Genomic DNA, 114462 nt, shown 5'->3' with positions numbered 1-114462 from the left:
CAAAGAGCACCACTTCATTCACCTTGCTTATTGTTTTTCTTTTCATAGCAAATATTGTGCAGTAGGTTGTTTTTTTTTTTTAGTATTTATGTTTTCCGTGAGTTAGGTTTTGTTAACGTGTGCCCTTAGGGCACATGGTAAAGTGCAATAAACATACCTTGGAAATAAGTATTTGAGGGTATTTTGGTAAAAATAATTCTTTTAATACAAAATCCAATTTCCAAAGTGTATTTATTGTACTTTAACAAGACCCATTTTGATAAAGAGTGGTTTTGTGGAAGTTAGAAGTTGTGATTGGGAGAGTGGCAGTATTGTTGATACTATGTACTAAAGTCATAAAAAAAGTGAGGAGCGCTATGAACTTGAGATGAGAGAAGATCTAACCGAAGTACGAGCAACATTTGAGTCATGATAGTCGTTTTCAAAACACAAACATGAGAGAAGAAATTTTTTATGTTAGTATGAGTAGAGGTGGAGCTAGGATTTTATTGTAGTGGGGGCAAATTATAATTAATGGTATAGTTGAAAAGTTTGAATATGAATAGTTTTGGGGAGAAATTCAAAAATTTTTTGTTGAAAGTTGAAGAATAGACTATTTAGGTCTTTTCCAATTAGTTTATTAGAGAATGCCCAATCAAGAGACACATCTTCAAAAATCGTAAGGGGTCTAGGGGGAAAAATTGGAGGGAGGTGATGGGGTGGGGGCAAATAAGGAGGGAAATGAGTGAGTGGGGACAAATGAGACATGTATTTAATTGAAAATACAGGACTATCTCAAAGTTCAATGGGGGCAATTGCCCCCACAAGCTCCTTATTAGGTGCACCCTTGAATATGAGAGAAGAAGCACTATGTTAAAAAAAGGGTAAATTCAACGTAAAGCTCCCTCAAATTTAGTAAATAAAATATTTTTGAATTAACTAATTTATTTAAATCTAAAGTTGATCTATTCCTATATTCCCTCTCCCACCCCATATCCAATCCACACACCACTTGGCATGGCATGTTAAAAAACAAGAGATTTTAGGGAAGTACTAAGGAATCATACTCCATGAGACCAAATCCCAAGGGGTTGGTGATGAGACTGTCGTTGTTCTTCTCACCGGAGTTAATAATAATCTTAGTTTTACCTTACTTGTGGGGCAAGTAGGGGATCGAACCCAAGAGAAAGGAGGAATAGAGCTAAGCTAAGAAGATAAAATTCAAATTAACTAAAAGGAATTAAAACTGTTTTTCTTTGTATTTTTGAACTTATAAGAAGATGTAAAATTGCTAGAAAATAAACTAAAGTAAATGAAATTAAAAGCAAGTAAACTTATGAATTAAAACACCATTGGAGGTGGATCTACCTAAAACATGTTAATGAGCAATTTCTAGTCTCTAGCCTTTTTATAACTCAATCATAAGGGCTTGGTGTTAGCTCCTTAGATCGAAAAGTTTTGCAATTAAAATGAAATAAAGGAACAAAAACAAAGTAGAATTTCTTGAAAACTTCTTACTACAAATTATCTAATTTAAGCATACTTTATCTTGATCTAATCTAAGCATAAAATATCTATATTAAGAATAAAATGTGCAAGAAACTTAAAGAGAATTCATAAGCATTTTAAATAAAAGAAAGGCATAAAATTAGAAATAACACAAGAACTTGCTCTAGGCTTTTCCACTCTCCAATGGAGGGGAACTTAGCCTAATGTCATTACAAGAGAGGGAAGACAAGAGATGAAAGAATTTTTCTTCATTTCATGGAGAAAATTACAACTTCTTCTTCTTCTACTTCTTACAAGACTAGTTAACCAAAAGAAAATAACTAGAAAATGAAAATACAAAAAATAAGAGAATAGGCAAAGAGCCTTAGATTAAAGGAGTCTTGGATAAGAGAACCAAGATGGGACCCTTTCTCTAGAAATGAAGGCTCTATTTATAGAGAAAAATGTGTGTAGAAGAGTCTAAAAGTAGCCTCCACTTTTCTTTGCACAAAAAGACAAAAGAGGAGAATATGAGTTAAGGATTAGGGCATTCCAAAGGATTAGGGCATTCCAAAGTGTTAGGGCATTCCAAAGTGGGCCCAAATGCTTTTGCCTTGAGATTTTGATTCCAAATTGTTGATTTTCTGCACAAGAAACACACGTAATTAGATTTATCTAGTAAATGAATTTATTTATATATAATTAAGCCTAATTAACATGCAACGTGGTGGTTTGAGGCTTATCATGATTATTATCTTAATATAGAGAAATAGGTACAAAAATCAAGATAAATATCTAGAAAATGTGCGTATAATTGAGTGTTTGGAGACACTTATCAGTTGGCTTAGTGGCAAGCCAAGCCTTGATAAGCTCCTCATGAATGCTAGGTTAAATATTGTCCGATTGACCCTTGACTCAACTAATTGTATGTAGAATTTTTCGAGGGGCGGTGCATGTGACAGTGGGATTAGTCCCATATGAAGGGTAGGGATACCCAGGATAAGCAAAAAAAAAAAAAAAAAAGAACTCCATAAAACCAGTTATGATATAAAGTTTCCTTATTTTTAAAATGAGCAAGTGTCACTTTAAGATAAATATTAGAGAGATTTTATTGGCACACCAACTAATCTGTTTTTTTAAATAATGATAATCGAATATCCTTGTAGATAGTGGATTGGACCTTTATCTAGGTTTTGTCCAATCCATAGACCATGATATTGTCCAAGGACTACTCCTGAGGCATATGTAACACCTGCACAACACTCACATAAGATAAATGAGGATGCATCGTCACTTACCTAAATCTTACTTCTAACAAACCAATATCTTTCAAATTAAACAATTCTTTATATATAGATTGTTGAACTATAATAAGTAAATAAAAGTTTGCGTCTCGGTAGAAGCTCTCTAAATATTACCCCAGCAACTCAACATGTAAACTAAGTGTAAGGCATTCCCAATTCAACTAAAAGTAGATAAAGGTTCTCTTTCAAGTAAGACTCAAGAGAGTAACTAAAAGACGAAAAAAACAAATTGACTAAACTCAAAACCCCAAAAGTCACATCATACCAGATAAGATTAATACGAATATTCACGCAAGTTTTTTTTTTTATATTAAAATGTTTCTTGAGGTTTTATCCTCAAGTAGTAATAGTTAATTTTTTTTCTAAGGTGTGTGAATGTGAGTGCAATTAGCAAGTACGTTCCATATAGCAATGCGAAGGATCGAAGAGATGACAAATATCATACTAAAACAGCAATTCCACTCACATTAGTGTGTGAAAACTAAAATATTCCCTTTCACCAACGATCCTATCTATATATAAGCTATACATTAAAAATACTCTACTATATGATCATAGTTTATACCCTAAAATATAAGGGACCAACTCTTAGAACACAGTCAACCCTTCAACCCCAACTTCATTAAAATATTAGAATAATGAATTTTTTTTTTTGACGTGTTAATTTAAATAATAGATACTTTTCTCGAGATACAAAACTACACATATTTATGAGGATGTATAGCTGTGTATCCAAGAGAAGAGAATCTATGTTCTAGCACATGCCACATCATGGGATACATGGGGGTTTGTGTCAAAGGCAGCATCTGACAGAAGGAGCGTAAAAAAATCACGATTCAAAATATTAATCTCTTTCTCTCTTTTAAGGAAAGACAAAAAAGATGATGTCGCCCCAATTCATATGTAAATATTAAGGGTGCAACGTGGTCCGGTTCAAGCCAAGAACCAAATCAAATCAATAGTTTCGGGTGGTTTAGTTTGATTTGGAACAAGTTGCGGTGCGATTTCGAGTTACGCAAATGGAGAATCGATTAATTTGATTCGGTTCTTGGATCAAGTTTGTATAGAATTGAACCCTTATGCAGTAAATAAATATATATGTATATAATAATTATTTTGAATCATTTTAAGAGTTAGGACATAGATTAGTGATTTTTATGGATAAACTAGTAATTTTTTATGGATAGATTAGTGATTATTGTATTAAATTTTATATTTGTTTTCTTATTAAAAAATATTACTTACAATTTATAAAATATTGGCAATCCATAAAATCCAATTGAACCCACTCAACTTTAGTTCGGTTTAGATTGACTTGATTTCAATGGAATTTGGCTTGATTCTAGTTTTTATTTAATGGAATCGACCTATGTCAGTTCGATTCTAATTTGACCTCAAACCAAACCAAGGTGCACCCATAGTGAATACCAAAGAATTAGCACATATCTTAAGGTGGCATTAGTAAAAGTTGGTGTGGTAATACAATTTTTTCTTTTAGTTTAAGAGCGCAAGAGGGATTTTCAAGTGATGGGGGTGCAATCTGTTCTAGGCTATCTGCAAGTAGTCATCCCTAAGATGAAAAGTGGACCTCTCAAATCAGGGGCCCAGATTAGTTAATTATCCTTTGGAATGTGTAGAGATGGCTCAAATACCAAGAGATCAGTGTTTTAAAATATAGCAAAATTAAAGTTCTTTATAATCGCATTTAGCAAAAATAAATAAATAAAAAAAAAAGTTCTTTATAATCGTAGATTCTTGACTTTGGTGCAGCTCGAAAAAACCAAGGTGGACCGGACCGTCAACCACGTGAATTGCATGTAAGGATCTCACCATCAATTTAGTGGGACCAACTTAATTACATCAATGGGCCAACAAATGAAAAATGATTTATAAAGTTCTTGGTCAACGGATGACTTTTGTGCAATTCATAATTTAATATCTACCTAAATATTTAGAAGAAAAGTTGCCTACCTCATTATTTCATTTTAATAAAAGTCTAAAAAGAAATGATGAGTTTTCGTACTTCAATATATGATTGATTGTAATCTAAAACATCTTATATCAATTTAATGCCAATATAAGAAATTATTAAGAAAATTTTCATGATAGATTCTTAATTAGATGATGATAATTGGAGATAAAGAAATATATATTTCTTTTTGAAGATTTTTCTTTCGTAAAAATATAACTAAATCATTTATTACCGTGATATTATTTATGGATCGATGGTATGATATCTCCTAATTTGTTTCAGTCGACCCAAAATTTAGGATGCGGTTTTGGTGAATATTGATCAAGATACCTCTTATATTTTCAAAGTGAACAACGACATTTCTTTTGAGTGGAATCTTCTTTTAGGGACTAATCAAATGATCAAAATATCTTCATCAAGACATCAAGACATAGTCGTCAGCCTCTGGATTTTTTTTAATTTACGTTATCTCTTTTCGATTCATTTTCTTTGACGGCTTGCCAAAACCTCTTCATCTTTCTTCCCATTGTCCGCAACTTTCACAAAAGTCATATTCGATTTTAATTTCCTAGTTTGAAGGTTGAAAATGATAAGATCATCATGTTGAAAGCTACCTTAAAATTTGAGTAAGTCTAGTCTTATTAAATTAGTAAGATTTGAAATCTTACTAAGAGATGTTGAACTCATGTTGTGGCATTCAAAATTATGATATGATGTCATAGGGTTGTAGGGGAATTTTTTTAAAGAACTTCGAAAAAAAGTTATTTTTCATCATTGAATTTTAATTTTAAATTTGAGAGTTCAGTAGCCATATCTACTTTTAAAATCTTGGATCTAGCACAAATATATATATCTATATATATATATAATTTATCTTTGTTTTTTCACAAAATCTAGAAAACTGTGGTGCTGGATTGCCAATTTGTTAACCTATTTAAACTGAAGATCCTTAATAAGATTCAAATCTTACTAAGTAAGGAGATTGAAGATGGTAGCATTTAAAAAAATAAAGATTTGTTGTCATAGAAGTTTTGTGCTAAGTTGATGATCCAATGGTATGATGTCATGGGTATTAAAAAAGTAAGTAAAATCTAACCATTTAAAAAACCCATAAATTTTCTCTGCACTAACCAATCACTGTTTCCATCTTCAATACATGTGACATCATGCCATTGGTTCATCAATTTGGCACATCTAAGACCACACTCATAGGTGTATGTCATCTATTTGAATACATTGGCACCCCAAATGTTCACGAAAATGGGGTAGGGTAAACAAATTTTAATGGTGATTAAATTCCCAACCCTTTATTTATTGAATTGTTTGTAGGGAAGAGATTATCTAATTTAATAATAAACTGAAGCATTGATGATTAATGTAAATTGCAATTCACGTTACTTAACAATTTTTATTTTTCCATTTAAAAACATATATTTCTAAAAATTATTAGACTAATGATTTTCTGACTCAGGTGTTTTCATTTTGATTTGAAGTAATACGAGCACAAAATCGTTGATTGGTTTCTTATGTATGTCGAAAAATACCAATTAACGGTTATGTGCCCTTACCACGTCAGATCAGATGAAAATATTAAAGTCAGAAAATCACGGCTCAAATTACTATAGTCAAGGTTATAAGATTATTAAATAAAGAATAATGATGAAGTGACCTCAAGATCGAACCTCATATCACACACTTTGAGGTGAAAGTGTATGAAAATCATAAATACTTTTCCTTTAGATACGAGTAAAAAAAGCATCTATGATTCCTACCCAACTTTCACATTATGAGGTCTAATCTCGAGGTCACTCTAACACGACTCTTAAATAAACATTTCAAAATATAACTGAAATTCAAATTTAATAAATTGAAAGAGTCAAAGTATGGAATCGAAAAACATAAGATAAAGAACAAAAATTATTATAAAACAACATCTTAAGAGTCATATAGAGTTGTCGTACGAACATGGTTCAACTCGTCAGATGCGAAAACAGATTTTCATGGGTCCCACATGTTTCATATTGATTCCACTTTCAAAATCTAGTAGAAGTATTTGGACTGTTGGATTTGGATCCAAAGGCTGTAAAGAGGTCACATATTGGATTGGCCAACTTGAAGAAATTACCGTCTATTTCTTCCAGTTGGATTTTCAAACGTTGACGTAACGACCTTAGCTTAATTAAATGATTATTATACCCTTCGATAGCCTCTTTTGTGGAACGTAGGCAGCCGCAGTTTTCTTTGTCCACCGTGTGGTTTTTAACTTTTAATGGATCCTCTGACACCGTCAATAACGGCCGTTTTAACTGTAATCTAATGGGTTGGAAAGTTCCTGCGTCCGACGATATTGGACATTTCCAACAAAAGTTCGATGTCGATATGACATACAACTTGGGACATTGGACATATCTTATGATTTGGTTAACATGTGTAGAAGGGCACACGTTAAGTTGCATTAAATACACCTTGAAAATAAGGATTCGAATCAGTTGTTGGTATTTTTATTATTATTTTATTTTATAATAATAATAAAATTGAGGTTATTTTTAATATCAAATTTAATTTTTGATGTGTATTTAATGCATTTTAAGGTGTGCCCTTAGTGCACATGTTAACGAAATCCACTTTCTTAAGTGCTTCAATGTAATAGTTGTTATAATTATTAGGTTGGGATTCCAATCTATATAATAAGAGTGTTGATATTCTAACTAGAAAGTGTTCACTCGGCTGACGTGGCATAGACACAGAACCAATGATTCGTTTTCTTGTGTGTCTGTGCCACGTTAGCCGAGTATTCACCGAGTGAAGATTTTCTAGTTAGAAAATCATTATTCATATAATAAATGGTATTTTAGTAAGACTCTCTTGCGAAATAGGCAAAATTAGGGTTATCCCCTACAAAATGTAAGGTGAGGTCTATCTTTCTAGACTTTCATTAACTCATTTTGTCCATTAACAACGTTTCTTTTGATGACTAACATATTTTTGAATATTGAAAATATCCTTTTAGTTATGATTTTACAAAAAATGTCATTCATTACACTTTCCCTAAAAAAAAAAAAGAATTATCTTTGTTGTTGGATTGAACTCAAAATCCTAAGTTCATCTTCTTTAAGAGGATGTAGATAAACTAGAATTTTGTCATCATCTGACCATGCTTAATCTAATGGTTGGGTTGAGTTTGATATTGAGAAGAGGATTTTTCATCTTTATTTGAAAGTTCTACCATTTAAGAAGATGGTTTACTATTAATGAACCATATTTCCATTTGATCTTCTATAAGACACAACTTTTAATATAATAAGCTCAAGTGAGTTATTTCGACTTTTTTGAGACCATTAACTTCATTTTGCGTGAAAAAGATTCCATTCAGTTACACTTTTTTTTTGTCACTTCACTCTCCCCTCACTTATGGCTTCTAAACTTTGTGGGTGAAAATCTATAAGTAGGATTTTTTTTTCTATTCTGTTCAAGATCTATCGTAAGTTTCCTTCTTCAATATCCATGGAGAATCTTTGATTTTTAGGATACTTTATGGTACTAATTTTGTAGAGAGAGAGAATCGATCTATTACTCTAGAGGTCGGATGTCTTACTATGCATGTCTATGTTTCAATAATTCTATATTTTTAAATTTGTACAAAATCCAAACTTATTTGACAAGTAATGTATTTTGTTTTCTAATAAGTTAACTGGTAATTCTTTCTTGGATGTCATGGTCCTTCTTGGAATTTAATTCTGAGATTTTGATTTTTCCAATCTGATTGTTGTTGGATATTAACTGGTAATTCTTTCTTGGATGTCATGGTCCTTCTTGGAATTTAATTCTGAGATTTTGATTTTTCCAATCTGATTGTCGTTGGATATGAGTGTGGTGGGATGGACGTGTCTCTAAAGTGACCTGCGACGAAAAATCAATTTTTTTCTCGCCAAGTTATGTATAAAACTCGATGAATCTAGAATAAGAAATCTTAATCAATATAACGTAGAAGAAGAAGATTCAAATTAATAGTAATCCATGACCATGCCTTATGGCTCTCAAAGACTAGGCATTCCTTGGTAGTCCAACCATGGACCACAAGTTTCAAATCAATGTTTTGAAAATCGGACCCATAATCAAATCGAAAGTTTGTTCAATTGGTTTGATTCGTACTTGACCGAGGTTCAGTATGGTTGGATCGATTTATATTTATTAACTAATTTTTAATACATAAAAATTAGAAATAGAAAAAAAATTAATTGTGGACTTTTTCACGAATTGATGGAAAACACAAAAAGATCAAAGATTATCATTTCAGTGTCAGGATCCCTTGACTCCTTAGAATGACTCATGAAAAAAACACATGATCCCAACTCTTTAAATGCAAAATTCAATGGTTGAGATTTATCCTCAAGATAAGTATCTCTAGAGATTTGTGTTATCAGGATACTCATAAATCTCAACCATTGGATTTTCTGTTTAAAGGGTTGGGATCATATGTTTTTTCATGAGTCAATTGGTCCCAACCCTTTCATGAATACTTCCTATTTCAAATCTACAAAGTTTTGGACTTCCTTTCTTGAAAAAATCATAATAAAAATGATTTTTATGATAATAACATTTTAGATTTCAAAAACTGATTCATGAGAACTGATGGTTCGTATGGTTGAATCATTGATTTTGTAAAAGTCGAAGTTTCTTTATAAAATAATGGTTCAAAGAGAACTGAACTGATTATTTTTAAAATTCCAGTTGGACCGTTGGTCCAGTCAGATTTTTAAAACACCATTTCAAATGGCATTTTTGTCCATTAAAACGTTACAGAAAATTGTCTCTAGGCTTGTCTTACGACTTAGGTGCCTATTATATATATATTTTAAATTCTGTCTAACTATTAACATGAATATTTTTGAAGAATCAGGTGGATATTAGGCCAGTCAATGGACCGAATCAGACCCAAAATCTGATCCCATATGATAAGTCAGATATGGATTAAGAATTTGAGTCTCGATAAGGATCCAATTTGATAATATATAGACTGGTATTGGATCGATCATATTGCAAGGGGATGGATCAGTTGCCCTCAATCTCATAAAATGGGAGAAAGTATGTTAATTACCTATTTAAATATATGAAATTTATTTATATTTCGTATATCAAATGGATTTGACCTGATCTAATATTGAAATCTGATAAAAATTCAATCTGATTTTTATTGGATGAGGTTTGGTTCCAATATGACCTTTATCATGCCCTTATGTAAATGCTCAAATCCTTCGAGCTTATCAAACCATGGTTTTAAATCTTGTCTGACATCGAGATGACTTATCCGGTGTATCTAGGTTTTGATCACTAACGAGACTGATAGACAAGTCAAACATATCATACAAGATATAAAATAATGGTTCATTTTTCTTATTGTTGAACAAGACGACTCAAATGTATCGAAAAACTAGTCCCCAATAACTCGGTCTCGTTCATTGACGAGATGAGACATCAAAATGAGTTGTAAAACCATGTATCAAACTGATTTTATTAATTACTAGATTTGTCAAAAAAGAGTACTAAATGTTTATAGTACACTGGGGTCAAAGAGTGTTCCACGTGGCAGTATGTCATGACGAACACAGGAGATACATATTTTATATTAACAACTGGAATTTCCCCATATTTTACACATATTTTATAAAAATGAAGATTGTTGGAAAGGGTGGTGCTAGTTGAAGTCTATTAGAAAGACAAGGAAAAAAAAAAAAGAAAAAAAAAGAAAAAAAAAAAGAAGAAAAAGTAATTATGGATGATAGGGTCAATAGGCGACTTCTGAGTACTTTTGTTCAAATAATCTACAACTTGAAGTCGAGTTTCAAATTTCAATTTTCAACCATTGCCGTCAAACCCATTGGTTAAGATCCACTTGTTGTGGATAGTAAAATTGAACTTTGACCCTTAAGTATTCGTGCAATGATTAAGGGCCTGTTTGGGTCTGCTGTGGACTTTTGCTTCCATGAATCCCAATACAATTAATGCAATTATAAGTGCATTTGTATATTATGTGCTAGTTGTTAGACTTTTTTAAATTTGGTGAGAGGTACTTAATTATTTGTAAACAGCTTCTTTGAACATATATGTAATTATATAATTTACTCGAGAATAAACATAAGTTGTAATTATGTCAACACGAAATCCAACAATCAGGATTTGTTTGTGTCCTCCTAATACACATATTCATATTCCATTGATACTTTTCTTGACTTACTATTGGATTTTGAATTTATATGGTTAGGATTGTGTATTTTTTCTTGAATCATTTTCCGTGAGCCAATGGAATATAAGCCTTATATTACATGTTTTGGTATTTTTGATAATTTATTTTATATTGGAATCAATGTAGAAGTATTTTAGTTGCAACCTAAATAAGTAAGAACATTATTATTTCGAATCCATCGATAGATTTATCCAAAAATATTATTGTAATTTAAAACTGTTAATTAATACGGATATACATCAACAATAGATTTGTGCCCCCGCCCCCCCCCTTGTTAATATATATTATGATACGTGTTTTATCCAAATTGTTGGATTGCGTATTTCTCCAAGAGTCATTTTTCACAAGAAACAAAGCCCTTCGATGTTATTTTAAGATCCGAATTAGGTCAATGATCTGTACTTCATTCTAACTGGTGATATTTTTAACAATTTTCTAGTCTTACATGTCTATACATGAATGCCTTATGTAGCTTATTATAATCCTTAACAAAGTTAAAGAAAAAAAAAATACTTATTCAATGGTTATATAGTTGAGAACTTGACTTGTCATGCTTATATATATAAATGAAATAAATAATAAATAATAATAAATGAACGACAGCTCAATCAAGTGTATGGTAATATTTAAATGCATTCTACTTACAGGAGTTTTCTTATTATTTTTAAAAGTATCACAACCTTGAGACTTTTATTAGATTTTGTTTTAATTAAACCAAGTTGTATTCCACTGAGTTTGGTCAATGCTTCTGATCAAGCATTTAATTAGGTATTTAAAGTTTCAAATTTCTACATCATTTACCTCTTCAAGAAAGATTTGAATTGCTATTAAAAGATTGAGCTATCCAGTTAATTGAAAAATATACTTGAATTAATAAAAGATTCGTGATCCACTATGGTCCCATTCCTATAATAATTGTAGGTGTTTGCATGTCACGTTTTTGTTGGAGTTTGAAATGCCTAGGACTCTTAACCAAGCTGTGCATGCAGCCTGATGTGTTTGAACTCCGACAAAAACGTGCTAAGTAGACACCTAATGTAGTTATAGGAATGGGACACCATTTTGAACATGACTCTAAAAGAAAAATATGACTTTAGATGCAATTCATGAATTGAGAGATCAAGTCAGACTAAATCTTTTTGAGATGAGGTTTTGATGACGATGATGATAATAATTTGAGGTGTTGGTTTGTAGGGGTGTTCATTTGTAACCCGCCCCTATAGAATACAACCAATGCACTCCTCTGAAAGATGGTTAAAGTCATCGAGATAGAGAATTTTTTTGTTATACTATAAGTGTGTAGTAACCAGCTCAACCCTTATTAAAAGATGTTGATGATTAAAAAAAAAAAAAAGTAAAAATTTCTCGATTGTCCTCTCCCTCTCTTTATGTTTGTTGTGTGTTCTTTGAGTGTCTATTCAGTAATTTAAGGATCTAAGGTGCAGATGTTAACATGTTAACTCATAACCCTAGTAGACCCATAGCTTGGTTGGTTTGACACATCGCAAAGCAACTCTGAGGTTGTAGATTCAAGTCTAGCTTACCCATAAAATAAATAAAAATAAAAAAACCCTAATAGCATCAATTAAGATAGATTGTGGATCTTTTCAATATTCATTGACATGCAACCTTATTACATGACTCCAATTCAAAGGTTTCATTGCACATAACAAGTATACACACATCCCTACATGTACGAGGAATTACCATCAACATAAGATAAAATTGGTATATCAACATGTCTATTTGAACATTATTATTATAAGCTATTATAAGCATTAACATAATAACACTCATAATCATGGTGTATTATATATAGTATTAAACAAACAAGAAAATAATGTGAATTAGGTTTGATTTGAAACTTAAATCTAAATCATGTAAATAATGACAATTATTTTAAAAGGTACATTAGAGTTTGAAAACCATTTGTTTAATATACAAGTTATTTTGAGAACGATGGCACAACAAATACAAAAATGACCCATAATGGTAAACCCTCCCCCCCCTCCCAAAAAAAAAAAAAAAAAATCCCGATTGCACAAAAACGCTTCTAATAAAAGTGCGTCCAACTCCAATCAGTTGGCCACGCGGAATTTTTTGCTTTGAGAGATATCGAATGATGAAAAGCATCTATGGTTCCAACACACTTCCATGTCAGGAAAGTGTGATATGAGGTACAATCTTGAGGTCACTTCAGCATTATTCATCGAAGAAAGGAAAGGATTTGCGACTTAGTCGGGCTTAACCAGAGTCAGATGGGTAGTTGATATACGTTCCTTAGGTTGAACATGGACCAAAAAGTTTGACTTGTACTTAAATCTATATTGGGCTTGGACTGAATCATTGGGCTACAAAAGCCCGACAAAAAGTAGTAGGGAAAGAAAAGTGGCATCTCTTTAAGTTGGGTCTCTCTATGTTTCAGAGCTGTTGGGGTTCTGTTTCTATAGCTGTGGACTAGGGTTTAATAGGTTTTCAAATTCAAACTATTTTATATGATGCATATAACATTGAATAGCATGTTAAAAACAGTGGGTTTAATTTGAGTTGAATGGATCTTGGTTTGGGCCACTCTAACCATCCCAGGCCCGAAATAAGATAAAGCTCGGTTTGCATTTGAGATGGAATTGGGAAGAATGGCACATTGATTTTGAGGAATTGTTGATCCAAAGTTTGATTTTTCTGTGATTCTAGTCCTTGAGTTGATTTTTTGGTGTTCACTGTGTAGTGTTTCAGATGTTTTAGTAATTTTGTTTTGAAAGGTAAAAAGAGAAAAAGATGTTTTTGTAATTTGGTATTAACTTTGATTTAAGAAAAAAAAAAAAAACTTATTTTAGTGCTTGGTCTTGGAATATTTTTTGAATTGCTCTATGCCCACTATGGGTGGCATACGCATTTACAGATGTGTTACAAAAATGAGTATTTATATCAGGTTAGAATTAGGGCTGGCAATGGATCAGGTGTGGGTTGAATGAAGCATATATCCGAATCCTTATCCAACTTGATATCCAGTTATCCGTATCCATTTTTTTACCCACTTTTGCTAAGGATATCTATTTCCGACTATTTATCCAATTTTTTTTTTTTTTTTAAATATCCACATTTGCGAATATATGAGTTGGGTATATATACCTAATTGTGAAGATAATGGAATAACATTAATTTTGGGTATCTTATTTGTGAATTTATCGTATTAAATTGGACAACACTCATATCGGATCATAAAAATTTTTGGATAAAATAATTGCGGATAAATTAACGCAAAATTTTAATCAGATAAAAAATTGTACCCATACCCAGAAAACTTGGGTTAAATGAGTAAGGTAAGTAGGTATATTCGACCATTGCCAATCTTAGTTAATAATCTTTATAATTAGTAAAAGAGTTAAAAACTTGAAATTGATAGTTTAATTGTGTTATCGAATTAAAAACCTCATCCACCGAGAGTTTGGTGAGATGGTAAGGAGTTTAAGTCCTAATTTCGAGTCTTTACATGCACCTTCACAGTAATGTGAATACTTAAATGATGTCACGTGACATGGTGTTGAATGAAGTGTGACACTCAAAAATTAATTTTGATAGATAATGTTTGTCTCATTAGTTGGACAAAGTCCAATGAATTATGATCGGCCTTCTAGAAAAAAAATTTAAAAACCTAAAACATACAGCAAATGGGAATTATCATAAAAAAGAAAAAAAAAAGATTCTTCATTATCTTATCTTAAAGGCATGTTACACTAACTAAGATTGCAAAATATTTAAGAGCTACGGTCCAGTAATCGTCACTGTATTAAGTGATTTCTCCCTCACATATAAGGGATTGCGGGATCAATCCAACTCGTCCAGAACTCCATATTGACCAAGTGGTATGTTTGCTTACCTTCCACGTGTACATAAACACAGAAACTCCTGAGAAGAGTTTTGGTGCTGCGATCCAGAAAACTCGTACGATTATTCAATAAGTTGTTATTGGAAATCTGACATGGTGGCCATCCCAACAAGATCACCTTCAGCATTGAAAGGGACTTTTATTCTTTACTATCCATCTCTTTCAAGGTTTTGAGGTTTGTTGATCCAACAGTTCCACTCATACAAAACACTGCAAGATGTACAGAGTTCGTTACTCCAGAGAAATATTAAGAGCCAGAGATCCTTTGAGTTGGCTCAGTTCTTCTATCAAGCACTTCAGGTGCACACCACTGTTCTTAGTTCTTCTACAATTTTACTGGTTTCCCATTAATGGGTTTGTGAGTATAAGTGGATGTGTTTCTGGGTTTGTGTTATTTGTCGAAATAATCAACAGTTGGGATGTGTTTCCCATTTTGCTTTCTTTTTTCTTCGCTTTGTTGTTTCTCCTTCCTTGTTGTTTGGGGGCTACCTCAGCCTCCTTATCTTCTTTTATTTAATACAAGTTATATTTATCCAAAAAAAAAATGATTTGGGCTTCTTCTCTTTGCTTTTTAATTTTTTGGAGTGTGTGCTAAGATTTGATCAGCTTTGTATTGATGAGTTTGTTAATCTAAGTTGTTCTTATATTGGGTTTCTGTTATTTCTAGATATTAAATTAACACTTTAATTTTATTTATTTATTTATTTTTTGATGTGTGTGTTTATATATGATAATTGATTGAGGTTTTAAAATCGCTGAAAGTGACTCTTATTTTTTATTTAAAAAAAAAAAATTGATTGTGTTATCGGTCATATCTTGAACTACATTTGTGTTCTATTGATGGTGTTACTGTGCTCTGGCCACCCTCTTTAGTTCTTATCATGGTTGAGCTTTTGATTCTGTTCTCTGTCTCTGTAGATGGGATCACTAGCATATATTTTATTTGTTTAGCACTCTTCTTTCATTAATTCTGCAACCAGTTTGTGCAGTAACAATAGCTGAATATATATAGCTTATAGTTTGATCAAGGTGGTTTTGATGGATGATCCTTCATTCATTTGGTATTTGTTCGATGTTTGGACCGTCGAATGTCAAACTTGTTATATATTCATACTCAAATAGAGGCAAGTTAATCGATGTTTTGCATTGTCCAATATGTCAAATCAGAATCCAAAATTTTTATAAAATTGCACTTTTGCAGCCATGGAACCAAACTAATCCATACCTTAGGACTGTTACAATATCAATTTGATTTGAACCGAGCTATGGAACGTCTATACAATCCTCCTAATTTTCATCATTATATCGTTTAAGGCTAATTGGGATAGTAGAAGCACTAGTTTTGCTATGTACTGTTTTTCGTTTTGTATGTTCTTATTCTGACATCTTCTTTTTTGGAATATTTCTTCTTTGATACACATTAGATCTTTACAGACATTGCCTTTCGCTACCGTAGAAGTTGAAGAAATATCGGGCTCTAAACCTGCTGAAGTACACAACTTGGGTAGGTCTACAACCTAAGAATATTGGCAAAAAGTTGAGGGAGTTGACTTTATAATATAAAAATTGGTCATCCTTAACCATAAATAGAATATGAAAAATATAATTCTATGTCCAAACTAACCATATTGAATTTCTGAAAATTTTGTTGTCCTATTAATTCATTTATCACATTTTCTATTTCCTTTAATTTAGTTCATTTAATTATAAAATTATGCTAATTCACTTTTGATTTATTTTGTCCAATCGGCAAGACAGAGTTATCAAATTCCCTTCAGCATAGATTATTACTGGAATTCAAGAGTTCCCTAGAAGATTTTTTAGTCCTTGATCATTGTTCCTCTAATGTTACCCCTAAAATTTCAAATGGCATGAAAATGGATTTCAATTTTGTTCAGTGCAGGGTAGTTGGAAGGTATCGTCTAATTGGAATACACTTGTTGATCCACTAAATGGAGAGCCATTCATTAAAGTTGCTGAAGTGGACGAAACAGGGGTACAGGTATTCATGTCAGAATCATATCTTGTTTAATTTCATTCTTTCTTACATCTATGAAATTTAAATTCATATAGATCTGGCATATCTCTTATGGTATATGCCTTAAGAAAATCTTTCCAACTGGTTGACACGCCTGTTTGTGTAGCCATTCGTGGAGAGCTTGTCCAAGTGCCCAAAATATGGTCTTCACAATCCATTTCAAGCTCCAGAGAGGTTTAATTTTCTCATTCTTATTATTATTGAAGTTCTTTTTCTTTTTAGGTACTTCAGAAATTTCTTGAAGATGTGACTTTTTGGTTGAGTCCGACTAGCCTTACTAATTTAGTTAGATTTGAAATCTTACTAAGTATCGTTGAGCTCACCTTGTGGCATCCAAAAACATTATCCGAAGCCACAAGGTTGTAGAGGACAAAATTCTATGAAGTTTGAAAAACAAATTTCAGAAAAATGTTATTGTTGCCGTTGAATTTTAATGTGAAATTTGGGAGTTCCGTGGATTTTAGGTTGCTGTCCATTTTCAGAACATTGAATCAAGTACCCCCCAAAAAAATTGAATTTTTTTTTTTTTTTTGATCAGAGTTTTTCCATGAAATCTAGAGGGCAGTGGTGTTGGATAAGAGTTGAAATTTTACGGTATTGTTTTTTTTTTTTTTTTTCAATTTATAGTTTTACTGATCTTTTAATAGAAAATTTGCTTGATATCTTTTGTTTAACTTGATTCTGACATTCCAAGTATTTGACTTAAGGCTGTAATATTGTAATCACTCATAAATAACGTGTTTCTTAGATATCTTTTGTTTGGGGACTTATCTTCAAGAGCTGCTCACATGCTTTCTCAGCCTGAGGTAACATCTACCAATTACAGTAAAGGTGGAATGTCTCCTTTTCCATAATCGGAATCTTTTATAATAAGATTCTGCAATATCACAGGCATCCACATCCGCAGTTTGCAGTGATTAGATTTTCCATGATTTTCAGGTGTCTAATTTCTTCACAAGGCTAATTCAAAGGGTTTCTCCAAAGAGTTATCAGCAGGCCCTTGGTGAGGTTTATGTTACCCAAAAATTCCTGGAGAATTTCGGTGGTGACCAGGTAAATGAAGAGAATAGTAGAGTGAAATATTAATATATCAATATTTTACAGCTAAATAAGCTGTGATTGCATCCGTAGGTGTTGGAGAACATATAACAGAAATATAAGATGAAGATGTGTTTCACGGAAATTTTTTTTTAGACTTTTCCCCATTCAAGGTTCTTTATGTCAATTCATGTATTTATGTGTGGTGGTGGTGTTTACATATTATCACATTAACTAGATGTGGTCAATCCCTCTTTATCAGCTTTGCTTAACAGCGTTATGTATCATTCACGTGTAGAATAGTTCTATTTTTTCACTTTGTCTTCTCCCACGTTGATTTATATCAAGCCCATGTTACACATGAACAAAGTGATGGCCAATTTTATTTTATCCAGTGAACATCATTCAGTAGTAAACTCTATTATGACTTTAATGAACTTGTTCTTTTTTCTACCGATTTGTCAGGTTCGTTTCTTGGCAAGGTCTTTTGCGATACCTGGGAATCATCTCGGGCAACAAAGTCATGGTTTCCGTTGGCCATATGGTCCAGTAAAGCCCAACTTCTTTAAACCTACTTAATTTTATCTTATTAACAGCTCTATTGTTAGGCCTTTATGAGAAGTTTTTATTTCTCTAACAAATCCTGGAAAAAAATTGATGTTTGAATTCCTAAGGTTAGTGAAGACATGTATTTTTGTATTTCACCGCTTAATAGTACTTTGCATGTTTTCCATTCATTAATGATGCTTAGATAGACACATGGAAATACATACTATGGACAATGGAGTGCATTATACTCTTATTTTATTTTTTTAGTACTTCATGTATTCTATTTTCACTAGGGGAATTTTTTTTTTTTCACATATATCCTTTGGGATATTTCCCTGCATTCTTTTTCTTTAGGCCACTTCCTATATCATTTGGCTGAGTGAGAAAGATGTGTTTTCAAAGGGTAGGTCTGACTGACAAGGAAAGTGCGCCTTTGTGGAATATGTACATGCACTCAAGCAAGGACAGCCAATAAAGAAAGAGACCCAAAAGCACTATTAATTGTAGAAGATCGATCCTCTTGTTCTTTAACAATGACAAGTCTCAATTTTGTAGGAAGAGAAAATCACATATTGTATAATTAGGTTATGCTAAGGGAAGGTGCCACCTTGGTGAGGTGGTAAAATCTGTGAAGGATAATACTACAGACCTGGGATCGAAACCTCGCCTCGACACTTAACCTATAAAGAAAAGGGTTTTCTATAATTTTTCCACAAGTTTTTTTTAAGAACTAGTGAAAGAAATGCAAGAATAACTCCTTTACCCATTTTGATGTTTGAGAACTAAATATTTGTTCAGAAATATGTCTTGAGATGATGAAATGTTAATCAACATTGTGAAACACAAATATGAAAACACTCTATTTTATAAGTATACTTGTATGTTTCTTAAAATTTACTGTTCTTAGTAACTGTAATATCACCTTTTCATGATATTTTTTCCTTGACAATTTGAAACGTGCAGGTGGCAATTGTTACTCCTTTCAATTTTCCTCTCGAGATTCCTCTTCTTCAATTGATGGGTGCACTTTATATGGGCAATAAACCTCTTCTTAAAGTTGATAGCAAGGTATACCATTGGAAGTTTCTATGAGTTTCATTATTTAAAAGTCAATGTTCTATTACATAAAAATACCATGTCCATTTTGATTCCTATCACCAACACTTAAATTTCATCATTTTTTTTTTTTTTTTTTTGATAAATATAAGCTTGTATTAAAAAACGGAACGAGAAGATGAGGCTGAGATAGCCCCCCAATACAAGATTAAAAAACAGTAAGAAAAAACAAAGAAAGGAAAAAAAACTCCCCAAGAAGGGAGGACCTAATCACAAATAGCTTCCCAATTACTAACAAAATCATGGAAGCACACTCCCTCAAAGTCTCTACTCAACTTTGACCAAAGGAACAGAAATCCCAGAATCTCTAAAATCACAGAGTAAGTTGAGCTCTCCTTGCCATGAAATACTCTGTTGAGTGCTGAAATATGATTCATTTTACTGACAACTTATTTGGGATGAGGTGTAGATGATGATGATTTGTTTCGTTATAGTACTGTTGACCAAGTGTTTTATAGGTAAGCATTGTGATGGAGCAAATGCTTCGACTCCTTCACAGCTGTGGGCTGCATATGGAGGACGTTGACTTCATCAACTCTGATGGGAAGACAATGAACAAGCTATTGATGAAGGTTCGTTTTCCACACAAGTCATGTTTGTTCAGTTATCCATCAATGGATGAATGAATGTCATGGAACTATTGTACATCATTTAGACTACTGGTGTTCATTTATGAGATTTCACAACGGTTTGCATTTTCTTTTTTCTTTTTATTCAATAGTGTATCAGTATCTCTCTAGTTAATTTTAGGTCATTTTATTTATGTAATTCTTATATATAACCTTCTCCTTTAGTGAATACAAGCATGATTTGTTTCAACATGTATTCTTTATATCAAAGCCTTGTATCATACTACTGGAAGACCATTATTTGCGTGCCTCAACTATTTTTTTTCTCTCATGCCTTTGATGCACTGTTAGTTACCATGTTTATAGAAATGACCTTGTGAATCAAGCAAAAATCTAGTTCTATTCTTTCTTTCTTTGTCTTATTTAACTCAATAGGTCTTCACTCAACCAAGAAACAAACCACTAGTGGTAGTAGGAGTAGAGGGACGGAGAACTGAAACAGTTGCAAATCTGCGGTTGCAAGAACAGGCTATGATTGGTTCACACGAATTGTTGACCCCCCGAATCTATAATTTCCATCACTTCGCAACATTACTTTTATTTTTTGTTACTTAAGGCTTTCATAATTCAATTTCACAGAGAGTTGGAGCATTCATTTTTAATCAACGGAGAGTTAGTGCTCTCACACTCTTAAGAAAAGGCGTATTTATCCAAATTCTTGCCCATTTTGTACGCTTGTGGAAATTTTATAGGGCTCCCCTCTTCATCACCACCACAGCCGACACCAAATTGGGCAACTGCCACCACCACTGATTGTGGCTGGCGACTTTTCTCCATGTCTCTCTTATACTTCATGGTGGCAAACAAAGTGATCCTTCACTCAGTATTGCTGAAAAGAAAAATCCTCTCAACTTCAAATTCTTCTTTGAAATACCATTTGAAACCTGATCTAGCAAAAGTGAGAAGGGAAGAAGAATTTTTTTTTTTTTGAAAAGTAGAAGGGAAGAAGAGAAGAAGAATTAGAAAAGCTTTGATCCCAGTTTTCTCTCATCCAAAGCTCTGTCTTCTGATTCAGATCAATGGAGATTTTGGAAATTTCAGCAGGAGAGAAACCTCAGGAAGTAATGGGGTCCAAGACTCTACGCAGTTTCAAGCTACCTTGCTTGAAATGAGGGAATCAGAGGTACTTCGATGCATGAAAATGAATTTAAGTGATAGAATCTTCTCCATCAATCGTAGATCCTCTGCTTCTGAAGACGATTAAGATGTCTTAATCGTAGATCCTCTGCTTCTGATGACGAATAGGATTTCGAAATGGAGAGAGAGCAATCTCCAAGTACTGTCCCCAAGAACTTCAGGAAATCTTCTTTTCAACAGATCAGCAGGGGATGAGAATGTTCAGTAGAAATGGAGAGGGGCAACAAATTTTTTTTTCCCTTTTTGTGAATGGAGAAATTGCTTCAGAGGAAAAGACAAAAGAGAGGAGACCGAAAATGGAGAGGAATTGAGTTTCAATGGTTCAAGTAATCCTCAGGCCATTCTCTATTGCTAAAAGAAAAAATAATAATGAGGAAACCAAAATAATCTAGTTGCGTTTAAGACATCCATTGGTGATATAGATTCTGTTGTGTTTTTTAACTTTTGTTTACCGCAATTTTGTTCATATCTGGAAAATGGATTCTATTTAATTATTCCCCAGATTTCTGGGATTAGGTGATGATGATGATGGTTTCCATTTAATCAAAGTTTTTTTTTTCTTCTTTTGGATTGGTTTAACAGGCAAAACCACAAATGACACTTTTTACTGGAAGCTCCCGAGTAGCTGAAAAGTTGGCTGTTGATCTGAAGGGACGAATTAAATTGGAAGACGCAGGATTTGACTGGAAAATTCTGGGTCCTGATGTTCAAGAGGTTTCTCTCACAGAATCTATATATATATATATAGGGTCCCGTTCAATGGCCAACAGTTTGGCAAACATTTTGGCAAACACTTTTTCTAAACATGGGTTAGAGGTCTTGGAATGGGCTGATTTTTGGTGAGGATGATCTCTACGGTGAGGAGATCATCCTCACCAAAAATCAGCTCATTCCAAAACTTCTAGCCCCAGTTTATAAGTTGAAAAATCGTGAACCGTTCATTTTTTGTAAACCATTTTTGACGGGGTTAGAAGTTTTGGAATGGGCTGATTTTTGGTGATGATGATCTCCTCACCGTAGAGATCATCCTCACCAAAAATCAGCCCATTCCAAGACCTCTAACCCATGTTTTGAAAAATGTGTTTGCCAAACTGTTGGCCAAATAACGCTACCCATATATATATATACTGTGTGCAGTTTATCAATTTTTGATTCTCGGGTTGTCGTTTTGCAGTTTTCTGTTCACTTATCATGTGGTTTCTATATGTAAGGTTGATTATGTTGCGTGGGTTTGCGATCAAGATGCATATGCATGCAGTGGCCAAAAGTGTTCTGCGCAATCAATTATGTTCATGCATGAGGTTAGATGTTTGCTATTCTTCTGTATTTAGGTGTCTCGTGTAAGTTTTTGAACAGCTAAGTTCACCTGAACACATCTTATTTTGTTTCTTTCTTTTTGTTACTCTTTATATGCCGGTGAAGAACTGGAATTCAAGTCCACTTGTTTCTAAAATGAGATCTCTTGCTGAGAGACGGAACCTTGAAGATTTAACCGTTGGTCCTGTACTCACTGTAAGTGAATTACTTTGTGTGATCTGGCATTTTTTTTCCTACTATATACTTCAACGATGCCTCTGAACAGAATTTATGGTACCTGATTGCTTGGTTGTAAACATCCAACCTTCGCTAATTTGGTTGAAAATATAGTTTGTTATTATTATTATTATTATTATTATTATTATTGCAGGTTACAACTGAGGCTATGCTAGAACACATGGATAAATTGCTTGAGATACCTGGATCAAAGCTACTCTTCGGGGGCAGAGCTTTAGAAAATCATTCCATTCCAAGCATATATGGTGCTATAAAACCAACTGCTATTTATGTTCCGCTTGACGAAATTCTTAAGGACAACAATTTTGAGCTTGTTACAATAGAAATTTTTGGACCATTCCAGGTAAGTAAATGGACTTACAGCTCTCAATTTTATCCAGACTTATCGTAATCCCAATTATATGAAGAGTGCAAAAATGGATTTGCTCTAAGTTTAAAATCCTACATCAACTCTTGATCAACATAATTTGAAGAAATAGTGAAAGGAACTAATTTTCCTTTCTCTGATTAAAATTTATGATTCAAAATCTTGAGCATCTTCGGAAAATGGATAGATTTAAATCCCATTAATATCACTCGTTTCTTGGTTTTATCAAACAATCCATTTCCGTGCCATAAAAGTATGTTTTTTCAGTTCTAAATATGTTTGAAGTTCAGTAGTTGCTCTTAGAATTTTTATACTTTTTTTGTATATGGAACCAAAGTTCTATGTCACTGAAAATGTTAGCTGTGTCTGATTCCAGGTTGTTACTGATTATAAGCAAGATCAGCTCCCAAAGGTATTGGATGCACTTGAGAGAATGCAGGCACATTTGACAGCTGCAGTGGTTTCAAATGATCCCTTGTTTCTGCAGGCAAGTTTCACTAATTAATGCATATACATAGGGTAGTGTTCGGCAGCCAAAGTTTTGTCCTATATGGCTAAAAGTTTCGGAATGGGCTGATTTTTTGTGAGGATGATCTCTACAGTGAGGAGATCATCCTCACAAACAATCAGCCCATTCTGAAACTTTTGACCCCATCAAAATTGGTTTACTAATTAACGGTAAAAATTGACTGTCCACTATTCTTCAACTTGTAAACTGGGTTAGAAGTTTCAGAATGGGATGATTTTTTGTAAGGATGATCTCTTCACCATGGAGTTCGTCCTCACAAAAAATCAGCCCATTCCGAAACTTTTAACCCATATAGGAGAAAACACTTTGGTTACATTATTGACTCTTGAACCTGACCCATACATATATATATATATATATGGGTCCCGTTCAGCACCCTAAGCTTTACCACACACTTTAACAAACGTGTTTTGTCTTACATGGGTTAGAAGTTTTGGAATGGGCTGATTTTTGGTGAGGATGATCTCTATGGTGAGGAGATCATCCTCACCAAAAATCAGCTCATTCCAAAACTTCTAACCCCATCAAAAATGATTTACAAAAAATGGACGGTCCATGATTTTTCAACTTGTAAACATGGGGCTAAACATTTCGGAATGGGCTGATTTTTGGGGAGGATGATCTTCTAATCATAGAGATCATCCTCACCAAAAATCAGCCCATTCCAAAACTTCTAACCCATGTAGGACAAAAAACGTTTGTTAAAGTGTGTGGTAAAACTTAGGGTGCTGAACATTTCCCTATATATATATATATGAACAGCGTTCCTAAGACTCATATTGGGACTCACATTGCGACACACCGTTTTGTCTTATATGGGCAAAAATATTTGGAATGGGCTGATTTTTTGTGAGGATGATCTCTATGGTGAGGAGATCATCCTTGCCAAAAATCAGCTCATTATGAAACTTCTAGACCGTCCAATTTTTGTTGAAAAATTATAGACCGTCCAATTTTTGTAAATCAATTTTGATGGGGTTACAAGTTTTGGAATGGGATGATTTTTTGCCAAGATGATCCCCTCATCACAGAGATCATCCTCACAAAAAATCAGCTCATTCCAAACATTTTTGCCCATATAAGACAAAACGGTGTGTCGCAATGTGAGTCTCAATATGAGTCTTAGGAACGTGACCCTATATATATATATATATGATTCTTTTGCCATCAGACCTTTACCTACTAAATAATAACCCATTTCAACCAAAGATCCCAGCATCACAATTCTGCTTCTGTGACTTCTGTATGAATTGCAGAGTAAATGCAGTACTTTGTTAATGTGTGTGTGTGTGCGGGCACGTATGCATGCGTGTGTGTTGTGTGTCTAAATAAATCAAAAAGAGAGTATATACTCCTTGATCTGTCTGAATTGGAAAACCTTAGGTGGAAATTAGCCTTCTAATCCATATTAGAAGACATATTGATGAAGTTTGGACTCTTATATTATGATCATGACAATGAAAACTCCTTTGCAGGAAGTTATTGGGAGATCTGTGAATGGGACTACTTACGCTGGAATACGAGCACGAACAACAGGTGCTCCTCAGAATCATTGGTAAGTAAAATAGCAACAGCAATAGCAATAGCAATAGTGATTTTTTTTTAAAATTTCATGGAGGGGTTCAAAAGTGCTTAGGGACACTGAAAAACAATGGTGAATCACAGGTTTGGACCAGCTGGAGACCCCAGGGGTGCGGGAATTGGGACCCCGGAAGCAATAAAGCTCGTCTGGTCATGCCATAGGGAAATAATCTATGACGTAGGTCCAGTACCTCAGCACTGGGAAATCCCACCGTCGACATGAGTGCCCAAACATTATAAAAGAAATGACGCTCACATCAATTTTACTATACGATTGAGTAGATGGATCATGTAATAAGTTTGGGTTGGTTGGTTGGTGGCATTTCAATTGTTAATCCTAGAAATAAAGGTAGGAGAGCTGATACATTAGAAATTCAATTTGCAAACCTAATAGCTGTTTAATTGCCATGAAAGGTATTTGTGTATTTTTATCGCTCATTCCTGTGAACAACAAAAGATGACTAGAGACACTCCTCTCCCAAGTGAAAACCATTCTCTCATATACTATCCCTTATAATGTTTGATCCATAATTCAATTTTCTGTAAAAATGGATCCATAAGAAGCTCTACTGTTCATTATGTTTATCTATCAATATATAATTATATTCCGGAATTGAACACGTTGTGTCCAGTGGAAGTGCTTCAACAATTCAAATCACTTCTATAAGGATTACAGTGCAAAATTTGTCGCTTCGTGACAATGTTTTAGAAATTAGCTTTTTTGAATGTTTTGATGATTATATTAAAAAAAATTAATCTTTTTTGGTCATTAATCTAAAATGTTGAAATATTTTGGAAGCTATTTAAGTTTCGGTGGATTTGTCCAAATGCTATGAGAGACCATAATTTTATAATAGAAAGTATGCTCCGTGGCAAAGCTCCGATGATCATTATAAATCATTGGAATGTATTACAATAGTTGGAAATTTTTAGTAAGGATTAGGCACCCTAGAACATGGTTAGGTGCACGGATGTAGAGTATAAAATTTTATGAAATCTGAGAGACTTGAAGTGTCATTTGGATCAGAATGCAAGTGCACATGGCCAAAAATGAACACCTAGGTCAATGCTCTACAATCTACACGATACTTGGGTTCCGATGACTCGTGAAGAATGACTCATGAGACAACACATGATCCTAATCATATAAACATGGTATCTAACAATAACGAATTTATACATATCCCAACAACATGCATCTTGGGGATTATCATCCTGACCATAAATTCCTATATACATTGAACTTTATTTAGAGAGCTGCTATTGGCACCCCGACTAAAAAAATAAAAAAACTCAATGATTGAGAATAAGTAAAAGTTGAGTTGCCAATAGAATCTATAGCTCGCTTTGTTTTTTTTAGATTTCTATTTGTTAGATGGATTTTTATTAACGATTGCAAAGTGCAATAAATACACTTAATAAGCATTAAAGGGCATTTTGGTAAAATAATTTTTAAAGGGTATTTTTGGTATAAAATACAATTTCCCAAGTGTATTTATTGAACGTTAATAAGACCCTAGTTAGATTTAGGAGCTTAATCCTACTTGTTAACAACTGTTGAAGTTATTTGAGTCATAATGTTTTGTAATATTTGAATGGTGTGTTTTAATCTTTAAATTAGGGTGTGATAAATAATTTAAGAAATTGAAGTGTAACAAGTAAAAGTTGGGATGTTAATAGCAGCTCTCCTTATTAACTGGCCAACAATTAGGGGCATTTAGTAGAGATTGGTGTGTTCTAAGTATCATGCTGTTTCTGCAAGAGTGCTAGGTGATATTGTGATTTTGATTTTGGAAATCCAGTTTGACCTCCCTTCGTCTTCAACTCTGCATTCTCTTCATCTGGAGATTTAGGGATTTTTTCCCCCAAAGAGGGCTTCGGTTCGTCCGATCCCTCGTTTTCAGATACCCTCGAATCTCTTTCTATTGGCCTCTCGTGCTATTTCAAATTCTTCGATTTTCGTTCAGATTTACTGTGCGATCTCCAATTCAGCTTGAAAATGTACGGTTTCGAAGCCCTAACTTTCAACATTCATGGAGGTTATCTTGAAGCGATCGTACGAGGTCACAGATCTGGCCTTCTCACAGCTGCTGATTACAACAATCTGTGCCAATGCGAAACCCTAGATGACATCAAGATGCATCTTTCGGCGACTGAATACGGTCCATATCTTCAAAACGGTTAGTTGAATTTGTTGGATTGCTGTTTGAATTGGTGTTTTTTCTCTTATTTTTATGAGAATGATTGTGCTTCACTACTTCAATTTCTGTTTAACGATCGTGAATAGATCCGGAAACTAATGTAGAATATTTTCTTACGGTCTGGTTGGTATATGCGAAGCGTTGAAGTTCTTGGACTAAATTGTTGTAACTAATTGGCTCAGATCCTTCATTAAAAGATCTTGAACCGGGAAATCGGCCGAAAAATCACATTTTTACACTAATTTGTTGTTTTATTGTTCAAATCGATCTTTTGTGTCTTAAGATCGTGTTGTTATTGGCATCTTTATGAGATTACCAATATCTGAAGGAAAATTTTCTGTAGTGTGTGAGTGTGTGCATGATCAATACTTATCGGTACTGGAAAAGACCCATTTGAAACATTGACCCTGAAACATTGAATGTTTTGGGAATGTATCGAATTTACGGCCGATACTGTATCGGTTTTTTCATTAACCAAAACCTTGAATTGATACGATATTTTAAACCTTGTGTGTGTGTGTGTGTTTGTGTGTAGGTGATGAGGGTAGATGGAATCTTTTGTTGGAACTTAAAATCCTTGGCACTTTCAAAAATTGATAAAATATGTGAATCAATGGCTTAGAGATAAAAAATCGTTTTATTTGATTAAATTATTTTAACACATACATTACATACCCATCATACTGGCTACACGATTGAATGAGAGGGTTCAATGCTTTATCAAAAAAGAAAAAAAAAATGCTTTAAACCATGATTCACGAAGTGAAATGGCAACTTCCGTTTTTTCCTCCAATATTTAGCGTGTGTCGTAATTGTTTTCTGGGTTTCGTTTGCAGAGCCTTCCCCTTTGCATACAACTACAATTGTGGAGAAGTGCACGCTTAAACTGGTTGATGAGTATAAGCACATGCTATGCCAAGCCACAGAGCCCTTATCGACCTTTCTAGAGTATATCACGTATGTATCACTTTATCTTCTTGTCATGCAGATCACATGGACCTCCTATCTTATTTTAAGGATCAAGCTTTAAGGTTATTTATTAGGAGAGATTACATGATTGACATTGATTTGGTAACCTTTGTGGAATTGGAGTAAAATTAAGATTTCTTTTAATTATTCCAGGTATGGTCACATGATTGATAATGTTGTCCTTATTGTTACTGGTACCTTGCATGAGAGAGATGTCAATGAATTATTAGAGAAATGCCACCCGTTGGGCATGTTTGATAGGTAATATCTATGCTCTTTGTATTTTATCTATCTTTTGATATTTTGATATTTCCTAGGTGTGTCTAGGTTCTACTTTTTGTTTCTTTTTTCAGCATTGCTACTCTCGCAGTTGCTCAAAATATGCGCGAGCTTTACAGATTGGTGCTTGTCGACACACCATTGGCTCCATATTTCTCAGAATGCATTACATCTGAGGTACTGACTTGGTCTACTCTAAAATATGTGCTAGCATTACAGATTGTTGTTACTTTTATTTCTGCAATTTCTTCATTATCTCTGACTTTGCACTTTCTATAGGATTTGGATGACATGAATATTGAAATCATGAGGAACACACTTTACAAGGCATACCTTGAGGACTTCTATAGGTTTTGTAAGGTAGAGGTCAATTGATTTTTTCATAATGGTCTCTCTTTTTATCTCTATGAATTCTCTCCTATAGTATACTGCATCTAATGCAATTTTTTTCCAATAGAAACTAGGTGGAGCAACTGCTGAGATTATGTCTGACCTCCTAGCCTTTGAAGCTGACAGAAGGGCTGTCAATATTACGATAAACAGGTAGAATTACATTTGAAATCCTATAGTTAGTATCTAATACCACTTTGCTGGTATTTCTCGGTAAAATTTTATGGTTCTCCAACTTTGAGAGCTCTATTCATGCCACCGATGGTTCAATGACCAAAGCTGACCAGTAAAAAATTGTTTCGTGCTGCAGTATTGGCACTGAACTGACTCGAGATGACCGCAGGAAGTTGTACTCTAATTTTGGCTTACTGTAAGCTTTTCCTCCAGATTATTCTTGTTTGTTTACCTCTGGAAATTGCTTGTTTATGGGATCCTTCTTTGTTTAGTGACATCGGTTTGTGCTTTTCAGGTATCCATATGGTCATGAGGAACTTGCTATCTGTGAAGACATAGATCAAGTAAGTTCTTTATGAAATTCAAAGGCCATTCAGTTCTTTTAGAATTTTTTTTTTTGGAAAGTATAAATTTATTGAAATAGAAAAGGGAACAAAAGATACAAAAGGCGGTTGAGATGACCAACTATCACACATCGTGTCCCATCTAAAACAAAATAACCAAATTCCTCAAAGAAAATACCCTTAAACTCTGGCCGCAATTTGTTCCAAAAGAACAGTAACCCAAAGATATTTAGCATAAGCTCGTGGAGAGATGTTTTAACGCCTTTGAAGACCCTCTTGTTCCTTTCCAGCCATAACCCCCAAGTAGTAGCAAAATGAAGAAGCCTCCAAAGGATTTTCTCTCTCCACAAGTAGAGACGGATCCCAACTGTTGAAAAGGGACAACGTCGTTCGTGGGGCCACCCAACAAATCTTAAAGAGGCCAAAGAGATTGGACCAAATGACAGAAGAGGTCTTATAAAAAAATGAGAGAAGAGATTTTGCAATGAATCAAGACGTGGTCCATTGACTCTCCATTCAAATGGCAAAGGAAGCGGATTAAGTGATTGAGAGTAGGTAATTTATCATGCACGGCTAGCCAAGTTTAAAAAACGAACTTTGGAGAGAGCCTTCGATCCCCAAATGAATGTGGAAGGAAACTGACCAAAAGAAATGGTGGAAGTGAGCAAATCCTGATGACTCTTCTCTCATAAGAAATGGTTTAAGTAGTTGACCTTTAGTATAAAGACCATAAGAAATGCAGGCAATTAATTTTGAGAAAATGTCTTTTATGATTTCACTGAAAAGAAACTCCTGCCTATTATTCCAAGCACTAATTTTTTTTTCGCCAGGACCAACTATGGTTAGTACACAATCAAACAGCTAACACATGAAGTTCAACCCTGATGAGATATATAGGCCTTTCCATTTTTTATTGAATTTTTTTTTGTTGCAATAGTGTAATGCTTGTTTGTGCCTCATGTATATTATTTTGTTTGTCGTGTAGGTTCGTGGTGCAATGGAGAAATACCCCCCATACCAATCTATTTTTGCTAAAATGTCCTATGGAGAGAGCCAGATGTTGGACAAAGCGTTCTATGAGGAGGAGGTGAAAAGGCTTTGCTTATCATTTGAACAACAGGTACATAGTTAGACACTGAACTGTCAATGCCTAGTTGTATTGGAAATGGTGCTGGTAATAATGCTTGAACAATTTTTTAAAAATATAGGAAAAAAGAATGAACCACTCAAAAATCGCACGGATGAACTTTTTTCCAAATAGAAGTTAATTTCTGAATATCCATTGGCGTAAGGCTCAGATGATAAATAGAAAATTCACCGTGTTTAGGGGTAGAAAGAAGATTTGAAGTGGTAAAAATACTAATATGCATAAGCAAGCCAGTCCTTGGATTTTCTGACCCGAGACAAAACGGTTTACTCTTTTCTGAAGTGTTCAAGTTCAAAGGTTGCAACGAATGTTAATTTGCAAAAGAAAACAAGGAGATCTTTTTATTTTGTAATTTATTTAAACAACATGTTATATGAGTCCTTGGGTTGAGTTAGCAGATTTGTCCTAATCTTGATTGGTGTACCTGAATGGGTCTTATGGTGTGCTTAATATTTTCTAATTCTCTATACTCAATTTGACTTGTGACAAAGAGTTGTTTTGCTTCTAATGTGCGGCAGTTCCATTACGGGGTATTCTTTGCATACATGAGGTTGAGGGAGCAAGAGATCAGGAACCTTATGTGGATCTCCGAGTGTGTGGCCCAGAATCAGAAGTCCAGAGTTCATGACAGCGTTGTTTTCATTTTTTAGTTGTGTTTACTATGAAGTTTATACATTCCTGTGTAATTTATTCTCTCTTATTTTTTTTGTTGATTGCTGCAACCATGGGAATAAAAATATGTAATTTACTCCAAAATTTTTCCAACATTGAATTTCAGTTGAATCTTGTTTGTGTGAGAAGTGCAAATGTAATTCATGATTTTCTGGCATCTTGTGCACTATGCCTGATTTCCTGATAGCCGATTTTGAAAAAAATAAATAAAATGGTGTTTGGAGCACAAATATCTCTTGGTAGAGAAAATATGTTTCCCCTAAACATCCACAGATTGATTGTCTCAAAGATCGAAATTCGTAGATTTAGATACCATTTGTTTTTTGCCCGATAGTCGTGCTTAATGGATCACGTTCAACGAATAACCTGTTGAAAGCCTGAAACTAGTTACTACAATTGCTTAGCAAGAGCAGCCTTGGTCATATAAAAACCAAACTCAGAAAGGGTTTATAAATTGAGAGTATCTCAAGGATACCCAAAAACAACATGGATCTATCAAAATTATTTAAAAGAAAAATATAAATTGAGAGTATCTCAAGGATACCCAAAAACAACATGGATCTATCAAAATTATTTAAAAGAAAAATAAAAATTTATTAAGAAGGAAAATGCCGAAGTGATTAAAATTGACATGGTTTAACAAATTGCTGACGTGGATATGTTTACATGGAATGGTAGATGTTTTCATAAAGATACGAGTGAAAATCATCTATGGTTATGCGTGCACCTCCACATTAGCAATGTGTGTGTGGAACAATGTCAATTTTAATGTCACTCCATCACGACTCTATTAAGAAACACGTGCGATGCAATTACATAATTTCTATAAAGAACACTTACAAGACATCTTCAATCCTTACCCAAACCCCTATTCAAATTTAAAATTGGAGTAAAACTGAAAAAATAGGTATTCCACTCATTTACTCAAATTCTTACCAAATCAAAACGGACTCAAAACTAATGGTGACTCAAAATTATACTCACATCTTCAAAGATCATTTTTCAATGAGTCTGACCAACCTTACTAAGTTATCAAGGATTTCAGCCTTAATAGGGTTAGAAGGATTACTACATTGGCAATCCAACATCAGAATTTTTTAGATTTCATGAAAAAACTCATATTCAAAAACTAAAATAATAATAATTTGTTTTGGATTTCATCCAAGGTGTTGAAAATAGATGGTTACCAAACTCTCAATTTTTTTAAAGAGAATTTTATGATGAAAAGTAAATTTTTCTTTGATTTTTTTTTTCTTTCCAAATTCTTAAAATTTTATCATGTAAAACTATGTGGTATCAGATAATGTTTTAAAATGTCACAATATGATCTCAAGACCCTTAGTAAGATTCAAATCTTATTAAATAAGTAAGGCTATGTTTGGTAACACTTTTAAAGTCTGAAAATACTTGAACTTTAAAAATTAGAAATCAAATTACGAAAGTTTCATCCAATGTGAACTCTCATCTTTAATTCAAAACTTTTGAATTTCAAATCTGAAATCTGAAATAAAATAAATGAAAATAAAAGTTTCAAAGTCTTAATCTTAAAGGTGGACCACCTCCATTTAATCTTCAGAAGTGTTAGTAAACAAACAATTAAAAGGGCACTTAAATCGTATATGAAAATTATGTTCAAACCAACGACACTGTCGTACGATAATAACATGTCCCTCGTTACATGGAATCATTGCTCATCTAAAACCCTAGGAACCCCTTCTCCTTCATACTCTGGTCTCCAAAACTTTTGTTCCTAAATCATCTGTCCTCCTTCGAACTTCCATTTTTTGTTCAGAATCTTCAGTTTTTTGTTCCAATTTTTTTTAGGGTTCAAATGTCGTTGCTCGAGCTCATCACCAAGGCTACGGTCGATCCCTTAACCCTAACAGGTGAATCGAAATACCCAATCATTTTGAACTCAGACGATATTTTACGCAACTTGAAGCCCGAAAATGCAGATTCAAACGATGATTCTCTGATCGTGCGCGTAGGAGGATGGAAGATTTGTGAGACCGATACAGAGATTATCGAGTTGGGGAATCAGTTCTGCAAAAAATTGAAACGGAAACTCAAAAACCTTAAATCTTTCGGTCGAGATGAGTTTCTAGGGCTCCTGAATTCGTTTCTGGAGAAAAATAAGGAAAAAATTGGCCTTTCCGTTGATGTTGATTCGTCTGATTCGGGTTACACCCGTGTGATGATCGAAAAGGTGGGATTTTTAATCGGTAAAGATGTTGCTGATTTGGTTTTGGAGTCTTGTCTTGTTCTGGAGCTTTGGGAACTATTAGAAACCCTAATTCTTCAAGGAGTTACTGGTCATTTATCTTCAACAAATTTGATTGAGAGTCTTGCGAAGAAGAAGAGATCTGATTTGCTTTGCCTTTGTATCAAACATGTTGTCGACATTCGATCTTCGGATCTTCTCTGCATTTTGAAATACTTCCTCTCTCCATCTAAGGGTGCTTGCAATACTATGGTCAATGTGCGAAAAGAATGGGAAAACCAAGCTCTTTTAGCCATTGATAAGGCAACCTCCCAAAACATCTCTGATCGAAAATCGGGCTTGGCGAAACAAGCTTCAGTCCTTCTCATGATTGCCTACGATGGGTTCTCTTCGTCTGAACTTTGTTTGCATTATTTGTTTGCATCATCAAACCTTGATGAGCTGACTTTCCCATATTCAATAAGCAAGCTTGATAGCTCAGAGATGTTGAAGTTGATTCAGTACTTGGGGAAGTGGCTGAGGAAGTACGGGAGATTTCCTCAAGCGTGTCCTTGCCCGAAAGCCGCATCTAATTTGGGATTGAAAGCCTGTGAATGGGTCCCCTCCCTTGAATCCATCGTGAAGTGTCTTGGGTTGGTGCTGGACGAGCATTTCTCCTTGTTGGTGCTGTATTCCGAGTTTCATGAAGAGTTGAAGTTGTTAGAGGGAGTCGTGAAGTCTTTAGCATCGGAAGCTAGATTATGTTGTTCGGTAGCTGATATAATTAAGAATTTGAAGTCCGAGATTGGGTTATAAAGGTGCGTAAGTTGAGTAAGTTGAACTGATTCAGTATTGCCTTTTGTAACATCTGCAATGCCTTGTATTCTTAGTGGAATTGGAATACACCTTTGAATGAATGGAAGAAAGAAATGTTAAGTCAGCTCAGAATATTAGAATTCAATTCTTGTTCTTTCTTTCGTAAGTTTTAAATTTGAGCTATAGTGGTTGTGAATTTATAATAGCTTGGTAATTGAATAAGGATTGGAACCTTTCTTGTGTTTAAATTCGAACTCTGAGATTGCAGTTATATCTATCAATTCATGTTTGCTCCTCTTCAATTTGTGTCCATTACGAGCTATTAGGCCTTTTTAAGTATTGAGGTCTTGAAACTCCTTGCTTCTTGGTCATTATTTACGTTTATCATTATCGGCTAACATTCTTCGTCTCCATTTCCTTCCCACATTATATTTGTGACGAATGTTTCGAACTCTTTATATGCTAGAATTGATGGTTACGCTACCCCATATGGAAAAATCAGATCATGCCCTTTTTATTTCTTAAAACTTGGGTCAGTTTTGTCAATGACACTACTCAACCTCCACCACTTCACTTGGATGGCAAGGCCAATCCACCTAATTAGGAATATATCATCAATGCAGACGCATTGATCTATTTATCTTTTGGTGGGTCAATGTTGCTCTTTGTGAGAGCATTCTCCTTCAAATGGTTGGACTCAAAACAGCTAGAATAAACCATTGAACAATAATCTGAATCTTGGAATACATATTTTCACCTCCCAACTTCAAGCACTAGAAAAAGGGGATTCTTCTATTGCCAAGGTCTTACAAAAAAAATAGAAGGAATCGTGGATGCCTGCTTCCATTGATTGGCTGGTTTACTATCAAGAAGTAGTCTATGTAGCCTGTGGAGGCCTTGGACATGAATATAAGTTGTTCTTGATGATTCTTCTTAATCGAGAAAATTTACGTACTTTCACTCAGCTTCATGGTTGTCTCTTCAATCGTGAGTGGCTGCTTGTATTACATCAATCATTCTCATTAACCCCTTCAACGGAGAAGCATGGCCAGCATTCTTGGCTCACTACTCATAACCCTTGCAACAACCGTGTTCTGAAATCAAGGTTGCTTTCGTGCCTCCAATGCCCGTCGTCAATCATTAGATGGCCTTTATTAGGGCTTCACAAAATGAAGAAGTTTCAGGGTACTTATCTTTGGTCTAGTATTATTTGCAAATTATTTAATTTTGAACTGGATCTACCAGTGTGTAACTGCCACCATTATTTGGATCCTACATCTCAATCTGAACCTCTTGCATGATTGTTTATGGTTTGGAACCTTCACCCATACAATTTGAATCGATATCGTATTTTTGGTGCTACTAGTCACGACTTGTGACTAATCGTTCTTGAAATGAATAACAAGGTCGAGTATTTTGGCAGATCATGTCATTGTTGGAAATGTGATCCGCAACATTATTGCTCACATTGGTAATTCTTGCCACACGCTTCTTGTTCACACAATCGCTTGGGTCTTTGAGCAACATTATTGCTTATTTGTCATTCATCCATGGGTCTTTGAACGATGAAAGTTCTTGAAGGACAGACGATCTCTAACCAATCCCAGTTCAATCAACACATAGCTCGAATGTTTAGGGCATTCTACCCATAAGACCTTTCTTTATTTGTATTCCATAAAGTGCCTTGTTGAATTGTAGATCTCTCAAAATTTATTTTATGTTAAGATGGTCAATTAATTAAAATTTCACGTTTATAATTTAATCAGTCTTCTTGTTTCTCTTCCTCTGCAATTTTTTTGCAGCCCTTAACCCAACTCTTATCATCATGTTAAGTAGCCCTTGTTTTTGCTCCTGTTGTACCTCTTTGTTGTATATTCTTGAAGATCTTAGCATTCACATCACTTTAATTGCCGTGCCACTTATATGGTAATCAATCCGATCTTACGTTACCTGTACCAAAGATATCAAAGTCACTTCTTCAAGAAGTTGTCGTGGAGTTCTTCAGGTTCTTTGCATCCACAGTCCCTATCAACTAGAAGACATCTTCACCAAAGGCCTGTTGTTCACTATTTAGTACTTTTGGGGACAATCTGATTTTGGTACACAATGCAAGGACAACAGATAACTCAACCACATTGAATGAGCAATCCTAATACCTATCTGATTTTGGCACACAATGCATACAGGAAATAATCCCATGTGAACTGTTAAATAAGATAAGTAATTGTATCCAAAAAAAAAAAAACATTGCAGACAAACTATAAATGGTTAGCAGGTTTACAATAAAAAAGGCTTAAACAAAGATTTTGCTGAAATTACATTTAAGTTTAACAAACATTAGATGGTAAGACCAGCAGCAGTTCATACATTTTCAATTCATAATCAACAGCTCGTCACCACACCCAGTTCAAAAAAGTCCTAACCAATTCTTCTGCAAAAGTTTTTGGGAGGATTTCTCCAGAAAAATTGAGGACATCAAAGACCAGAGAACTGCATTTGAATTTCAGGCCACAAGTGTTCTTTCCTTTCTCTCTCGTTTGATTGGGGAATTTGAAATACTATCTGCTCCATTCCAAGTCAACCCCAGCCTGGGGATTGTTGTTATTGACACGAGCCGGATCATCTGCCTTAATGGAATTCTCTGGTTTAATGGAATTCGCGAAAGCATGCCATCCTAGGAGGTACGGCAGGATAAACTACAGATATCGAACACAAGTGCAAGACAAATATATTAGGAAAAAGTGGGTTACTTGTAAATACATGCATAAACAAGGTTAATTGTAATACAAGAACACTTGAAAACCCATTAAGTTAAAGAAAATCATTGGTCGAGCATTGTTTAGCTGAGAATGTTGAAATGGATGAGTGTAAGAGTTAAGAAAGATAAAACTAGAAATGATTGCATTCAAGTTTAATGTAATAACCACTCCAATAAGTAATAAACTAAGGGAAAATTGATTGAGGTGGTTGATATGCAAAGGAGGCCAATGAACAGCCCAACTCTGGGATGGGTGGGGCCAGAGTTAGCAATGATCACAGAAAATTAACCATCCGATCAGAAATTTGCCGTTGGAAGGTTAACACTATGGGTAATAATCGAAAATCTATTTACTCCAATTAAATGTTTGGACTATACCAGGCAGTTTATAAAGTCATTGTACATGCAAAAGACAAGCACTGCATGTCATCGTTTTGGTAGATGAAATGTAAATGACTCCTACTTTTATGTAAGTAGACCTATATTTTCTCTAGAATTATAGAAGATAAGAGAAGGGATAAATTGAGAAACATGTCATACATTGAAAGCCGAGATGAGTACAGTGAATTCTGCTTTGGTTATAGGGATATAAATGTTCTCATCCACATTCAAGAGCTTGTTTTGAACACCTTAAAACAAAAGGTGAAAAGAGGGTTAGAGCGGAAAAGAGCAATTTATTGCAAGTTTTAAAGGAGTTGCATAAGTTTATTATATGTTGCAGGTGAGATCCCACAAATCACTGCCTCAAGAGTAAAGGAATGAGAGGATTACTGAGATTAAAGAAATGGCCAGAACCATCAGGAAGGGGCTCTGCCTTCAAAACCTTCCTGATCTTGCCTTCTTCGCTGCAAAAACACGTTCATGGATCAAAATAAGTTTTCACAATTTCTCCAAGGTGGATGAAAAAATCCGGCTAGCATTTCCATTTTTATTCAACTTTTTTTTTTGAGAAGTATAATATATTGAAAAAAGGCAAACAAAATACATGGAGGCCGAGAGAGCCTCTCGAAAAAAACAAAAAAAGAAAACTACAACATTAATAATTACATAAGGAATGCCATCTAAAAACAAAGTCCTCAAAAGTAGTCCCTGCAAACTCTATACTCTGTCTCGACCACAGGTATAAAAAACCCAAGATCTCCAAGAAAGTAGCATGAACGCTGTTAATCCTGTTATTGAATACTCTGTTATTACGCTCGATCCAAACCCCCCAAGCAATAGCTGAGGGGAGAACAGCCCACAGGATCCGTTTTCTGGTGTGAAAAGCAGTACTGGTCCATTCTACTAACAACGAGGAGAAATTACGAGGAAGGACCCAATTAATATTGAAGAGACCAAAGAAAGTAGACCAAATATTATAAGAAAAAGAACAATGGATTAGCAAATGATCCACAGACTCTCCATCTTTCAAACAAATGGGACAACAATTGGGAGTGATCCAACCCCGCACAATCAAATTATCCAACGTAAGAATCCTACCAAGGGATGCTAACCAAACAAAAAAGGATATTTTAGATGGAACCAACCTAGACCATATGATGGAACCCGATATGGATCGCTCTGCACTGGGAAAAAGCCAGTCATAGAAGGACCTGACCGAGAATCTCAAATCCTTAGCCCTTATCCACTCCCATTTATCCTGATCACTATCATTAAGATGAAACGTATGCAGAAGATCAAGGAAAGATGTCACCTCAGTTAGCTCCCAATCATTAAAGTTTCTCCTGAATCCCAAATCCCAAGTCGGGCCGGACTCGTTGCGAATCAAACAATGCCGAATAGAGCAGTTCTTCTTCCTAGAACAGGTGTACAAAGACGGAAATTGAGTTGCCAGGGGCGATGTACCACACCATTTATCCTCCCAAAATCTGATTTTATCTCCCACACCCGCCTTAAACCTAATCCCTTTCTCGAAGTCCTCGCTCACTTTAAGAATCCCTCTCCACACACTACACCCGTACGAATCTTTGCACTCGCCATTTTTATTCAACTTGAAATCCAATTCAGCTAGGAGTCACAAAAAATCCTTAAATATCCGACTTTCAAAGAAAATTATGATGCAGATGACGATGAAAATGATTTTCTAGAACCCATAGCTCAGTTGGTTTGACACATTGCAAAGCAACTTTTGAGTTCGTAGATTTAAGTCCAGCTTACCCATCAGAAAAAAAAAAAAAAAAAAAAAAAAGGAAATGGTTGTATAGAATTTATTGCCAGATAAATGTCAAACCAAAAGCTACAATATGCAATAAAAATTGATAAATTCACGGTGTGATTCTATAACCAAACATGCAAACTGTTAAAGTTCAAAATAAATAAAGCTTATGTCCCTTTGGAACTAAAAATTTTCTATGCTAGAAAGGAAGATTGAAAGTTAGAAATTACCTTCTCCCTTTAAATGGGTCATGAAAAAATTCACACGAATCCTTTGCACCAAGGCTCATCAAAGTTCCAATTTCAGTCACCGATAGTGAGAATATCTGAACAAATTGTAAACCAAATAAAATTGACTTTAAAAAGAAAATCAAATAGCAGCAAGAAAGGTGAAAAAACCGAAGAGAGAACAAATGCATCAGACGATTAAACACAAGGTAACAAAATAAACAATGCAGGATACAGCCTAGTTTAAACACGATATGAGGTAAATCAAGTCCAAAGATGCATCAACCTCAATAAGCTTTCTAATTGTAGAAACTGATGGAAACATATAAAATATCACCGGCTAGGAAGCAATAGAGAAATATTTAGTAACATGAGATATAAAAAAAAGTCAAACTGAGAATTCGGACATTAATATCCCCAATTCTTAAGCAACATCATCTCTGTCTTATCCCAAATATTGGAGTTGGCAACTTGAACTCCTTTTAGTCATCCAACTCTATCTAAGATAGTGTCATATGTCAATGGATGCATCTTCATATTTTTTCACAAGTTCAATCCACTTACTTTTCCGCCGCCGCCTGCTACTTCTACCATTTCCCGGGCCTTCAAATTGCACCAAAGCACTCCCCCTCACCCACACTTACACTTTTTTGCCTAAGAGCTTTCAATTGTAGCACCAAAGCATTCCTTTCTCACTCATGAAGTCATCAAATCTTCATTATAATTATACATGGTCACCAAGTGTGATATAACTATTTTGTAGCATCTAAAGAGCAGTTCAATTTATAAAACCTATAAACTAACACACTACCCATTTTATAATCACAAACGGCAATATTACACGATAATCTAACATTTAAGTTAGAGTTGTGATGAATGCATGCAGTTTTGGTACACGACTGACGCAGCAAAGGCACAAAACCATTGATCTTTTTCATCGGGATACACAGGAAAAAGATGTGTGGTTCTGTGCCCTTGCCATGTCAGCCGCATACCCAACCGCGTGTATTCATCATTATTCTTTAAGTTATGTTCAGGTGAGTTTAAAAAGGAGAGAGTTTTGAAAAAACAAGAACCCCCCATTTCAGGATTACCACTAAATCTCATTTAAACCAACATGTAAATACAAACCTTGTCAAAATTCCTCATTAGTCAAAATTCTATAAACAACATTAATATTCCCTCTTTTTATCAAAATATAAAAAGAGAGAGGAGTCCAACACAAAGACTTCTCAGCATGTCACCCCTCTGAGTACTACTCTCAACCAAGCACGCCTAGCTGGGAAATTCTAATGGGATGGGATCCGATGCAGTAGTGTTGGTATGATGGCACCCCAACAATAGTACCATCAATTCATCTGAAGTGAGGATTTTAAGAATGACGAACAACCGAATAAAACTAGTGAACTATCCACACTATTACATAAAGTAAACAACTTTGGTCCTAATTCAAAAAGCATGTAACACATAATCGAACAAAATTTCAAAATTTTGCAACATATTCTCATTAATCACACATCAATATTTCCACATAAATGGAACTCGCCTGTTTTCTAGTCCAATCATATTGCCGAAGACCAATTGCTGGAGCAAATTGAAGAAGAACCATTCCCTCTTTGGATATCTTAAACGCGCCGGACTACACACATAAGAAACCCTAATAACTAAAAACAGTAGAAGTAGGAACACCTAAACAACAATTATACAGTGAAACCCTTACAATTCAAACAAGATAACAACCTTAATCACGTACATCTAAAGGGACGAACTCTGGCCCTTTGGGCTCTACGGTTAGAGCTGCTTTGCCTTTGTATATCGAATGCCCAACGTAAACCCTAGAAGGCAAATCTGCACAGAAACAGTAATTGAACCTAAAACCCTAAAAAAAAAAAAAATTTGGAGAGATGATGAGGAGAGGATAGGAGAGGTTCTTCACCTCCTAGAGATTGTGGAGTAAATGAGTCGTCCGAACGTTTGGTGAACTTCTTCTGCTGTTGCTCGAAGTAGTCTGAACGACGGCATTTCACAGTGAAATTTCTCTTGTTAAGAGTGGTGGCAGAGAGACCAGAAGGGTTTAAGGTGAAGTTGTTGGTGTTTCTGAGAGAATCTTGAGGGATGATTAAAGGGCATTTTGGGGATTGTAGAGCGATACGAAGAGATAAAAATTGCATTTTCCCCTCTTTTTGCCTCTCTTTCTATCTGTGAGATAAGATTTCTTCGTCGTCGTCTTCTTCTTCTTGAACTCGCTATTGATATACGGGGCAGGGTTTAAGAGCGTACAAGTACGACTGTCAATGGATCGGATTCGATTCGGGTCGGATTTGTGTGCAACTGAATTGTCCGAGAAGAAATTAATTAGACTCCGACCTCTACAGATCCGATCGGATTTATTATTTTAAGTTTGAAAAATGGTCGGGTTGGTTGTTGGGGAGTGGATCCTCCTCCATAGTTGTTTTCGGGCAACTCCCAGTACTGATTTTTCTAGAGTTTTGATTCGATTGCTTTTAAACCAACAAGGCAACAACACCCACATCCTTTAGTTTTCAGAGCATAGATTAGATTTAAAAAAAAAAAAAACCACAATTTTTTTTTTCCCCAAAACTATGATCAAAAGTTTTAAAAACGAGTTGTCGATGAGCTCTTAGATTTAAACGGTGTAGATTTAGTGTTTTGTTAATGTGGCAAAATCTCAACCGCTTAGAACTATTGCAGGTAAAAAACATTACAAAGGATCCGCTCCCTAGTTGTTCTGGATTGGGATCAAGAATGAGTTGTTCTGGGGGACCAGATCTTCTGTGGTCCGTGTTCCCTATAGGAATTTGACGGTTGAGGGATGGCCACGTCACATATCCACAATATCCCCTTTGTTAAAAAATTGGATGTCATGGGCCATCCATTTTCAAAGCCTTCGTTAGACTTAAAAAAAATTTCTTTTTGACATTTTAAAAATGAATCTAATGTACACAATGATTCATACAAGTCTGAGGTGTTAGATTTTATTTTCAAGAAGTTAATCTCTTCAACTTAAATGTCACTAGTGCTTTAGAGGATCCGCTCCCATTGTTTTGAATTGAAAATGAATTGGATAATAAAAAGTACTATTATGTTTTAAGTTACCAAAATATAATATATTACTATAGTGTAAACTTGAATTACTCAAGTAATGCGGTTCGATGAGTTGATTATTCTGATTTAGGATTAAAATTGAATTATTGTAGATTGAGAATGAGTTGTAATATAAAAAGTATTTTTATACTTTAAGGTATCAGAGTTACTAAATTTTAAATTTAAGTTTTTATTACTTTCAGTCATTTTAAGATTTGAGGGACAAGAATGTGTCTCTAAAAAACTAGTTCAAACGATAAGATTATTAATAGCCTGTTAAGTGCATTTGGTGTATTGGTTAGGTTAGTATCACATTATGGCATGAAACCCATATTTGACATAAAAAGCCTAAAAGGCAACATTAATCAGTTCAGTTTTAATAAGTGGGAGAGATCCAATTATGTACAAAACGTTCGATTATAGAGCGAGGTGGGATTGTCACTCTCTTGCAAGTCAACATTGGGCAATGCATTGGCGTTTGAGCAAACGTATGGGATATCTTCAATGTCATCGTAGAAGATCCCGCCATACTCATCATCACTACATAATTGTGGTTGTTGTTGTCTTGAGTCATCCTTGACATTCGCATCGTCGATTGCATTAGAGTTCTTCTCAACAAGTTCTTTAAATATTGAGGATCGGAAGAGAAGACTAAGTGCGGTAGGTGAAGAGGACTTGTTGCAAGAACTAATAGGGAACTTTCTTGGGAAACTTTCTTCCTTTTGAGAACCCAAGTCGTTTGTGGTGGAAGTGTTTCTGACGAAGACCGGTGGCTTAGGTGCTTCTTGGGATTCAACATTTGGCTTTGGTTCCTCAGAAGTAAGTAATGCATTGGTGCCCGGTCTTAGCCACCTAATGTAGGTGGCCAAGTCAAAGTTGGTTACTGCGTTGATCCCTCTGTATTCAATGGCTGCAATGTCATAAGCATGGGCAGCCTCTTCTTGAGTACCTATAACAAAATATGTGAAATTAGTTAAAATTATTGTGTATAAGATGTCTTGTATTCTGTTGGCGGTACACTGCGATGCGGGGGTGCAAGGGGTTTTCTATTTTTGGGAGGCAAATTTACATATTTTAATAACTCCCAATTTTATAAATAGAGATTTTTAGGACCGTAAAACTGATGAGAAAATAGTGATTGTCCTTGTTCTGAACCATGTAAATCCTTGTGTGCAATTTTTGTCTCTTTGCTGTTTTGTATTTTTTTATTCCACAAAAACCACACCACCCTAAGTAAATAGAAGTAAGATTGACTTGAACGGGCGTTGTTCTCTCCTCATCGTTCAATATAGTTTGTTGCACTCACCGTACGTGCCAAGGTATAGGTACTTGCTTCCAAAAACCCTTCCTATCCTTGCTTCCCATCTTCCATTGTGATGGTGTCTGCATTTTATCCAGGAAACAACCTTTCTAGTTAGCCAAAATTAAGATGTTGGTACATCAAAATTAAAAATATAATTGAAAATCGAAAGAAAATTACCTTGCAACACCCCTGTACTTGGATACACCTCTTGAGAAACCACTGCTCTTCCTATGAACAAAGGGAAGCCAAGCAATGTTACTAAACTAAACCATAAATCAAGTTTTGTAATCAAACAGACACTCTTACATGCATGGGAGTGTAAAATTGAAGCCAACCAATGTACCTTCTTAAAGAGGCTAAATACTCTTCTCTGGTTAAATTCTGCATAATTTCAATCTCTTGCTTGTAGTCACACACCTGAAAAGAATTATCAACAAATTACATTTAATTACACAGAAAATATCATCAAAATAAATAAATAAAATTGTACAAAGGGATATAAGGTAACCGTACTGGAAAATTCGTGAATGTTGTTGGTCCCCAGTACTTCATTGCAGCTAAATCGTAAGCTCTCGCAGCAGATTCTTCTTCGTCATAAGCTCCTGATTAATAACCAAATCATAAATTGTTTACTTTTACATTTTTAAATTTATATACTTAATAAGAAAAAGCTAAATTGTCTACTCACCAAGATAAACTGTTCCATTCCGATTTCCGACAACCAATTAGGAAGTGCCATCCAAGTAGCAAAGATTAAAACAAAAAACAAAATGAGTATTTAGTGGAAATGAAACTAGTAAAATAAAAGTGTTGTAATCGATGTTTTGAATCTAGTTGGTGATTGATCACCAAAAAGGATGTATTACAACCAGGAAACTAATGTTAATTAAGTTATACAATAATTGGGATTACAAAGGCAATTTTGGTATTTAAGGTTACACGAGAGTGAAATCGGACACAAAAAAAAAAAAACTAGAAGCGCTTCCCACCACAAATAGCACGACATAGGTAATGTCTCTCATCTCCTATCTGGACGTACTTAGGTAGTATCAAATCACGTAAATCTTGTTGTGTTCTTTGTTATTTAAATTTATTGCCGTTGTGTTTTGATATGGAGTTTTAATTAACCTCGCAAAAAAAATATATATATATAACTATCGAGTATTTTTTTATGTGATACCTTGTTTCCCTTTCTTCTTCTGTGTCACATTCCATGACCCTTTATCCCATAAGTGCGCTTCAAATCGACCTGTCCATCTATGTCTATGCATGCACAATCAGATTCAAATTAGTTAATTTAATAAGTTATAGTTCTCATATCATGATTAATTACAATGAAAAAGACTACAAAGACAATATATAAATTTTAGAGAAACTAATTAATACTTAATTTCCTTTCATGCTCATGTTAGAAGATCAGAGTAATTCACCATATGAGCTTCCATATGATTAAATTTCTCTAATTCTATATATTGTCCCTTGTCTTTGTGGACAATTTTTAAAGTGATACATCATACATACTCTCCAAACAAGGTCATTCACATAATTTCTTATAAGAAAGTATAAAAGAAAATAAACAAAAAAAAAAAATGTAGAAAGTTTACTATTTTGGAAAAATTAGTTGGTTATGGTACATATTTTGAAAGAACAATGATTTTTTGATGCCCCCTTCTAACATACGCTCTCTGACGTGGTATGTTCTAGATCCATATATTTTTTCCTGAGGATACACGACTACACATATTTATAAGGATGTACAATTGTGTATCCGGAGCCAAAAATCTATGGTTCTAATCCATGTCATGTCAGGGAGCTTATGTCAGAGAGGGTGTCAGAAAATTACAACTCATTTTCAAAAGAAGAGTCATGATAATCTGACACTCCCACATGGCATACTCCCTCATACACTCCTAACGTGGCATGTGAAAGAATCATAGATTTCCTCAGGATACACAAATACACATCCCCATAAATATGAGAAATTGTGTATCCCGATGAAAAATCTATGACTCTAACATGTCACGTTAGGCATGTATGTGAGAGTTTGCCACATAGGGTGTCACATTATCATTACTCTTCTTTTGAAAACCCAACTGACATGGTTATGTAAAGTCGTGATAATCTGACTATCCCACGTGGCAGACTCAATCTCCTACCCTCAGGTGACAAATTTGGGAAATGTAGATCTGCACTCCTCGGATACACAGTTGCACTTCCCCATAAAAAAATATATATATATCTCAAGGGAACCATGTATCCCGAGGAGTGAAGATCTACGATTCCCAGACTTGTTATGTCAGGTAGTGGATTGAGTTTGCCACGTAGGATAGTCAGATTATCACGACTTGATTATTTATCAAGAATAATGATAACCTGACTTATAAAAAGATACTCAAATATACTCAAAGCTTTATCACAAACCTGCTAACCCCACGAAACCTCGAACTTCTCTTGACAGTAATATAAGTAGAAGACTGATCAATTTGTTGTTGATCATCACGACCGACTTCACCAGCAAAGGGTTCTCTTCGTCTTCTCGTAACACGCTTAAGTACCTGACCGTCTTCCATGCACAATTGATGCCTTCTCGGGCTTACTTCACACTTAACTGTTGCCATCTCCATCATTTGTTTCCTTCTTTACTTGGTTAATTTCTTCTCAGTTACAAACAAGTGATTTGCTTTGTTTGATTGAGTATAGAGAGACCATATGTGTTTATCTATATATAATGTGTAAAATGATCTTTTGTTTGTTTTTGGTGTTACAGCTTACAAAGTGTGTTGTTCTCACAAAGACAAAATAAAAGGCGATCATTTCAAGATCATTTGAGACAAATTTATAATGTCTTGGCTCTGTTTGCCAAAGCAACAATGTATGGGTTTTTGTATTAATTTATATTTTAGAGATGTTTATTAACACCACGTGTTTTTAAATGTTTGACACGGATATGGAAAGGTGATGAGATGTGTGTGTGGGCCAACCATTTGTTTTTAAGTGAGTCCACCTAGCCATACCAAGTTAGTAAGGATATCTTGAGCTCAACTTATGGCATAAAAAACCATGATCCGATGCTTAGGGCTGTAGAGGACAAAATTCTATGATCTTTGAACAAAAATTTCCCAAATAAGTTATTTTAAAGTTTGACTTTTAATTTTAAATTTTGGAGTTATATGAAAATTCAGTCATCGTCCATTTTCAAAATCCTGGATCAAGTCCAAAAGAATTTTTTTTTTTTTTGATTAATATGAGTTTTTCCATGAAATCTAGAGGGATGTGATGATAGATTGCCAATGTAATAATCCATTTGAGCAAAATGACAACGCTTAGTAAGACTTAAAATCTTTATAAGTCAGTAACGGAAATATTTGTTATTTTAAATAAGTTCCACCTATTTTGAGTCAAATTAAAAGTCTTAAAGTCTATGTAAAACATTGTGAGAGAGATTTTATTTCATTGAGATTATCAATAAATTGCCAAATTATTTTAAACATTATCAAGAGGATTGCTGTGTTGTGCCAATAGAATCTCTATTGATTTTTTTAGTTTAAAGTTGTTTGAAGAGGATTCTAAGAAAAACACGTTGATGTTTGGCTTTTAAGCAAAAAATAAAAACCGTATTTGTTTTGAGAGTAAGACAACAGAGAGAGTGCTCTACGACTCGCCTTGGATTCCTCGCCCAGTTCAGCTGTGAAGACAAAATGGGGTTTGTTTGGCTGATTGGATTCCAATATTCCTATTTGAGAGAATTTTTCTGTGTGAATGAGACTGGAGTTTGTTACCCCCAGGGAGCTATTTCGTAACTGTGATCGATGTATTCTATGGAATGTAGTTTGATCTCAATTCCAATTTAAATTAGTAATATAATGAGATCTGTCGTGTTGTTTATCAAATACTAGTGGATTTCACGTGATAAGCAATTCCAGGATAGCATAGAACGTGTTATTTGGTATGCAATAGAACTGGTTTTAGGGGAAGTACCAAAACGGTTATATGTGAGGCCAAAATAACTGGCACAGCCATCTTTTTAAAGTATTCATCAAAATTTGGTAAAAATAGTCATTTTTTGGGAAATAACCAGTTTATTTGTATATTAAAAAAACAAAAATGGTATGAAGTTAAATTCAGTTTAAAATTTGTAAATTAGATACCCATGTTGATAAAAATAAATAAATACCAAAATGGGTATATGATCCTTTCGATAAATATTCCCAAAATGTAGCTTGGTCGGTGGTTTCATGTGTTAAATGCATTGCAAAGAAGGAACATTATTACTAAATAATTGAAATCATGACCATTACTACCTTTTTTTTTTTTTTTCTTTATAATAATTGGGTATCCCTGACCTGGCCTGTATTTGGGCTTTGCCCAGTCCGTCGACTATGGCCTTGTCCAAGGACTAGTCCCGGGGCATGCGCAACGTCCACACAACTCACACACCAGGTAAGTGAGGGTGCACCCTCGCGGGTGTGGCCCTTGAGGAATTAATGCTCATATGAGGTATCAGACTCACGACCTACAGGTCTTAACCGCTTATCAGTCCAAAATGCCATTGAGGCAACCCCTCAGAGTTTTATCGAACTCACGTCAATTTTTTCTTCTCCCTCTCATTCTTTTAGAAACAAGAAATAAATTTCATCATTCAACATTAATTGAGAATTCGATGAAGTGTATGTTTCGGATGGATAGAATTATCCGATCAAACTTAATTTGAGCGTAGGCCTCTGTAATGGAATGTTTCAAATATAACCTTTCTTGGACAACCCATGAATGGTTCATGGTGTGTGCGTGTGTGTGTGTGTGTGTGTGAGAGAGACAGACAGAAAATACTATTAATATAACCCAAATATATGTTTTAAACAGGTTTTTTTCCCTCCTTATTTCATCCAACTCTCATACATCATTCCCTTTGTTCTTCATCTAAACCTGACTCAGTCTCACTCCCTCTCCCTTGGTCTCACTCCTCTCCTCTCCAATCCAAAAACAAACAAATACAACAAGAATTGAAAACCACCGCATTCTCATTTCACACTCCCTACCCTTCTCTTCTTTGCTCAAACAGATTAGCTAGGCTCCAATATTCATAGAGAAAAAAAATTTAACAAGCTCTGCCCACCTTGCAATTAAGGGCACCTGAGAAGCGTGTGAGCCGAGTCACAAACGTCCCAGGCTTGGCACTAATCATGTCTTTCTTCGAGTACGGCCTTCTCTTGCTTGGGTTCCCAGATTGAACGAAGAATGCACCGTTGTTCATCAAATCTCCCTCGGATCTCCATGTCCACGTCTTCCACTCACTCTCCATTGCGTAATCCCTCTTTGTCACCTACAACCACACCCCCAAACACAATTACAAGAATTAGTGAAATTTCACATATGTATGTTATATCACTCTTGAACAAGATTCAAGTTTTTTCTTACCTCCTTGGCAGCCAAATTGTGGGGAGCAATGAAGCGATTGCCCTGACTAATAATAGTAGGATGTTGGCTACCACCGATGGCGTACATGAGCCAATGAGTATAGTCATTGTTGACAACATGGAAGAACCCCCATCGGCACCTTGGCATCCTTTGTACTAATCCTCTCCCAAAGTGGTTGAATGCAACGGTTATTTGCATGATGGAATCCTCCGAGTAACTGTCACTTGCACCAAACAACATCACCTGCACTATCCATTATCGTCACAGTCACCATGTTGTTGTCATAATGAATTAGGCCTCATTTATTTCAGTTCCTGCTTCTATGAAATCAATTCTCTTTAAGAGTCCGTTTGGATACATATTAAAAGATTAACTTTTTTTACTTTTATATTTGAAAGTTAAAAAGTTCGTTTGGAATCATTTTAAAAAACTACTTCTAAAAAGTAAAAGGGAAGCATTCGAAGGCCCTAAAGAGTGCCAAACATTTTTCAAAATAGCGGTTAGAAGTTTCAGAATGAGCTGATTTTTTGTAAGGATGATCTCTATGATGAAGCGATTATCCTCACCAAAAATCAACCCATTCTGAAACTTCTAACCCTAGTTTACAAGTTAAAGAACCGTGGACTGTCCACTTTTTGTAAACCACTTTGATGGGGTTAGAAGTTTCGGAATGGGCTGATTTTTGGTGAGGATGATCTTCTCATCATAGAGATCATCCTCACAAAAAATCAGCATGTTCTGAAACTTTGAACCCATACATTGAAAAAATGTTTGGCTCTCTTTAGGGCCTCCGAACGCCGCCCAGAGTAATAATACCAAACTTTTTAAAAAGCAAAAGGAAACTACTTTTTATTTTTTTTAAGTTACTTTCCTTCTAACTACTTTCTAGCTTTCTCCAAAAAGGGTTTAAGAGTCCCTTTAGATGCACATAAGAAAGTAACCTTTTTTTTTTTACTTTTGAAGATTAAAAAAAAATTGCTTGGATTCATTTTAGAAAATTACTTTTAAAACGTAAAAATCCTAATCTTGTAAAAAACAAAAGGAAACTACTTTCTAAAAATTAGTCTCCCAAAACTACTTTCTTCCTAGCTACTTCCTACTTTCTATCCTAACGGGTTCTAAATCACATTCATAAGAATTGTGAGTGCATCATCACCCATTATTTGGTGGCGGTGTTTAGGAAATAAGCACTTGCAGAAGCTATATTTGGTGAAAAACAGCTTAAGTGAACATTTTGATCATTAACATAAATATTTTAAACAGTTTGGTCCTCCCAACAGCACTTTCTTGGAGCCAAAAAGCTAAAAATTTGCCCCCAAGAAGTTGCACTAATCAGGCAATCACACTACCTTAATGAATTCATGTGCATTAAACTAAATTACCTCATTGTGGTGGGTCATGTGGTTATTAGAGATAGTAATGGCTGTTGATCCCTGAACGACATCGACGATCCCATCCTTGCAGTTGGACATTGAGTTATGATCAATCCATATGTTTGATGCCCCAAAAATAGAGATACCATCACCATCACTAGGTGTTCTAAACCCATAGTGGGTTAGGGAGTCCCTAATCAAGCCACCGCTACCCGCACTGATGTCATGAATGTGGAGGCCATGGATGATCACATTCTTGACAAATTGGATCATTATGCCCGCACCATAAGCAATGTGGACATTAACTCCACGGCCATCGATGGTCTTGTCACCAGTCATCATGAGCTCCTCATTCAGTCTAATTACCATGTCATGCTTAAATATGATCCACAATGGCCCTGTCTGGATGACCGCGTGTCTAAGGGTCCCAGGCTTTGGGTTCACCAAGTCGTTGTCAGAGGGGTCGGTCACCACGTAGTACTTTCCGTACTTCCCACCAACTGTTTTTCGGCCAAAGCCAAGGACACAGCTTGCTAGCCTTTTGCGATTTGTGGCCCAATCTTTTCGGCACCTCCAGCATCGATCGATTGGATTTGTTGCTTTGCACGGACCTGTGTATCGACTCCGCAAGTTCCTCCTTGTGCTGTTGCTGCTCCCCTCCTGCAAAGCCCTGTACCACACAATATTTACCCACATGACTATGAATCTTAGATTGGGGTGGGGGGTGAAGATTAGCACAAGAGTATCTAAAAGAATAATGATTTTCTGACATATGTCCTCTGACATGGCATGTGCTAGAACCATAGATTTTCCTCGGGATCCACAATGGCACATATTTATGGGGATGTACATTTGTGTATCCCTAGGAAAATTCCATGCCACGTCAGGAAGCATATGTCAGAGAGGCATCAGAAAATCCCTACTCTATCTAAAATGGTGCATTTTCTAAAAACGAACCTTGCTAAAGAGACTCGAACTAACACTCAAAGTAGCAATCGAGCGTGCAAAGAGCCATCAATTGTCCTTGACTGTATAACACCCACATCTTGAGAAAAAGCATCTATGGTTTTCTACACACTCGAATGCTACTTCGAGTGTTATTTCAAATCACTTTAGCAATTTTCAAAATATAATTTATGTTCGCAATAGAGGTACAAAAGTAAATTTAAATTAACAAATTGTACATATATCCTTTGTAAATAATTTTTAATGAAAATGAATAAATTATTCATTTACATAAATATTTTCAAAAAAATATTACAATATGTAAATTCATAAAATTTTATATTCATTTTCCTAATTTTACCTTAGAAAAAAAAAAAAACAATAAGGGTAATTATCAATATAACTCAAAAAGATGATCACAATGAATCAAGATAAAGGCTTTCTTATATCTGGTGGGGTAGGATTTTACACAAGTGTAATTACAGGAAAGCTATTGGAGATTGGAACTCCAAGGTTGCTTGGATTTGCTTAAGATTTACAGGGAGAAGCTTGGTTGCTAATATCAAGAAGGCTTGTTTCAAGGCTTTCTTATATCATGTCTGGCGAGAGAGGTGCAGAAGGTTGTTTAGGAATGAAACCAAGCAGAGGCGAAGCCAGGATTTTGCCCATGTGGGGGTAACCAAGAGTAGAAAAAAATTTGTGGGGACAATTAAAAGTGAAAAAGAATAGTTGTGAGGGCAACTAAGAGTGTAAATTTTTTTGTGGGAGGCAATGGTGGCAGATTTTTTTATCCACTGCTAAAATTTGTCGCAATAGCTCACTAATCCATAGACTTTGAAAATTCTTGTGGGGGCAAGTGCCCCCACTATATATCTGCCCCTGAAACCAAGCCAATGTTAGAAATCGTTAAAGATATTGAAAAAGATATGCAAGACAGATTTTCAGCTTCTAAGAGTGCAATCGAAGATTCCCCGGGGCATAAAAGATTTCTTGAGAGTTGGGGTATTTCTCCTATCTTCAAGGAGGCCAGGCCTATCTTTTGTAGATGGCTTCACCCCTCCAACCAAGTTATTGGATGGTAAATATTGATGGCTCTTTCTGAGGAATAATGGAGGGCCAAGGAGCCATTGTTAGGGATGAAGTAGTTTCGATTCTATCAGCTTGGGTTGAATGCTCCTTTGGAAGAATGGTGTTGTGGCATGAGCTTAAAAGTATATTGGTTGGGATAAGTGTTAAATTTGGGGATCCAACTCAAAACCAATTAGCAATGAGTGGAGAGGCCCTGAAGCGTACAAGGAGAGAGACAAGGCAATTTGTGTCGGATGTGGGATTAAACTCAACAATAAGGTTGGTAGCTAGGATGAAAAGTCGGAGAATCATTGTTGCTTCTGACTCTTTAATAGCCATTAATATTCTCAATGATGAAGTGAATGTCTTCGAAGGGTGAAGCTTCTGATTAAGACACTAAGAACTTCGTGTGCTCAACTCCTTAATGTTTGTGTTTAAATTTATCTTTAGAGAGCAATAGGACTGCCAATAAGCTAGCCTCGTTGCTTCACACCCTTCACGAGGTGTCCTTGTCTGTCGATGCTCTTCCCCAAGAGATTAGTAACATCGTAAGCGAGGATGCCTCTAGATCCTTGTACTTAAGGTGTGCCTTAACCCCCCCGATTTACCTTCAAAAAAAAAAAAAAAAAAAAGATAAAGAGAGTGGACCCACAAGTGTACATGAAGGTTAAGATGATCGATGACTTCCTCGGGCTTTGGGTGATAGGCTTCCAGGGCAGCTTTCTTGGCTACCTCTTCGCGCTGCTTCCACACCTCATCGAAATCGCCAATGTGGGCCCGTAATGTTGGGATTATTAAAATAAAAGACATGAAAAAGAAGAAAAATAAACTATTAAACTTAATACCCTCCATAGCTATTTATTTTGGGTTAATTATGTGTTGGGTGATGATGGCTTGGATCTAACAACTGAGTCCAGGCCTGGCCAAATCACCAAAACCGGTCGAACCACACCAACTATTAGGCAGACATATTGGTTCGATCGGTCTGCTATGCATAGGAGTACTTAAACCTACGAGGGAGGTCTTTGTTTAAATATGAGATGTAAAAAAAAAAAAAAAAACTAAAACAAGAGAAAGAGAGAGAAATGGCGCAGAGAGGGTGGAGCCAATTGTACATAACGGTCAGCAGTTATGACTTAGGAACCTAACCCTATTTTTGTCTTATTTTGGTTGATTCGTTGAAAGTTTTAATGGGCCCACCAAAAGAGTCCAACTCTTGTTGACCCGGGTGGTCTCCATTGCATGGACCCCATGAATTATAGTCCATGTTCTAGTGTCTAAAACACACACACAAAAACTGGGTATGATTGATGATTTATAGCCGTTCGATTTGAGCGTTTTAATCATGAATTTATGGCCTATTTACATGGGTCGGTCCCAAGTTTATGATGAAAAAAATATCTGATCCTGTTTTATATTTTTTTGGACCAAGTAATCAAGGGTCTTTGGGCCTAAAAGACGGCCACATGGTGCAAAATTGGATCTGGAATTCGGTGCTCCAATGGGCTTTCTGATCATGCCCTTTGATGAATCTCATTGCCTTCTTTTTTTAATTTTGGGTTTTCTTAACTTGTGTCCTAAGGGCACACGTTTAAGTGCATTAAATACACCTTGAAATTGAATTTCCTACAAAAAAAATACCAATAAAATATATTTTTTTTATACCAGAAATACCCTCAAATGCTTTTTTCCAATTTCCAATGTGTTTTTAACAAGGCCCTTTTTTTTTTTTTTTTTGAAGGAGCTGTTTGTTGGAAAGTCTGTAAGCCCCTTTAATAATGTACATGCATGACTAGGGTTGTCAATGGATCAGGTCGGGTCAAACTGGAACCAGTCCAATAAGGATCGGATTGGATTCAGAACCAATTCCATATACGAATCCAATGAAACATGGTCAGACCTCTCAATATTAGGATCCAAATCAGATCCAATTATAATAATCGGATCCGATCAAATCCTATTTGATATATAAAATGTTGATAAAGTTCATGTATTTGAGCAAAATATACAATTTAATTTGCATACCTTGTCAAATTTTATTCTATCAAGGAATGATTGTTAAGTTATCAAATCAGAACCAAAGTTAGCGGATTGCAATGGATCAAGCTTCCGGTATACATGATTACATTTATTAAGATATATCTATTGACACACCAACTTGTACTAAGAGCACACCAATCCATATAATATTAACAAAGGAAAAGTGCACATGATGGGGAGTGCTCTTGGTAAAAGTTGGTGTGTCAATAGAATGACTTGGGGAGGTGGAAACACCTTGTTGAACCCAAATAGGCTATTAAATTAAATGGACAGAGAAAGCAAAGAATACTACCTTTCTTTGTAGGAGAGATTTAGAGATCCCCACCAACAATGGTTTGGAATAAGAATACAAGAAAAGCTATTGATCATTCATCACCTTTACAATCTTTATTTCTCATCTATATAAGTCACTCACATTACAATGTTATATTATCAACTTAAATCAAATCACTACGTGTCTCCGAGCAATTCTTATTTTCTACAACTTTTCCTTTCGAATCCCCAATTTATCGAATATTAATGGAGCAAATGAGAAGACCAAGACCACTTGGAGAGACAACCAACAGCAATCAACCCACTTACGAGGACATCCAACCATCTGCTGATTGGACCCAGGATTCCAATTGTCATGTCCTCCTCGTCGATCTTCCTGGTATTAAATTTACTTACTTTTTTTTTCTTTTTTTTCGAAAGATTTGTAGTTAAGTACCTAGCATATATTTGTGTTATGTAAAATATAAACAAGAATCATGGCTAAGTTAATGTTTCTTGGCTCTTCTCTAAGGTTTCAAGAAGGAGGAGCTGAGGGTGAAAGTTGACAACAGGAGGAAAGTGACGGTTAGCGGAGAGAGACAGGTGAATGAGAATAAATATAGCCGTTTCCAGCAGGTCTTCGATGCACCTCAAGATTCAGACATCGATAAGATTAGTGGTAGTTTCGATGGTGGACTTCTCTTTGTAATCATACCAAAGAAAGTAATTGGGAGAGTGGAAGAAGACAGAGAGAGTGAAATTGCAAACGAAATCGAGGAAGAGAAGATGGATGAAATGTCCAACAATGAAAAGAACCCGAAGAAGGATGACGAAGATAAACATAACCGTGGTCATAATCTTCACCATGAGATGAAAGAAGAAAGAGAAAGAGAAAGAGAGCAAGAGGACGAAGAGAAGAAAGAAGAGAAATGGAGGAAGGATATAAAAAAGAAAGAAGAGGAATGGAGAAAGGAAATAGAGAAGAAGAAAGAAGAATTTGAGTATTTAAGGAGAAGAGTAATGGAGAAAATCAGCAAGAATAGGGCGATTATCGTAACAGCGGTGTTAGCATTTTCAGTTGGGTTGTACTTATCTCAAAAACTTCGGTCAGGTGGAGAGTGAGGCTGCGCTTCAACCTGTTCCGTCTGTTTATATTGTTCTTGTTACCCAATAAGGCTTGTTCATCTCTATTTGCATTACATGTAACTATATAACATGGACATCAATATGATCACAGAATAATGGAAGAATTTCTAAAATTACGGGGTTGGGCACATTTGATTATTGGGTTTTTAATGAGTTAATGAAGTTCTCATTTAATGTCCTTGCTTCCTAATCAAGTTAATAAAGAGTGATCAACATATCTAAATCAATTTCTTGATCAATCTCCAACATTTAAAATAACCCTAACCAATATACTAAAAGCACATAGTTAGCAATGGTGCCTAAAGTTAGGCCCTTATCTCATCGTAACAGATCAGTCAGAGTCGTAAAGCACAAAAAAGCCATGAGTAATTACTCTAATCAAGCAACAAATACAATTTTCCCATGCCTTACCAGTTGATTTAGCTTATGAAGTTGTTGCATGAAGGACTCGTCCATATTTAAGCTTCTCAAGAAATCAATGTCCTCACAGGTATAAGACAGGAGAACTAGCACATATATATATATCCCTGAAATTGATTTATTTTTTACAATAGTAATATAGATAATCATCCTTTATTTCAATAATGGTTCTACAAATTGCACAAATGTGAACATAATGCGTGAAGCCTCTACCAGCACCACCACCTCCACTCAAAGGTCCTTAATTGGCACAATATTTTATACTTGTTCATAAAAACCATTTGCCCACCATAGTTTCTTTAGTTCCATCTCCTCTTCTCTTATTCAAATTGCTATTACCTTAATCCCTTCACTTCTATGAAAACTAAGTCCAAGTGTGGGATATTAAAGTTGATGGCCGAATTATTATTCTTGGGAAATAAACGTTTGTATGCCGTACTGGTGTAACTTTGCTCGTCATGTTGATAAATATAGTAGACCTCCTACGCAGAAGTTGAAATTGCTATACTTTTATGATGCCTCCCAAGCCTTGTAGTCTCTCCCTTCAACAGTCAAAGCCCAATTCTTGGACCCACTCGGAGGCTCATAATGTCCTGGTCCAATCTTCATCGCCACCTTGTCATCAACGATGGCAGCGTAGACATCCCTTTCAGCCTTGGTTATTTTAACCTGGATCACACATCGAATAATACAACTTTAACCAAAATAATGGCTATAAATCAAGAAGGCATGGTCTTTCCTACAGAAATCATAAGCAGATCATTGTTTCAATTTCAAAAGGAAGAGTTTCCTTCGGATGACTGTTAACAGTCTGAGTAGTATTTCCTGCACTGCGCTTCCAGTCAAAAGAGGATAATTAAGCCTGGAACGGGATATGTCACATACGTCAATGATGTAATCTCATGATTGCCAAGTTGTTATCAGCGGGTACCGTGGCACGGGTATGTTATGTTAGAGGCAGGGAGGACACTGTGTCCTGTCCCCGCATCCTGATGTGAGTATTCCTTAAAGTTTCAAAATATTTTCCAAGCCAAACAGATCCAAATATGACGAAAACAAAAAAAAATATAACAAAGACAACTGATAATTCTAAATCTTTCCTCTAGATGCATGATGATTGGGGTACCAAAATCTGTTTCAGCAGCATGCATAACCATTCAAAAGGCCGATTTCTGTTTGATCCAGAAAAGTCCACTTATCTTGGATGATTAAGGGATCTGATTGGCTGACTTTTGGGCTAGTTGATCTCCTGGGTGTGACACCCTTGCATGTGAAGGGGCCATTTGCAAGCCCACTACATGAACAACGTGCAGTGAAAAGGTATGTAACTTCATACTGACCACAGACATTAGAGTTCTATACTGTCTTATATCACATGCACGGCTTACTCATCAACCATAAATTTGAAATTTACTCACACAATGCATAAAAGTAGGTAGGGTTCACAAAAGGTTTTCACAAATGAAATTGTTCAGTTGTAGATACGTACGGTACTCCGACAATGAATCTTCATCCGATGTCTAAGTGATAAGAGTGCTGAAATTTCAGAATGGTAGTGAGAGAAGATGTGATCGTAGAATACTGCCGGGGTTCCAGGGTGCGTCAGGATGTAAGCATACCCTTGCATTTCCTTCCCACCAGGGAATCTCCAATGACCCTATAGAATAAACAGAAAGCCAAGTTAGCAGGTTTTCTAATCAACCAGTAACAATAATCTTGTAGGTGTAAACAGTCTCATCCTTGCTCTAATTTGCAGGAAACAACGTAAATTCAAGGTATCAATGACCATGATATGCTGTGTCTGCATGAAAAAACATAATTGGAAGATTAAGTCATCTGGAACATAATTGTTATAGTCAGTTATGTTTGGCAATGGGCTAGACGTTTTGCATCTGTGATGGGCAGAAAATCTTTTGTGCTTGATGTTTTACTGTGGATTGCCCATGCATCAATTCCATACTTTTTTATCAGTGGAGCACCTTTATGATGGCCCATAGGAAAAAAAAAAAAAAACAGACATGCTGGCCATCTAATCAAAGAGCAAATGCAAGGAAACAAATTTGGATGAACAAGGACAAATTGGCTTAATGCTTATAGGTTGCAAGAAAACCAATATTGAATGTCTAGGAATTCTTGGATCATCCAATTTGTATGACATCTGGACCGGCATTCATCTAAAATATGAGACAGTGATGTATCACCTGTCTAATTATCATGTTTACCAATAGCAAGGATGCAAAACTTGTGACCTTCATGGTAACACTTGCCCCTTTTGCTGAAGAAATATTTGGAACTGTGGAAACTTCTTTTTATATTTTTAGATAGATAAGCTGCACTAGAACGTACGACCTTGAAGTTGAATTGCAATATTTGAACCAACTGAGTTATGCCACCCAGCATAGTCACCAAGTCAGGGCTCGGGAAAATTCGGTAAAATCGGAAAAAATTGAGATAAGAAAAGGTCTGGAAAAATCGAACTAGAATTAGGACTATGTAATTGTCCATGCTATATGGTGGTCTAATAATATATCATTAAATTTCATATTAAACTACAATTATAAATCAACCAACCCCATATTGATATTATCCGTACATCCGTATTAAGTACGACAAGTCCTCAGGACATCCAAGGTTTATATTGGTTAAATATAAAAAGATTACAATCATGAGTCTAATTTAAGATTCATCAACCGGTCAACATCATCAAAATCAATGTCATCCTTATTAATTGATGTTTCATTGCTAAAGTGGTTACCATCGTCTTTATCAAGTTCAACTTTTCTTATTAGTGTGCATAAACGTCATTTTTCATTATTATCAATTCAAAAGTGAACTTCGTAAAAGTCGTGATGCATTAAAAAAGTCGCGATTAAATCACTAAAGGAATATGTCACGACTTTAATCACGAGTTTTTCAATAAATTGCAGAATTTGGTGACTATGCAACCAAGCCCCCATGGAGCCTTTCTTAGAAGTCCAATAAATTGCGCACACACAATACATTGAACACTCATTATTGTCTTGTCAGAACAATCACATGTCACAGATAGCCACTTGATCTGCTTAAATTTGTAACAATGTCTTCTACCACTAAGAGTAACCTAACATTACAAACTGAAGGTATGTATGTTAGAAATTCTTACAGAGACCTAGAGAAGGATAAATGCATGGCCATGCTATTTCAGAAGAATGGTACCACCTAAAACTTTGGAAACACCCCTAAGTATCTTAGACAATGAATAAGACTTTCTCAGTTTGTCCTGGTCATTTCCTTGGCAGTTTGATAGGGGATGCAATCAAGTTTTGACTAGAAAAATAATTCTAATTATTCAAACATGTCGAAAGACAAGATGAAGTATTAACTTTAGGGAATAAAGTGAAATTAGTTCAAACCTGGGTGGAACCTGTATCATGATTCTCTATGAAAGTAACAGCACGTGACGGCCACCAGCCAACCACCCCAGGTGGTTTTCCCTTTTGATCTGATAAACGCCAATATTCGCATCTGTCCAGAGCCTACTTAAAAGAACATACATGAGCTGCAAGCATATCTTTGATACTTGTTTGCATTATATATGGTATGAAAATGTTGATTAACATCACGCAAGTCTGTTGAACGAACATAAGATCAACCATCATTCCTAAATGGGTAGATGTAGATGTTATCCTGATAAGAACACTGTCCAAGCTAAATATCTGGAGTTAACAAATTTTCTTGTGTCTGGAGAAAGGGGGGGTCAGAATGTTTTGACACACTTATGACGCCCACATGGAGATGAGTCAAGGGCCAATGTTGTTGCGAGGACGATCTCCTTACCATGGATATCATTCTCACAGAAAAAACAAAACAAATCAGATGTTTCCAGTATTTTCTAGCCTTGTCAAAAGAGGGTTGCAAAATGAAAAAATTATGGACCATCCATTTTATTGCTAGCTTGAATTCCACATTTGATGCGGTTAGATATTTCAAAAAAGAGCTGATTTTTGTGAAGATGAACTCCATCACCAGAAGTGGGCCCCCAAGTCATCTCCATGTGGGTCATATGAAAAGTGTTTTCAATGTGTCCATATCTCATCCTCCTCTTTATTAATGAAAACTGATTCTTATAAATAAAGAAAAAAGTGTTCATATCTCAAAAAAGCAGTGACCAGGATCAGTGCCACAAAAATGAACAATCTCTGCCACCACATTGGCACTTATGCTGATTCCTGAGTCTTGACAATTGCTTTTTGAAGATGTGCAGTCATGTATATATGATGTGGACAAGAAAGATCACAGGAAAGGGTAACAAAAGAGAAATTGGAGGGAAAAAAAATAAGAAAAAGAAATTCAATAGAATAGTCTAACTTGCTTGTTCCAGACAGGGGTCCTGCGGGGACTACCTGCTCAGAAATTTTAAATAATAATAATAATAATGAATAATCTAACTTAATCTTACAGCATGAAGGATCCCTTTTGTAGTGACATCAAATGCCCCAGCCGTTCCATTAGTAGCATTTATCCAGTCAACAATTCTCTGTCTATGTGCATCTTGATTGCCATCCATTTCACCATATGTGTAACTTAGGGAGTCCCAATACTCGCCTACAGCAAAGTAAGGTTCAGTTGCATCCAAGTAGTCCTTAACATAACCACCCCAGAATCCCCGAACGAAATCAAGTCTCCATCCATCATACCCAATTTCATTTCTGCACATGACATTGCAACAATTATGTGACTACAAAACTCCACCAACCCCACCTACCCCCCTCCCCAAAAAATAAAAATAAATAAATCACTCTGTAGAACAAAAAGGAATCATGGATCACAAACTAAAAGCATGTAGATGCAATCAGGATTCAGTCAAAGCATGCAGATGAAATGAGGATCAGTTCTTTGACTGAATCACAGAATTCTTAATGCAACCTTTTATCAGAACAAAAACTCTTGTAAGCCAAAATGTATAATCAATACAATATAAAACCTTCCTCTCAAAAATAATTGTGGTATATTTGAGACCATCCTCTTCTCGTTCAAACAATTGGATGTTTATAAGCATTCATGCCAATAAAACTATTAAGTGTAATGATTTTCTAATGCCACCCTCTGATACACCCCCCCATCACCAAACCGTAGATCATTTGCCTCGGGAAATGCATATCATAAATCTTTTTCTTGTGTATCCTGAGGCAAATGATCTACGGTTCTGTGATGGGGGCGTGTGTCAGAGGGGCATCATATTATCATGACTCAACTATTAAAGTACCTTAATGAATATTTTATAGAATGGTTTAAAATAACAATGGAACAGAGATAAAGGCCATTTTAAAACCTTTGACCCAGCTAGCGTCTCAGAGGTAATGGAAAACTGTTGGTGTATCTGGTCAAACTCATGGAATGGTCTAGTTTGTACATTTAAAAAATTCATAAATCAAAAGTAGTGTTACCTAGACAGATACAGGCAATGGCACATGACCTACTCAAGATTCAGACACTGCATTGTTTACTAAACATTCACTTTTTTAATATGCTAAGAATTTCAGTCAGTGCTACAACTAATTTAGAGACATTTGTGAACGTTAGAGACACATTGGGGACATGAAAAAACAGAAGATTGGAAAAAAAAACCAGTGGCTCATAATTCTTGTTTTCATGCTGATTTAATTTCACATTCAAAAACCTTTCCTTTCTTTCTTTCTTTCAAAATAACTTTCTTTTTCATCTGTTGTGATACTCATATGGACTATAGAACCTAGAGTTGCGCTAACATGTTATCTACACTGGTAAGACTTAACAACCCCGTCATCCTCCAGCCTCACAAAATAAAAAATAAGTGAAGGAATATAAACAACCATCATATCATCTTTCCAAACCCTCCCACAGAATCTACGCTATAAGATGTTACAATTGCAAAACTCACTTATATGTCTGTTATTTGTAAGGATTAGCACATCATCACCAAACATCATTGTCCTCATCACAAATTTCATTATTGGGGTCTTCCTTCCTGTTGCAATTTCTCCCAATATTCCCCTAAGCTTTCCCATCAAATTAATGGCTAGATATGTTAGACTTTTAATACTCTGATTTTTTGTTATTCATCTTTTGCAACAATTTTTACTAAATACCAAAATGAGTCTTGCCCTGCCCAGGAATCAATAATTTAGAATGCCATTTCAATGCATGCTAAAAGAAGTGAAAATGAAAAAGCAGATCCATTGGGCTTGTAGGCAAGTCTTGTAGACAAGGATTATTTTCCCTAGCTCTCTCTCCTCTCTTTTTTCCTTAGGAATCGTTTCCTAGTTCTCTTTACTTCGTCGAATAAATTTCTTCTTGTGCAGATCAAAAAAGAAGAAAGGTGAATAGACTTAAATCCAGTATCAATGCAATTTCCAGAGAAAATGAAAATAGACTTCATCGAACCTCAGCCAGCGCATCCATTCTTTCAGATCTTTCCTAACAAAATCTTGTGAATGGTCAATGTTTGGAGCAGCATGAAAATTATCTCCACTACTTTTGTTGCCTCTACCCTGTAGGACAAGAAGACGGAATTTTACATGTCACAGAATATACATACAACTTACTGTGTATTGAAAAATGGAGTGCAAGCATTTATGAAATTCCAAAGTTTAGACTCTAAAAAAAAATCAAATAGTTATTCATGATAGTTGCAAAGTTGGATAACAATTGGAATGTGTTGGAGTTATTTGGTGGAATGGTCTTTTATGAAATTTGAGGAGTTATAAGGGTGTGGTTGTTATTTTTAAAGTATATAAGTGAGGAGAATCCGATCAGAATACTCTGATTCTTTCTCTCCTCTAGTTTTCTCCTCTATCTCTTTTCCTCGCGTATTCCTTCTAGGGTTTTATTCAAGTTGGTATCAGGTCTAAAAAAGAATCGTCCATAAGAGGTTTTGATAAAAAAAGTATTGGGAAAAAAAAAAAAGCAACTTCAAGCTTTATTGAAGAAGCCTGCAGGGCAGAAGCACAAAATATTTTTGAAATGGATGAACGTCAAAACAAATTACAGCTTTCATTAATGGAGCTTTCTTAAAAAAAGTTTCATTTAATCTCCCTACTTGAACTGCTGAACTTCACCGGCTAACATCTAAACTTCTTTTTCATAGAAGAGCAGCTATATATCACAGATAAAGACATCATACCTGGAAATGAGGATCATCTGCGACAACTGCTCGGTCATCCCAATTCAGCCGACCTCCAAAAATATTCCAAACACCATTTTGATTCTGAAAGTGTGCACAACGATGGTTTAAGACAACGTCACCGAGCACTTTAACACCAACTTTGTGGAATTTCTTCACAAGAATCTTTAGGTCCTCCATATTTCCATATCTGATAAATATATAACATAATAAGAAGTCAACATCCGCAACCCCAGATTTTTGGCATAAGGCCTTGATGAGTTGAGATTAAAACGAAGCCAATGTGAAAGATACCGACTTTACATAGAAATGAAATTCACATCTTAAAACAGCATTAGCTATTTTCAGTTTCATACAGACAGCTATTACAACAAAATAAGAAGTCAACATCCGCAACCCCAGATTTTTGGGATAAGGCCTTGATGAGTTGAGATTAAAACGAAGCCAATGTGAAAGATACCGACTTTACATAGAAATGAAATTCACATCTTAAAACAGCATTACCTATTTTCAGTTTCATACAGATAGCTATTACAACAAAATTTCTGAACTAACAGCTTTCTGATCTTCTTAAAACACTACATAGTTAAATAAACAGCAATATATACAAAGTCCTGATATATTTCCCATAAAAGGGGTATCGATATTTAGTGCCTTGGCAGTTCAGAGCTTAGAGATTAGTGCAGATTGTATATGGGTTTCTACATGGACATATATGTTCCTAAATAAGCCAGTAAACTATTGGTAGTTGACTTCTGCCACCAAAATATAATACACCAACACAGCATGCAGGTAGGGCTGCTATACTGGCATTGAGATTCAAAGGGAAATATTGCAAGTCTAACGTAGATAAATTCAGAAGATTTCATAAATAAAAGATAAAAATAAAAAATGTATGACCCAAGAATATTTGCAGGAATCATCATATCCAGAAACTAGCTCGAGTACCTGGAATTCAAGTTATACAAATCCTTTGGCATATAACCTTCAGGTGATACTGATTCTGTAGGTGGTGGCAACCATATTATAGTAAAACCAAGTGAGGATAATTCTTTCGCCTTTTCATTGAGCTCAAGGTACCATCTTCCAGATTTATGAGATTCCCAGTTAAATCCCTGGCATAGTATTTCATATCCAGAACCTGTCCCTGTGATTAGCTTTACAGGGGGCTTCAATATCTCGGCCTCTAAAACATCCTCCTCTAAAAATGATGGACTAGAGCTTCTGAAGACACTATAGGCTTCTGCAGCCAACTTCTCAATTTCTTGAAGGATGTTTTCATGTGCTTCTTTTGACTTTGTCTTCAGATTTTTTTCAGAGGAAATGCCACTTACCAAATTCCTTATCTCTTTGATGATTCCATCAGTATATGCAACAACCTCATTTGCATCCTCAATCTTTTCAGATGTGTCAGCCAAATTTGATTCAGATCCTTCAACATTGGAGGAACTAGAGACATACTGCTTCGACTGACCTTCAGTTTGACCCCGACTAGTTTGATTAGCCAAGCTACTCTCACTTGAAAGTGGGATGTAGAAGTCACTACCCATAGAGTTAAGCCACGTATTATCACTTAGCTTGAGCACGAAAAGAAATGCCATAAGTTCCTTATCTAAAGAAAATAATCCCCAATTTCCAGGTCCATCCTCTTTTGCCTGCAAAAGAGAATGTCTCAGTGAACTGGAATATTGAAATAAGCAGAACAATGAATCATTTGTTAAATATATGTAACTATATACATAACAGGAATCTGATCAAACAGGTAAAACAAGGTAAACAGGTGACATCCAAGCCAAAGTTGTAAAAGAAGTAAAGAAATAATAACAGCGTGAATGTCAGTTGCAAATCCAAAAGGTAGCCTAGAGAAATCTCCACTTATATGTAAGGGTGTGATTGTGTATGAATTTATACATTTAACATGTAGCAAACGCATTTTTTCTTATGTAGTTGATACAAATTGTTCAAGAAAATTTCTAATGTATACATTTAACATGTAGCAAACGCATTTTTTCTTATGTAGTTGATACAATTTTTACAGCTGTCGTGCACACAAAAATCACAAAAATAGGCCGATAAACAGCTAAAGAAGCATAGCAATCACACCAGTTTCAACTGCCTTTAGAGTCACAAGATTTTGGTTTGTTAGAACTCATACATGTGTAAACATACATATATTGTAATAGCATCCATAGTATCACAAGGGATCCGATGATAATCTATACCTGTAACAAAGTCCGCAAGGCCTTATTCTTAAAGATTTCGGTTTTTGGAGGATGTGGGGAAGCTGGAATCTCCCACCTTCTATCATTATCTCTGCAGATTCCCCAGTGAACAATAACATCTCCGGGTAGATCGGTTTCCAAATGCACAAAATTCTTATTCTTGTCAGGGCATTTTCTAACTGAAACAGTCAGAACATTCTGCATTGGAACTTCTTTTATGATGGAGTATTCCTCGTAGAACCCTTCCAAAAGTCTATTACGCTTCTTAAGGTCTTTGGATTCACCACTGTTATCTTTGCTTTTTGGTTGAGATCCTTCTGCTTTGGGAAGCATTGTGGATAAACCAAAAGCTCCTGAGATTCAAGAGGAACTTGTAGATATTAGTGACATTTAACTCATTTTAGAAATTTAAAACATAGATCACCATAGGAAAGATGCAAGCCACATGAAGAAAAGATTTTATTTGGTCGCCTTTAGATGAAATGGAATATATACATATATATATATATGGAATGAAAACGAGGGGAAAGTCTAATGCATATGGACCTGGATGGATTGAACGGAATAACGGGATTCAAGTAGCTGACCCCAAATGGCAAGGACAAGGCTCAGATGTTGATAAAATATTTTGTTCACAAAAAATTAAAATTTTCTGACCGTCCCCAATCCCACCCAGGGCTTAACGATTATCAACTCAGAAGGTTCAAGCCACCCCGAGATAGTCTAGAACTTGAAAGTCATAGGGTTTGACAACGCCATATAAACCTAAAGGCCAATGAACAGACCCTTTTTTTTTCAACCATCAATTATAAGTTATGAGCATTGTACAGAAAGGTGTACATGTTAAACACTTGAAATTTTGGAATCCATCATGACCATAAATTCTACCTCAAAAATAGCTGAAGGTAAATTGTGTGCCTAAAAAAATTTAAGTTTCTTTTTTTTTAATTTTATTTCAGCAGATGGATCTAAATGAGGAATGGAGATCTCTCTTAATTCAACTGTGATGGTCAAATTGAAATAATGGACTCAAGTGGGTTAAAATACTGGATTAAAAAGGTCTTACATGTAATATCAAAACAACGAAAAAAAAAAAAAAAAACTTATGTAGTAATACAATTACGAATCAGACAAAGATTCTAACTAGGGAATGGACCCTGCAATAACAAATATGGATGTAATTATGGAAAACTAGATTTTAAATGTATCGTCATAAATAATGATCCTTACGACCTGGCCATATACTGAAGCCTTTTTTCGCACCTACAATATCAGCATCTTCGTGAACATAGTCGATAAGAGGAATTTTGAAGTCTCTCCCTCTATGCTGACACCAAGATCCAGTTTCCACGTCCTACACCACGTCAAATCCCCAAAACAAGAAATAAGAAAAGTAAAAGCACAATAATAAAAAACTACCCATTATCCCCAATAAGATTTTAAACTGCCAGGTATGGAAATCAAAACCTTTAAAACAAAATGTATAGCTGCAATTGAACTGTTACGGTTTAAATCAATCTTCACTTCATATAATGTCTGCCCTTCAATGGCAGACGATGATCTCTTCAAGGGTGTCTCTATAGCATAGTCCTGAAGACAACAAAGCATAAATTTACAAAGGCCAATGTTGGAAACCCAAACTTCTAATATCTCAATTAAGAGATACATATATACCTTAATGGCGATGGAATCTGGAGGTCGCATTTCAGGAGGAGGTTGATCCCACTCACTGAATTTAACAACAAAAATAATCAAAAAATTCAAAATCATTAAAGACCCAACTTTCAAGTCCTCTATGTTCAACCGAATTGATATTTTTTCTATGACCTCAGAACAAGAAATAGAAACTTAGAATCAAACCTGCCGACATCATTAACGTAAGTTACACCCCAGTGCAAAATCCAGTTCCCAGGAAGATTACATCCCAAGGTGAGCTGACAAGTTTCATCATCCTTCCCACGATCCAACCTTGCTGAAATCTTACCCTCCACCTACAATTTCAAATCAATCGAATACAAAATTCAACTCTAAAAGAGGAATTTTTATGGGAGAAATCATGTCGATTACAGAATATATATACCCTTTGAATTCTCTTCAACGGAAATGTCTCCTTAAACGAGACCTCCTCTGAAGCTTCAGAAACATCCATGAGAGCTGTATCAGTAGAACTAGCTCTAACAGTATGAACCTTAGGAGGTTTGAACTTGCAGAAACCCCCTCCATTAAAGAGAAGCTTGGAAGAGTAATTTAATCGAACTGTGTTAATTTTCTTCGATTGAGCTTGAAATCTAGGGTTTTCTCTTCGACACTGATGGAAGAGAGATTCCAGTCTAACAGTCGTCATTTTCGACCAAACCTGAGCAGAGAGAGAGAGAGAGAGAGGAGATCGCGTTATTTATTTTGCAGAAGACTCAGGATCCAATACGGTGTCCCGTTCCTAGAAAATACATAAGGTATCTACGTGGTACACTTTAATTGGTGTTTAAAACACCTTGGGCTCCTAATCAAGACTTTCACGCAGCCCAACGTGTTTATTTCATAATCAAGCTGTGCCACGTAGTACCAATTGTACCTATAGAAATGGGACAGATGTCGACTCGAGAAGAAAAGAGAAGATATTTATTTTTTCTCTACTGTGGAACTATTATTGTACGAAGATACTAGAGATGGGAAAGAGTGTCAGTTTTTTTTATCGTTTTTTTTCGATATTTTGAACATTTGCGTGGCGGATATTCAACTTAGGCAACCCTTTCGCCTTTACTTGGATTCAAAGCGTCGGCTGTAATAAAGTTTTCTATTTTATCGGACAGATTATAGTATGCGCCCATGGTAAGTAGTACCGTCATCCCATGCTTTTCAACAAATGGTTGACGTTTGACTTGACTTTCATCAACTTTCAACTGAGTTTCTTCCTATAGTAACTTTTTTACTTTTTAGATGTCCACTTGACGTGTGCGATTGTACACTAATATCCAATGAGAAACCCTTTCCTTACTACGATAGTATTGAAAAAAAGCTTACTAAGCCTCATCCACCAATAAAAATACTTTGAGATGTGTAAAATAAGATCTAAATATTTATTATGAATCTCAAGTACTTATTTTATGAATTGTCGAGGTTGTTTTCAGGAGTGGATTTACAATGGGGGCACTTTCCCCCATAAGAATTTTCAAATTATATCAATTAGTAAAATATTGCAACAGGTTTTATTGGCGGATAAAAAAAATCTGTCACTATTGCCCCTACAAATATTTTTTTTCCACTCTTAATTATCCCTCACAAATTTTTTTTTACTCTTGATTGTCCCCATATGAGCAAAATCCTAGTTCCATCCTTGATCATTTTTACGATGAATGAGGCTTAGTAAAGTCTTTCTTCCTAACTATTTTAGTAAGGCTAGCTGGCTTCCTAAATAATACACCTATTTAATTAATAAAAGAAAAAGCAAATTCTATTATGCCACTTGATGGCGCGGGAGGTCAAAATTGCATATTTGGAAAGAGTCGAAATCCCATATGATGTCACGTTCTTATAGAAAGGATGAATGTCTACTTGGCATAATTTGATTAGAAAATAAACCCATTGGATTGTTTGGACGTCTTGATTAGGAGTCTGAGACAATTAAAGCATGCCATGTAAACACTTATCCTATTTTAGAGAAACAGAAGATCATGTCATTAGGAAAATGCTGAAGTGATTCACACATCACATTACTAACATGGATCTGTGCATGGAGCCATAGATAGGGTTGACAACAAATACCTATCAGTTCAGATACAACTATATTCAAATTCGAATCCAAAAAAACTATCTGATATTCGAATCCGAACGGATATGCTAAACTCTATTTAAATTTGAATCCACTTATCCTATCAGATATCAGATAATATCCCATTCGTCCTATACACTTAAGAAAATGTGATTACCCTCATCTTCAAATTCATCTTAAAGACAGATTGATTTTTTGGGAGGCAATAACAAGGTAAATTTTGAGTAAAGAAATCAGGGTATTTTTTTGCCAATGTCAAAAGCAAGCAAGGTTTAAACTAATAAATTGAAGGTTTAGTAAGTAAAAAATAATTTTATTTTTGGTCGAAAAATCAGGGTTTATTTTTTGCAAAGAAGGTTGATATTGATTGATTAAGAAGAAAATCCTTTTAGAGTTTGAAGGTTGAAGTAGATATGATGAAATTTTTTTAAAAAATCAAGGATTTTTTCGCATGAGATTGAATGGTGGAAGAACTTGACGACAATGGACTGAGAGGGACATCTAGGATTTCAAGAGAGAGGGAGAGGGGATGTACTTACCTGGATAGTGGTTGTTCTTGCTGGAAAAAAAATCGTGGCAATCCTCTTGTAAACCTAAGGGGAGAGGATGAAGAAGATAATTATCCAAATCTGAATTCGATATCTGAAATTTTCGAATAAAATTCAATTTTTCGAATACCAATTTGATGAAAACTTCAATGTCACTCCCGCATGACTCAATCAATTATAATGAACCTAAGTTTCGAGATCCCAAATACATAGGCATGCAATGCAATACAACACAAGAATGCAACAAAATATAGCAAAGTCCGTAGATAATTTTATTACTATGATGACAATTTATAAGACAATATGAAATACAGTAATAATAAACGACTCATACGCTTATTATGGCACGTAGGTTTGGTTTGAATATATGTTTTTCACGGACTTGGTGAAGGCTGGGTTTGGGCACTAAATCAATATCCCTCCTTCAATTTAACCAATGCAAATGCACGTCATCACACGTCTCGCAAGATAGACATCTTTAGGCTTTATGTTACTTACAAACTACGACTTATTTCTCCTATAGAAATGAAAATTCGATATTAAAGCTCACCGAGGGACAAATGGTTGCTCATAATATCTCACGGGAATACCATGGAGGGATATCTCGCAAGAGATAACTTGCAAGCTTACAGGATTTTCCTCGACTTTTACCTACCTCCGTAGAGATCGACCTTCAAATTGGTGAGTTCAAGCTAATAATTCTTTCCAAGAAACACCTCACTTGTGCGACTCAAAAGTTTGCTTTTTAGAGGAATTGTAACTTATTAACCACTCTTTTCTTATCTGTGATTTAATCCTTATTAATTCAAAAAAAATAATAATAATAATAATTGCCATAAATTACATATTTTATTAAAGAATTACGAATTTTATAAAATAATCAGGAAATTTATATTTCATTAATATTATGATTTCATGTATGAAACATATATTTTTGTCTGACTATCTCACTGTTGGTTAGAGATGTTTTTTATTTTAAAAAGCTCCAAAACAGGAATCGAAGACCAAATTGTGGCTTAGCGTGAAAAGGGAAGCTTTTACTATTTAAAAAATGTTTGAATACAAATATATAAGGTCATATAATGGTCCATTTCCTGGTCTTTAGCTGCTTAATGCATGTCACATTTCCCCTTGTTATGTGTTTTGCTAATTATAGGAGGCCTTGCTAGGGTTAGAACAAGTGAAGAAAATAATCTATAAATTCTAACAGTTTGGAATTTAAAATCTAATCTTTTACCAAGAACAATATAGAGTAATCCTTGGAGTGTTTTAGGTTTGTTTTTCTCATTTTCACATTCTTTTCTACTTAGCTAAATTAATTTTTATTAGCAAAATATTGTTTTTATATTTGAAATAATTTTGATTTTTCAAATCTAGCTTAAAGATGAGTCCAAGCAGATTGAGTAGAGACTGGATGTTCAAATTGGCGTAATTGAATTTAGGGTGGGGATCCGTAGATTGAGTCCGACTTTGAAGCGGGCAATTTGATTCAAAATTTTGAAGAAACCCTCTTCGCACTATGACACATGGTTTTTAGTATTTAATTCACATCCATACTTTTTTTTATATCAATATTTGGGATACCTAATAAAATAGACCACGAATGGAAGACATTTTAGTCAATATTTCTTAAAGAATCGTGATGATTTGGCTGCCCCTGGCAAACTCAATCGACAACCCTAACGTGACATGTTTGGGAATCATAGATCTACGCTCCTCGGGCTTCCCCATAAAAAAGTGTATCTCGAGGGAAATGTTTTTCCTGAGAAACATAGATTAATGATTCCCAAACTTGTCACATCAAGTAGTCAATTGAGTATGTCACATGGGGTAGTCACATTATAACCACTCTTTCTTAAAATGTGACCTTTGCGGTCATTTTCCCTTTTAGCGGCACATATTCTGTTTGTTTTTTTATCCTTTTGTGAACCCACATTCAACTTGGGGGCATAAAGATAAAATCATCTAATTAGCTATATAATCACATGATCGTCTTCGGAAAAAAATTATGGCATTGAACGTATGCCAACTTTTTTGTAAATATTAAAAAACAAAAACACAAGGTTGATTCAGTAATTTTGGCAAATTATACATTTATTTTAGTAATTTATCCTACTTTTTAACAATTATCCCCACTATTAAAAGTCAAAAGCTATTTTCCAGAAAATATATATTCTATAAAGTTAACCACTAGGGGTTAGCTTAGTAGCAATTTCGGACCAATGAGCAGTTAATGCCCTTTGGTTGTGAGTTTGATATTCAGTCTACGCATTAATTCCTTAGGGGCCACTTACGACAATGCACCCTCACTTACCTGATGTGTGTGATGTTCAGGTGTTGCACATGCCCTGGGACTAGTCCTAGGATAAGCCTATGGTCTATGGATTGGGTGAAGTTCAAATACGGGCGATTCTCCAATCTATAGGGATACCCAATTATCAAAAATATATATATATATTCTATAAAGAAATTGATTCTTTTTTTCAAATAAAATGTTTTCTTGAATTATAAACACCCAGTATGGGCAAAGCCATGCTTGTTAATGTATGGACATTAATTTTATCCTTTTTTTTTTTTTTCCTATTTTAGGGAGTACATATTTGAGTAGAGAAAAACTATTGTACTTGAAATCAATCAACTTAGTCAAATGGGAGAGACAACAAAATCGGAGAAGAATGAAGCTTCAAGTGAAGTGGAGAAGATCAAAGAGAAGGACAACATTGAGGCTATGGAGGGAAAATCAGAGAAAACAAAAGACAAGAAAGAAAAGAAGAAGAAGAAGGATAAAGATGTTGAGGATGAAGAAGATGGTGAAAAGGGGAAAGAGAAGAAGAAGAAGAATAAGAATCCAGAAGACCAAAAAGACCCCGAAAAATTAAAGCTTAAGTTAGAAAAGTTGGAGACCAAAATACAAGCCTTGGCAATTAAAAGAGATGAGATTTTAAATCTGATTAAGGAGGCTAGTGGAGGGAACCCTGGGCAAGGGTAAATTTGTCAAAATAAGGTCAACTAACATCACGTGATCGCACGTGCATGATCATCTTTAATTAAGATCTCTACTGGATTGGTTCGATTGATATCGTCTGCAAGCTTAAGGTGATATTATAATTATCAAGAAAAGATAAATAAATATCATTAATTTTGAATGATAATAATGTAATATGTTTATGGCACATTTTTATTTTCTCTGGTTGTTGTTTTTTTTTTTTTTTTTCCTTTTTTTTTTCCTTGGGAAGGTGAGCACTGTGAATGTAAATTGTCACATTTGTACCTTTTGGTTGAGAAATAAAAACATACCTCTAAAACTCAAGGGGTGGACTTAGAATTTTTTTATCTTTTATTTTTTATAATTGGGTATCCCAATAGATAGGGACTTTGTCCAGTCCATAGACCATGATCTTGTTCAAAGACTAGTCTTAGGGCACATGCAACGCCCGTACATTACACGCACCTGGTAAAGTTAGGGTGCACCATCGTAGGTGGCCCCTGAGGAATTAAATATCAAAACAACAATAAATATCAATGAGCACTAATCCATAAAGACTAATAATGATAATCTGATGCTCCTTTTTTCAGATGCCCCAATAGACTCTCTGACCTATCAGTTACATAACTATAAAAATATTTTCACGTGTATCCCAAGACAAAAAAAAAGATCATCAGATTATCACGACTCATCCATAAATACAAAATTTCAATGCTTTAGGCCTCACTTCTACTTTGATTTTCGGTCTAGGCTTGCCAATTGTCATTTAGAATGAGAAGCCCAACATTGGCATAGAAAGAAAGTAAAATTATCAGTCAACCATCATTAGCATTTAATCCTCACTGTCGTAAAATCTTGTCTCCACCCGTGAATGTAATGGGTCGATGAGTAGTAGTAAGGCCTCAATGGCAATAGAACTCATCGAAACCTTCCAAAATAAATATCTATATGGAAAAATCAAATCATAATAAAAATGAAAGTCAACGAATTAGAAATTTGCCATTTTGAAATATTTCATTAGAATTTCAGATTTCAATCGGGATAGGGATAAAATATTGACTTCGAAACATTGCAATGTTTTAAATTGTCTCGCAATTTTTCGATAGCTGTTGTTGTGTTGATGAGTTTCAGCTTATTTTGTTGGGTATTGTGTCTGTGGAGTATGAACAAGGAATACAGATAGAATCTTCTGAACTTATAATCACATATTGACATATTCGTAATTTGAAATAGAACATAGCCAAGTCGAACAAAGGCAACAAACATAGGGCATCTTCAAACCTAGATATATTTATATGACCCTCCATTGCACTCCCTAACTATAACTATATTTGATCGAGTACAATAAAAACATAAAAGCGAGAAAACGAGAAAAATCTCTTTCAAAAATCAGAAAGAAACCAAACAAACCCAAACACAAGCATATACATCAAACTTTAACATTAGTTCTAAGTGGTGGTGTTGGCCTGAAGGAGACCATCTCTTATTTGTGAGGCAATATCCTTCACAGCACCAGGCCCATGTGGAATGAACACAGACGAGGATTTTGAGGATGCCCCGATCTCCTTCATGGTGTCAAAGTACTGGGTTACGAGAACCATGTCCATGACATCCTTGGCAGTTGTCCCAGGCACATTCACGGAAAAAGCAAGTACACTGTCCCTCAGTCCGTCTACAATGGCCTGGCGTTGCCGAGCTATACCCAATCCAGCAAGGTACTTGGATTCTGCATCTCCCTCAGCTCTCTTGATCTGCAGTATCTTCTCTGCCTCAGCCTTATCAGTTGCTGCCAACCTCATTCTAGCAGCTGTAGTGCAGTTAAAAAGAAAATAACACATCATTCTACATAATATAGGGTAGAAGTTGATAAGTGATAAACATCCAAAAGTGGAAACTTTGGCGGCCAATGTATATATCATCCAGTTGTAGTTCTTAATCAGGCAAAATTAGTTTTCTTCCTGTTATCTAAAGAATACCTCAAGATCTCACAAACTGAAAAAATTGACGGGATTTTTATTTTGTTTGATTTGATTTTATTTTTTGTTAACATCGTCTTTCCTCACTGAAGTGACCTCACATCGCACACCCTATCGTGAAAGTATATGAGAACCATAGATGCTTTCCTCGAGATATGAGTGAAAAACATATCTGGTTCCTATCCACTTTCACGTCAAGATGTGAGATATGAGGTCCAATCTTGAGGTCACTCCAGCACGACTCGACATTTAAATTATATGAAAAACAAAGATTAAGTTAGATTTTCCGGAAATTTTCCAGATTCCAGAATATGATAGGCTTTCAAAATGTTCATAACTTCTGTTACTCAAGGAGAATCACATCTAACAAAATTGGGTAAAGAGCATGTAAGACCAAGAATTTCTCAATAAAAACTATGCAGAGGACAAAGAAACTCACCTGCATTTATCTCATTCATGGCTCTCTTCACGTGCTCATCTGGCTCGATATCAACAATAAGAGTCTGGACTATCTCGTATCCATAATGTGACATGGCCTGCAATGTCCACAATAAATACTTCTAGAAAAATATCCACAATAAACAGAACAAAACAATATTTGGTGAAGTAATTTGTGGGCTATCAAGATATCACTAGGCATAAAGACTACCTTTTCAAGCTCTTCTTCGACAGCTTTTGCTATGTCATTCTTCTGCTCAAAAGTGGAATCCAGGTTCAACTTCGGCACGCTTGCCCTGATAACTGAACAGCAGTGGGACAAGTCCATTCATCTCTAATGGAAATCAACGGGTTCTCAACTATTGAAATCTTAAATGCCTATAACCATATGGACCGGAACTAACTTCTGAATTCCAGTTGAAATAATTGTATGAAATGAAGTATGAGCAAGCACCACCAATATTGGTGTCCAATTTGTAGAATAAAAATGGCAAGTTCAAATCCATTGAAAGTTGTGAGGATTCAAATTTCAAAATAGTTAGAGAAATATTATACTGTAATGAGAAGATGACAAATTTGCTCGCAGTAGACACACTAATTAGGATAAGGAAATGCTGAGTAAGAGAGGTGACCGTGATTACTGCCTAAACCAAGTCAATGGTTGTTCGGTCATTGTCTTGGGTCCTATTTGATCACTCCTTTAAGTGGTAGCTAATCAGTCCTATTTGATCCCTCCTCAGAGAGGTTACATAGGATACATATCTACTTGTCTGGATTTGTTGTAATGGCATATGGCATAGAAAAGATGCTAATAATTCAAAGATCCATGTGAAAAAGATGTAATCTAAACATTCTAGTTCAATATTCTATCAGAAACTTGGAAGAGTTTCGCATGCAAACCATCAAAAACATAGGCTTGGATCTGTTCCCTGGTGTTGCTGAGCTTATAGAAAGCATCAACTGCTTTGTCAGCCAATGCACGGTATTGAATGGATGCAACCACCGTAACAAAAACATTATCCTGCAAAGACAAAATAATGATCAGAGCCTGCTAATTGATCACATTCCCGTTAAAGTTATATTAAAAAATTTAAACGAAAAAAAAATAGTTTAATGATTCAATTTCTTAAAAAGACATGCTTGTATATTTGTTATTAATGGCAGCATGTAATACGATATGTGTACTTTTGAGTGTAAAATTGAGCATCTAATAAAAGTCATGGATAAGAATTCCTGATTCAAGCCAACAATGAAATTTACAAGAATCATCCATGAATAACATAATTCCTTAAAAAGTTTGATGTATATATTTTTCATGGTTATAACAGTTTTAGAGGTCCTTTTATCTCAAAAATAGAAGAGAGATGAAATAAACTGCAAGTAGAATATAAAGCTAACCTGTTTCCAATGCTCGGATGAGAATACAATTGAATTAACATAAGACATGGTCACATGGCTTTAACGATAATAGAGTGGATGGACAAGATTTTTTTATCCAACCCCAAATTTTTTTACTACTTTTATTTAGTCCTCTAGAAATAATTTGAGTTGATCCTACAATTTTAGATTTGATTCTACATGGCTGACATACTATTTTACAAACCTATTTAGTTTTCAAGAAATTAAAATAGTCCTAAAACAGTAAAACATAAATAACATAAGACCTAAATTTGATAATTTTAGGAAAAGGGAAGTAAAGATGCCACAAACCTTGGTTTTTGTTTCACAACGAACATCAAGTTGCTGCAAACGCATTGAAAGAAGGCCAGCTACCTGGCTTCCAAAACACCAAGGCAAGCAGTGACATCCAGGCTCAAGCACATCATCAAACTTTCCAAAAACTTCTTTGATGGCTACAGTTGACTGGTCCACTTGAATACAACCAAGTGCTTGCCCCATTGTTTGATTCTGCACGTAGACTAGATGGAGATTAAATGAGAATAAATTCAAAGGAAAATAACCCAAAATGTACTACCAATAAAATGATTAATCAGCCAAGTCACATTAGTGCAATTTACTTGGACTTCCATCAGAAATAGATTCACAAAAAAAAAAAAAATTGTTTAGCAAGAAGAGTCACCATTCACACAAAAAATCCATACCTGAAGCGATCTATTAAAATGATAATCATGTTTCTCTGGTTATTTAGAGACTTCAATTTCCAAAATAAGGATAAACAAATATTATTGCAGAAAAGTACCCAAAAGTACAAAATCATACATCCATAGTTACTTACACTATGTTTGGATTGAGAGAAGGGGAGAGAAGAGAAACTTATTAAGAGAAGAGAAGAGAAGAGAAACTCAGTTTCTCTCCACCATGTTTGGATTGACAGGAGAGAATTTGGGATAGCTTTGGAATTTTTAAATGTCTTCAAAGAGATCTAGGGGCAGAGTTGGAATTATAAAATATTTTAAAAGGGTAGAAAACTCACATTTTTTTCTCTCCAATTTTTTCTCTTCTTTCCCCAACTTAACAATCCAAACAAGAGAAAGGAGAGAAACTCATTTATTTTCTCTTCTCTTCTCTCCATTTCTCTCAAGCCAAACACAGCGTTAGAGATTCCAATTAATATGTCCTTTACGCAAGAAAAACATTTACATGTTAAACAATCCACAAAGCTTAGATATCATTGCTCATCATAAAATTGGCCACAAGAAAGTAACAACAAAGGCACAACATAAGAAACAACGGAAAAGAGAACAAAAATTAAAGTCAATGGTAGCTAGACTCAAGGGACAGCAAGTGTGAGAACATCAAAATTGCAAACATAATTATATGAATGGAAATGATTGAAATTAAAAAATTAAAAAAATAAAAAATAAAAAATTAACGAGGTTGGAAACAGAAAGATATATTTCCATTCGATTGAAAGGCTTGCTCCAAATAGGTTGTCATTCATCCATCAAGCAGAAAGTCCATGGAGAGAAAATCTTTATAAACATAGGCCCTAAAAATTTAATAAAAACAAAAATGACGAAAGACTCGATTATGGGTGGGGATTGAAAACAGATAGCATACGTTCAAATGACATTGGAAGTGAGACAAATATTGGCCAAACCATCAACCACATACAAGAAAGCCTTAGTGAATGAAAAAACAAAGCTCTTGAGATCCTATTTAATTTTCTCAAGCGAAATTCTAAAATTTAAAATTCCAAGTGACATTTGAAAAAAAACTATTGTAAAAATTCAAGCTGAATCTTATAGCCTTAAAAATCATAAGCAATTATTTTTGAACTTCAAACCTAGCGAGTTATGACCTTCCAGTGAAATTCCCAAGAACACAAATTTCCCTAAAGAAAAAAGAATAACAAAGACAACAAAATCTTCAAAACCATGGCTGTGACTCCCTTACTTTTGGAAATTAGTATACTCCTCTTTTTCCATAAAGGCCAACAGACTCCAAGAGGGAGAAATTTCCAAAGTAGCCTCCCTTCCTTGAGAAGGCCTTGGTGTGCCAATCTACAAAAAATATCATGAATTGAACAGAGTTGACTACCTCATAAAAAATGCATGTAAGAATTCCCCAAGCGTTGAGGATATGGATGACAAGATCCTCCACTACTTCTGACGGGAATTAAAATATCAATTTCTAAGATTCAACTACTACCTTAACTATAAATTTTTTTAATGCTAATAACCTGAAGAAACGAAAAATACTACATATGACCAAGATAATACTAAAAGGCCTCGTCAAATAACCAATAGAAAAAATAGTTTCATAACTATGTGCACCGCAATGCATTTTTAAAACACCGAATCTCAAGTGTTATTCTTACCACTCGTCAAGGTGGCACCGAATCTCAGAAGCAATATCTATTTCCTAATTTTTTTATTTTTGGGAGGGGGGGGGGGGAATATTAGAGAAAACTGGAAATTCAAGCATGGTAGATGAAATTATTAACCTAAAGTCACAATTAATTCAATATAATCACAACTAATTCACACAAAACTTGCTCAGGAGTAAGATTTGAATATTTTCAAATCAAGACCAACTTAAATCAAGAAGAATTATGACACAGCATCCAAAAAAAACCGATGTCAATCTATTTAAAAATATATGTTTGAATATTTCGAGATTTGATGGAATAATTAATATGAGAAACAATAAACAGAAAAAAAATATTCAAAATTCTTGAATTTAAAGGTAATAATGTACAATGTTTCTTGATCGAAAGAGAGAAAGAATTCCACTCATGATTTCATAAGATTTAAAGGAAATTCAACTGAGCATATCATAATGTTTACCACTCTTTGCGCTATAACAACGATTTTATCCCCAAAAAAAAAAAAATTAAAAAAATTAAAAATTGACAAAAACAAGAATCACAGAAGATAAGCTAATTGAATCAGACCTTGAACTCTGATAATTAATTAAAGAAACAAACAATAATCTCACAATCCAAAAGATTCCCAACGGAATTGAAGAGAAACTCACAATTTATGACTTATATAAATGAATCAACTATTGCAGTTTTAGGGTTCACCTGTTGCTGCAAAAACGTGTTGGACAAATTGCGCAGAGCCTCTCAATTTCTTTCCGAGGAAACTTCTCAAAGTTTAAAACGGAAACGTTAAATAGAGAAGAGAGACAGAGAGCTTATTAGTAGTGCCGGGAACCAACGCTATTTTTGACCTTTTTTAATCTGATCTCATATCGATTATTGCAGAGAACCATAGATTATTTTCATCGGGATACACATAAATTTTCCGGTGGACCTAGGTCTTTGTTGATAGAGTAATTCCCCGTTGACCTAGGTCTTTATTGATAGAGTAATTGAAATGACCTAAATACCCTTATCTTCAATCTCTAAAAGAAGTTTTTAACTCTCAATCTTCAATCTTCATTAAGGATAAGTTTCTTGGAGAAATACAAAAGTTGATTTCTCAAAAGAGAAGGTGGTATGCAATGAAAAATGTAATCACGGTTTGGGGAGGGATTTTTTATCCTATTTCTATAAGAAAATTCTCTACTCCATCTAACTAGTTTCGGGTTCAAGTCTCGGATAACCCATTCTCAGAAGAAATATATATAAATGTTATTAATGGAACATCTAGGGATAGTAGGACTTATTTATTTTATTTTTTTTAAGTTGCCTTTCGTAAGCAAAAGTAATAATAATATACAATTAAGATGGATTGCTATCTATCACATCACATATCTTTATCTCTTGTTAAATCTAATCATTATTGTCTCCTGATTGGATAATATCTGTAGACCGCATTTTTAAATTGAAAATTCTACATATGTCAATCTATAGATGATAAGAACAAGTTAGAAATTTTGTGAAAGTAAAAAAGATGATAGAGGTTTTAAGTTTTTTCTCACAAAAGGCTAAAAGAGATTGGAAATGATGGATTGAAAATGAGAATTACTATGATAAAAAATAAAAAATTTACGTTGATTCTGAAGAGTTTGAACCTTAATTAACTTCAATATCGCATATGGAGATTGAAAAATAATTTGACATGGATTGCGTAAAATCTTTTACCTTCATAGTCAACTTGAAAATTCTACAAACTTCAATCTATAAATAACAACAACAACAACGATATAAATTTTTTGTGAAAGTATTTTTTTATTTTTATTTTTTTGTCTATATAAAGTTAAGGTGAAATTGAAAATGATGGATTAAAGTCGAGGATGAATAAGATAAATAAATAATTCATTCGAAGGATGAATGACATGTAATCGGGAGCAGATCCTTTGTAGCACCGTATCCATGTAGCCCTCCATTACTAAATGGTGTAAACTTATTATCTTGGTTTGACGTGTCGCTCTTTGAATTGTTCAATAGTGTTACAAAGGATCCGCTCCCCATGTGATCACCTTGAAAAGAAAAAGGTATCTCTAATATTGACCAAACATAAATTTAAAAAAAAAAAAAAAAATTTGATTTGCCGTTCGGGCTGTTAGTGACCCAGAATGAGACTGCACCAAGAAGATACTGTCAAGGTGGCCCTGGCTGGCTCTTAGAAAAATCGCTCGTGTTGCCGAATGACGACCACTAATATTTCTCCCGAGCAAAATCCAAATATTGCCTGGTCCATGTGAACAAATTGGTCAACAAATATAGTAATCATGGAATGGAAATCGAAGACATATTTACATCACATTCACATGTGTGTAGCCAATGTAGGGTAGTACTGAGTCGTTAATCCTCTAGGCATTATCTCAATTGATTTTTTTTTCTTTTTTTCTTTTTAAATTGTATCTTTCAGTTTGATTATTTTTCTGAATTTTGCTAAATTTTAGGGTATTTTAAAAACACTCCCCGCTAAATTGGTGATATTAAGTTTACCCCTTCAAAATGCGACATTTAGCTTAGGGTCTTTGAGCTCACTTCAATTCATCCAAAAACATGATCTGATGCTTCACGGTTAAAAACGACGAAATTTTATGAATTTTGAGAAAAGAAAATCAAAAAAATTATTCTTCATTGTTGAATTTCATTTTTTAAGTTTAGGAGTTACGTGGAAGTTCAGTAGCTGTCCATTTTCAAAACCTTGAATCTAATTCAAAATAAAATTTGAAATTTTTTTATCATTTTTTTATGGAATTTACTTTGATTTTGAATTTCTGATGTGGTAACCATTTGAGCAAAACGACCCTTAGTAAGACTTAAAATCTTACTAAGTTAATAAGGAACAGAGTTCAAAATTTTATTCCTCTCTAGGGTGATCTAGTTTTTTCAACTTTATTTTTTTTTTCAATTATTGCTTGTTGACTACAAAATAATAGTTCAAACGTATTCACATATGTCACACACCACTAATTCTTTTATGTCACTTTCTCTCGGCCAACTTTCATATATATCCACAAATAAGAGATTGGGTATATTTGATTGCGCATAGAAAATAGGGTGGAAAATGACATTTTTCATGTATTTGATTGTATTTTTTCATGAAAATTAATTTTCCACCCCAATCAAAAAGTCCACCAAAATATGGATTTCATTTTCCCCGTCCATTTGGGTGGGAAAGTGAAATCAACCCATATTTTTCATCCCTAAAATATCATATTCTTCTTCTTTTCTACCATCACCACCACCACCATAACCATCATCACATTAACCTCATCGTCATCACCATCGTCGTCGTCGTCGTCATCATCTTTGGCCACCTTCTCTCTCTCACTCTCTCTCACTCTCTCTCTCTTCGTCTTCTTCTTCTCCTTCTCCTTCCCTCGTCTCTGCCGCCACCACCACCACGTTCTCTCATCTTCTTCCTCACTTACCTCCACCGTCATTACCACCATGTCATCCCCACTCCCTCTTATCATTTCCCAAACTTCTTCTTCTCTGCCTCAAGCCACTCTCTCTCCTTGCATCTTCTTTCTCCTCCTCTCTCCCTCTCCTTCTTATTATTATTATTCATCTTCCTCAAATATTTTTTCCATGATTTTATCCAAGTAAAATCAAACAATGGAATTTGATTTTTCAACCCTACCTATTTTTCATCATTATTTTTTCATGAATTTCAAATTTCATGGAAAGTCACTTTCCATGCAATCAAACATACTTTATAGTGAAATTTGACAATTCAAGTGAATTTTTTTTTTTAACAAGTGTACCCAATTAAATTAAACAAGGTCAAAGATTCATAATAAAATATACCTTTATTTTTCACAAAGATAAAGAATTATTAATTGTAACATATTTCTGATTATCAGCCCAAAGTTTTTTCTATGTTGAAGTGGACCCATTGACACCTATTTGTGGTGGGTTGAGGGGCACTCACTTTGAAAATGTTTTGTTGGTTCCAGTGGATTCCTGTAGGAAATGAAACTTATAATTTATTTTCTGAATAATATTGTTTTTAATCTCAAAGTATCTTAAATATGTCTAACTCCCAAGTTTTACTTCTTGAGTAAGAGTTGAAATCTTAATAAGTTAGTAAGGAAAGTTTTTTTTTTTTTTTACCCATCAAACCAAAGGTTGAGATGTAGGAATTCCTCAAGAAAATGTATCTCTAGAAAAAACAATAGTAATTCCAAAATGATCTCTAATAAATCTGTTTCTCTTCTCATCTCAACAGTTGGGTTGAGATTAGAAAAGTCCAATAATGATTTTATGGGGAAGAAAACTCTCACGTTCCTATACTTTAAAGGGAGTCCACCTTTGAAGTATAATTACTGTAATTATTCAAAATCTTTGATCAATTAAAATACTTCTGTTTGGTTTATTTTATAAAAAAAAAATTAAACTATAAAGTACTGAGGTGTTATTTGTTCAACGTGGCTGTCCATGTGAACCCAAATAGTCATAATTAAGGTCAAAGTGTGACTAAGTCACACTAACCCTTTAAACTATTAAAAACTCTTGCCTAACTATGTTCATCAAAAAAATTTCCATTATCCTCTTCCAAATGGCATCTATAAACATGATTGAAATTGGACGCCAATATGGATATATATATATAATAGATAATTTTATTTTGGTACTTTAGTAACTCGGTCAAACTGTTAGAAATGTTTGTTCAATTGATAGTCAACTGTTTGAATACCCAAAATCCCCTTATAACATTTAAATTATCAAAATGTCATTGTTTTAATTGAAAAATATAAAAAAAATTAATCTAATATGATCTAAATTGTTGGATTATTTCCATTGACTCTGTAAAATCTAAGAAAAATTTTACGGATTCTCTAACAAAAAGATTATCTAGAGAGTTAGTTATATCGACTTTGCGGGGAATGAGCCTAAACCCTATTGATTAAAAATTACTTCAATGGAAATCTAATAGAATTTATTGGAGATCCCAAGATCTAAATTCAATGGGAAACTCAATTGAATGTGATTTAAAAGAAAGTATTAATGAAACATATTATTCTAAATCCATTCCTATGAAGTGTTTAGTGTTACCTGTAAAGAAGAAAGGTTGAAGTCTAATTTCTTAATGTTGCCTATACTTGTAAAAGTAGAGTAAAGCAGGGTACTTCTCATAGACACACCTAAATGAGTATAGAATTGGGCCGATTCTCTGAGAGTTTAGGCAAAGCCCTTTAAAGCATTCATGATACCAGATTTGTTCAGGGCCAAAATGAACATCATCGATAGAACTTGATAGTTGATTGAGTCACCTGTGTACATAATCTATTATTTTGATTTATATTAAAGATTGGTTGTTCAAGACTTAGAGTCCACTGACCAACTAGTAAATCCAATAGACTTATATTAGGTAAGATTCAAGTCCAAAAGACACATACTGAAACACGGTTGTTCAAAAAATACTCTCTATATTTTTATATATATTTTTATTTTGTGTTTTCTACATTCATGTAAAGGGTTTGGTGGAATTTAGTGGGTTGAATTTGAAAACTATTGCGTGTGCACATGTACGACGTGCACACAGGGGAGTGCAAAATCTCGGATTTATACCTCACATGGGTGTGCGCGAAGACCCGCACAAAGCACTATCACTATCTCTTTCCTCTTTCGTTGTTTTATCGCTATCAATATACTTGTATTTTTTGTTGTGAGAGCACACAACATCATCGAGTTCGAAGTTACGTTCCAATTAGAATAGTTTCTTCGAAACGTGGGTTGTTGTGTCTTAGAGAATGAACGTCTACAGATTGTAGTACCGTAGTAAGGGCAAATTTCGTTTTAGGACAATGCTTTATGCATGCCTCAACCATTAAATTTAGGTAACGCTTTTTCTATTACATTCAATTCAAAAATCAGGAATTATTTCCAACTTCTGCTCTCTCTACCCATAAGAAATCAGTACAAAATTAAACCAACACCACCTTCACCTCCTGCAACATCACCTCCTTCAACAGCACAGATTGGGCAATGTTGGTTACCCCTTCAAAACGTTGAATCATGCATTGCGGACATCTTGAGATTTTTCTTGAACAATAATTGTAATGTTAGTTCCACTTGTTGCAAGGCAGTCGGTCTAGTTAACAATGATTGTTTTTTGAAGATATTTGCTCAATTCAAGGATCCTTCCTCACTCAAAAAACATTGTTCTACTCCAGCTTAGTTGCACCAATTCTTTCTTGATTATTTATTTTTCTTTTTAAGTTTAGATTAGGTTTTAGAAGAAGAAAAATAAATGAGAGAGTGGTTTTGATTTTCACATTAAATTAGCAGACCTAAGTAGAGTTTTGTTTTGGTTCAATTAAGTTGGTAAGACGTACATGTTTTAGTTTATTTGATTAAGTTTTGGTTAATAATGAAGTTGATTTATATTTAAATGTGTTTGGTAATGGAGATGATGTTGGCATACCCTCTCTCTGTGTCTCTTACTCTTCAATATAATTTTACTAGAAATAATTCAGTACTTGAAAGTTTTTTGAGATGATTTAGTTACTGAGTTTGTTTGCTTTCCTTTAATAGAGAGGAATATGAGAATTTTATTTCTTCAATGTTATTGGACTTTTCTAATCTCAACCCAACTGTTGAGAGAATAGGAAAAATTCAGAAGTTTAGAGATCAATACCGAGGTTTTCGAGAATTAAAATTATTTTCTATTGGGATACATTTTCCTATGGAAATCCTACATCTCAACCATCATTTCGATGGAGAGCCTCGACTCAATGTTGGATAAATGTCGGAAGTTGCTAGCCTCAACCAAGGCTAAGGCTCCATCAAACCAATGGTAGATCATACGAACGGACTATTGGCTAGAAAAAAAAATCCTAATCCCTACGACACTCCTAAATAACTCAGGGTTGAAGACTATCAATCTTAAGAAATTAGGGTTTGGTGAATAAGTCAGTTTTTTGGAGAAAAACAGGGGAATTTTGGTTATAAGGTATAAAAGAGGGCATCGGAGAAAAGAAAAAAAAAAAAAAAAGGTGAGAATATTCTCAGAGATTCCTATGTAACCGATATTCTAATCCTTAGGAATCTTTCAAGCCTATAACACAATTGGATGGCTGGTCAATTCATAAATCTTGCTTCTCCAGAATACAATAATAAAATAAAAGCACAAAGCAAGACACAAATTGTTGATTTAACATCGTGATTGGCTTCACTAAGAACAGAAGGAAAATGAAAGAATAGTAACCTACCATGTAAATCTATATATCTCAACCACACAAAAGAACAGTAAAAGACCATCATATTGTTCCCAACTAAAAACAAAAAAACTCACCCAAAAGCTGTCAACAGTAATTAACTTACAACAGGTGGGCCGACCCAATCTGTCTTAAAGACTTGGAACTCACAGGACACAGAAACTTCAGGTTTCAAGCCATGTCATGGTTCCAACTATCAAGAATTTGCTTGGGAGTTCCCCAGAAGATGGTGCAAGGTATGTAATCTTCTTCCTGCGCATAAAAACAATATTAGTTCCAACAAAAGCTACCACAAATTAAACGTATGTGTGGTGAAAGATCATACCTTTGGATGTCAATATCTGTGATATAGATGAAACCAGCAACATTACTGCATTCAATAGGTAGAGATTAGTCAGCATATAATCGAGCAAAAAAAAAACGTCTGAACATATTCGATTCGAGAAAAGAGAAAGCATAATTGACAATGAACTATTATATATTACAGAGAGACAATTGTAGATGGATTCTAGATGATAGTTACGTTTATTACTTAAATACTAAAGTCTTGAAACTATGAACGTTAAGGATAATAAACAACGGGCAGAATTTTGATTTTTGGGAGATGGTAAGACAAAGGGCCACAGATTTTACCAGGAGATAATTTGATCTGGCTCTTTGGCGAATGAAACAGCAAGAACTGAATGAAGAAGGTCTCGGTTGATATTCACAGGCACCAGCCTCGTTGGGTCTGCAGCAGGTTCAGCACCAATTGGGAGAGCTGACCGTGGTGCCTGCGGCCCACCACCAATTCGATAGACAAATAAATCACTGAAACTTGCAATGTTGGAATGTGGCGAGAGATCATTCGTAAGGCCATAGAAATATTCCTGAAAGAATCCAAATCAGCATAAACCAGATTCATCATTCTAAATTAAAAAAGCGGAATAAATAAAGGCATCAGTAGGCAGTATATGACAAGGTTGGCATTCAGTTCTAGATAAGAGAAAAATAATCTGAGAGGCTAAGAATTATTTTTATCATTACTAAATTACAACCCATATAAATCACACAAATATTAAGTAAATTAATATTAAAAAAATACAGAGAAATCCTACTACAACATATGTCCCAACTCCTAATCTCTCTCATTGGAGAACAATGTAGTGTTTAAGTAGATAAATGTTAAAAAAATACAGAGAAAACCTACTGCAACCTAAAACTACAACATATGTCCCAACTCCTAATCTCTCATTGGAGAACAATATAGAGTTTAAAGGTTGCAATATACCCTTATCCTGTGGCTCCTGGATTTCTGTCGGACCTTTGTATTCCTGGAAACAACTCCACCTGACTTTTGAAGTTTCACAACATCCACATTAGACTTGTTCTTCAGCACATCTTTAAGCATGCTACAAAGTTTCTCCTGCACAGTACAAGGGTGTACAGAAATTAACTGAAGTTGGTGTAGAAGTGCGTTTTTTTTTTCAATAGTGATTGCAGAGAAAAATATTGAGAGCCAAAATTGAGTTGCATCTAGCTAACAAAAGAAGAAGACTACGCTGTGTGGCTATAGTATTATGTGTCCATGAACAAAGGGAATAAAAAAAATATACACATTTTAACAGAAGAACATTAGACATGAAGATTAAAGACTTTATCACACAAGGCATCCAAACATATGATTCATTTGGTGGATATCTAGCATGATTAAAGTGGAGAGAACTGTTTCTGTTAAAAACTAAAGTAAATCTATAGTTTGAGCAATGCAAGTCATATTGCTTGACATTTCAAACTTCGTGGAGCACATGCAAGGGTTGGGATATAACAAACAATGATTATAGCATTTAATATCAATGAGTAATTGAGTATATTTGAATAAAGCCTTCTACGCACAAGGAATCCCGACAAATTACATGAAATTAGTAATAGCACAATATGCGTTAGCCAAAAGGCGTTAAATGTCGTGTGCATCCCATCCCCTATGAGTACACCTTTTCAACCACTCTTTGAGAGGCCTACACCTATGAGAATTGACATAATGATCTCGTGTCTCAATCTTTCCATCATAAAACAATCAGGCATTCCTTTCCTTCCAAATTCCCCAGCAAACATCGAAGGGGATGTACTCCAAAGCTTCCTCTTGAATGCTAGGAATTCATGACCTAGGTGGGAACAACTATCAAACACCGAACAAAGGGAAGCATTCTGAAAAAAATTCTCATTCAACCAGAAGATAAAAATAGGTAAGTGGTCTAAACAAAATACTATTGATAGATATCTGACCACTCAATCTGATTGATTTTAGTCTTCAAGACCCATCATACCGTGGACAATCAACCCTAGTTGAGTGTGTCACAATATTTGATTTGCACATGAAAGTGATTGTTTATGCAACCACCACAAGTTTCTCAATGAGTTTAATGACAGAGATTAAATGTAATAATTCAGAGGAATGCCTCGCCAAAATAAGTACTTTTTGTATGCACTCAGTAGTTTGGCATATTCTTCTTTCACGGAGAAATAAAAGGGAATTTACAGGAAATAAGGTGAAGAAAAAAATGGCATTTACCTGACCAATAACCAAAACTACGTTAGCATTGAATGTATCAATTGCATGAAGAAGTAACTGCAACCAAAGCATTAAAGCAGCAAAGAAAAACATGTCACATAATCAGGCCCACAAAATCCATGTGTGAACACAAGTAATTCAAAATAAAAATAAATGTCATTTGTGATTGAAGAAACTATATCAAGAATTACCTCATAACCAACACCTTCAATCCATCCCATGGTATTGATCACCATGCCTGCAGCTCGAGATTCAGCATTTCCAACAAACTGTCTCTCTAGAGTTCGAGCAAGCTCCTTCACAAGAACTTTGTATAAATCGGCATTGGCACTAAAAACCAACAAATTAAATACCCCTTAAAATTGGACAGAAAATTTTTTTGTATAGGCTGGACAGAAACATTGGTTTGCATTGGATGGAAATTTTTACAAGCAAGGATAGGTTAGTTACCTAGGAGTCGTGTGCCCAAAAAAGTAAACAAGGGGCATTTCAAGAGGAATTCCTTCGACTGGATCTATTGGCATTTCAATTGGAGTAGCAGCAATACATCCAGGAATTGTTATAGATCCCTGACCGATATCCAAATCCACAAAAGTAGGTTTCCAACCCTGTTTAGCTGCCCAGCTAAGAAGCATCCTTGACAAGGTACTCTTTCCAGAATCTGTAGGTCCAACAACCATCACCCTGGGACCCTGAACCACTAGAAGTACCATAACTTAAGATTCAAAACAAATCATGGATGCGTCACACATAAACACATCAGAATCACAATCAATGAATTATCCCAATTATTCTCAGCATCGTGAATACTGTTTCACCATACTATCCTAGATTTGCATACACATAAATATAGTCTGTCTGGATTTTGTGATTGGAACAACAGAAAACTGGGTAAAGTCTCTCAACCCTTTTTCTTAACCAAAAAAAGAAAAGATTTGGAACAATGCTAAAGTGCATAAAAAATGTAAACTTTTCATAACTTTTTTTTAATGTTAGTTCCACTTTCCCCTCAATTTTGCAATCTATGTTATTAAAATACTTCAATTTAGGTACTATAATCATTTCAAATGCATACCAAGGGGACACCACTACCATATTCAGGTTACATAGGGGAAGTTCATGCGGCATGAGTAACACCATTTTTCTTTATAAAAAAATTACTATGAGTCATATCGTATTGGGAATGTACCTTAAATAAAATGAACAGAAAAAAAAAAAAAATTCCATTGGTGACACTTTATGCAAAATTTTAAAATAAATAACAATAGAAAATAGTGGAAAATTTCATAATTTATTGAACAACTTTTTTCAAGATGTTAAATAAACATTCCGTCCTAATACCTGAGAAGAATCAGGGTCACTGGTTGAGGATGCTTTAGCACGATTCCTTCGCCCCTCGAGTACAGCATGAACATTTACGTAGCTTATCATAGGCGTCTAGATCAAGATTTCAAAAGCATAATTTCACACATAAGCACCATTACCATCAAACACATGTCAAAGACCAGACAATAAGAATGGGATAGAACACAAAGGTATACCTCATCCGCAGTATAATCAGTTTCGGTAGTCCCATCCATTTCAATTGTGGCGCCATACCAAGTAAAAACCTAAAATTTGACATTTCAACATGTGTCAACAAACGCCAAATTCCCAGATCAGTTCATTATGTCAAAATTCAATTCTTTCTATGATAGAATAATTCAATATAGCGTAACTTAGCTAATTATGTTCCTGATTACTGTATTAGTTTCTTGCAATGTATATTGAGATCATAAACCCTGATTTTAGCTAAAACCCAACCATCCCCACAACTAACAAAACATAAAAAATTGGGATCTTTGGAAAATACTCTGAATCAAAATCAACTCTAAGGAATCCAATTTTTACAATAAAATTAAAGAAAAAAAAAACAATTTTTAATTAAACTTCAGCCTGATAAATTAGTTCACAAAATTAATTTACTGAATTATGTTATGATTGCTGTATTGGTTTCTTGCAATGCATATTGCTATCATAAACCCTAATTTTAGCTAAAACCCTAACATCCCAACAACTACCAAATCAGCAAACTAACAAAACATCAACAATTGATATCTTTGGAAATACTCTGAATCAAAATCAGCTCTCAGGAACCCAAATTGACGAATTTTACAATAAATTAAAGGAAAAAAAAATACATTTATTAATGAACCTGAAGGCCTGACAAAGTAGTTCACAAAATTCAAAATACAAAGAATAGGTTATCCGCATTCGATCCAATTGTTGCTTACAGCGAATTTGAGCCTAGGAGGGAAGGTGAGCCAGATTTCTGGGGGGAGTTCAGTTCCGAAGATCTCTGCAGTGCCTGTAAGCAGCCGAAGTCTGAGTGGCGACTCCATCCCTACTTCTACCCTTAGTTCGCACTCCTTGTCTAGCTTCACTTGCCGTAACGAAGACGAAGCTGCCATTGTTGGTGCAGACGATGCTGCAGCGTACGCCATCGCCATGATCGTCGTCCTCCTACACCCTTCGATTCTCTCTCTCTTTTCCTCTCTCTCTCTCTGTGCTTTTGCTTTTGCTTTTGCTTTGTTTTGCTTTGAAAACCTAGCGCCAAAACAGAGTTATTTGTGGGGAAGATGAGATGGAACTGAAGCAACACTAGACAAATCTTGACCGTCAAACCTTGGACTTAATACCAAGTTAGTTGAGTCCGACTAGTTTTACTAGGCCTTGGACTCACCTTGTAACATGAAACAAAACATGATCCAATGCTTTATGGTTGTACGGTACAAAATTCTATAAATTATGGGGGGAAAAAATAGCTAGTTTCACCGTCGAATTTTAATTTTACATTTTGGAGTTATGTGAAAGTTTGGTGGTCATCCATTTTCAAAAACCTTGGATCAAGCACAAAACATTTTTTTATCTAATTTTTTTATGAAATTTAGAGGGTGGTTGTGTTGTAGGATTGCTAACGTGGAATCCATTTAGTAAGGACTAAATCCTTACTAACTTAAGTAAGAAAAATATTTCTCAAATTAATTTTATTCCCCAAGCATCCTTGAAATGCATATGTTACATTCTTATTGGTTCAAAATGTTTTTTTTTTTTTTTTTTTTTTTGGTTTTTACACTTTTATCTCAACTAAACCCCAAGTCCCAACCCAACCCAACCCAACCCAACCCAATCTTATAGAAACACAATAAACCCCCTCACTATAAAGTCTAAACTCCTGTCAATAGGGGTGGAGTCAGGATTTTCTTGTATGATTAGTTGTATAGTGAAGATAAATGATTTTAAGGAGAAATTAAGAGATTTTTAGTTAGAAGTTGAAGAAAATGATATCTAAGTCATTTCCAATTAATATTTGAGAAGTCCTAGTCAAGAGGCAATGTCATCAACAAAAAATTGAAGAGGTGAGGGAGTGGGGACAAATGGGACATGTAATTAGTTGAAAATATAAGGGTGTCTCAAAGTTCTATGAGGACAAATGGGGCATGTTATTTATATTTTCAAATAAAAGTTTAGCCTTACGTTGAGGCTCTCCGTCAAACAGACGGTTGAGATGATATAGGTTTTCAAGAAAAATGTACCCTTAAAAAAAAATTGTATTGGATCCTAGGCGATCAATATTGATTTTTAGGAAATATTCGTTATTCATCTTATCTCAATTGTTTGTTTGATGGAAGAGTTGGAATCTAGCGTTTTCAAAAATAATAAAATGAAAAATGAAAGTGATGTAATTGTCCATAGGCAGATTTGTGGCTTATAATCCAAGACATTGAATGTATTTTTGGATGTGTGGTTTCGATTTGAATTATCCAACTAATTAAAAAAGTATTCTGGTGAAGCTTATAAAACATTAATAGGATGGAGACAAGGGCAGAGACAGGATTTTCTTGTAATGAGGGCAAACTATGATTAGTTGTATAATGAAGATGAATGGCTTTAGGGAGAAATTAAGAGGTTTTTAGTTAGAAGTTGAAGAAAATGATATTTAGGTCATTTCCAATTAATATTAATTTGAGAAGTCCCAGTCAAGAGGCAATGTCATTAATAAAAAATTGAAGAGATGAGGGAGTGGGGACAAATGGGACGTGTAATTAGTTGAAAATATAGGGGTGTCTCAAAATTCTGTCGGGGCAAAAATTGTAGGGAGGTGAGGGTGTAAAGGCAAATGTGGAGAGAGGTGAGGGAATGGGGACAAATGGGGCATGTAATTAGTTGAAAATATAGGGGAGTCTCAAAGTTCTGTGGGGGCAAAAATTGAAGGGAGGTGAGGGTGTGGGGACAAATGGGGAGAGAGGTGAGGGAGTGGGGACAAATGGGACATATAATTAGTTGAAAATATAAGGGTGCCTCAAAGTTCTGTGGGAGCAATTGCCCCCACTAGCTCCGCCCCTGCCCATGGGTCAAGCCCTAACCCAACCCACACAAGACAAGATCAAGCTCAGGCTTTGTTATGGGTCAGAGAAGTTTCGGAGATAGATCACATCGAGATTCATTGTACCACAAAATCAAGCCAGCAAGAAGAATTTGTCTAGCAATCATTGTGGTACCTTTTAAAGAGAATCATTGTGATGCCTAAATCAGATTCATAATAGAAATTAAAAAAGAATCAATTAAAAAAAAAATTTGAATAAATTTACCTCCTATTTTATATTTGTATGTTCTCTTTTTCTTTCTTTGAATTCCATTCCAGTTAGGGTGTATTTGATCAGGCATAGAAAATGGGTTGAAAAATCATTTTCCATGTGATTGATTGCATGTAATATGGATTTTCACCCTCAATCAAATGTCCAACAAATGCTGGATTTCATTTTTTCATTGGAATGAATTTCATTTTCTCATTTATAATCATGGGAAAAATGAAATTCACCCCACAATTCCACCTCTTCTAAAAATCCTACTCTTTTTTTCTTTCTCTTTTCTTATTCTCCATCACCACCTCAACAATCGTTGTTGCCACTCGCCACCATCACCGTCACAATTGTTGTTGTTGTTGTCGCTATTGCAACTTTCACATAGTTAAATCTGTCTCTCTCTCTCTCTTCTTCTTCTTCTTCTCTCTTTTATCACTCTCTTTCCTCTTTTGTCTCTGCCATATGTTCTGTTCTTCTTCTTCTTTGTTACGAAATGTATAGAATTCTTAATAATACATTTCCAACTTCATTATTTCTCATCTTTTAGCTCCTTAAACCTAAACACTTTTTAATAATCCTCATTAACTCAGAGAGGATGCTTGTACAAGTAAACTTTAGTTCACCCTTATTACTCATCGATCCTAGTTGCAAGAATATTTTTTTTCTCACAACACCTCACCCCTAGTACATGACATGTGGTGGAGAGAGAGGCAAAAGAGAGAAAATTTTCTCTCTTACCCAAGTTGCTTATGGCTCCTTTATTTGCCCAAACTTTTCATTATTAAAAATAAAATCAAACTTGCCTTATTAAATTTTGTAAGATTTCAAATCTTACTAAAGGTCTTTATCACATTGGCTATTCAACACAACCTTCTAGATTTCATTGAAAAAAAAAAAAATTAAAAAAAATCAAAATCAAAATCAAAGAAGATCTTTTTTGAGCTGGATCCAAGGTCTTGCAAATGGACGGCTACTGAACTCACAATTTTAAAATTAAAATTAACCTTTTTTTAAAAAATTTTGTTCTCAAAGTTCTTATAAGAACTCTAATCGGCCTCTAAACCTCTAAATATAGAAGAGAAATGTTTAAACCTTACTCCGACAGATCTTTATTTTAGAGAAACCCCCTCTATATCATTATTCACGTCTCCAAATATAGAGATCTTGAGAAATTTTGAACGACCTCTCTAAATCACTATTAACCTTTTTTAAATAGCTATTTTGTCCTCCTCCTATAAATGCCATTTTTTACCTTGTTTTTTCCTGAAATATGTTTTAAATATAATTTTTTATCCCATTCACTTTCAACATTTTAAAGTAAATGAATGGTATTTTAGAGGAGAGTTGATCCCATGACCTTGGTTCAAATCATGTTGAACCCACCTTCACTGACAAGAATGTGATCAAATTCTCTTGATTTACATTGTACATCTTGTGGGTATTTATATACAAAGGTTACAAGCATAGTGACCAAGTCAGGGTTAGAGAATAACTCGGCAAGAGAAAGCTTCTGAAAAAGCCAGTAAAAACTGATAAAGTCTGGAAAACAACAGATAAATTAAAAAATAAAATAATTTTTTAAGTATAAAATTGTAAAGAAAAATATGTATTTTATATATTAAATGTGACTTTTCAAAAAATCATTGATTAAATCATGTTAAATAATTTATTTTTGAAAAACCAAAGATTTTTAAAAAATTATGCAATTTTTTGAAAAAAAAATCATGATTCAATCACAATTTTTTTCACTATGATTACAAGCAGATTTTCTTAAGAAAGGAATCAAAAGGACACACAATGTGAAAATATCCCTTGATTGAGGAAGTGGATATAATTGTGGGAATTAGGTGTATCTGTTGACTTATTCCTTCCATATATTCACCTCAATTAACCGCTAACCCCTAGCTGCCTAGAAAAAAAAAGAGAGAGAGAGAGAGAGAGAGAGAGAAAAAGAAGAATAGTGTTTAAGAAAATGAATAGTGTTATAAGGAAGGGGCGATTGGAGTTCAAATTGATTTAGAGGGGATCTCCATCTTCAAATTTAGAGAGGAAAAATTTAGAGACGTGGATTAGAGATGTTCTTAGAATTTTGTCCTCTACAATCCTTTCTCAACATATCGTGTTTTCGACTGGAATCCAACTGGCCTTACTACCTTGTAAGATTTCAACTCTTACTAGGGGTAGTTGATCTCACCTTGTGTCATCCAAAAAAATGATCCGATCCCACGGAGTTATAGAGGATGAAATTCTATGAACTTTACATAAAACTTTAAACCGTTGAATTTTAATTTTAAATTTGAGAGTTCCATGGAAGTTCAGTTGCCGTCCATTTTCAAACCTTGGATAAGCCCAAAAAAAATTGATTTTTTTATTATTATTTGATTCAAGTTTTTACTTGATGTGGTGTTGGATTATCAATGTAGTGATCCATTTGAGTAAAACGACATTTTGGCTACTAAGACTAAAAATCTTACTAAGGAAGGAGTTTTTCGTTTTGATGCCACAATGTGATCAATGGAAATTTTTTGTATTTAAGTTATAAGGAAAGTGCTTTTATTAGAAAGAGAGATTTATCGGAACTATTTGTTGCAATTTTATTATAAAAATTCCCTTACTTTATTGATTTTGTTATTGAACAAACCTTACTTTATGAACCAGGATAGCATGAGTAACTTAATAAGCATTTATCATTGAGTGCGATTTTGTTGACGCACATATTGTTGACGCATAGTGACTCTGCAATTTTATTGGAGGATTGCTTGGAATTTTTTTTGCAGAAGTCTCTCCATCTTAATTTTTTTAACAATCCTTATACTCTTTATTAATTATATACAAATCCAATCACCGTCTTTTTCAATTGAAATAGCAAAATACTTGTCTTACTAATGTAGTAAGATTTTAATTCTTACTAAGGGTCGTTTTACTTTTATGGATAACCACATCACCAGTCCAACACTACCCCAACCGTCTAAGTTTTATCAAAAACTCAGATTAAAAAAATAAAATTCAACAGACAATATTTTTTTAAGCTTGATCCAAGTTTTTGAAAATTGATGGCTACCGAACTTTCAAATAACTCCCAAAATTAAAATTGAAATACAACCATGAAAAATAACTATTTTCTTGGGATTTGTATTTTCAAAGTTCATATACTTTTGTCCACTAAAATTTTGAAGCATCCGATCATTTTTTGGATGCTACAAGGTGAGCCCAACGTTACTTGGATGCAAAGTATTTTAGAGAAGTACTTGTTCTACTAACTTAGTAAAATTTGAAATCTTACTAAGGGTCGTTGAGATCAAATGAATTACCAAATTGGCAATCCAATACCAAGGTTTTCGATTATGAAAAATAAAAATAAAAATAAAAAAGTAATTTATGTAAAACAAATTATGCTTTTTGAATGAAAAAAAATTCCTTGAAAATTCAAATAAAAAAATTATAAAAAAAAACAATAAAGAATGAAAAATATTTTTCTAATTAACCTGCAAAAATGAAAGGAGGTGTTTTGACTTTTTACTATGAGAGATATTTTAAGATAGGTGTTATTGGCACCCAAACTTTTGCTTATTACACTCCAATTAAAAATAAAGAAAACAATTGAATGGTTGAGGATAAGTAAAAGTTGAGGTGCCAATAGAAATTCTCTCATTTTTTATTTTCTTTTGCTTATATTATTTTATTTTGGGTTTAAGATTTTTTATAAACCTTTTTTTAATAGTAAAAAACTACTAAAATTATTTGAATGAGTGCTATAATATTTTATTATGTTGAAATTGTAATTTGAGGCAAATCTTAGTAATAAATAAAGAAAATAGGTGAATGGTTGAGAATAAGTAAAAGTTGAGGTGCCAATAGAAATTCTCATTTTTTTTTTCTTAAATTCTTTTGTTACAGGTTTAAGATTTTATATGAACCGTTTTTTTAATTGTAAAAAACTATTGAAATTATTTGAGCAAACCTTAATAATAAATAAAGAAAATAAGTGAATGGTTGATAATAAGTAAAAGTTGGGGTACCAATAGAAACTCTCATTTATTTTTTCTTAGATTCTTTTATTTTAGGTTTATAATTTTATATGAACTTTTTTTAATTATAAAAAAGCTATTGAAATTGTTTGAATTAGTACTATAATATTTTATTATGATGAGATTGTAATTTGAGATAAACCTTAGTAATATTTGAAGAGTGTGTTTTGATTTTTAATTGGGGTGTGATAATTAATTTAAGTAATTAGGATGTAATAAGTAAAAGTTGGGGGGTCAATAGCCACTCTCTTAAAATATCTTTTATAATAAAAAGTTGAAACACTTCATTTTATTTTTGTAGGTTAATTAGAAAAATATTTTTCATTCATTATTATTATTTTTATTTGAATTTTTTGAGAAAATCATTTTTATTTAAAAAAATATAATTTTTTTTTTCAGGATCAGAAACCTTAGTTTTGGATTTGCCAATTTGGTAATCCATTTGAACTCAATGATCCTTAATAAGATTTCTAAGTTAGTACGAAAAATATTTCTCTAAAATATTTTAGTATTTTCGACAAATCTTGGGCTTACCTTTTGGCATCCAAAAACATGATCGGATACTTCAATATTATTGAGGACAAAAGTATATAAACTTTAGAAAAATAAATCCCAAAAAAAAATTATTTTTCATCATTTTATTTGAATATTAAGTTTAGGAGTTATTTGAAAGTTTGATAATTTTTAAAAACTTACATCAAGTTTAAAAAAATATTATTTCTTAAATATTATTTTTTTCATCCGAGACTTTTGATGAAATTTAGAGGGCTGTGGTAGTGTTAGACTGGTGATGTGGTTATGCATATGAGTAAAAAGACCCTCGTTAAGGATTAAAATCTTATTACGTTTGGCGGTATTTCAGATTTGATTTTAATTAATAAAAAGTTTAAGGATTGTAAATAAAATTAAAATGCGTTCCGTCAACAAAATCGCACTCTTTGTCGTTTCCACACGCGAGTCGTGCTGGGGTGACACAGTATTTACTGTGATTTCACAATTCTGACGTGAATATGCATGCATAACCGTAGATGTTTTCTAGTCGTATCGCGAGGAAATACATCTATGGTTATGTGCCTATCCCACGTCAGACTTGTGAGAGAATCGCAGTAAATGCTTTTTGTCATTCCAGCACTTTACTTGCCTTGAAGATGGTGTCTCTTCCGGCCCCACCGCATGTCACGTTAAAGGAATTGGGGTTTAGAAATTTCTCTAAAGTTACAAAGGAAATTTCCAAGAAACTTCTTAGTCAACATCGAATAGCAATATTATGAACTTTCTTCGTTACTGATGGGAAGAGCCTCAGAAACCGAAAGAAACCTACTTTTGCAGAATTTTTTCTTTATAAAGGTGAACTTTGAGAATTGGTATCAACAAGCTTCAATTAAACAAACATCCATCCACCACAGCTTCTATTCTATTATAGCTAGCACTCTATATTATGGATGTTAAACAAACCACAACCACACATCATCATCATCATCATCAACAACCATCAACAATCTCTACTCAGTCTCGTAGGGATTCTGATCAAGAAGCCAACAGTACCTTCTTCATTCTCTACACATCTTTCCTATCACTGCACTTAGTTCTTGGTCTTGTTCGAGGTCCTACTAATACCAATCATAATTACCATATTATCCCTTTCCTCATCACCATTACCTTTAGTATCCTTCCTTTGTATGGGGTCCTTGAAGAGTTTCGAAATTTACCACAACACCATAAACCACTTAGACAAGATTGGTTGAAGGTGCTTGCATGGGTGATGTTGGCAGCGCTTGATTTAGATGTTGCAATTACATTTGTACCCTTTCTCTATTCGATTGCTTCTTGGTTCATTTTCGCTATGGTAGTGGCGATTAGTTTTTTTTCCTTCTATTTCGTCTTTGTCTATCGCCAAGAGCAGAAATGTGTTTGTCTTGTCGAGGAGAAAAATAACTCTCTCATGGTTGTTATTAGTTAGTTAATATACCTAAGTGTTGGGGGTGTTTTTGTCTTTTTAAATCTAATTATTTTGGTAATATATTATAGAAATATATATATATTGTAATCAGGGCTGTCAATGGGTTGGTTTGGGTTTGAGTCCACATATTCTTAGAATCCAAGCCTTGATAAAGAAAAAATTTACAATTATTATTGTTCACATTATGTTATGAAACTCTTTTGAATCAGAGTCAACCATATACATTGTTGGTTTAAGATTTAAATAAATCAAATTTATACAAGATTTTATTAAATTATTAAATTGAGTTTTAAATTCTTTTCGAAAGAGATGTATGGTTCGAGACAATGACCAAAGAGGTTCATTATATCTAAATAAATCAAGGTTCATGCATTTATGTGGTACGGGGTAGTCGTTTACTTTGGTTTATAGACCAGTGTTCATTCGTGTTCAACAAAATCCTAAATGAATGAATTTGACTAAAAGTGATGAACTTAAAGTTGGAATATATTTTGGAACGTATATACAATAAATACATGTATAATGCATCTAGATTGGAAGAGTGTGTTGGATATGTGAATTAATTGTGATTCATAACTCTTAGTGCATCTCCACCACTAGATAAACCCCATAACCCATTGGTTTTGACATCTCACACATCTCTCAATTTTCTCTCCACTCTTTTGTGAGAATTTTTTTCTCCGTCATATTTTGGGTATCTTAAGGAGGCAAGGTACAAGTTCCAACCAAGTAGTACAAACTTGTAGAAAAACAGGACCAAGTCCAAGCTAGGTTGAATCTCGAAGATAATGTTGCCGTGTTCCCTTGGACAAATAGGAAGCTCTGACTATCTTCAAGAAACATTTGCGTGCCTTAGCCAAGTTAATTTGAACAAGGATTATTATTCTCTGTTCATTTCTTACAACTGAAATTAAATTCTGAGTTCGATCTCCAACATAAATATCTGGTACACGTTGGATACCCAACAAGATAAACAATTACTTTTTAATGATGGAAACAAAATATAATTTCTCACTTCTTAGTTGGTACCAACAATGACTCAAGCAAATAGAACTTTTGAGAAGAAAATTTGCAAAAATTAAGATAAGTAGTCTTTGTTCTTAGTTGAGAGTAAGAAAGAAAAGGAAATATAAGCGGTCGGTTATGTAAAGAGAGTAAAAATAAAAATAAATTAAAGACTATATCCTCTTTGAATTTTAATTTTAAGCTCATTTACTTCTTAATATCTCATCGATTACTATTTTATTGATGGTAGACTCAGAATTGCCAAATCAATTTTGGATACATTGGTCTCTAGGTACTCGTCCATGCCCCTTAGTGTGTATCAGGGCATTTGAGCATAAACTAATAAAGAGAGACTATATATGTATAAAGTTGAGATCCATTGGTCACGAAAAACTACACATAAAAGGAGGGTTAAAAAAGAAACATTAAATCTCCATTGTTAAACCACAAAATCCAAGATTCGAGATTTATAGAGATGTTCATTTGTTACTTCCACCGTAACAGTGGACTAAGGATTCTCCCTATAGGATCAACCCAGACCAACTTTTAATCCTATATGCCTCATTGTATAGGTGTTGCCTGATAAACATTACTTGATGAGATTCTGAAAATAAAGTGTGAAATCTGTACAACAGTCCCATCCTAGAATTCGGGATAAGTTTTAATGATCATTGACAGTTATGTTGGACGATCTAAAGTGAAAAAATAAATAATTGAATGTTTATTTTATCCACATACAAGAAGATCATCAACCACAGGTCTTTGTACATTTTTAGGATCAAATTGCATATCATGGAGGGCTAAAATTTATTCTACAAATGCACGGTGTGGTGCTGAGGCAGAGTACCATGCCATGGCCTCTAGTGCAGAATTGACTTAGCTATCATTTATTGTGTGCCAACATCAATGCCCTTCATATGGCAGTGAAACTATTTTTTCATGCTCTAGCAAAGCTTATTGAACTAAACTACTTGTTCGTGAGAAAGTTGTTCTTGAGTCGTTGATTAGTCGTTGATTACTACATCTTCACCGAGCCTCTTCTATGAATATTGTATGATTCATGGAACATGGATCATTTCCATAGTGGATTTTCAATCTATGCTTTGGATAGATATGAGAATGATTCCACAACAAATCACCCTTTATTAAAGCCCACGATTTGTTCTACATATTCCTTCCCATCTTTATGTTTATTCGGATAGATATGGTAAGATATTTACAAAAGTCTACCATGATTTATGTATACTTTTCATTCTTTCATAAGAGTTTTCAATAATGATAGAACTCTGATTTTGAAAAGAATTTGTAAATAAAAATTGAATTGATCTCCTTCTACCTCCCTAGTTGAGTGATAAAGGTTTTCAAAACTATCAGTTTCTTTAACCTGATAAGCGGACGTCATGGTATGGGCATTTCAACGAATGCCGATGACTGCCCAATTTTGAAGAAACATTCTAGTTAAAGGTTCTAAAAAAATGAGGAAGACCCAAAAGAATGTGTTTTGAGATAGTGGAAGCTGATATAGATCCATTGTCAATAAGAAAATGGCTCTAGACAGAGTCAAATGGAGGAAGATGAACCGTTTAACTGGTCCTAATTCTTCGGGATAAGGCTTTGATGACGATGATGATGTCATATGTACTAGAGTGCACATTCCACTAGGGAATGCATTTTTCTACTTTATAAAATAAGATTGCACCCATTTTCTGGAAGGAACGTGCAAGTTGAAGGTTCTAAAAAAAATGAGAGAAAGACTCGTGGATTGAGGTAGTGAGAGTGGATATAAACACACTTGAATTAGTTTTAGACATAATTGAATGTAGGAATATAATTCATTCGTCCAATCCCAGATTTTTTTGGGATAGATTTTTTTTTTCTGGGGGCTTAGACCCATAGCTCAGTTGGTTTGATGTATTGCAAGGCAACTTTGAGGTCGTGGGTTCAAGTCCAGCTTAGGCATAATAAAAAATAGACTTATTTCTGTTACTCCTTGTTGGCTATATCAATGGTGGTGGGTATGCATGTGTAAAAATCATAATAAAAGAAATTCCAAACAAAGAAATAAGACAATAATTAGTACAAAATAAGGGATTGTGACCCAAAACTTTGGACTGATTTACCAACTAATCGACTGACGTAAGCTACTTATCATCTAAAAAGGAAGACATCATGAATAGGTATATATCTACAGCCTATAAGGTGTGTCGTGACATCGAGACAGGAGCCACCATAGAAGAAATCCACGCCTCAAGTTTGATCTATATAGCTCCAAAGCTTCATTTAATCACCAGGCCTTGTTGATCTATAATTGTAGCGGTTGGCCCAGAAGAGATAATGCAAGAAATTCAATCCACTTAACCCACACATCAGCCAGTAGAATCGCTCGAGGTGGTAATGATTCAAGTTCCTACCAGAGAGCCATGGTGTGTGCTGAGAAGTACTTGTGATACTGTTGACTATCGAAACGAGCACTGAGCTGAGGAAGTAACCCATGGCCAATGAAGCCCAAGACAGAGCCGTAGCCAATGATCTCATACCCTTGGGTGCCTCAGTGAAGAAGAATTCCAATAACCCAGCCAAGGTGAAGAGGTCAGCTGATCCTAAAAACAAGTACTGCAAAGCTATCCAGAAGAATGTGATGGGTAATGGCTCATCGGAATCAAGTAGGTCCGAGTGAGAAGCAACCCTTTTTCGCTTAACCTCCACCAAAGCTGCTACAGCCATTGCTGTGATTGAAAGTATCAAACCAATACCTATTCGTTGTAGATGAGATATCCCCATCTCAGTTTTTGTTAATCTAACTGTGAATGGGATGATTACATGATTATAGAGCGGTGCAAGGATCATGATGAAGAGGACGGGAAACACAGGGAGGGAGGCCGGTGGGACCTTTAAGGATCCAACTTTGGTGTTCATTGTGGATGCTTGTTGAACAGAGAAGGTGGAGAGCTGGGCAAGGCAACAATTGAGCATGATTGTGCAAGCAAAGATTGGGAGAATCCTGAAAACTATTTTTACATCTTCAACTTTTTCTATGGTACATTCTAGCATTGGGTGCACTGGCTTTGTTGTTATGGCTTTGTTAAGAAAGTTGAGGCCTTGGGTTGGAGTTTGAATTGGAAATTCTTCTTTGGCCTTCTCTTCTTCTTCGTCGGAGCTTTGGGTTGTGTAGGTGGGGCTAGTGGCCATGCTTTCAACTGCATTGCTTGGACTCCTTGCAATGAATTTGTTGAACATTGCGGCCGTCAGGACCTGTCCATTGAAACAAGGCATTAGTGGCATCATGATAGATGTTGAGTCTATTTGTTGATGATCACTATAGAGTTTATTTAGAGAAAATTACCAAAACAGAACATGAAAATTGAATTTTCCCCCACAAAATGGTGCGCTATTCAACTTATTTACCAAAATGGCATTTATCGTTTTGAAGTTGATAAATAAGTTATTTAACCAAAATGGTAAAATTTGAAATGAACAATAATTTTTTGTAATTTTCGTATAAAAAAATACCCTTTTAGCTTTTGTTGTACAAAACAGTACACATGTCCCCCGTTTAAGTGAAAGAAATAGAAGAACACTAATGCTGGGCTGACATTGGATTTACTGCGATTCTCACGTTTGCACATAACTGAGATGTTTTTTACTCATAGCTCGAGGAAACACATCTACGGTCATGTGCACACCCCACATCAGAAATGTGAGAATCGTAGTAAATCCCAATGTCACCCCACCACGACTCAGAATAATTTAGATGACGAAACAATGATATTTCTCTGTTTACTTAAACGAGGGACATGTATACTGTTTTATAAAACAAAGCTAAAAGGGTGTTTTGATCTACGGTTTCATGCTAATAAGTAAGTCTGCCTCTATGATTCCCTTACCTTCGCTATGGTTGTAAGTGGACTTCCAGTTGGTATCTTGTTCCTATATGTGGTGGAACCCGCAAGAAAGATAGGGATCGACAACAAAATAGTTGTGGTTGAGATCCCAAAACCCCATTCCCATCCCTTATTGTCTTCAATCCACACTACTAATGTCACTGCAATTAGAGCTCCACATGAAAGGCAGAAAACAAAATAGTTGAAGTATGTTGATCTTTGTTTCCTTCCTTGTGGGGTGTTCTCATCGAATTGCTCAGCCCCATGTGTCGGCAACGATCCCTTTATCCCTCCAACACCCAATGCAATCAGATAAAGTCCTCCATATAGCATCGTGGCTTTCTCCCCGGAAACTTCCTGGCATGGAGTGGTGGTGGTGGTGAATGGGCCACATGTTGGTGGCTTCAATGATGGCAAGTGAGCTTGCAATGTGAGTATCACAAGACCCTGATCAAACCAACACAAGTTAGTTACTTGTCATCAAAACAGTTATTCTATACAGTTGTGATGGTCTATAATCTATTCTTTATAGATAGTATTTGAGAGAAAAGTAGACACATGTCACAAATGAGCAATTTATTAGAGTATCACAACCAATCATTAAATGGGACGGTTCAGATGATTCAATCATGTTAAATGCTGATTGAAGATTTTTTGAATGGTGGGGCCTTAGCCCATCCATTTGTAATAATATTTTACTATTATAGACAGCCATTTCTATCTATAACAATGGTATGAATCATCTAAGCTGAAAAAATAGGACCAATGGAAACAAAAATTGATCAGTCACTTTCATCAACTGTTCAAGTTTTTGGCATATGAGCGGGTGTTGTGATTGTAATTGCCGTTTGCCAAAGGAAAGTATCTTGTGGACTATAATTACGATGTATAAAACAAACAAAAAAGAGATATTTTTCATGGGTTTTGTTCTTTTGTTTACGTGTGTGTCGTAAGGGCACACGTTAAAGTGCATTAAATACACTTTGGAAATTAGAATCCGACAATATTTTGATAAAAAATAATTTTGTTGAAGGTATTTTCAGTACAAATTCCAATTTTATTCATTGTACTTTTAACGTATGCCCTAAGGGGACACGTTACCAAGACCCATTTTTCATAACTATGACTCGTGATGTTAGGTGAAATATAATGTCCTACTCTAGTAGATGCTACATATGATCCACAAAACAAAGATTTTCAATCTCGGAAAATAATCTCGTTATCTCTTACAAGACGAAGTCATTTTTGCAAATCTGTGAATAAAAAAAAATTAAACAATAGAAGTAGAAGAGGAAGAAGCAAGAAGACTCGAGGAAGAAAAGGAGAAAAAGTGGTTACTTAGATGTTTGATCTCGTCTAATTCACGAATCATATCAAGGTGATTCACCCTAATATAAAGAAATCGATCTAAGAACAATAAAGAAGGTAAATCAATCACACAAAGAAAACATAGAGATTATAGGGATATTTAAGAAAAAATGATCAATTTTTTTTATGATTTACGATTTTGGTTTAGTATTCATTTTAATTACCAAAATGTAAACGATCACGAATTCATAGGTTTTAAAGAGACAATTTTGAAAGTTTAAAGTGACTAATTGGAAATAGTCACTTTTAAACTTGTGAAATATTTACTTTAAAACCATTAAATTCGTTATCTTTCTGAATTTTTTTTTAATGAAAATGTGATTATTCACGTTTTGATAATTAAAATGAATAGTTAACTGAAATAGTAAATAGCTCACTTTCAACTCACAAAATGAAGATCTATGTATTGATCAATTCCACTATGAAGAGAAAACCCTCTCTTATAGATAACATTCTTTCACCGAATAAAATGAAATACATACCTCCAAGAAAACATAACTTGGATTTTACATAATACCTGTGAATTACAAAAATACCCTTACTAAAAAACTTTCTTTTTTGAATGATGAAAAGTACTCTCGATGATCATGCCATTAGACTCTACAAATCATAACACAAAGTCGTATCAAACTTGAACAATTTTTAAATTGGTGTACTAGCGTGGAAGGGAAACTCACCACACATTTTTCAATCTTCTAGACGTTAATGATATGCAAATAATAGAGTATGAAAGCAAGGACAGGACATGAGTCCCACATGTTTTGATTAATATTGGAGTGATCTTAGTGGGGGACGCATGGGGACACCTTGATGTGGTGGCATGTGCTTGTTCATAGATGCGTTTTCTCTGAGATACGAAAAAAATATATCTATGGACATGCACGTGCCACCACATCAAGTGTCTCCCATGTGTCCCCATTGAGGTTACTCCAGCACGATTCTAATGTAATTTATACCATATTTATTGTACTAGTGACCATGACCTTACATTCTCAAATGCAGCTTCAACCATAGGATGCTAGTGACATGTAAAGTCCAACGACTTTACCACGTGGCAAAACTCTCTTAAAAGACATGGCGTATCTTTTTCATGCAATTGGTCTCTTGTGTAGTAGAGACAAGATGATAGCATTAAGACAAAATAATTAACTAAAGATCTTCTCACCAATATCCAAAAGGGTCCGACTAACCTTACTATGATATTGAGGGGAAAAGGCCTTGTTAAGTTTCATCCACCGTTAAAAAGACCTCGAGATGCATCAATTTTTTTTTCAAGATTTGTAATGTATAATGAGATTTTGTTTTACGCATCTCAAAGTCCTTTTGACGATGGATGAGATTTGATAAGGCCTTTTTTCCTCACTATTATTGTAAGGAAAGGGTTTCTCTATTTAAATTTGAAAATTTAAGTGGTCATCCTTAAGGTCCGTGACCATTGTACGGTCTTTGTGTCCAGTTTGAATCCCGAGGCACCTTCAAGGGTTCAGGAGAAAGGGATGGAAAAAGTAAACCAAGTCTTATCTGTTTAGAGAATTGATTTTTTTTTTTTTTTTTAAATAACAAAACAAGCTAAATTTGATGTAGATGGGCTTAATAGGTAAATATAATAACCATATTATTGAAAAAGAAGAAAATAAAAACAACAATAATAATGAAATGAAATGAAATCTAAAATTTTAAGTTAGTCTTACCACAAATTCGATCACAGTGCTTATCAAGTAGATATGATAAGTAGTAAACAATGCATCCGATAAGAACCCGCCGAGGAGGGCTAGAAGGAAAGCTGTTCCCATAAAATTGGTGACGGTGTTTGCCGATCTAGATAGGGAAAGGTGCATGAACTTTGATAGATATAGTACAAGGTTGCTCGAAGTCGCAAGGTATGCCAAGTTCTCGAGTATCTCCACAACTAATATTTTAAAATAAAAATAGCAGTAATCCAAGTTAGATTTATAAGATTTCAATAAAACTAATGATAATCTGACACCTCTTTTTTCATAAGCCCCCTATGCTCCTTGACCTGATAATTACATAACTTAAATCTTTTTCATGTGTATTCCGAGGCAAATGATTTACGATTCTGTGATGGGAGAAGGGGGGGGGGGGGGGGAGTGTTCTGAAAAGAAAAGAGCGTCAAATCATCACGACTCTTGCAATAAAGAGATCCCATACGATGTCCTGTTCTCATACATAGTAACAGTGTCTACATGGCATGCTTTGGTTGGAGAATAAATACATTAAGTTCGTGAATGACTTAATAGGAATCCAAGGTAACTTAAACTCCAATTAAAACATGCCATATAGACATTGTTCCTAATATATATTATAAATATAAAAGGTTTCCTCGTAATCAATCCCATGCTATTAGGAAGAGACAAAGAGAGTGTCACATACCCAAAACAAAGGAGGCCGCAAGCATGCCTCCATGATGGCCTCTTAAAGCTGGTTTGTTCCTCCAATCTACATAACCTTCCCATCCCTCTAGCTGGTGACCGTCTTCCTACAACAAGAATCCCAAACTTGAAGTGATCTAGTTTCACAAAGCCAAAGAAGGAAAAGAAGTGAAAAAAGCCCAAAATAAAGAAAGAAGAAGAAGAACCCACCATTTGTTATCAACTTTTCTTGGATCTTTGATCAAAACAGTTTTGAATCAAAGAATGAATGCTGGGTGGTGCTAGATTTAAAGAATGGGAAGAAGGGTTCAATTGGTGATTAGAAAGTCTAGAGTCCCTACAAGAAAATGACTACTCATGTAAAAAAAAAAAAAAAAAAGAAAGAGAAAGAAGGAAAATCCTTTATGAACTAATATTCTTTGAAATTTTACTACAATTTATAATATTCTTAGTATAAAGTGGATGGTAAAGAGTAAGGAAAAGGTTCTTATCAAAGATTGCTTGGTTATCAAAAGAAAAGATGAAAATGGGAATCAAATCTTCCCACCAAGTTGAAATTTTAGGGCTCACTTGTCTTTGTTTGGGGGTCAACACCCAATAATACATGAAAATAGTTGATGCCCCACCACCCCATTTATGGCATCTTGGGTAGTGTAAAGAGACTACTAGACCAGCACAAAAGTGGCAAAGTTTGAAAGGCCAGACTTTTCTTTTATTTATCTTATCTTGTTTAAATAACAAATTAATAAAAATATTTTATGTAATCTTACACATGTGGTGAGCATGACTTATCAAATGGGAAATGGGTAAGTATAGAATACTAGTTGGGGCAATTTTGTGGATCTTAACCTTTCTTAATTAAAATATAATGAAAAAGAAAGAAAGAAATAATCAATTTTCTTATAGTATCTTCTACGTTTTTGATAAAAATTATATATATATATATATATATATATATACATCAAAATTGTCAATCTAAATCCTTGGGATAAGGTTTTGTTGTTGTTATCTAGGTGTATAAACATATCTCGATGAGACCTGATATAAGTTTGTATCTTATGTATATGTAGGGGTGTCAATGGATAGTCGAAAATTCGAATCAAATTTGAACTCATATTCAAAAAATCGGATATTATCTGAAATTTTCGGATATCGGATTCAAATTCAGATAGTTTTATATATTCGAATCCTTATCGGATACAGATTCAGATATTAACATTTCGAATCTGATAATATCAGATTCGAAATAATATATAATATATATTATTTTATTGATTTATTATATACATAGTATAATATGTAATAAGTTTTTTAAATAATAAAAATCAATTGGATAAGGAAAAACTATATTTTTTTTTTTAATATACAAATTATTCGAATTCTAATCGGATATTATTCAATATCCGATAGGATAATCGGATTCAAATTCGAATTCAAATATTAGATAAAATTTTTGGATTTGGATTCGGATATGGCTGTATCCGAATTGATAAGCATCCGTTCACAGCCCTATGTATGTCACACATAAAATTTTCAAACATGTACAATATAACTGTCCAATTCAAAGATTTAGAATCATTAAGAAATTTCTTTATACCGAGTAGATAATTAGCCCACTTTTTATTTATAAATTATGTATAAAAGTTGTAGTGTAGTCTTTTATGAATAATGCTGAAGTGACCTTAAGATTGTGCCTCATATCGCACATCCTGGCGTGAAGGTGTTCAGAAATCATAGATGCTTTTCATCGAGATCGACTCTTTTTTTATAACAAATTTCTTGATGAAAATCCCAAATTACAGCTTTTCTGATCATTTCTTATTTTCCATTATTCAAACTTATCGACTAGGAATTAGATGTGATGTGATGTGTGAATAAATCTTGAAGTATTTCGAAAAAGCCTTTAAAGCCTTTTTAAAATAGTGGCGGGAATAAAGAAATATGCTTAATGGATAAAAATAAATTTCATAGTTTAATGGAGGGATCAATCTTATATACTCACGTATGTGGTTTGTATCAATGGATTAGAAAACCCATTTAACAAATAAAGGTTTCTAAGGATTAGATTGAATATTCTACATAAAGAAAGAAAGGGAGGGTTCTCCTCCAAGAAGGAAGCTTGTACTGTTGTACATGGGTGGTTCACAAGTACTAAATCGATCGATACCGATCCAATAAAAAAGTTTACTCAATTTGGTACCAATCCAGACCATATTGAATCTCTTGTTTTATCTTATAGGAAATTTATTCGATACAAGAATTGGTATATCGTTTCAGTCCCAAGAATTGATTCATTCCGCTATGAGAGAATATTTATGGGATTGCGATAGCAAAGCTGTTAATCTAGATTCATCATGCATTATTTTCTACGTAAATGTTTATTTAGAGCAATAACGGCTTCTTCTAGGAATGATCAATCAAAAGTATTTTCTATTGATTCGTCTATGTCACAATTAATAAGTAAGTTCAACACAGGAACTGTTGAGTTTGGTCCCACATCGAACACTCAATGCCTTACTTCTCTCCTTATAAGTTCTTAGGCCTTTCCGTTCATTGTCAATTGATTTTGAGTTGGACCCCCAAATTTATCACTGTATCAGAACAGGTCTCCCTCCTCCATGTCATCCAATTCATATCTTCATGTGCATCACTCATTGCATGTCTCTCTCCTTAAAATATCATAACGTATTCAAGTGCACTATGCACAAACAATCAAAAGGTAATGTAAATCATTTATCATTTATGAAAGAAGCGCGATAATATGACGCCCGCCTCTGACACATGAAGGGTTATGCGTATCCCAAGGAAAATGATCCTTAATACCATAGCGTATTCAAGTGCACTATGCACATACAATCAAAAGGTAATGTAAATCATTTATGAAAAGAGGCAAGATAATATGACGCCCCCCTTTGACACATAAAAGGTTATGCATATCCCGAGGAAATGATCTATTGTTTTGTGAGGGATGGGGGGTAGGGGGCATGTGTATTATTTTATCGTACAAAGGAGTTAAGAGTCCTCAGAATTATTACTACTTTTAGGTATTTTATCATGGGAACTATTGTTTCCAATTAAGTCATAAAAAAATGGTCATCTTTCTTTATTCCTTCGTGCACCAGAACAAATTTGATTCAGTCTAAATCTACCAAACTTAACTTTTACAATCCAGTTTGCAGTGTCACCTAATCGGTTTGTTCACCTTTCGGCTAATCTAACATTTTTTTTCCTTGTTGCATAGGCCTTTCAGTTAAGTCAAATATGTTGTCTTGGCTGATCATGATAGAGATTGGCTCAAGTTGAACTCACTTTGAATCGTTAGAAAATAAGTGGTTCTTATACTTAGGAATCCACTTTTCAACACAACTAGTCCGATTGAAGGAATATTTTGAACTTTAATATCAGATTTTAATTTCATTTTCTTCCACTCAAGCAAATTTTGACGATCCCCACTTTATGTTAGGTATCATGGATTGTCATTTAATATATCGGGCGACTTAGCTAGGGAAAATGACACACATGGAAAAATACATGATCTTGATCATTAAAACATGAAATCCAGGCGTCGAGATTTATATGCATCCAGATGGTACACCTTATTAAAAAACATTTATTTTGTTTTTGGTTTGTTTTTTATTTAAGTTGAAGTAAAGGCTGTTAGTTCTCCAACCCAACTTATGCTCTTTACTTTACTGGATATGAAGTTAAAGAAACAAATATTAAATTCGGAAGTCTTTTGAGATCAACATCTCTAATTAGAACTGGTTATGGGTACTATACTATCCATTTAATAGACTCATCGGACTCTCAGTTATTGAGTAACATTAAAATTGACATTGATTCACACATTGCTTAGAAATTTTTTAATTTAATGTAAACATTGATGTACTATATACATATGGGTAGTGTTCAATGGCAAACTTTTTGGCAAAACATTTTTCAAAACATGAGTTAGAAGTTTTGGAATGGGCTGATTTTTGGTGAGGATGATCTCTACGGTGAGGAGATCATCCTCACCAAAAATCAGCCCCATTCCAAAACTTCTAACCCATGTTTACAAGCTGAAAACTCGTGGACTGTCCATTTTTTGTAAACTGTTTTTGATGGGGTTAGAAGTTTTGGAATGGACTGATTTTTGGTGATGATGATCTCCTCACCGTAGAGATCATCCTCACAAAAATCAGCCCCATTCCAAAACCTCTAACTCATGTTTTGAAAAATGTTCTGCCAAAAAGTTTGCCCAAAAGTTAGCCATTGAATGCCCCCCTATATATATATATATATATATATATTATATATATATATATATATATATATATATATATATATATATTTAAAGAAGAAAATAGGGTGGCAATTTAAGTTATCTAAAGGATATAGGATTTTTTTTTATGGATTTTGCCAAAGCTTGAAGTCTGATCTATTTGAAATCAATAATTTTGAGTTCGAATGAAGGATTTGGGTTCTAATAAGGATTCGAGTAAAATAAGATTCAATTTGATAAGTTATGACATCAATTTTGGAACGATCATTTCCTGACTAATAGGAATCTAATTTGACAATGTGTGAAATAAATGATGAATATTTATATCTAGATGATGGATATATGATGTATATAATATTTTATATACACTGATCAAAATTGAAGGGATTGAATTATGAAAATATTGATTTTTTTTTATTCAAAGAAACTCATTATGTCAAATGAGCTTAAAAATGAGATCCGATTAGGTTTGGATCTTGTAAATTTACTATGTCAGCGTTGCCCATATGGTACCCATTCGATCCAAACCAAGGTCCATTGGCAACCTAATGAGAGGGCAAAAAAAAGGCTCGTGTAAAGGGCTTCTGCATACTTAGGTGAGACCAACCAATTTCAACGGTTCTATCTCTTCTTCATCTTCTTCATCACCACCATCACTTTTATTGCACCTCCCTCCCCCCACAACCTTCAAAACCGCAACCCCACAACCAAAATCATCTTCTTTACCCATTTTAAGCACCGCCACCATTAGTGAAACCTATAATTTTTACCCTTAAGTTCAACCTAAAATTTTCAGAAATTTAACCTTGAACCTAAAATTTATTAAAGTAATAAAAATTGTGAAAATTGTGAGAAAATGGAGATTTATCATTGAAGACTTTGAATGTGATGGGTTCTCTTTGGTTGGGGATGATTTGGGTGAACATCCAAGGCATATAATGACTTGTATTCATTATTTCAAATAAAAATTGATATAGAGAGAAAAAACAAAAGAAGAGAAAGAGGAAATGGTGAAACTTCTTGTTGGAGAATGATGATTTCTTGTCGAAATTATCCGATTTTGGTCATAGGGGAACAGAAACACTGAATTCTATTGTGAGTGGATTGTGGAAGAGGGAAGAGAGAAAAGATAATAGTATAGTGGAGAATGTGTGGGTGCCCCATGGTTTTAAGACCTGCTTTCGTGTCTTGTCTCGTCTATACCAGATACGAAGTAGTCTTGGATGAGTTTTTCAATACATTTGAGACAACTCGTTCGAAAAAATGAAAAATGAACATGGGGTTTAACATCTTGTCCAAAAATTTGACTTGTTCGTCCGTCTTGTCCATGCCTGATATCGAGACAATTCAGGCGATACGTCTCCATCTCCGTCTCGAACGAGTTTTGAAACCGGTGCTCACATAAAATACTAAGGGTGCACATAGTTCAGATTGGTTCGGATTTTGACAAAATTGGAACCGAA

At 34.6% G+C, this 114462-nt stretch overlaps 11 protein-coding genes across 17 annotated transcripts; 4 read left to right on the top strand and 7 right to left on the bottom strand.

Moving 5' to 3' along the window:
* The first annotated feature begins 14753 nt into the window (after nucleotides 1-14753).
* On the top strand, nucleotides 14754-25852 carry ALDH12A1 (aldehyde dehydrogenase 12A1). 4 transcript variants are annotated; one of them, XM_086448397.1, is made up of 17 exons: nucleotides 15134-15176; nucleotides 16301-16380; nucleotides 16780-16878; nucleotides 17021-17088; nucleotides 17453-17508; nucleotides 17663-17720; nucleotides 17854-17967; nucleotides 18418-18501; nucleotides 19465-19569; nucleotides 20076-20189; nucleotides 21966-22097; nucleotides 22595-22684; nucleotides 22806-22895; nucleotides 23071-23280; nucleotides 23681-23791; nucleotides 25309-25388; nucleotides 25499-25852. In XM_086448397.1, the coding sequence occupies exons 5-17, from the start codon at nucleotides 17462-17464 to the stop codon at nucleotides 25635-25637; spliced, it is 1374 nt and encodes a 457-aa protein (XP_086304523.1). In that variant the 5' UTR covers nucleotides 15134-15176; nucleotides 16301-16380; nucleotides 16780-16878; nucleotides 17021-17088; nucleotides 17453-17461; the 3' UTR covers nucleotides 25638-25852. The 4 variants fall into 4 exon arrangements, with proteins under 4 accessions (XP_086304522.1, XP_086304525.1, XP_086304521.1 ...); XM_086448396.1 differs by lacking the exon at nucleotides 17453-17508 and having other exon boundaries at nucleotides 14754-15176; nucleotides 16775-16878; nucleotides 23681-23795; nucleotides 25313-25388; XM_086448399.1 differs by lacking the exon at nucleotides 16301-16380 and having other exon boundaries at nucleotides 14756-15176; nucleotides 16775-16878.
* A 1295-nt stretch (nucleotides 25853-27147) lies between these two features.
* LOC147399014 (V-type proton ATPase subunit d2) lies at nucleotides 27148-31749 on the top strand. The gene is made up of 10 exons (XM_086448394.1): nucleotides 27148-27594; nucleotides 28452-28572; nucleotides 28738-28845; nucleotides 28938-29040; nucleotides 29143-29223; nucleotides 29321-29406; nucleotides 29564-29623; nucleotides 29723-29771; nucleotides 30757-30891; nucleotides 31437-31749. The coding sequence occupies exons 1-10, from the start codon at nucleotides 27414-27416 to the stop codon at nucleotides 31566-31568; spliced, it is 1056 nt and encodes a 351-aa protein (XP_086304520.1). The 5' UTR covers nucleotides 27148-27413; the 3' UTR covers nucleotides 31569-31749.
* A 1521-nt stretch (nucleotides 31750-33270) lies between these two features.
* LOC147399013 (uncharacterized) lies at nucleotides 33271-34854 on the top strand. The gene has a single exon (XM_086448392.1). The coding sequence runs from the start codon at nucleotides 33422-33424 to the stop codon at nucleotides 34604-34606; it is 1185 nt and encodes a 394-aa protein (XP_086304518.1). The 5' UTR covers nucleotides 33271-33421; the 3' UTR covers nucleotides 34607-34854.
* Nucleotides 34855-36882: 2028 nt separating this feature from the next.
* LOC147399012 (single-stranded DNA-binding protein WHY1, chloroplastic-like) lies at nucleotides 36883-42154 on the bottom strand. The gene is made up of 7 exons (XM_086448393.1): nucleotides 41683-42154; nucleotides 41500-41594; nucleotides 41293-41385; nucleotides 39750-39844; nucleotides 38136-38209; nucleotides 37905-37993; nucleotides 36883-37302 (listed from the first exon to the last, which is right to left on the bottom strand). The coding sequence occupies exons 1-7, from the start codon at nucleotides 41915-41917 to the stop codon at nucleotides 37165-37167; spliced, it is 819 nt and encodes a 272-aa protein (XP_086304519.1). The 5' UTR covers nucleotides 41918-42154; the 3' UTR covers nucleotides 36883-37164.
* A 1095-nt stretch (nucleotides 42155-43249) lies between these two features.
* LOC147399011 (AP2-like ethylene-responsive transcription factor At1g16060) lies at nucleotides 43250-46778 on the bottom strand. The gene is made up of 7 exons (XM_086446783.1): nucleotides 46576-46778; nucleotides 45335-45417; nucleotides 44668-44756; nucleotides 44498-44571; nucleotides 44332-44382; nucleotides 44158-44234; nucleotides 43250-43800 (listed from the first exon to the last, which is right to left on the bottom strand). Exons 1-7 carry the CDS (start codon nucleotides 46776-46778, stop codon nucleotides 43250-43252), a joined length of 1128 nt encoding a protein of 375 aa, XP_086302909.1.
* Nucleotides 46779-48969: 2191 nt separating this feature from the next.
* Nucleotides 48970-53968, bottom strand: LOC147399010 (pectate lyase-like). Of its 2 annotated transcripts, none has more exons than XM_086448388.1 (4): nucleotides 53608-53968; nucleotides 50952-51612; nucleotides 49570-49812; nucleotides 48970-49474 (listed from the first exon to the last, which is right to left on the bottom strand). In XM_086448388.1, the coding sequence occupies exons 1-4, from the start codon at nucleotides 53805-53807 to the stop codon at nucleotides 49250-49252; spliced, it is 1329 nt and encodes a 442-aa protein (XP_086304514.1). In that variant the 5' UTR covers nucleotides 53808-53968; the 3' UTR covers nucleotides 48970-49249. The 2 variants fall into 2 exon arrangements, with proteins under 2 accessions (XP_086304514.1, XP_086304516.1); XM_086448390.1 differs by having other exon boundaries at nucleotides 53616-53754.
* Nucleotides 53969-55305: 1337 nt separating this feature from the next.
* LOC147399009 (uncharacterized) lies at nucleotides 55306-56515 on the top strand. Its single transcript, XM_086448391.1, has 2 exons — nucleotides 55306-55647; nucleotides 55780-56515. Exons 1-2 carry the CDS (start codon nucleotides 55515-55517, stop codon nucleotides 56367-56369), a joined length of 723 nt encoding a protein of 240 aa, XP_086304517.1. The 5' UTR covers nucleotides 55306-55514; the 3' UTR covers nucleotides 56370-56515.
* A 371-nt stretch (nucleotides 56516-56886) lies between these two features.
* AMY3 (alpha-amylase-like 3) lies at nucleotides 56887-68557 on the bottom strand. The gene is made up of 13 exons (XM_086448387.1): nucleotides 68257-68557; nucleotides 68037-68167; nucleotides 67851-67905; nucleotides 67644-67766; nucleotides 67410-67530; nucleotides 66177-66529; nucleotides 64903-65609; nucleotides 63955-64144; nucleotides 63216-63322; nucleotides 61252-61501; nucleotides 60206-60328; nucleotides 58303-58470; nucleotides 56887-57482 (listed from the first exon to the last, which is right to left on the bottom strand). The coding sequence occupies exons 1-13, from the start codon at nucleotides 68518-68520 to the stop codon at nucleotides 57324-57326; spliced, it is 2751 nt and encodes a 916-aa protein (XP_086304513.1). The 5' UTR covers nucleotides 68521-68557; the 3' UTR covers nucleotides 56887-57323.
* Nucleotides 68558-74664: 6107 nt separating this feature from the next.
* On the bottom strand, nucleotides 74665-80543 carry LOC147399007 (hypersensitive-induced response protein 1). 3 transcript variants are annotated; one of them, XM_086448385.1, is made up of 6 exons: nucleotides 80383-80543; nucleotides 77604-77812; nucleotides 76794-76914; nucleotides 76105-76196; nucleotides 75895-75991; nucleotides 74665-75286 (listed from the first exon to the last, which is right to left on the bottom strand). In XM_086448385.1, the coding sequence occupies exons 2-6, from the start codon at nucleotides 77790-77792 to the stop codon at nucleotides 74928-74930; spliced, it is 858 nt and encodes a 285-aa protein (XP_086304511.1). In that variant the 5' UTR covers nucleotides 77793-77812; nucleotides 80383-80543; the 3' UTR covers nucleotides 74665-74927. The 3 variants fall into 3 exon arrangements, with proteins under 3 accessions (XP_086304511.1, XP_086304510.1, XP_086304512.1); XM_086448384.1 differs by having other exon boundaries at nucleotides 77604-77801; nucleotides 80383-80540; XM_086448386.1 differs by lacking the exon at nucleotides 80383-80543 and adding an exon at nucleotides 80251-80382 and having other exon boundaries at nucleotides 77604-77801.
* Nucleotides 80544-86852: 6309 nt separating this feature from the next.
* CLPS3 (CLP-similar protein 3) lies at nucleotides 86853-92110 on the bottom strand. Its single transcript, XM_086448383.1, has 10 exons — nucleotides 91749-92110; nucleotides 91017-91085; nucleotides 90817-90912; nucleotides 89926-90167; nucleotides 89667-89805; nucleotides 89476-89532; nucleotides 88195-88329; nucleotides 87558-87793; nucleotides 87250-87294; nucleotides 86853-87176 (listed from the first exon to the last, which is right to left on the bottom strand). Exons 1-10 carry the CDS (start codon nucleotides 91962-91964, stop codon nucleotides 87089-87091), a joined length of 1323 nt encoding a protein of 440 aa, XP_086304509.1. The 5' UTR covers nucleotides 91965-92110; the 3' UTR covers nucleotides 86853-87088.
* An 11007-nt stretch (nucleotides 92111-103117) lies between these two features.
* LOC147399005 (protein NRT1/ PTR FAMILY 4.6-like) lies at nucleotides 103118-109113 on the bottom strand. The gene is made up of 5 exons (XM_086448382.1): nucleotides 108946-109113; nucleotides 108737-108842; nucleotides 108034-108251; nucleotides 104978-105421; nucleotides 103118-104345 (listed from the first exon to the last, which is right to left on the bottom strand). The coding sequence occupies exons 1-5, from the start codon at nucleotides 108946-108948 to the stop codon at nucleotides 103374-103376; spliced, it is 1743 nt and encodes a 580-aa protein (XP_086304508.1). The 5' UTR covers nucleotides 108949-109113; the 3' UTR covers nucleotides 103118-103373.
* Nucleotides 109114-114462: the final 5349 nt, after the last annotated feature.

The sequence above is a fragment of the Akebia trifoliata genome, chromosome 7 (genome assembly GCF_017979445.1).
Source record: "Akebia trifoliata isolate Shusen 1 chromosome 7, ASM1797944v1, whole genome shotgun sequence".
NCBI classification, from domain to species: Eukaryota; Viridiplantae; Streptophyta; class Magnoliopsida; order Ranunculales; family Lardizabalaceae; genus Akebia; species Akebia trifoliata.
This window is presented reverse-complemented; position numbering and strand designations above follow the sequence as displayed.

Excerpts from the sequence above, each read along its gene's own strand:
- LOC147399013 (XM_086448392.1), top strand. The coding sequence starts at position 33,422 with ATGTCGTTGCTCGAGCTCATCACCAAGGCTACGGTCGATCCCTTAACC.
- CLPS3 (XM_086448383.1), bottom strand. The coding sequence starts at position 91,964 with ATGGCGATGGCGTACGCTGCAGCATCGTCTGCACCAACAATGGCAGCT. Across the intron at positions 87,794-88,194 it reads CCAGGAGCCACAGGATAAGG|GAATATTTCTATGGCCTTAC; the intron begins GTATATTGCAAC and ends GGATTCTTTCAG. Across the intron at positions 87,295-87,557 it reads CCAGATCAAATTATCTCCTG|TAATGTTGCTGGTTTCATCT; the intron begins GTAAAATCTGTG and ends TATTGAATGCAG.
- LOC147399012 (XM_086448393.1), bottom strand. The coding sequence starts at position 41,917 with ATGCAATTTTTATCTCTTCGTATCGCTCTACAATCCCCAAAATGCCCT. Across the intron at positions 39,845-41,292 it reads ATGATTGGACTAGAAAACAG|ATATTCTCACTATCGGTGAC; the intron begins GCGAGTTCCATT and ends CAATTTGTTCAG. Across the intron at positions 37,994-38,135 it reads TGGCCATTTCTTTAATCTCA|GTGTTCAAAACAAGCTCTTG; the intron begins GTAATCCTCTCA and ends TTTTGTTTTAAG.
- ALDH12A1 (XM_086448396.1), top strand. The coding sequence starts at position 15,094 with ATGTACAGAGTTCGTTACTCCAGAGAAATATTAAGAGCCAGAGATCCT. Across the intron at positions 22,685-22,805 it reads CAATTATGTTCATGCATGAG|AACTGGAATTCAAGTCCACT; the intron begins GTTAGATGTTTG and ends ATGCCGGTGAAG. Across the intron at positions 22,896-23,070 it reads CCGTTGGTCCTGTACTCACT|GTTACAACTGAGGCTATGCT; the intron begins GTAAGTGAATTA and ends TTATTATTGCAG.
- LOC147399010 (XM_086448388.1), bottom strand. The coding sequence starts at position 53,807 with ATGGAGGGTATTAAGTTTAATAGTTTATTTTTCTTCTTTTTCATGTCT. Across the intron at positions 49,813-50,951 it reads ACATGACCCACCACAATGAG|GTGATGTTGTTTGGTGCAAG; the intron begins GTAATTTAGTTT and ends TGGATAGTGCAG. Across the intron at positions 49,475-49,569 it reads ACAATTTGGCTGCCAAGGAG|GTGACAAAGAGGGATTACGC; the intron begins GTAAGAAAAAAC and ends GTGTGGTTGTAG.
- AMY3 (XM_086448387.1), bottom strand. The coding sequence starts at position 68,520 with ATGACGACTGTTAGACTGGAATCTCTCTTCCATCAGTGTCGAAGAGAA. Across the intron at positions 58,471-60,205 it reads ATGATACAGGTTCCACCCAG|GGTCATTGGAGATTCCCTGG; the intron begins GTTTGAACTAAT and ends TTTATTCTATAG. Across the intron at positions 57,483-58,302 it reads AGATTCATTGTCGGAGTACC|GTTAAAATAACCAAGGCTGA; the intron begins GTACGTATCTAC and ends TGTGTGATCCAG.
- LOC147399011 (XM_086446783.1), bottom strand. The coding sequence starts at position 46,778 with ATGGAGATGGCAACAGTTAAGTGTGAAGTAAGCCCGAGAAGGCATCAA. Across the intron at positions 44,235-44,331 it reads AAGTACAGGGGTGTTGCAAG|ACACCATCACAATGGAAGAT; the intron begins GTAATTTTCTTT and ends GATAAAATGCAG. Across the intron at positions 43,801-44,157 it reads CCTATACCTTGGCACGTACG|GTACTCAAGAAGAGGCTGCC; the intron begins GTGAGTGCAACA and ends ATTTTGTTATAG.
- LOC147399009 (XM_086448391.1), top strand. The coding sequence starts at position 55,515 with ATGGAGCAAATGAGAAGACCAAGACCACTTGGAGAGACAACCAACAGC. Across the intron at positions 55,648-55,779 it reads CCTCCTCGTCGATCTTCCTG|GTTTCAAGAAGGAGGAGCTG; the intron begins GTATTAAATTTA and ends CTCTTCTCTAAG.
- LOC147399005 (XM_086448382.1), bottom strand. Across the intron at positions 108,252-108,736 it reads TGCGGCCTCCTTTGTTTTGG|TTGTGGAGATACTCGAGAAC; the intron begins GTATGTGACACT and ends TTAAAATATTAG. Across the intron at positions 104,346-104,977 it reads CACTTACAACCATAGCGAAG|GTCCTGACGGCCGCAATGTT; the intron begins GTAAGGGAATCA and ends TTCAATGGACAG.
- LOC147399014 (XM_086448394.1), top strand. The coding sequence starts at position 27,414 with ATGTACGGTTTCGAAGCCCTAACTTTCAACATTCATGGAGGTTATCTT. Across the intron at positions 29,407-29,563 it reads GTCAATATTACGATAAACAG|TATTGGCACTGAACTGACTC; the intron begins GTAGAATTACAT and ends TTCGTGCTGCAG. Across the intron at positions 29,624-29,722 it reads TACTCTAATTTTGGCTTACT|GTATCCATATGGTCATGAGG; the intron begins GTAAGCTTTTCC and ends TGTGCTTTTCAG.
- LOC147399007 (XM_086448385.1), bottom strand. The coding sequence starts at position 77,792 with ATGGGGCAAGCACTTGGTTGTATTCAAGTGGACCAGTCAACTGTAGCC. Across the intron at positions 76,915-77,603 it reads GTTGTGAAACAAAAACCAAG|GATAATGTTTTTGTTACGGT; the intron begins GTTTGTGGCATC and ends TTGTCTTTGCAG. Across the intron at positions 75,287-75,894 it reads CATGAATGAGATAAATGCAG|CTGCTAGAATGAGGTTGGCA; the intron begins GTGAGTTTCTTT and ends ACTGCACTACAG.